General features: G+C 35.3%; 4 protein-coding genes and 1 long non-coding RNA gene across 6 annotated transcripts; 1 reads left to right on the top strand and 4 right to left on the bottom strand.

Moving 5' to 3' along the window:
• Positions 1–9,013: 9,013 nt before the first annotated feature.
• LOC128558244 (patched domain-containing protein 3-like) lies at positions 9,014–10,333 on the bottom strand. The gene has a single exon (XM_053547132.1). The coding sequence runs from the start codon at positions 10,331–10,333 to the stop codon at positions 9,014–9,016; it is 1,320 nt and encodes a 439-aa protein (XP_053403107.1).
• A 1,271-nt stretch (positions 10,334–11,604) lies between these two features.
• Positions 11,605–19,108, top strand: LOC123528008 (uncharacterized). The gene is made up of 4 exons (XM_045307752.2): positions 11,605–11,718; positions 14,495–15,091; positions 15,460–15,562; positions 17,012–19,108. The coding sequence occupies exons 1-4, from the start codon at positions 11,674–11,676 to the stop codon at positions 17,335–17,337; spliced, it is 1,071 nt and encodes a 356-aa protein (XP_045163687.2). The 5' UTR covers positions 11,605–11,673; the 3' UTR covers positions 17,338–19,108.
• Positions 19,109–32,674: 13,566 nt separating this feature from the next.
• LOC128546098 (patched domain-containing protein 3-like) lies at positions 32,675–40,232 on the bottom strand. The gene is made up of 7 exons (XM_053547131.1): positions 40,212–40,232; positions 39,734–39,893; positions 38,778–38,872; positions 37,724–37,902; positions 36,607–36,755; positions 36,014–36,214; positions 32,675–35,255 (listed from the first exon to the last, which is right to left on the bottom strand). Exons 1-7 carry the CDS (start codon positions 40,230–40,232, stop codon positions 33,850–33,852), a joined length of 2,211 nt encoding a protein of 736 aa, XP_053403106.1. The 3' UTR covers positions 32,675–33,849.
• Positions 40,233–40,792: 560 nt separating this feature from the next.
• Positions 40,793–52,540, bottom strand: LOC128558552 (uncharacterized). Of its 2 annotated transcripts, none has more exons than XR_008371717.1 (3): positions 52,453–52,540; positions 46,029–46,216; positions 40,793–41,013 (listed from the first exon to the last, which is right to left on the bottom strand). It is a non-coding gene; the product is annotated as an uncharacterized LOC128558552 (long non-coding RNA). The 2 variants fall into 2 exon arrangements; XR_008371716.1 differs by lacking the exon at positions 52,453–52,540 and adding an exon at positions 51,617–52,007.
• A 10,866-nt stretch (positions 52,541–63,406) lies between these two features.
• Positions 63,407–105,145, bottom strand: LOC123554362 (uncharacterized). The gene is made up of 7 exons (XM_053547130.1): positions 105,008–105,145; positions 104,455–104,534; positions 99,075–99,113; positions 94,635–94,822; positions 92,633–92,859; positions 80,942–81,110; positions 63,407–63,459 (listed from the first exon to the last, which is right to left on the bottom strand). Exons 2-7 carry the CDS (start codon positions 104,523–104,525, stop codon positions 63,407–63,409), a joined length of 747 nt encoding a protein of 248 aa, XP_053403105.1. The 5' UTR covers positions 104,526–104,534; positions 105,008–105,145.
• Positions 105,146–107,142: the final 1,997 nt, after the last annotated feature.

The raw sequence follows: 107,142 nt of genomic DNA, 5'->3' as shown, positions 1-107,142 counted from the left end.
AGGCTAACATGTGCAAATCAATATACTCCGCTTCTTCGAATAGGGGGGGAGGGGGCATAAATACAGTATGTACAACTAGAGCTGCTTTTGAGAAAAGCGCATGTCTCCCTGCCTAATACTCTTAATAGTTACGTATCTGCGTCAACCACGGACCAATGACTTAGAGTGCGCATACTGGCATCAACCATGCACCAATGACTTAGGGGGCGGATACTGGCAGAGCGATTTGCAGTAATTCAAGGGCCATAATTCGAAGTGTCTAGGCCGATTTGGCTGGTTATCGAACTTGGCCGAGGACTTATTGGCAAACACATTTTGTTCAAGTTTGGCGAAGATCGGATGGGAACTGTTCGACTTACAGCACAAGATCTGTGACAGACGGATGGACCGACAGACGCACTCACACACAGACATGAGTTAGTCAATGTCTCCCACCACAGTGGTATGGGAGACATAATGAACTTTACAAAATAGTCAATACTTACTATTTACATTGATAAGCCTTTTATTGCACTTAATAACAAATACAACACATTAAACAAGACTGCCTTGCAATAAATGTCTGCTATTGAAAGGTGTATAATATTATAATCAGTTGTAATAAAATGTCTTGCCATAGCAACCACAATTTCAGATTTAGCAACTACGTAATATGGCATCCACGTAACCCTCTATCTATCTGGTTATAGTTATCACAGAATCAACCCTTTTTGTGACTAACTGACAAACATATGCCAATAAAATATGAAATAAATAAAACAAGAGGGTCATGATGACCCTGTATCACTCACCTGAGTTATATGAGCTACATATTTCAAATGTCAAACTGATGCTAGAATATTAAGGAAGTAGGCCAATAGCTAGGTCATATTCATGGTCACTGAAAGCCAGTTTTAAGATCGGTGTGCAAAACTGTACATGTCATCCAAATTTCAAAGCTGTTTCTTAACAAGAGCTGTCGGATGACAGCGCGCTCGACTATTCGAAGAATTGATTGAAGAATGGGGTCAAAATATTTCCATAGATTTTCAGACAAAAGAAAACAATGGATTAAACAAAATTTTTTCCTGTATTTGTGGATTTCTATTAGTCTTGCACTAAGTGGCAATGTGTGACCATGATGGCAAATATGTTATTAAGTTATATGTTAGGCAAACACAGACTTGTATGAAAAGTTTAACTAATTTCCAAGTCCAAAAAGGGTCATAATTAAGTAAAAATAGTTGACAGAGTTATGTACACTTGCCTACAGATGGAAATCATGTTGATATACTAGTGTTAACAGTTTCAAAGCCACAGTTCAAATATTTCAAATATTTTGACAAAAATGTCAAAGTCCAAAAAGGGCCATAATTCAGCCAAAATAGTTGTCAAGAGTTATGTACTCTTGCCTGCAGATGGAAATCATAATGATAAACAAGTGTTTAAAGTTTAAAAGCCATATGTCAAATAATCTTGACAAAACATGGACATATACGAAAACAGAACCAATTTCCAAGTTCAAAAAGGGCCATAATTCAGCCAAAAAAGAGGACAGAGTTATGTACTCTTGCCTATTGATAGAGACTATAATACTGAACAAGATATAAAAGTTTCAAAGCCATATGTCAAACACTTTACACAAAATATAAACTGGTACGAAAAACTTAACCGAGACTTCTAAGTCAGAAGGGGCCATAATTCAGCCAAAATGATTGATGGAGTTATGTACTCTTGCCTACAACTGGATATGGTGATGGTTAACAAGTGTTGAAAGTTTCAAAGCTTTATCTCAAAAGACTGTGTCAAAATGTAGACTGGTACGAAAAACTTAACCAAGATTTCTAAGTAAAAAAGGGGCAATAATTCAACCAAAATGCTTGATGGAGTTATGTACTCTTGCCTACAACTGGACATGGTGATGGTAAACAAGTGTTGAAAGTTTCAAAGCTTTATCTCAAAAGACTTTGCCAAAATATGAACTGGTACAAAAAACTTAACCAAGATTTCTAAGTCAAAAGGGGCCATAATTCAGTCAAAATGCTTGACAGAGTTATATACTCTTGCCTATAACTGGACATGGTGATGGTAAACAAGTGTTGAAAGTTTCAAAGCTTTATCTCAAAAGACTTTGTCAAAATGTGGACTGGTACGAAAAACTTAACCAGGGTGTGACGCCGACGCCGACGCAGACGCCGACGCCGTGGTGAGTAGGATAGCTCTACTTATTCTTCGAATAGTTGAGCTAAAAAACAATAAAGTAGGTCAGCAGGTCAAGGTCAAAGTCAGGTGACCCCTAATCACTTGGGGTCATCAGGTAATTGTAATTAAACAGTCTAGGAAAGATGATCTCATAATTTTTTAAGTATTTTTCATATAACAAGTGACCTCCAGGGCGAGGCCTCTTTTCACCCTAGGGGCATAATTTGAACAATCTTGTAAGAGATCCACTAGGCAATGCTACATACCAAATATCAAAGGCCTAGGCCTTGAACTTTCAGACAAGAAGATTTTTTTTTCCCTATGTAGATCAAAGTCTATGTTAAATTTGCGACACCCAAGGCCTTTTTCCACTCCAGGGGCATAATTTGAATAGTCTTGGTAGAGTACAGCTAGGCAATGCAACATACCAAATATTAAAAGCCTAGGTCTTGCAGATTCACACAAAAAGATTTTTAAAGTTTTTTCCTATTTAAAGATTTTTCCTATATATGTAAAACTTGAGACCCCCTGGGGCAAGGCCTCTTTTCACCCCAGGGTAATAATTTGAACAACCTTGGTAGAGGACCATAAAGCAATGCTTTATACCAAATATCAAAAGCCTAGGTCTTGTGATTTCAGGCAAGAAGATTTTTGAAGTTTTTTCCTATATATGTCTATGTAAAACTTGGGACACCCAGGGTGGGACCTCTTATACACCCCATGGCAAAATTGAAACAATCTTCATAGAGGACCATTAGATGATGTCACATGCCAAATATCAAGGCTCTATGCCTTGTGGTTTTGGACAAGAAGATTTTTAAAGTTTTTCCTTTCAGTTGCCGTTGCAACCAGAGTTCTGCATGGTATTCAATTCTTTGAAGAATTTTGAAAGGGGGCCATCCAAGGATCATTCCTGTGAAGTGTAAATCTACCCAGTGGTTTTCAAGAAGATTTTTTTAGAAAATGTTGATGGACGCACGACATACGACGGACACTGAGCGGTCACAAAAGCTCAACACGAGCCTTTGGCTCAGGTGAGCTAAAATAACTGCACATTCTCAATAGTGCCCTCTATCTCACTTTCTTGACAAAAGAAAAACATACACAAATGAAAACAACTTCTTGTATTTTTAAAATGCCGGTGGCCTTTTTTTGCAGGATGCACTCACTGTCATACTTTTTAGCTATAACAATAATGTAGATTTTATACAGCGACAAAATAAAATGTGCATATTTTTCATGTATCCCTCCTGCTATGCACCAAATTTCATAGAACATTCCAACTTTTTAAGTTAACACAATATCCATATTTAATTACTGATAGACAAATTGAGAGCTCAGACAGTAACACACTGGTATTGTATTAAAAGCATGCAACTATATAGACATAAATTGATAAAGAACGAAGTCAACAATGTATGACATTGACACATGCACACACCCGCATCACATATGCCCCAAACATACTAGATAGAACAATATTGTACATGTATACAGATAAAATAATTAGACTTAAAACTACAATATGTGCATGTCCGCATAATGATGATGAGGTATACAAAGTTTTATTTCGAAATTGACAGAAACTGTAGAAGTGGAGTACAAAATAAACAAATGTAGTTATAACAGCATTAATTCCAAAATGAGGGATATAACTCATAATAACTGGACATGAAAGTCCAGAAAACACTCGCATATCAACTTGATGTATAGCAAGTTTCATTTGAATTGAATTGGAGTTAAGAGTTGAGTATACAAGGTACAGATCCCATGCATTCGTAATATTGTTGCCCAAAAAGGGGCATAACTTAAAACAAGAGGGTCATGATGACCCTATATCACTCACCTGTTAAACTTGACCTTGGAATCATCAAGATAAACATTCTGACCAGGTTTCATTAAGATTGGGTTATAAATGTGGCCTAAAGAGTGTTAACAAGCCTTTCTTTTGATTTGACAGGTAACCTAGTTTTTTACCAAATACGACCCAGTTTCGAACTTGCCCTAGAAATGATCAAATAAACATTCTGATTAAGTTTCGTGAAGATAGGGTCATAAATGTGGCCTCTAGGTTGTTAACAAGCTTTTCCTTTGATTTGACCTAATGACCTAGTTTTCGAAAGGAACCGATATATTATGCCAATATAAGTTGTGTGCAAGTTTGATTAAAGATGATTGCAAAATGTGGTCTCCATCATGTTCACAAACCAAAAGTAGCAAATAACTCTGAACCCATGATGGAATCTGGCTAGTTTTTGAAAGGAACCGCGATATTATGCCAATACAAGTTGTGTGCAAGATTGAATAAAGTTAATCACAAAATGTGGTCTCATAAGCCAAAAATAACAAATTTTGGCCCTTTGGGACCATAACTCTGGAACCCATCATGGGATCTGGCCAGTTTTCGAAAGGAATCGAGATATCATGTCATTTCAAGTTGTGTGCAAGTTTGACTAAAATTGACTGCAAAATGTGGTCTATACTGGTCCACAAGAAATTGTGAACGGATGACAGACGGACGGACGATGGACAAAATGCGATCACCAAAGCTCACGCTGTCACTACATGACAGGTGAGCTAAAAAAAATAATAAATGGCACTGAGATCAGCATGTGAAGTTTGGTGGTCCTTGGTGCAGTGGTTCGCGAGTGAAGTTTCTTCTTGCAAAAAGTTAACATTGGCCCGTGACCTTGACCTTTGGCCTGGTGACCCCAAAGTCAGTACTGTGACATTGACCTTTGACCTGGTGACCCCAAAGTCAGTAGGGGTCGTGTTCTCAATAAGTACTATCAGCATGTGAAGTTTGAAGGTCCTGGGTGCAGTGGTTCACGAGTAAAGTGCTTTCATGCAAAAAGTTAACATTAGCCCGTGACCTTGACCTTTGACCTGGTGATCCCAAAGTCAGTAGGGGTCGTGTACTCAATAAGTACTATCAGCATGTGCAGTCTGAAGGTCCTGGGTGCAGTGGTTCGCGAGTAAAGTGCCTTCATGCAAAAAGTTAACGTTGTGACGAACGGACGGACAGTTGAAAACTAATATGCCTCCCTTCGGAGGCATAAAAAACCATAAAATATAGCTGACATAGCTCCCAAAACCACAATAATACCCAACTGTTATGTCCTTAAACAACACATAAAAATCTCTAACACAAAATATCTTCACCTTCTTCAACGTCTATGGACTTACATTGCAAAACACTCAAAGGTATATCATTCCAAAGCCTTTGACTAACAGTACTAAACTTCCATCTAAAAGACTTTTATTGAATGGAACAATATATCATCCCACTGCAGTGTCTGAAGACCTAAAACCCAAACTACTGGGAAAACACTAAAAAGCTCAATCAAACAGTCAATTGCATTCCCAACAGAGCAGTTGTACATGGAAAAGAGCAATTTAAACCTTATCCTGGCTTTGACAGACAACCAATGCATGTCGTAAAAGGTCTGCTTAGAATCATTAAACTACCTAAGGTTTATAACATTTCTGTCCACATTTCAATATGCTGCATTTTTCTGAAATGGAAATTCTTTTATATGCTGTTGGTAATGTATAAAGAGTTGGATGGAAATGTAGGAAGACTGAATTCATAGAGTTACACAGCACCGACAAAGTACAGGTCATTTGATTGTGCCAAGCACCAAAACAGGACTAAACAGTTTGGTTTTATATCTCATTTACATCCTCAAAATGAATAAAAGAGTACACAAGATGGCATGGATGGAAGGAATGACGGATGAACAGTTCAAATACTTTATGCTTTCCTGGTCTTTGACACACCAGGTGCACAAAAATATAATACTAATAGCAGATCTGTCACAAAATCATGAGATAACAAAAGCAAATGCCACTACAATGCACACTGTATGCTAGACTTTGAATATTGCCACTGTTAAGCATATATGGCAACTTTGCAGCTTTGTCGAGGACAATCCCAGGTGCCGATCCGTGCATTATTCTAGACACGGACTGGGGCCTGGCAAGAATCACCAACCTTACAAAAACAATATGCATGGCTACCACACATGGCGACCCATGCAGAGATTCGAATATGCAAAGGCCTCACACTGAACAGAATTAGTCCACCCTGTTTTTTCTATTGCTGGTCTCTCACTAGAAAGCAACTGACTATTCACCAGCGGGTACAAATGAGGTTAGTAAAATCTAAAGGAATTCTAAATGCTCATATTTAAAAATACACTTAACAACATAAACACTCAAACAGTAAACACACTACAAAATCAACTTCTAATCAATGCAGCAACTCTCCTTCAGTCTTAATCAATGCAGCAACTCTCCTTTAGTTTTAATCAATGCAGCAACACAGGCGACAAATACTGTTAAATACTAAATTAAATTTAGAAATACTGTGACATAAATATAGCAGACAACAAATAATCTAAACTCACCGACTGAACAAGTAAGTAGATGCATTAGATGCATATATGATACAGAATCAAGAGGGCAGTGAAGGTCATTCCAGTTTGGCTTACCTGACCTAGTTTTTGGCACCCAGATGACCCAGTGCAAACACTTTACACAGATTTTAATAAGATAAACATTATGAAAAATTAAAGTTCTACAGATCAGATAGAAAATGTAGAATCTTGACTGGTAACATGCTTTTTGTATGAACTGACCCAGGTACCTAGTTTTTGACAAAAGTTGAATCAAATTTCAAACTTAACCAAAATTTCACAAAGGCAAACATTCTTACAAGGTTTTCAGTTGATTAGATAGAAAATAGACCTCTGACATAATGGGGTAGTATCAATGTTTTTCTATTAGATCAAGTGACATAGTTTCTTAGCCAAGATGACTAAGTTTCAAAACTGACATAGATTTCATAGACAAACATTTAAACTGGTGGTCATGCTTATCAGACAGAAATTAACATAAGGCTGAAAATATAGCCCATAAAATGTACCGGGTAAAGAAGAGTTTTGTGTGCTTAAATTCAAGTCCCGTTGTAACCAACTTTTGAACTTGACCTACATTCCATAAACAAGGACTGTTTACAAATATTTTCTACAAAGTGAGCTGGTTTCTACTCAAACTTTCATTTGAATTTCATAAACAAAAACAATCTGAACAATTTTCATGCATATAGATAAACTTAATATAATAGGGTTAAAATAACAGTAGCTTGATCTGGGATGCAGTATTCGGCTAGAGTGGATTTTGCCTGATCGGATCTCACGAGGCACGCAAGCGCCTAGTGTGATCCGACCTTGCAAAATCCATGAGAGCCGAATACAAAGTCCCAGATCTAGCTACTGTTATAATGACCCTTTTATTATATACCTTTACCATTTTGATTCTTGTTTTGTTCATGAACAAAATCTTCAATGTTCATCGATATTAAATGAAACATGGTGAAGTTTTTATGTGCGCTTTTTATTGAAATGTGTCGGGTCATGCATATTAATGAAAATAGTCCGGCAGCATACAATATGGAAGGTACAATACGGAATTTAAAAGGTACAATACAGAATTTTTGTCTGTCTGTTCATATTTAATTGTGAAAAACAAGCAGATTTTTTACAGAATTTATATAGGTATATAATAAATTAATATGTTGCTTCTGAAATGTTAATAAGGTTTTTTTGACAACTTAGTTTCAAGCCTGACCTAAATTACATAAATCCTGGCCATGATTCGCAATGATCAATAATAAAATATGGCAAATTTTCTCCGAATGACTTCAGACAACCTAGTTCGAAAACTGACCTATAAAAATACAGGTCTTGTAAATATCAGGCTGAAAATATAGCCCATAAAATGTAAAGAAGAGAGTACAAGTCCCGTTGTTACCAACTTTTGAACTTGACCAACATTTCATAAACACTAACAGTATAAAATGGTTCCATGAAAATCAGGTAGTAAAGATGATTTCTAGATTGTCAACAGCTGACATAGTTTCACACTAAAGATGACCAGCATTAAACCTGCCTAAGATTGTTTTGAGGCAAAACATTTTATCATGTTTCATCAAGATGGTGGTAAAGATTGCGACCACTAAAGTTGTAACAGTACAATTGTTAGTAACACACAACAAACAAGATACACACTTATCACAGTAGGTCACCTTGAGCACTTTGTACTCAGGCGACTTAAAACAAAGAGCTGTCTATAAATAGCCTCTTAATGATTTTAGTTTGAGTTTTGGGTTGAGCGCCTTTTAAACAATCTTTTAAATAAATATCGACGGTGTCTACATACAGCAGTGAGCACACTGTGCCCAATTTTATAGTGATGCCTCACTGGAATACCAAACCACAGACACATGACAATTTGATACCCCTCCCAGTCACATTATACTGACACCGGGATGACCAGTACCACTTTTATCAATTCTTTGATAGGACCCTTCTAGGAATAGAACCAAAGCCTGCAAGGCATACTCTCTACAACTGAGCAACCCATGCCATGTTAAATATTTATAAGGTGCTTCTATTGTTTGACATCAGGACCTTGCTTCGGCTCCAAATAACCTGGTTTCAAAGTTATATATAGCCTAGAATATATAAAGATAAACATTCTCACTAAATTTCATTTAAACCAGGTATATATATGACCTCTAGAGAGTTTACAAAGTTTTTCCATGCTTGGGTCAATTGACCCCAAATAATCAGTTTCAATGTTATATTGGTCAATTGACCTAGCGTTTGAACCTAGATGACCTAATTTCAAACTAAACCTAGATTTAAAAAAGATCAAAATTCTGAAAAGGTTTCAAATGTTTAAGGTTAAAAAGTATGTCTTCTGGAGTAATTTTTTTTCTTCTATGATTATTTCTGATTAAATACGGAATTTTTTTCCATTTATTTCATCATAGGTCTTCACCTTTTTCATCACTTTCAGCTGAATTTGTCATTGTTATCATTTCGGATTTCTTCACCTTATCCTCTGTATTCATCCACTCTGGCCCGATCAATGACAATATCACCGGAAGTAGAAACAACGCATGCAGAATGCCGAACACCAAAACCATAGACATAACGGCAGCAAATGATCTAAAAATATACGACTTTGCTCCAGTAAGGACCAGTATACCAATGATAGATGAAACTGCCCCATGGAAAATTGGAGCACCTGTTTTGTCTATAGCTTTTCTCACTCTTACAGCACGTGTTTCCCCATCAGACATCATGTAACCATGGCAAATATGGGCAGTGAAATCTACAGAGAAGCCGATGCTCATGATTAACATTACCATTGAGATTGCACTCAGTGAGACATCCAAATAATACATAAAACCTATAACTCCAGCCATAATTGATGCTACAGCTACTGTGACATACAATATCAGTACAGGGTGTGGCATGAAAATACATGTAATAACAAACACTGACGCTAATGCAATACCAACACACTGAGCTGTTAATCGCAATACACGCACATACAATTCGGCAACAATAAAAGCTGGTGAATACGGGAAACAGTCAATCGCTGCAGCACTGGCAATTGTACGTGATTCAAGCATCATTTCGCCTTCTTCTTTGCTATTATTCAAACTGTTTGAACGAACATACACCCGAGATGCTAGAATAATTCCATCAGTATTATTCAAATCTATAACCAAGTCATTAAAAAATACCATATTCTGTGGATCTCTTAAAAATTGTTGGAGACCAGAATAAAAGCCCAGGCTTGATGCACCATTGTAGTACGTTGAATCTTTGTAAGATTTAAGCCAGTTAACTTCAAAACTGTTGTCGAAGTAATTATTCGAGTGTGCACTTGCAATCAGGTCATCCACCATCAACTGTGTTTCCGCAGTAGAATAGTCATACTGTCTAGGAATAACAAACGTGATGATATTTTGACGACTGAAGTACTTTTCGTTCCAGTCAGAGTACTTGTAGAAATATGAATCGTCGCTCACTAACTGCGTAAACGGCATTCCTTGTTTTAGATGTATACACCCATACACTGCTGCAGCAATGTATGGTATAAACAGAATCATTATAATAATCTTGCAAGGCAATGACAAGACAATTTTTGGAACGAACCAACGCGGAAATTTGTCAACAAAACTTTCAGCTTCTTCTCTGTTTACAGGTGCACGTCCACCGCAGCAAATCACTTGACAATTTGATTTTCCTTCTTCACCTAAGTCGTCTTTGCCCTTTATTTTTCTGCAAGTCATAAAGTGTCTATTGCCAGCGACACGACGTTCATTGATTGCCACACAAGCTGCGAAGAAAGTTACGTTGTTCAAGTAACAAAATATCACTGCTACACCTGAAAACAGAAAAAACAAGAGTGCCAGAATGTCACAATATACGCCCGTCCCAGCAAGTTTCTTTACACTAGCACCTGTATTTGCAAATGGAATTTTAATTTTGTGGTAGTAATTATTGTAATTCTTTTGTTTTTCTAAATCCACATAAAAACTCCTTACCAGGTAAAGATACCTTAAAATACACCTAAAATTTGAAAGTAACATGTTGTACCACAGAAAAATGGTCTTGGTTTTTCCCTATGGCGCGTTCACCACACTGAGACAACTTGCAGAGCGCATGTTTCGGATGAGTCGCTTAAAGGTCAAGGTCACCCTTAGGCGTCAAAAGTCAAATATGACTTTGCTTTATGTATATTGCTCTGCATTGCAGTGCTCTTGTTTTTATTTGACAGATCACTTTTTTGTTCACTTACAATAATTTTTTTTTTAGTTATTTCCCTTTTATGTTACTATAAATAGCTTATTTTGAAACTTTTTTTATTATTTGCCATAGGGAAAAACCAAGACCACTTTTATGTAGTACAACATGGATGATACCTCCAATTTATAGGTGTATTTTGACATACCTGTACCTTGACTTAGAATTTTTTTAGAATTTCTTCCCTTCTTGTTTTAAATTCTGAACCTTTTACTGTGTCGGTCCTTTGGGCTTCAACAGTCAAGTACTCCAATCCTCCTCTGATATAACCATCCGGGCGTATATTGCTCTGCTTGGCAGTGCTCTTGTTATTAATCTCTTTGATTGAATTTCACCAAACTTGATTTGGAGCATATTTGTGTACACTTAAGTTTGATTTCATGCCTTTGCTTGGCATTTCAGGGGCTACAAATGCCATAAATAGAACGAAAAAAAAATTAATCACTTCTTTTTACCAACTTCTGTATTGATATTTCTCAATCTTGATTCAAAGCAAGATCAAAATGTATTGGTAAGGTGAACAACTAAGAGCAGCATGGTTCTCTTGTACTTTAGTGGCTGCATTAAAGATGTTCAACATAGCCAGAAACATGCCTGCCTGGGATTTATTTCAGATTTGATTGCCATATGCTACTAATAGAGCTGAAAACAGATTGTTACAAAACTTCATCTTTTGACTTCACTTGGTGGTTCTTCATAAAAAATTGGATATGCTTGCATAGAATCTCAATAAAATGATCTTTTTTTATTTAAGGGTAAGAAGCTGCCAAGAGTGTTGTATCTGCAAGCTGACAACTGTTGGCGTGAAAACAAGAACAGATATGTTATGGCGTTTTTTGAGTTGTTGGTTCGAGAACACATCTTTGATGAGGTGAGTTAATATCTGATGTAGAAGTATAAGCTCAGCTTGTCAGGAGAATTCAGGTTTTGTTTTCTGTAAGTTGAAACTGAGTATGTCAAACTCTTTATCTTGGTTCCAAGTATCTGAAGTGGTTCAGGTTCCTTTTTAAGCTTGACAATACAAAGTGTATGGAAAGCTTTCTTACTCACCCAGGTGTCTTCGTCATTTCGCGTCCACATTTTGGTTAAAGTTTGGATGATCTTTTAGTTTCTTTCTCTTTATCTCTAATAACTTGATGGATTTGCTTCAAACTTCAAATAGGTATTCCTCATCATCAGGCAAAAGGGCCATTATCATTTCACCAATATTTCATGAATTATGCCCCCTTTTACTTAGAATTTCAGGTTCAATGCTATGAGTTCTGCCTCCTTTACTCGAAGTTTAGGGTCTAGTTATGATGTACCTCTGGCTTTTTTCTCTTAATATTTGATTTAAACTTCAAATAGTTGTTCCATATTATGACACATGATACTTTTGCAGAAATTTTCAATGAATAATGTCCCTTTTATATTTGTTTGATGTTTTGGTACACTTCTCTATATCTATTATTCAGGGTTCCCACGCTTCCTGGAAAACTGGAAAAGTCCTTGAATTTTTCATTTCATTTTCAAGGCCTTGAAAGTACTTGAATTTTAAAGAAAGTGCAAAAAACCTGGAAAAAGTTGGGAATTTTTTTCTTTCTGTATGCTCACAATATTGCCAGTGTATATAAAAAGCAAACATATTTAAATAGAGAAACACCGGCATTGCTATCCCTGTTCTTGAAAAATTCGCGTCTTCAGCTCTTCACATCAGTTGAGATTTTAGTGGTGTTACACCTAGTTAGTCTATACGGAGTTGTCTTTCTTTGTAAAGCGTCTGGTGATTAAGATGAAAGAAAAACGTGGCACACTTTAAAAAATGATTTATTTCCTACAAAGAAGAGAAATTGGCAAAGCTAGTGTAAAATACGACCTCAAAAGTCTGAAAATTGACAATAAATCGGTATTGCCATATGACTGCATTGTCCATGCTTATAATCTGACTGAAATACATCTGACAAATTGCAGAACACCCTTAAAATTGAATCACAAGGTGAAGAGATGCTTATCAGCACAAGAAGTCAATCTAAAAAGCAACCTACTGACAACTTTGAAAAGTCTTAAACGCTTGGTGAAAATTGAGTCCTGTTTTTTAGTTTAATTAAATTTACATGTATTATACCCCCACCGATGAAGTTCAAAGGGGTATATTGGAGTCTGTCCATCTGTCCATTTATGTCTGTCCATGATTCTTGTGAACTTAACTCTAAACTATTTGAAGGGTTTTGTTGAAACTTTACAGACTGGTAGTATATGACATGAGGATGTTCATATTACAAGATAATCTAGCAAAGGGGAGATAACTCGGACCTAGATATTTTCCATTATGTTTCTTCAACAGTACGACTTTAACCAAGTGATAGTGAGCGATGCAGAAGTATTTATCCCCTTTAGGGATAGCTCTAGCTTATTTTCTTAAAGTTCTAGCACCTATTAAAGATCTTAGAGGCAGTGAAAGAATTTCACTTCTGACGGGACTTGAACCTACAATGTCTGGATCAGGTTTGGTCGCTCTACCTTTGAACCACGAGGCGCTCTATTAGTCCTTGTATTTTGTGAAAATGTCCTGGAAAAGTCCTTGAAAAGTCCTTGAATTTTTTCCACGGAAAAGAGTGGGAACCATGATTATTTCTAAACTGACACAGATGTTAGCAATTGTCCAATATATTCATCCACATTGGAGTAAATGAACATACCAGTGACAGCTCCAGCTTCCTCAGAATTGCCAAGTTTCACTTGTCTGCATAGAAATAGTAGAGCATGCTGTCTCCTGTGACAGCTGTTGTTTCAAAATCAGCCAGATGCATTTTGACTTTATCCTAGAGACTAAGATATACTCAGTATGGTTGTATTAAGTCTAATTACACATCACAACTGTTAAATTCTTATTCCATCTTAATTTTGTAGATCTAACATAAAGATCTCTGTTCAAAGTGGTTAAAACTTCTAAGCATGTCCATGTATGGCAGATTACTGCCATAATTGGTGTATTAATTAAAGGTCATTGTTTCAAAAGTTCAGGGCCTTATTACTAGCACACCTCGATTGTTGATGTATTGTGGTGAGCTTATATCTGTATTATTATTCATTATGACTGAATTAATTTTCTTACATTCCTTTCCAAAGAATAGTCTAAAGTCTGTAACTTTTGATAAAATTGATGGCACTCCGGGTCATTTGGTACATACTACATAGTCATTTATAAATAGTATTCTGTTCAAAATTGTCAGCACGATAGTGTTATTGTAACTATGCTATCTGAATGGAATCCATAAATTTGAACCCTGCTGATAAGGTCATATATTTTAAATGAGACCTTTGTTCCAGGGTGGTAATATTAATGGTGTTTTCTTTAAAGATATATATAGAGTAAAACATCATTTAAGTGTCAGCCTTGATAAAGAAATTAACAGAATATGTTCTAAATGCAAGAGAAAATTATTGCGAAAAAATAACTGTTATTTACAAAGGATAGTGAAAAGAATCCTGTCAAGAGATATGAAATAAACAGTCATCTGTATAGTTAAGAGAAGTGTGGCATTGCAACAAGTAAACTGTTATCAGTAAAACATTTAAAACAAAAACATTGCTAGAAATATGTATACAAAAGTCTTGTCTTTTTATGGGCATAGTGCCACTGTAATTCTTTATTTTCAACATTTCAGGTACATATTTCATTTTTGTTTGTTGGTCATACCCACGAAGATGTTGATGCTGGATTTAGCAGAATTTGGGAATTCCTAAGAAGGAAAGATGCTGAAACACTTGAAGATCTTACAAACTTGTTACCAAACTCGGAACTTTTAAATGATATGTTAGACATAAAAGCATGGTTAGAGCCGCATTTAAACATTATATCTAAACACACAGTTCAACATCATTTTAAATTTTCAAAAGTATCCGGAGAAACAGTTGTTGAATACAAACTACATCAAGCAGAGGAATGGGTGAAGCAAGATGTAACATATCTTAACTCTGTGCCCAAGGGAAAACCAAACATTCTTAAACAAGACTACTCCAAAGTAGATTTTTTGAGACTGCAGAATCTTATTAACTCAATTCATTTCATGTTTAGTGATGAATCAAAGAAAAGGTGGTGGGATAAATTCTTAAAAGAAAAGTATTCAATTAAGGACACTGGAAAGAGAATTTGGATTGATGCTCTTCCAAAACAGCAGATTTATGTTGAAGAAATTGACTTTTCAAATGTTATACCAGAACCAGTCAAGAAAATGATAGAGAAGGAAACACAGCCTGTAAAGGTATAATTATTGTTTTTAACTTTAGAAAATTTTTACATGTTCATCAGTTTTGCAACTTCTGCATAACAAATGCGACAAAATGGATCAAAGGTCTGGGTTTTGCACCCTCCCCTAAATTATAAATAAACCATGGACCTACGCGAAAAGATTAATATTTCTTAATTAAACAGTTAAATGTGTTTCAACTTTGTTAAAATTTTGAATCATTGTTTGTAGATGAGTCCTAGTTTAACAAAAAGGAACAAAAAATGACATGTCTGTTAAGCAGAATAATAAGAATACACTTGTCTTTTCTCTCATATGCTGAAATAAAACTTACAGATATTTAATGGTATACAATATTTCCTGATCTCTGTTTTTGAATCCAGATTGTTTCAAAAGCGAGGAGACAAACTGTACATAAAAAAAATATGAAGAAAACAACACAGAAGCAACAGAAGAAAACTTTGCATCAGCAAAAGAAAAAAACTGGTAAGTAAACACGTTAAAGAACCCTCATCAAGCTAAGTGCAATTGGAGGAGATAGGGAATAAATGGCACAAACTTCAAATATATGTAACAAATTTCTACATTTTTTATTTTTAAAGATAACAATGTACTATACTCATTTTATATGCCCGTCTTTGAGAGAGTGGGGCATATTCTGTTAACACCCGTGACGGGGTTGAGGGTCCAAAAGCGTGTCAGCTCACTAAGTCAGATAGTTTTCATCCAATCTTCACCAAACTTTGTGACAATGTTTGTTGGCATAATATCTTGGGTGAGTTCGATAACCAGCAAAATCGCCCTGAGGCACTTGAATTATGCCCCTTGAATTACTCAAAATCTGCAAATTTAGCCTTGTCCACTCTCTTAGTGAAACAGTTTTCATCTTATCTTCACCAAACATAGTGACAATGTATATGGGCATAATATCTCGGCCAAGTTTGATAACCAGCAAAATCACCTCAGGCACTCTTGAGTTATGGCCCGTGAAATACTTAAAAAAACTGCGAATTTAGCCTTGTCCCATCTCTGAGTCAAACCGTTTTCATCTAATCTTCCACAAACTTGCAGATAATGTTTGTGGGCATAATATCTTGGCCAAGTTTGATAACCAGCCAAATTGTCTCAGGTTATCTTGGATTATGGCCCTTTAATTACTTGAAATCTGCGAATTTAGCCTTGTCCGCTCTCTAAGTCAAACAGTTTTCATCTGATCTTCACCAAACTTGCTAACAATGTTTGTGGGCATAATATCTTGGTAAGGTTGGATAACCAGCCAAATCACCCCAGGCACTCTTAGATTATGGCCCTTGAATTAGGCCAAGTTTGATGATTAACGTATTTTGTGACAGTCTGCAGGTTTTATATGAGTTAAAGTTTATAATTTTTTTCACATGAAAAAGTTAAATGCTTTTCATGAAAATACTGATAATTCCACAAACTTGCAGATATGTATCACTTTGAAAGAACTTTTGTCTGCTGTCGGGGCATACATAAACTCTTCTGTAAACCAGATAAAAGCAAGATTCTGTTTTATAGAATCTATTCAAATGTGGGTATAAAATACGCAAAACTCTATCATAAAGGATTAAAAGAAATTGAAACACTGGGTTCAAGCAAAGGAACACTTTCTACACAACGATTTAATCCTACTATTTTGATAGTTTATGAAATATAAAGTATATTCATGGGCAGGATAGAATGAGACTGAGTAGGCTGAGTCTTATATACTATGAATATACCATGTCTGATTAAGGAGTTATAACTCTGAAATTTTATAAAATGCATATTGCTGTTTCCGTATTGACTTGGAGTTTTATCAACAGTTTCAGTATGCTAATCTATATTTTATATTGTATATATATTTTTGAAAAACAAAATGTCTGCATGATTCATGTTTTGTCCACATGTATTAATATTAAATTTTATTTGTAGGTAAAAAGAAGACTACTGTTGTGATACATAATACAAAATCTATTCTGATACCTATGGACAGGGAAGTAAAAAGGCAGATTTGGCTTCGTATTTTCATGGACCTCTTGGAGTTTTTGTTAGCAACTGCAGTGATGTTGATTTTGACATTAGAAATACTTGTAAAGTTCTTGCACATTTTTGCAGTATGTGATATTCTGCTTTTGTTGAATGATATCTGGATGGCAGTGCTGGTATCACACTTGGGAGTGTTATCAAAAACTGTAATAGACAATACAAGTTTTTTTGGCACATCATTACATAATGTTTTTCAATGTGTTGAAAGTTAGATATAGGAGATTTTTGGTTAGGTGTTTTATTATATACTTGTGAATGCAACTAGAGGGTACTTTGTATCACTTGAGACAGCTTATATGGAAATAAAATACAAAATGCATGTTGTTAAAGAATAAAAAGAGTATTTATTTATTTTTTATAAAACTTGCATTTCATGATTCAAATGTTTAATGAAAAGAATGTAGAAAAACACAACAAATTAGTGTACATTGTGTTGATATTTCTAATTTGGATTAATGTGTCAGTTGAACAGTATTTTGCTAAGTTAAACTCTGAAAGTAAATTTGATGTTGGGTTTATTCATCATTCACAAAACAATACTATGCTCACTGAAGATAATTCAAATAATTCATTAATGTATACCTTAGGTAATATGATGGTATTCTGAACTTGAAATTGAGTCATATTTGAATATCCATTTTCTTATCTTTCTATTTCATTTCGTGAAAGATTAGCATAGTTTTATGGATATGATTATATATCAACATAAAGTGGATATGTGTATATTGCTGGCACTTTAGTTGCAAATGTTTTAGCTCACCTGTCACGTAGTGACAAGATGAGCTTTTGTGATCACCCTTCGTCCATCGTCAGTCTGTCTGTCCGTGCGTCAGCAATTTCTTGTCTGCACAATAGAGGTTTCGTTTATTATTTTATTTTAACCAAACTTGCACACAACTTGTATCACCATAAGATCTCGGTTCCTTTCTTGAACTGGCAAGATCCTATTATGGGTTCCAGAGTGATGGCCCCTGAAAGGGCCAGAATTAGCTATTTTGACCTTGTCTGCACAATAGCAGCTTCATTTATGATTTGATTTTTACCAAACTTGCACACAACTTGTATCACTATAAGATCTTGGTTCCTTTTTTAAACTGGCCAGATTCCTTTATGGGTTCCAGAGTTATGGCCCCTGAAAGGGCCAGAATCGGCTATTTTGACCTTGTCTGCACAGTAGCAGCTTCATCTATGATTTTATTTTAACAAACATGCACACAGCTTGTATCACCACAAGATCTTGGTTCCTTTTTTTAACTTGCCAGATTCCGTCATGGGTTTCAGAGTTATGGCCCCTTAAAGGTCCAAAATTTGCTATTTTGGTTTTTGCAGCCATATAGAGACTTCATTTATGGTTTTATTTGATGCAAACTTCCAAATTTTCTTCAACAACAATAAATCTTCAGTGACGAATCTGTCAGATCCAATCGTAGGTTCCAGTGTTATTTTATATCTGATTCCCTCCCCTGATTGCAATCGAAATGGATTTATACCAGTAAGTACTTATAGGACTTTTTTGAAATTTCATTATTGTTTTTAGTTGGACTGAGACAATTAGGCTAGATAACAATGGACTGATTTTATGTCAAATTACCTCCCTTTATTTCAAATTGAAATGGGTATATTCGTAACTAATGAAGATACTGATCTGAAATTTCATTTATGTCAACAGATGGACTTTGACAATCAGTGAAGATACATATTGACTGAATTTATGACAAATTACCTTCCTTTATTTTTTATCTAAATGAATACACCTTAGCAGCTTCTAATGAGATTGGTTTGAAACATTATTATTATACGCCCGAAGGGACGTATTATGTTATAACGCTGGTGTCCATCTGTCAGTCCGTCCATCTGTATGTCCGTTAGCAATTTTGTGTCCGCTCTGTAACTTTTGAACCCCTTGAAGGATTTCAAGGAAACTTGACACAAATGTTCACCACACCGAGACGACGTGCAGAGCGCATGTTTTGGATGTCTTGCTTCAAGGTCAAGGTCACACTTTGGAGTCAAAGGTCATATCAGTTTGTTTTGTGTCCGCTCTGTAATTCTTGAACGCTTTTAAGTGTTTCAAAGAAACTTGACACAAATGTTCACCACAGCAAGACGACTTGCAGAGTGCATGTTCCAGACGACTGGCTTCAAGGTCAAGGTCACACTTAGGGGTCAAAAGTGATATCTGTTTGTTTCGTGTCCGCTCTGTAACTCTTGAACTGCTGGAAGGATTTCAAAGAAACTTGGTCACACTTAAGGGTCAAAGGTTATATATGACTGCTTTGTGTATGTTGCTCTGCATTGCAGTGCTCTTGTTTTTATTTGGCAGAACTCTCTTTTTTGTACTTACAATATTTTTTTTTGAATTACTTCCTTTTTGTTACTATAAATAGCTTATTTTGAAACTTTTTTTATTATTGGTCGTAGGGAAAAACCGAGACCACTTTTCTGTTGTACTTTTACATACCTGTACCTGATAAAGATTTTTTTTTTTGTGGACTTTGAATATTTTTTTGGTGGACTTAGATTTGTTTTTAGAAGTTTTCCTTTTGTTGTTCCAGTCCTTTGCACTACAACAGTCACGTTCTTTAAATTTTGCTCCCATCCTTTGATGTAACCCTTCGGGCGTATATTGCCCCGCTTGGCGGAGCTCTTGTTTATGTCTTCTTTTGTAAGAAATAGTTATATTAGATAACTCTTGATTTAACATTAATCAGTATGAATACTTTACTAATATATTGTTGTATAGGCTTGTAGGCAATCAGCGTAGATAGCTATGGATTGATTTTATGTCAAATTACCTACTTCTGTTTCGAATTAAAATGGGTTTATCTGAGTAACTAATAAAGATACTGGTTTGAATTGTCATTTGTGCCATCAGATGGACTCGACAATCAGGGTAGTTAAGTTTTGACTGAATTTATGACAAATTACCTCCCTTTATTTTATGTAAACAAATATACATCAGCAGCATCTAACGAGATTGGTTTTAAATGTTTTTTTTTTCCAGTGTAAGGAATATTCATGTTAGTTAAAAAAAAAGTAAAAAAAAAATGCAGCATTTTATCATATAATTTTGAGCAATGGTACTTAGGTGAGCGATACAGGGTCCTCATGGCCCTCTTATCTATAGTTTTGTCTTTTCTTTGACCATACTGTTACAACATTTGTGCCAGATGTAATTAACAGCAACCTGAAATGGGCATGTGCATTTTGCCAGAAGTTTTACTATTGTAAGCCCCAAATGTAATTCTGTCAATAATTATTTAGGGACTTATATGTGGTATTATGCTGATAACATTCTTGTTGACTCTTCTGATCTTTAGATAAGATATCTAAGTAAGTAGATCAGTTTGTATTTACATCATTTGAAAAAAGCTGAAATAGCGAATGGATTAATCCTTGTCTTTGAACTGTCAGTGTTTTTACTAGAAATCGGGAAGTATTAATCCATGTTTTTAACTATGCATTTGGGGTGTCAACCAACAATTTTTATGCATGCATCAGGGATGGATTGATCCATCTTTTCCTTTCGGTTTTTTATATTTTACCTTAGTTTTGAAATGTCTTTGATTTTGAATTTGAGCTGTTTACCAACAATTTTATAATATGAATCAGTGATGGAGTAATTCATCTTTGCCTTTCCGTTTTTATATTTTACTTCATATTTTTGAAAACATACAGTGTAACTAGATGGATTAATGCATTGAGGTGTTAACCAACAATTTTTCTGTATGAATCAGGAATGGATTAATCCATCTTTTCCTATCAGCTTTTATATTTTACCTTACAGTTTTGAAAAAATACAATGTAACTACATGGATTAATCCATGTTTTCGATTTTGCATTTTAGGCGTTAACAACAATTTTTCTGCATGAATCGGGGATGGATTAATCCATCTTTTCCTTTGAGCTTTTATATTTTACCTTACAGTTTTGAAAACATACAGTGTAACTAGATGGATTAATCCATGTCTTCGTTTTGCATTTTGGGTGTTCACCAACAATTTTTCTGTATAAATCAGGAATGGATTAATCCATCTTTTCCTGTCAGCTTTTATATTTTACCTTACAGTTTTGAAAAAAATACAAATTTACTACACGGATTAATCCATGTTTTCGATTTTGCATTTTAGGCGTTAACAACAATTTTTCTGCATGAATCAGCGATGGATTAATCCATCTTTTCCTATGAGCTTTTATATTTTACCTTACAGTTTTGAAAACATACAATGTAACTAGATGGATTAATCCATGTCATTGAATTAAAACTCAGCAGTGTTTGTTTTTTCATAGTCTGTATATAAATTGTTCTATAAAGGATGGATTAATCCATCTTTTCCACTAAGTTTTTATACTTTACTTCATTGTTCTGAGAACAAAAGATGAGACTAGATGGATTAATCCATGTCCTTTATTTTGCAGTTCAGGCATTAACCAACTGGTTTTCTGTATGAATCGGGAATGGATTAATCCATCTTTTCTTGTCTGAATCTTTATTGTATGCTTTAGATTTTAAAACAGATCCATGTACATTTGGTATGTTTGAGTTGTTCTAACACTGTTTCTGTTACACGAGGAAGAGATGGATTAATCCATCATATTAGCAATAGTAAAAATGCATGTACCTGTTTGAAAAACATGGAAGAGAGTGGATTAATCCATGCGTTAGAATTTATAGTATAGCTATTTTTTTGCAGATAAATCTAGAATTTTCGTCAGTAGACAGAATGAAATGATGGATTAATCCATGTGAAGTTTTTCTCAGTGAAATGAAAAAAAAAAAAACATTCGATTCATATTTTGTGCTTAAATTGCTTTATTCTTGGTAGCATGGATTAATCCATGCATTATAACTGTATTATTTTTTATTCATGTGTAATTGTACAAAATTCATTTGAACTGAATGATGGATTAATCCATGTTGTGTTTTCTGCTTGTTTATAAATTATAGATACTTAATTTTAATTAAGAAAGAAAGTATTGTCATTTATGAATTAATGCTCTACATATAGATGGATTAATCCATGTTTTGTATAATATTTCTACAGATTAAATAAAAATAGAAATGAAAAACAGCATGTTTTAGTGTCTTCTTTTGCTTGTGCATGGATTAATCTATGTCACATTTTCTAAATATATTGACAGATTTCATCACTTCCAAAAGAGTCCTCCGTTTTTTGGTAAAAATAAGTACCCTCTAAATAGCGTATACTACCCCCAAACAGGGATTTTTTTGTCAAATCCCTTTTTATAAAATCATCAGTTTGGTAAAACTTGATAAAATATGGCAAAAAAAAGCTCAAGCAAGGAAAAGTGGTCAAAAATGATGTTGCGACAGCTTTTTTCCAGGAAATTTGGCGCGCTAGCATACGTTACTGAAAAAGCCATAAAACCTTGAAAATTGGTTGTATCAAACTGAAACTGGTATTTTTTTCATGCATATATGTTACTGGTACAATTTAAGTGAAAATACACATTTTGAGTATGAAAAAATTTTCCTTTAAGGACGGATTACACCAAACCGGAAGTGACTACTCAGTGTTACGTGTGAAGTAGTCCAAAATATAGTTCCATGCTATGGATGAAATCTGGTATAATGAGTAACATGAGGAGATGACAGTTAAATTTTTGGCTTATGTTTATTGCTTATAGTATTGAGAATAGATCTAGACCATTTTCGTTGTAAATTTCTTGGAATAAGTTTTATTCTTTGCGAAAAATGTCTACCTACGCGTAATTGTTAAACGGCTGTTTTCATGGGGGCATTTTTAGAGGGTGATGTTTGTCAGAATAGATTATTTTTCTATAGACAACATAACATGTCAATATTTTTCTATTTTTGATAAGAAGACATGTTATACTAAATGCCCATATATGGTTTTCATATCACTGAAATGCTGTAAAGTGCTGAAAATGAGGTCTGAATGTTTTGTTATTAATATGAAATAAATAAGGAATTGAATTGGTAGAATGTAACCATAACAGTAAAAAAGAATATCATGGCTGCTCAGCTACGCTTGGTGATACGGAATGAGTTTTCTGATATCAAATATTAATTGTGTTGTAAATGACAAATGACATTGTTTACACGATGCTGTTCTGTTCTGTTCTAAATTGTGTACGGATGGAACCGGATACTGGCATTTACACAAAAGCATTATTAACTCCGGCGCAGAAATATACATGAATGTGTGACGTCACGCAATGGTTTGGACGATGAACGAAATGTTGTTGAAATCGTTGATTTCGTGTTAGTTAATACGGTGAAGCGACCAGTGAGCACAGTCCCGCATATATTTTAGTTGCCTTTAAATAATTACGCCGTCCGAGAACACTCGCTCTGCTTACTTTGAAATAGTCTTGTTTTCTCGTGGTGTGTGGGGTGTGAATGTGTTTCATTCCTGGTGTTTTTTATTATATAGAAGGTGGATCTTTTTTCATATACAGACTTTTCGTGGCTTTTGGATAGAATTTCAGGCTCCTGTGATCTACATTTGGTTCTTTGTACTGAAACGGTTTTGATTAATTTTATGCCCACATGATAACTAAAATTTATGTTTTCAACTCATGCAGTTTGAAGAATGAGCTCTTTTTCATGTTTTTTTGTAATCTGTCACATTTCTTTGTGCCATTTTGAACCGAGTATTCCGAATATATATTTACTTCCGTTCTACTACATGTTTAATTGAAAGGCAAGTAACTCCTGTAAATTTAGGTATTTATCCATAGCAGATTTGTCCCCCTTTTTATAAGACGTTAACATTCCGTTACTCTTTTTAATAAATTGCTGTTTTCGAGATTTACTCTATTTGTCAGGAGTTTTCTACAATTAAAGAATTGTTGCTTTATGATATTATTAAAACTGTATTTGGTTTTGTCTACTATCATATGACTACCTCGGGAACCAGTCTGTTTGTTATAGAAACTTTACATAAATACTAAGGAAATTATTATAGCGGGGTCAGCAAATTCTGACCCTACGTCCAGTACGTTGTTAGTCGCAAATCGGATTCCCGACAGCCATTTTCTGTCATAAACCCAAGGGAGGTTCCAGAGTGGATCCCTGATATTATATACGTTTTATTTATCTCCGAAGGGTGCAGACAGACATACACTCAGTTCCAAAAGAAAGTGTGCACTTAGATTTCTGTTATTTTTTCTCGGTTATTTTCATGAAAACTTATAATGTTTGATACCAAAATTTAACTCAGTTCGTAAACAAATTGTTGTGCATTTTAGATTTTGAGTTATAACTGAGAGTTAGTGTATGAAAAAATGAAACAAAAACGTCGGGGAATTTTTTGAAATATTTAAACTTAAAAAATGCACACTTTCTTTTGGAACTGCGTATATTCTGTCACGACCCTGTAGTGAGATTTATATAAGCCGGGTTACGGGCGGCCCTTTCCCTCACAACCCGTGGGTTTCCTACTAGTTCTCTGCAATAGGACTACCAACGTACAATACTAGCTTGTATTCTTGTTGTCACATATTGCCTAGATTATAATCCTGACCATAGGATAATATACAAACTTGAACATAACGTGATAAAACCAACCAATTTTTAGAAACGAGGCTGTGAGCTGTGAACTTTTATGCCAATTTGGCAATGCTGAATTTTATAAACACAATTTTAAAGATATTACAACACTGCAAGATAATCAATTTTCTTTATAAAGTATATTTAATCATTTTTCTCCAGTCATCATTCTAAACTATGATGCCTAAAACGCTGCTAGAGTTGAGATTTTAAAGGCTGAGATAAACACAAAAAATAGCGATGTTTTGCGAAGGTAAACACATTACTGTACTATATTTGGCAGCAATCAACTGGAATTGGACAACAATGTGAACTTTTGAATGTTGTAAGTTATATTTGGACGTAGACAATTTGCATTATTTAAGAAATATAAATGTGCACCTATACTAGTATTTAATTAAAAAAGTCTGGAGTCTGGAGTTCAGATGCGTAATAATTAAATAACGAGTGAGTAGCACGAAAGGAACTCGAAAGGAGGTGAATAAAACTGATGTCTCCAACTTACATTTAGAACTGATTCGGTGTCTAGTTTACATTAAGGACCTATCTGGTATCCAGCTTACATTTGCGACCGATTCGGCCATCAACTTACATTAAGACCGATTCGGTTTTCAACTTACAGAAAAGACTGATTCGATCGCCAACTTATATTTAATACAACTTGCAGTTTATGATACTGACTACGAAGACAAAAGTACTAAAATAATTTAGGAAGATATAAAGCTCATTAAGCGCCATATTTAACATTGGACAAGTTCTCCGTGAATGCTCAGATTTTAAAAGTAAACTTTCATCAATGAACAAACTAAGCCTATACTCATAGTTTGCATTTTTCAACAAATGTTTTCAATTCAGCAACACCAGAAAATTTCACAGTTTTCACATTCACATATAAATGAAGCCTTGCACCGTATAGGATATATATATTGGAGATATATAAAGTGATTTTGCTAGATTTATTCATAAATGCTGCGTAACAAGTACTGTTTTCACTTTTTGTAAAGTTTCACTTTTTACTTTAAAATAACATCTTTTCAAAGTTTTAAAAGGGGTCAGAAACTTCTTTCATTATACGGCCGGTGTGCTGATTGCTTGTAAAGATACAGTTGAGGAGAAAATTTCATCTATCCTGTGCCGAATATATCCGGTATTCTAGTGTGATGCACCAGTCAAAATATTCCAATGCCGCCAAGTTCTACAATTCCACTCCTCATAACCTCATTTATAGATCACTTTAGGAACCGCCTGTAAACATAGTCTCGAGAGTATTACATAAAACAAGTAACATTAAACTAACAGGGGGTTTTAAAAAGTTCTCCGAAGCTGAATGTCCACCGAGGAAGCTAATACTACCGTTTTTGTAAAGTCGTATGTATGATCTGACTGTGGATCGAACTCGATATCCACATATTGATCGCCTTTGGCGGCAATTCAAGTTCATTCTGAGTTCATTATATTTTTGTGTATTATTTATACGAGTATTCAACCAAATGTTTTATGGCAATAATTATTAGTTCCTCTAACTTAGGAAGTCCTTATTAAAGATGCACATTTGTGATTGATACGTTTGTGTTGTACAAGCCAGTAGTCGTTCGGCCTCGAAGTAAGTCTTATTAAGTATATTAATTGTCTGTATTTGAGACAGATAAGGTATGATTTTAGTCGAAGGGTTTGTCACACAGTGGGACGGAGAAAAATGGCCGAAACTAACTCTTCATATGAATAAAACAAAAAAGTAAAATAAAACCTACGGAAGAACATCTGTGCCAGGTGCGTTTTATCTATAAACTCGAAATTTCACAGCACTAAGTCGAAATTCCGAACTATTAAAACAAACTTTTGAATCACGCAAGTCGAAAGTTCGACTCAGTATGTTGCCTTTTTTAAATGTTTGCAAATTTTGAACGTATTTCAGTCGATGTTTATTGGCTACTTTTATGGACTCTTAAATAGTACTAGTGTTAAGCGACTACATCAACCTAAACATCCATACATAATACCCAGCAAGTAATTTTTTAGCATACACCATTTATCAATGTATGACCTATCCAACCCTCTAGAGCTATTCCAGATTTAAGTGTATCTAGGGTTTATACCTATATTAACATATACATGTTCCGGTGGCAGGGGCTTGAACTAGGTCGAAAAACTTCCAGATATGGCTGAAATATTTGAACACTACCCGTATCCCCTCTGTAAAGGGAAAAGAGTCGAAGTGCAAAGGCTTTGACATTATAATGATTTTTAAGATTTACAATTGAGCGATTTTCGGAAAATCATGTAAAGAAACAAAATGGCGGCTTTATCATACCATATACGCATTTTGGCATAGAAAATTTCAATACGATTCTGTATCTTATAAATTATAGTAACTGTTGCATGTTTAATAAACGAGGACATCTTTCGCAAATTAATAAAATGATACCAGTGCATTATTCGATTTTGTTGAAATTTTAATATGTTATCAAAACGCACTTTTGAAACATGTAAAGCATTTCATTAAATATTAATGCACTAGTTATATATCATATATAAGCGTCTTGCCAAATTACCGATGGGTGCTTTGAAAGTTACAATAAATGTATATGCATGTAAGAAGGTTACATCACTTTTCCTTTAAAAATTGCTTTTAATATAATCACAATCCTTACTTTTACAATCTTATAGGGAGCACAGAACTAAAGCTAGATTTAAAAATACCGAGGACTCCTCTAATTGGATGAAATTAACAATAGGCATGAATATCACTAAAACTGATATGTGTGAAAACAATGTCAATGTTTGGAAATTCCACATACTAGATTGACCTAGAGAAAAACTCGGGACACTTACACGAGTGTTTCAACATGCAAAGGATGGTAAGATAGGTTTCAAAGTCAAAATGGTTACAAATGTGTGTTGTAACTGTCCATCAGGTCTTTGTGATAAATTGCTTCAACGGATAGATGTGTAACACGTTAATCAAAGATCACGAAATTCTGTAATAACTATGGAATCCAAAGGCAGAAGCGCAGCCAAAAAAGTCAAGTCTGTTTCAACTAGCACTTCCCCAAACTCGGCAAAGTACTACTCGAAAGTATAATATATGTAGAAACAAAATAAAGGACACTGAGTCTGCTGATAAGAGCTGTGCTTTATCTTTCAATATTGCATACTATTCAATCTTGATTCAAAAACTGATGAAGAATATTAGTGATGCATTTGGTATAAAACATTTATCTTTCTGATATTCCATGCCATCTTAATCTTTAGAGTCATTCTTATAAAAACTTAAGTTCACATTTTCAAGATTATTGTTACAATACGCTTATTCATATATGCATTTTTTTCATTTGGTACTACTGAGGACTAACGCAGATAGAAGTTTGCAGTTATATCCTAAAAGCTATAACAGTAAAATCAACACAGTCACGTACATTTCATTTTGAAAAATTATGAAAAACAAAACGAATTTCTGAATAGCTGAACAGTATTATAATTAGAATGCTTGTTGAAGTATCTCCAGAGGTTTGACCCTTGCACCAGATATTTTGTTATTTTAACATTGTCAACACAAAAGAATCTATATTTCTTTAGCAATCGTCATGAATAGAAAATAACGGCAAGTTTGATAATAAGTTTGCCAATTCATGAAAGTACTTTCTGCTTTAGTCTTCACAGTGTTAACATAACAGAGTCTGTATTAATGTACAAAGAATATTTATCGACATAAGTTCCCAGAAATGTTTGATAACTTGCTCGATAGGTGAAAGAACACATATATTTAACACAAAAAAGGCTGTCTGTATAAAACTTGCTTTAAATGTTTATATATTAGATCTCTGACATGCTCGTTAACAGGCGGGGTTGCAGTAAAATACCAGATCATGAACCTAAGTCAAATATACATCCTTCACATTGTTAACAGATAAGAATTCACGTTTCTTTTGCCATTTTTATGAAACGCATGTGATATTATGTAGCACAGATTGTTCACAATAACAAAATGAAGTCCAGAACATGACTCGGCTAAAACAAATTGTTTTGTAACATTTAAATATTTTCTTTCAGTTGGAAATTGTCAGTAAGTGATATTTACTTTATCAAACAGGCAATCTCAGACCAACAGAAAGCCTTGGAATAAGATGTCAAAATTTGACAAAAATACTGCAAAAATTCCGTATGGTTTGGAGGATATCATGAAACTCAACAGAGAAAAGTGTAAACAATGTGGCAATCAGGTCTCTTATAAAATCGATTTGACAAAGCCCGATTGTCAGCACTGTTTTCTTTTTATGAAAAAGCATCAAATCTTAAAAAATAGGGGTTAATTGTGTGGGTATGTATAATCTGTAAACAAAAGCAAAACAACAACAGTGTGGAACAATTGTTAGAAATATTTTGTTTACTTTTTTTTTTGCTTTACTATATGAAGTATATGGAGAGCTATCCTACTCGACCTGGGTTAAAAAAGTCAATATTGATTTGGATATTATCAGAATATTCACCATAGTATACATATTGAGACTACTTGACAATGATTACTATGTAGACTTAGGGAAGAAAAGTTTTCTTTGGAGTTTATCTGAAAGTAAAGACAGAAGATACTTTTTAATTGGACTACTGTAGTTAAGAATTAATTGTTATGTGCCTTGTTAAGCATTAGAGAATTTTTGTATACACACTAAGTTTCTCAGAAAAGAAAGGCTGACATAGAAGCGGGTTTAACAAACGTCGTGGTTTCTATTTTCCGACATATCACTTATCTGAATGTTTTACAACTTCGCTAATTTCAGTATTTTTATAATAAACTGATTGTGCGGAATAGTTGAATGGTTAGCATTCTTTGTTCGAAGAAGCAGCGTGTTTCTCAATCAAACCGAGTCTGCTAGCTATTATTTCTCCTGGTTGTATTTTATGCTTCCAAAGAATCTTCATATAGATTTCATTACTGTAACTATCACAACAGCAATCTTTAGATGCCGTGTGGCGGCGGTAAAAATCTCACCCTACTTGCATTCACTGTTGTTATACTTTCTGGTCCTTCAGGATCATTCAGTTCAGTATCTATGTAATAGAATTCCGCCTTAACAGAGTTCCGCTTTAGTCGGTGCTAGGGGGCGTGAGGGGTGTGTTGCACTTTTCATTACCTCTCATTAACAGACTCCGTAAAATCTAGTCTGCTATTACTTTGCTTGGTTGCAGTCTATGCTTCCAAATGATCTTAATATAGCTTTTAACAAATAAGGAAACGTTAATCAAGTTACATCATTTCAATCTCTCTTCACTACTTGGAAAATTAAATGCAAATATAGAAGAAAGTCAGGTTTCCCTACAAAGAGGCTTAGTCAGTTAGTTGGAAAAATACTGAAAGACAGCCTCATTGTTATCTATTATTACATACAATTAGATTTGTGATACTGTAAAAGTTGGTTCAAACAAGTAAATATCTTTCATTTGAAACACTGAATAGTTCATAGAGTAAGTATATCATAATGCATTTGCCAACATCCAAGATCTTATTTGGTAGATTTCAACTCAAGAGATGACAAATGATAATTATTCTTAAGACCAGTTAGAGGTACATGTAAGAGGTGAAGCACAATAACCTTCTATAGTTCTCGTTTCTCATTGCCGTGCTGAGCATTAGAGGCGGCCTTAACATCCTTTGTATACATATAGATAGATCTCAAAAAAATATAGGCTGAAATATAAAAACTCTATTTGCCAATTTTCTGACAGATTTCACACTACATGTAACACTCGTTAGTTTCAGTTTCTATCTAGCTTAAAAAATAATTGTGCTACAGGATAGAGCAAAAGCTTTTCATTTCCGTCCATGTCAAGTTCTATCAGAAATGTAATGACTTAGTTATATAAAGACAATCTCGTGGCAAGATGGATAGCTTCTCAACATAAAAGAACCTTACACAGTAAACTATGATTAATAGTTTACTGTAACATATGAGACACGTGGTCCGATGATATTTACCGGAACTTCTCAGAAAGAGGCAGTTGTCTTTTCCTATACTAGAGTAATAACTAAAGACAGTATACATAAAAAGCTTACTGTAACAAAGTTTCCTCAAATGTAATACGAAAGGTTTTCCGTCCCTTTTTCATACATTAACACAAACACAACCACCCTTTTGCAATGTCACATTTATTTGTAACATTTCAGTGATGTCTCATATTGCCAAAATGAATATAATTTTTATATAATTATATTGATACATGTATGTTTTGACTACGTCATATATCAATAATGTTTGCTTTTATGACATAGAACAATTATAGTAAATGAAAATAATTCAAACTTAATACGTGCATAATTACATTTTGAGAATCAAAGGCCTGAAGGGCCTGAGTCGGCTAATGATTGATGTACTGGTAGTATAGTCTACCAGTTTCAGTTTGTTTTTAGTTTTTTTCCCCCAACTAAAGAGAGATTTTGTTACAATAAACGAAATGAACATTCGGTCGATGCCTAGTAAAACTTTGATTGACATTATACAAGTATTTAAACCCAATATATTTCTCTAAAATTGAAGAGTGGTTCGCAGAAATAAAAATGTTGAAAGTACAAACTACAATTTGACAGCTGACACTAAGATACTGCCCATGACTATATCTAGATTCTTTCTAGTATTACAATATCCAAAGTATGAATGACTGTCACTTCATCTTTTTACTTTCAGATCATGCCTCAGGACTAGAATACGAGTCTGATATAGATTATATGTAGGTGTTATAAAAATAAATTCTAGAATCATTTCTGTTACAATAATATCTATCATGCCTGTTACTTGAATGTTAAAATTTCATAACACGGCTCGATATTTACCCAAAATATTATACAAATGTATCCGGATACGATTACACTTTTCTAAATTTCCAGTTTCAACAATATGTTTTACAAATTGTGATGATACGAAGACATTTAGCAGCAATTGCCAGTATCTGACATTGAAGTTTACGGTTAAATTACCTCTTATTTAAATCTTTTCATAAAAAAGTTGTTTCGTTTCGTCAAAGCAGCCAAACATAGACGATCTACTTTCGATTTCAAAAACTACAAGAAAATACAATTTAATGTTTCGCCGATTTGTTTATTTCTCGAAAAATAAGAAATAACATCATTTTTAATATCAGTAGTAATTAAACAAACCAGTAAGAGCTTCTTCTTCCGATAATTTATCCGTTTACTGACTGCAAAATTCAACCCACGCAAAGTCGTAGAAGCGTTGTTATTAACAGGTCACGCGTTTTCGCCCACAAGTGTCCCAGAATGTAGTTAGGATTCATCCGCGAAGTCTCGCGGAAGAATTAGCGTATTTCACATATCTTATTCGGGTCATTTAAAATGAAGCTGTCATAATTTAATTTCATCGATGTGGTAAACTCTTTGATAAGAGACATTCCAATGCTTTCAGAGGTACCCACTCAATAAAATACTAGCAGTATGTTGTGGAACTATATTTTGTCTTTCGCTGGATGTTACGCAAGCTTGGTAAGCCTGCGCAATTCATAAAATGCACAGCGCAATAAATGTGTTATTTGCGCAAACGATTTTAAAGATTAATTTTTGAAACGGACAGGGTAACAAATGGATAATTTGGCTAATAATTTAATATGCAGTTTTTATTTGAATTTGTGAACATCATATTTGCTATTTTGTGACAAAAGGGCATAAAATTCGTCACCATAATCATATGCGCAAATGTATTACCAAATCCCGCAGAATCGTTATGCGTGTTTATGCTTAATGAGTTACCGCGGAAGAAAATACGTGGCTTTATTCGAGTATTGCACAATTACAAGTCATAAATTTGACAGATTACATCGTATATTGGTCATAGCAAATAGGACTGACATAACTGAACTTCATTCGATCAATGAACTCTTTGAAATTAGAGACAACCTAATGGAACTACATCACTTCGCTGTGTTGTGAGGCCATTAAATAAAAATGAGAAATCGGGCGATAGCAAGGACTCGTCAAACGCTTGAAAGCGTTTAGCCGACTCAAAAACTGTATAAAATTAACCTTTTGTATCAGCATGTCCAGTATGGAAACAAAAACATAACAAAATAAATTAAAGTTGCCTTGGAGATACGTGCGCTATTGCTTGATGCTTTCTTGATAACAATACCAGTAGTTTTAGATATGTTTTACATACAGCTTAGTACCGACATTTTTATTTTAGGTAAGAATAAATAGTGTAAAATTTGATAACTATAATTTCTGAATGATTAATAGCGAGAAAATCTATTGCTAAAGTACTAGTATATTGCTCCTGTCTGAAAAATATTCTTTCTGGACGTACATGTATCATAAACTAGCAAACAGTGTGTAAGTCATTTTCACCACATCTAATAGAAAAACAAATGTTGCCAATGCTCCTTCATTGTTGTGTCCCTTACCAAAACTGCGAAGTATCTGTATCACACTCTTTATCCCAGTTACACCTATCGGCTTACATACGTGGCGGTACACATAAGGCACATTGTACTTTTTTCATAAATCTCATCAAATCAAATCTACACACTGCGTAGTGACAGAACTGAATTGCTGAAGTTTACACATCTTCGGTTTTTCCTCAGTCACACATTTGTCATGGTAAGAAATCGTTAAGCACATAAATGCCACAGTTGACTAGTAATATGTTAACATGACACAAATATTCGAGTTCTAGTCTTTCCCCTGCAGGTGCAATTTCTGGTCCCTTGGTATCACAGAGTTCATTTAATACATCTGTTTGATAAAGTTCTACTTAAACCGATGCGACATGATGCGAGTGATGATATACAGGTCATTACCCTTCATGATCAGATTCAGATGCCAGCTTAAGTGTTAAGCTTTCAGCATATGGAAAAGTAAATCTGCCTTTGAAATGTTTCCCAATGATAATATTCGCCGTTTCAGTGATTATTATTTTGCGTCTTACTTCTTCTGTCAACGAAAGGAGTTTACCCAAGCTGTCTGGATATTATTTTTTTATTTTTTTATTTTGGTTTAATTGAAAATCTAGAACTTTGTGATTACGGTGGTCAAAAGTGATGCAAAGTGCATATATGCTTATATCATATAGTCTTCAATATTTGTTAAGTGACTGCTTTACAGAATGTTTATTTTCTCGTAATCACAAAGTCTAACAAAAGGGTCAAAACTATTAGTCCATGTTCATTCTTTTGTAATGTACGAGTACTAAGTCTTTTCTTCATTATTATCAACAGTGTAAGCAATATTGGTCATACTTCTCAATTTCGAGTTCCGGTCCACTTTATTCATTTTTCCTGGACCAAACCATGACAATATCACCGGAAGTAGAAACAACGCATGCGTAATGCCAAAAAGCAAAACGAAAGACATAACTGCAGCAAATGATCTAAAAATGTACGACTTTGCTCCGATAAGAACCAATATACCGAAAAGAGACGAAACTGCCCCGTGAAAAACTGGTGCACCTGTTTTGTCTATAGCTTGTCCCACCCGAAGAGCACGTGTTTCCCCATCAGAAATCATGTAACCATGGCATATATGGGCAGTAAAGTCTACAGAAAACCCGATGCTCATTATCAACATAAGCATAGATATTGCACTTAATGACACATTCAAATACAACAAAAAACCTACAACTCCTGTCATAATTGATGCTACAGCCAGAGTGACAAATACTATCAATACTGGGTGTGGCATGAAAATACAGGTGATAACAAAAACTGCCGCTAGAGCAATGCCAACAGACTGCAGTGTTAATCCCAAAATGCGTACATACAGTTCGGAAACAATAAACGCAGGTGAATAAGCAAAACAGTCAATTGAAGCTGCATTTGCAATATCACGTGACTCTAACATCATTTTGCCTTCTTCTTGGCTATTTTCTAAATTGCTTGAACGAACGTACACACGAGATGCTGAAATGCTCGCATTGTTATAATCAATGACCACGTCATTTGAAAATACGGCATATTGCGGGTCGCTGATAAAGTCTTGCAGACCAGAATTAAAGGCAGAACTTGATGTATTATCATAGTATTGAGAATGCTTGTAAGATTTCAGCCAGCTGACTTCAAAACTTTTGTCGAAATACTTGTTTGAATGGACACTTGCTATCAGTTTGTCGATCATTAACTGAGTATCGGCATCGGAATAATCGTAAGTGCTTGGAATGACGAATGTGACAATCGTTTGTCGAGCAAAGTGTGTCTCATCCCAGTCAGAGTATTTGTAGAAATACGAATCGTCGCTCACTAACTGGGTAAAAGGCATCCCTTGTTTTAAGTGGACACACCCATATATAGCCGCGGCCATGTATTGCATAAAGATAATGATAATTATCATTTTGCAAGGCCACGATAAGACAATTTTTGGAATCAACCAACGCGGAAGTTTGTCAACAAAACTTTCAGCTTCTTCTCTGTTTACAGGTGCACGTCCACCGCAGCAAAACACGACACGATTCGGTTTTCTTTCTTCACGTAACTCGTCTTTGTCCTTTATTTTTCTGCAAGTCATAAAGTGTCGATTGCCAGCAACACGACGTTCATTGATTGCAACACATGCCGCAAAGAAGGTTATGTTGTTCAGATAACAGAACAGCACCGCAACACCTGAAATATGACAATAATAGCAACATCGTAACTGTTCATATTAATGGATTACATAGTGGAGCCAGGTCCCTATCAGAAGTATAAGTTTAATTGACTTTTTAAAAAGTTGTTCACCTCTCTTTATGCTGATCGTACTTGAAAAGCAGTGTATCACTTTTGATAACAAAATAATAATTTTCTTCAACCTTCATCTTAACAAATGTTTAGATATTTTAATAATCTGAACCAATAGGCCATTAATTTGTGGCTTGTAATATTAAAATAAATTCATTTTAATCAATCTAGGTTGCGCTTCGCGAAAGGGGGTTGTCACTATCTACTGAAGTTAAATTTCTGTTGAAAATTAGAAATAAATTTAAAATCATCAATGCAAAATATATGACAAAGTGTAATAAAATTATCACTGATTTTGAAATGGATGTTCACAAAAATTTTGTTCTTAGAAGCTCAATCTTGGTTTGAAATCCAGGTCAAAACATCAGATTTAGAAATTACCGACAATGAATATCTAAAAGTGATCTGTGAAAAGGAATAAATCTGTAATTGATCAGTCAGAAACAAGTTTTACATAAAGCCGAAACACGACGGAAGTCCGATTTACCACCTGTTTTGCAACAAAACATAAATTTTTGATGTTCTCTCAATCGTGTTTTACATACCAGATATCAACCATAGCTCTTTATAGAATTAAATGATGACTTTGCTGAATAAGAATGTCTAACTATAGACCCTGTGAAAGAACTTTAAAATGAAGTTACCTGTATAAATGCAGAAATTTTTAACAGCGACAAAGCTTGATCCGGCTCCAGACATGAATGCAATGAGATCAGTAAGGGATGTAATCGTGACTCCAACTCCGGAGATACGTAAAGTCTCCGCCATTTTGTCTTCTACGGTAGTTTTTGTTTGTGCTTCTGACAGACCGGACAATAGTATAAACATATCATCAATGCCGATTCCTGAAGAAAATAAGCAGAAAAAATGATACTCTTAGCGTATGACAAACATACGTCGAGAAAAATATATTAATACGTGACATTAATTACATTCACAATGGAGTCATATTTAATTTATATGCCTATTGATCAAGGTTGTAAAATATTATGAAAGGATAGATTTAACCCCTCTTTCAATTAACATAAATGAGTTCAGAAATGTGAAAAGGGAAAATGTACCAAATGGTTTCAGGAAAACATATCGTGAAACGGGCGGAAGAATTAGAACTGATAGGCGAAGATTAAATGAAAACCGACAGCCGACGAATGCTTCTTAAATGCAAAAATCATTTAACGTAGGGCTGATAGCAGAGAAAGAAAACGAACCAAGAAGGAAATAAAACTTCTAATATTACCAATAATAAGAAATGGAACCACTCCGACAATTGTAACAAAGCTTATTCCAGCTGCGGAACACAGGCCGATACTTCCAACAATGGCCAAGCCAGCTGCCAGGATTCCAGCAAACCCGAGCCAAATCCTCTGTCCAACCTGATCGGTAAGCCTGTAAGTAATTTGGACACAGCGGACACAGTTGTCATTGGTTGAAATATGACAGTCGTATTATGGTACATTCTATTAAATCTAATTGCATAACATGTTCATTGCAACAACTGACTGATTTTAGATATATTACAATTACTGTGCAAAGACGGATTCGCAAGAAACTAAAGCCTTCTTCGGCAAATACTAGTATACAGGCACAGCTAACACCACTAGCACCAGACCAGAAAGAAAGTGCCACTATACATGCTATACCTTATCCCTACGTGTATTATAGGAACCAAGAATCATGGTATATACTAGTCCATTTAAATCGCGCATTTCTCATCTAAAATGCGCATTTCGGTAAATGAGTACTATGCATATTGAATAAGTGGAAATCTTTCATCATGCACCAATCACATTGTCTCAACACGTCTTATCGCAGAGAAGTTCCCGTATTTTATTTTTCATGCTGTAGTCAACGTTACAGAAAAACTTGGATGAACTTCCCTACTGTTCAATATGCATAGTACCCACTTACCGAAATGCGCGTTTTAGGTGAGAAATGTGCGATTGAAATAAGTACGTATAGTTACCCGTTCTGACAGTACGGATACCTAGATGTATGATTAATATGTGCAGTGACATTTTCTCACTAGACTCTGGTATTGTGCCAGTGGCGTAGACACTGATGAATAAAACCAATAAATATTTTAAACGAAAATGCTCTCCTTATCTCTATATTACCTCCATGCCTAAATAAAGACTCTGCATAGAAATATGACTCTCTTATTGCACTTTTTCCATTTTGTTTTTTTTTTTTTTTGTCATTTTAAGATAAAAGGAAAATAAAAATGTCTTGTAATTTGATAAAATAGCAACTCGCATAAATTCGAGAAAGCAATTAGTAAAGTATACGCTACTGCATTTAATCAAGTCATTGCTCGCAGCTAGCTGTGGAACATTACAAGATAAATGAATAATAACCTGGAGGAAAGCGTTGCTATGACAGCATACACTATCATCAAACCCATTGTTCCAGCAAATAATGAAATATCACCGGTCAAATTGTTTTCCAATTCTTCGCTCACAGAGTCGTAGTACCCGTATGCTATATCTATATACTGATTTGTATACATGTCCATTTCAATTTTGAATTTCTCAATCTGTCAATAAAATAGGAAAAATCAACAATACAATGTTACTGCAACAAGTTTCGCTTCTTTTCTACTTGTATACCATGGCTTTGCCGAATAAAAGTATTTCAGTTTTTGATATTTTTGTTAGACTCAAATACTTCTGCAGCTATGATAAGATCCAAAATACGGTGGTGAATACTTTCATGTTTTTGTTATTTGTTTCAACACAAACAAGGATCCACACGATTAATCACAAGCCATTGTGAAGTATATGGGTTCGGGGTTCCTTAAAAATCTAAGATCAACAGGCACAGAAAAAGACAAATAGCCAAAGACTCGTTCTTTTGCGTATGGCAATACTTTGCTTCAACACCTTGAAACTCCCTCTCTATATATAGATTAGAGATATGATGCAGTCCTTTGTAAAATCTGTTTAAACCAATGCCATTTTACAGTACTTTGGGAACTGACCGAGTCATCTTGTACACTTCTATCTAAATATATCTAAAGCCGTCGTTTTTTCTTTGGGGAGCGGGTGTGTATCCTGTTAGAGAAAACTATATGTTTCAGCTACACATTTTTGCCGGCGCCACGATCCTATTAAAATTGGGAAAACTTACCGTAAGATTAATAAAGCGATACTATGCTTTCCATTTATCCTTACTTATTGGCTTAATTAGGACCAAAAGTTATACATGTAACAAAACGATACGAAGACGAGCAAAGGTATCAAGGACAATCAAAACATTGACAATATGAACGTCATGGCTAATGAATTCAAACTTCCTTTTCTTTGTACATCAGAAAAGTGTAAAAACTTTGCTATTATGATTAATTACCTTGATTTGAAATAACAATTGCATATTCAGATGGCAGTTAGAGAACTGGTTGAGTGTACATACCCATTCGTCTCTGCCCCAAAACGGTATCATTATCTCTAGCCGTATGAACTCCATACGTTTTAAGTATTTCCCACTGGCATCGAGTTCTATCTTTCCTGTAATATGTATTTATTTTTGTGTATTGTTGATATTATTTGTTGTTTTTTTTTTGTAAGAAAAAGCATCTTTTTAAGTTCACGAGATTTCAAAGCTTTACAAAATTTGTCTTTGCATAGAAGTTTAAAATGGCGTGTTCTGTAGCTCCTTTGCAGGTAAAACATGTTAGGCATGCGAACAGTTTCATGTTCAAACCGGTAGTTTTGTTTTCATACAGGAGACAAAGCCTTTATATCACTACTGACAAAATTCATCATTTAGAGCATAAAACCCATAAAAAGATATAGGCCACTAGTGGGGATAATACAAATTTAACCTATCATCAATTATTATTATATATGAACAGTTACAGCTAATAGTAACTTTCTGCCAAGAGTAACCCTCTATAACAAGAACTTCAACGGCATTTTATACAATGTTCCCTGCTTTAGGAAAATAGGGAAATGGTATCACAGGGTTTTGAAAAACAAACAATCTGCATATTACAAAGATGTGTGACACGGATCCCTGAAGCAGTGACTGCTGTATACAATGCAGTAAATCAGACTGACATTGTGATGATCGCTATTCTGTAACACACAAACATTGAAAAGAAGAGACTGAAAATAAGACAGAGATCCTGTTTTATAGCAGTCTTTAACCTTTAGCCTGCTGATTTTGCTTTTGCGACCAGTGCAGACAAAGAGTTCCTTTTTTGAACCCTGTGAGGGCCACGGACTCTGAAACACACACATAACGAACAATACTGGCTTCCTGCCCGGGAAGCGTACTTTGATTCCTATATTCTTCCATAATCGGGTACAATTTTAAAATTGATAACAATAAAAATAAAGAATAGTGTCTATCGATAGTGAGTTTACCTCCTAATCTAGGTGCATAATACACCATTCCTCTGGTGGATGTGTTGAATTCTGGGTAGGTAACATTGTCTATATCTACTGCTGAGAGGAACTCCTCTTCTACAAACAACTGACCACCAACTGCACAATGCCCATTTATCTTAGCACATACGTCTGTAAGCTGAAACAAAAAAAAATGGTTCAATACCAAATGAATTATAATCTAACACAGACGTATTTTAATAACTTGTAGGCAGAGTACTGGTAGCTGGGATTCTAAAGAAACAATAGGCTTGAAAAAGCATTGCAAAATTGTTTAAATGAATTACACTAATTGATTATATTAACAATTTTAACTTGATATTTTCTTTATTTTTGCACGAGTCAAACATAAATGAGGAACAATAGCGACTGGTCCATTGGAATTAAAGCACATTGTAACTGAAACTTAACAAGACTTAGGAAGAATATATATGAAATTAAAATGGTAGAGACAAACCTCAACTGAGTCTCTCGACATTACGTCCGACAAGAGTTAATACATCGGTTCCCCATTTCAACTTATTACGTTACTTTATATCCTTACTATACCTGGTATGTTGGAACGCAATTCTATTCATTCCGTAGGGTACTGTTATATTTACCTGGGATCTTGGAACATTCTTTTGTAGGGATCTTGGAACGATCAGGGATCATATATAAAAGAATGTTCCAACAAACCAGGCGCTTCAGGGTTTATATATATACCTCCGGTCTATAGTTTGAGCTATTTATCGGGTTATAGTTCAACACAGATTTGTTGGGCTAAATCAAGAGTACAAATCTTTGAAATTAATTTCTCTTGTAATGTTATAAAGCAGTTATTGAACAGTCAAAACTACTAGCTCTCGACCCGAACTACATCCCTCGCGTCAAAGGATTTTTGACGTCATCTCTAAAAGGACTAATCCGAAGCCCTCGAACTAATTTATTGTTTGTCACAAAGCTTCCACAAATGTTGAGGTTAAACTGTGAAAATATAAATGACTTTAAAACACTCTTGCTCTAAGAATGACCAACAATAACCAAAATTACCGTAACGGTCTGTCCATATCCGTCATCTGCGGTGATATTTTGTATGACATTTGTCAGCGATTGGACCTGTTCTAACATCTGTCTGATCAACAAATTACCACTTTTACTTCTGACTATCAGCCGCACCCACGGACCACCATATATGAGTCGAAGCGAATCAAAATTTGAATAATCAAGATCCGGAAATAATCCTTCGATTCTTTTTTCATCTTCTTCCGCTTGTGTTCCTAAATGAAAAAAAAGACATGAGCCGCGCCATGAGAAAACCAACATAGTGGCTTTGCGACCAGCATGGATCCATGCTGTTCGCTTTCAAAGCCTATAGCAACTAGAGAAACCGTTAGCGAACAGCATGGATCCTGACCAGACTGCGTGGATGCGGTCTGGATCCATGCTGGTCGCAAAGCCACTATGTTGGTTTTCCCATGGCACGGCTCAATCACACTACATGACTCCTGTTATAAATCGTCGGTCCATAGTTTGTGCTATACGACCTGTCTACATTCAGCATCGCTTACTGGGTTAATGAGCGAAGCAATTGAGATAAAACTTCAAACTTTATTGTCTGATATATAATGAAACATTTTCATATTGAATGCTTGCCAGTCAATAAAAAAAAACAACATTGTTTTATGTGAAAAGTTGCAAAACTGTAGGCATATCATTACTATTAGATAAACTTACATTTGTTGTTGTTTTTTTTTTAAACTATACTATATTTAGAATGTGCCTTTTCATAAGTTTTCCTCTTACTCAAATTATTAGGGGAAGTGGGATACTGTCGTTAATGACGAAATTCCAATTATTTCATATTTGGATGAGGTCAATGCTGGAAGGAGGTAGACACGCTCCAATAGACAGTACCTACAATGTTATATATAACTGAACCTTCAACCTTCCAATTCATTTTCATCTTAACACACCTGAATGAAATAAAAAAGGAAAGAAGGTCAAGAAAGCTGCGCAGGGGTGGACGTGTTTGTGATTTGCTGTTTTTATGCGAGAAAAAAAATGTTGGTTGCAGTTCCAAATGGCGATATTTACTTTTTGACATACAAGTGGACACATTTTCAGTGGTAAGTGACTTTATAATCTTCGAACTTTCAAACGATAACGCCCAGCCGGTGGCCATATAAATTATTTTACTCGGTTTTTAGTAGGATATCTTTATTTTTGTTTGTAAAAAAAATAATTAAAGCTACAGTGTTAGTTCAAACTGACGTAAAAAATCGTAACCGTGAATAAAAATGCAATTTCGGTACATATTAAACACTTTACAGAATGTTTATATTTTTGGACGAATACATAACAATATTAAAGATATTCCTGTGATGCTTCTAAAACCTCCCCTTGCAAAATATCCTGATACGAGCAATATTTTGTTGTCTGATGTTATATACACGACGGTTTTATTGTTCTGATTAATTGTCTTTTAGAAGTCTACAAACTAATACACCTTGGCGTTTGAACTTTTGAAAGTGTTGTTTATAAAATATTAAGTCTATTATGGTATTTAACGATGCTAGTGAAGGCAGCAATATTGATATTAGTTTTTTCTTTATCCTATCCTTTTCTTATAATTCAATTCCTATATTGAAGATCAAGATAATTACTTATTGTCTCCAGGGGTAGCGCATGACATACAGAAAGGGTTCATGACGTCACGCTACCTTATTAGTCGTATTTTCTTGGCCACACCTATCTATGTTCTATTTAGAAAAGCAATAACATATTCTTCCTTTCCGTTCAAAGAATTGTTTATGATGGGGACCAATATTTGTTTTAATCTTTTGATCCTTAGTACTTTATTTTCAGCTGAGACAAATTAAAACTAATGGAAGATTTCAGTTAGTGTCAATTTTACATACCAATGTTTGAGCAACAGATCGTTAGGCTAAATCTGCTATTTCCTTTAACAAGTTAATTCCATTAGCAAGTCAGCCTTCGCATGTATAGTACCATCTTACAGTCTGCACAAAACTTTAACGCTTGATCAACAGTGTTGCTACTATCAGTAGAAATTTGTTCTTTTCATGTATTCGTAGGTTTGATTAAAGTTTTACAAAATTTATATTTCTTTTCTCTTTAAATGAGAAAAAAAAACATACAGTACTGGATTATGATCATACAGCAGTGATTATCAAAGGAACTGTCTCTCTCTCTCTATATAATTTGCAGAATATCTTAAGAGGGGCTAAGAGAAATCTTTCGGTTTAGTACCAGACACCACCTCAATGATTAAGGTCACTGCGATCAGATACTGTCATACTGTTTCAAGTTTTTACAGTATTCAACGCTATTTTAGGTTAAAATTTTACATTGGTCCTCGTTTTCACAAAATGCTTTGGAAACATAAAATGAAACCAAGCAAATTATAAAAATACCAGACTTCAGATGGATACTGTCCTTGGTAATTAAGAGAAAGTTTCCCCAGGATCATTAAAGTCATTGTCACAGGCGTGAAAAAAGTACTGATAACTGTTTCAGTGCAAGCAGCCTTATTTATTTGATCGTAATTCCTTGATAATTGCTTTTCTAATATCGCCAGAGTTTACACAGAAACTTATCCCCTAGAAGGAAACACATTTTCTGTAAGGTACAGCACCTAAGTGGTAAAGTTATTGGGGAGATACATTAACGGAATTGAGATGGGTTTGTTTAAAGGTAAATTTTAGATGAATGGAACTATTGTCGTGCAATTTTAATGTGACATTGGACGAAGCCAGTTACTAAACAAAAATTAAAACAATCCAAAACAATATGATGGACGAGATGAAGTGGAAATATGTTTTACTTGCCTAGCCATGCCCTTTAAAGTTAGACTCTTGGTTTTAAGACTTTAGACAAGTTGTTGAGTACATTGGTAAACCGATACCTCGGACATACCCTATTTATATGTTTTACTTGATACCGTCTGGTATTCTGTCACTAATGTTAGAGCACTTCTCAGCAGGGACTTATTCCAATTTGCTATGCCTTGTATAAGTTGCTAAAGAAAGTGCGAGTATGGCATCACTCAGACGTGTTTATAACTCCAGATTCCTTTACATTATTTGTTTCAGACCGTTCCAGGCGGAATCCCTAATTTCAACTTCTTTTTTGTGCATTTCGTTTCTATATGTTATGTTTATTGTCTTGAATTATGATGGTGCCCTCCGCTCTCATTTTCACCCATGTATTCATCCAAAACCATAAATATCCTATAAAGATTTTGTTTTGTACAAAAATCGCATTTTCATTCATGGTTACATTTTTTTGCGTCTGAAAATGTGTCCAATGGTGTGTCAAAAAGTAAACAAATATCGCCATTTTGAACTGAAACTAACATTTTTCTGAAAACAGAAAATCACAAAATACGCCAACCACCCTGATACGGGCTTTGTCATTATCTATCTATGGTAACTTAACTCGGGTACAATTTCTGAATACTTTCTACCTGTTACCATGTTTACATGATCAAATTGAAGTTACTGTCTAATGGGCGTATTCATTAAATAATTGGAGGGAAACGGTCCTGGAACCCCGACAACCTCACCCCACCCCTACCCCCTTTAAATCCGGCGAACCTATACTTTTTGATAGTCTAATATAGACATTGATATGTCCCAGTTACTCCATTTTACCCTATATGTGTACACGAGCGAGGCATCCTCTTAAAAAATGCATATAACTTTCCCTGAAAATCTCAGATATATTGTTTCAGTTAGGGGTTCATGCATAAAGTTCAAACTGTCATTATTTTACTAGTTCATTAAAATAGTTTATACTCTTACAACATTGCTCAATTACATTACATTTTCCATATATTTTATCAAAGATTTATCTATACAACATAAAGGTCCTTCCGATCAATTGTGTATTTTGTGTATACTTAAAAAATAATGCTATGTCAAAATATGATGACACTCGTCAATTTTGTTTAAATTTAAGCAAGTATTGATAATAAAAATGCTTTCAGCTGTTGTCAACTGTTTTATATAAGAATACTTGTTACGTTTATAATAATTCAGAAAATATGTATTTTTGTAACCTGTAAAATGTGTTTTATCAGGTACGAAAAATAAACGTATACATGTGGTAACGTAGTTAAGATTTTGTTCTGAAAATGGGCTGAATTTCAAAGATATGCTTAGTAATAGCAACATATAAAGTGTGCGTAGGAAATTTTAATTATATCTAAATGACTAGAACATGATTTTCTACGAAGAGATATAAAATGCGTCATACAGTCATTTTCAGAAATGCACCGGCTTGTTATCGCAGTATAAATAACTTTCCGCCAATACACTTGACAATGAATTATATAAAAGTGGATCGAACAAAAGCTTTATTACTTTCATAAATATTTGATTATTTGTTTGAATTATTTTATTGCCTTTTCGTGTGTGTCGGAAGGCAGTGAAGTACAAATATTTATGCAAATTGTGATAAGACTGTAGATTTGCTAGTTTTCGCGTTACTGTTTAAGAAATAATGTATAGAAAATTCGCGTTTTAACAATATTAGTACACGGAGAGGTTAAATGTCCGCGGAATAATTTCATGAGGACGTAGCCCAAGTGAATTATTCTATTTTAAGTGTATTAATTTAAGTAAAACACGTTTTTTTCTATATATTATTTCGATTTAAATATGCCCTTTATCTAAGAGAGTAGAAAAATATAGTAGTGCTCTTTCTTGGTCGCAACAAAAACATTGACACCATCGCACCTTAACGTGGCGTCATTTAAGCGTAAGCATGTTATAACAGAAACAAGCATATTAGAATAACCCGTTATTTGACAGACATTAGCAATACACAAGCTTTTCAGAATGCACAGTTTGCGCCTAGCTGTACTGTTTGAAAAAAAAATACTGCTTGTTTTGACTGCACAAGTCATTCTGTTCGCGACTATTAGTGAAAATAAAGCAATCGCAAATACAGGTAAAAAAGAAAACGAGTGAAAATAGAACATTCGCGAATATGAGTGAAAATAGAACATTCGCGCAAACAATCGCGAAGGTAACTCAGTTCACAATAATTAAATTAACTGTTAACTTAGGCGCAAACATGATAATATTGATATTAAAAGCACGCTTATTTGAGTCATTTTTTCTGATAACAAAATGCTAAATATGTTACTTGGTGTAAACGACTTATTAACAGGATACCAGACTGGGCTCTTTGTGGGATAGATTTATTGGGTAAAAAAAGAGTCGATATGTTGTACCTCTATCGAGGTTTCTATTAATAATAACTTTACCTGAAGGGAGGTAATTAGACGCGTCATTGTCTAATTCCATCTTCATCATTCCGATTCCAAGCCCTCCATTGACAAGAATGGAAACAATAAGAATTTTCCACGCATGCGCAGCGACAAATCGGCCATACTTAGCAAAGATTCCTCCAATCTTTCTTTCCACACACTGATATACACTGCTACACTTCATTCTATAAAAGAAAACTAGCAACGATGGAACACATGTAGTAACATAAATGAAAAATGGTACTGCAGCTATTGAATCTTATACCATAAATACTTTAATCAAAGTACTGAGAGGACTGATGGGGGCAGTGCTTTGCAGTTTCAAGACTTGATGTAACCCATTCATGTCAGGGAAGTACATGCAGGCATTATGTAATGCACTTGTGTGTGGCAAGAAATGGAGTGGTCACAACTTTTACAGTGCACAACAATAAAATTTATTAACTTTGTGTTCAATACACTTCTATATTTTGTTCAAAAGGTAAAGATTAAAAATTCTAGTCCTGTTCAATTTCAGTTGTTCATTGACAAACAAAAACCTTTCATTGCCAGGTTTGATAAAATGAAAAAGATAAAGCTATACAATGTATTTCAATTTCTTCAATACTTCTGTTTGCTCTCTATGTCCTGACATCATGTGGTCTTGACAATCTAACAAAAACAGGCAAATTTTGTAACACTTTATGAAAATTTGGAAAGAAAGTCAAAATATTCCACTATGTGAAAGAGTAAAGGAACAGGATTTCCTTGAACTGACATTGAAAAAAAATAGGCTATGTCTTCTAAAGTGTAAAATACTTATCAATTAAAAAAGTCAGGAATGTTTGTTGTTACAAATAAGCATCAATTTAATAAGAAGTCGTCATAAGTTAACACACAAACACCTGTAAATTTTTTTTTTACAGATCTACCTTTTTCCATTCCAACTATTGCTAAAATTCAGTAACTGTTTTCTTAAAAACATACATGACACATGATGATATTATTATTCATATTGTTTGTTATGTTTGTTGATCTAAATAACATTGTCTGTTTCAATTTTAGGTTATTTAATATAGATCTGTATTTCAAACTATCAATATCATAATATAAGAAATACATTAAACACTATGAAAACCGTGATTCGTCATATCAATGAACCTACCGAACTGGTGTATACAGTTAGGTTCGAGTAAATTAGGATACGAAACGCCCGTGGAAAAAGAACAAGATTTCTGGTGGTTCTGCCTTCGAATATCACCATCAGAAACCATGTGCACCCTCAGATAGATGAAATACATTAAACTGGTAACATAAATGTACATCTGCAGGGATAATTACCAAGAAAATGAGGCCAAAATATAACGGGCACCTGCGGCAAGTTATCATCGCGGAATGGCGGATTACCTCCCGTAGCAAAAATATCTCGGTCTGAAAAATGATAAAATACGTATATGTACGCGCAATTATAACAGTATTTAGCGCAGTCTTTACGTTAAACGATAATTTTCCTGCAGATAAATACCAGTTTGATCAACGTATATGGCGTTTTTGATAGAAAAATCTGGGAATGAATTTTTTCTTCGGTCTTTTTTCAAGGATTTCCCGAACATTATATGTTAAGCACGTAATATACATAATGTTCTGATCTTTAGACTAAAGAATCGGGCACATGTTCAGTTTGGGAAACTTTTCCAGAATAAGCGCGTTTCTATTGGCCCTATATAGTGAGGTCGGATTTCTGGAAAAAGTAAAAAAATATCTTCCCTGATTTGCGGTGGCGTGGTGGTTGCTATTGAAATTACAGCATGCCCGCAAGATTCTGATGCCATAACTTTTGACAACATCTCCATGGATACAAACCTTCCCTAGATGACATGTATATTCAGGATGCTCTCTCCAATTCACAGTGCATATCCATATCGACGGACTTTGCGAAATCTGCTATATCGGCGGTTTCTTTGCGTCGGCACCGGCTATTCTTTGCTATAAACACTGCCCAGGTTGGTATGGGAGGCGAAAAATGAGCTGCCATCCATGATCATAGGTATGCTGCTCAAAAATAAGATGAGCACGGAACATTAGAATGTCTTTTCTATGTTTTGTAGTGTTTACTTTTTAATTATCAGCGGTCTTGCTCGCTAACTTGATGAAATTTGTTGATGGTGTACTGACATGAAACACTAGCCCGACTTTTCCCAAAGTCTTTAACCAGTTTTTACTTTGATATCATACATATCAAGCGCACTATTTGTATTCATTTATCAATATTCTTCCAAATAATAAATACAAATAGGCCGAAATGTAAATGGGATTTTTCAAAACCCCTTACTTTCGGTATGCGGTCTCTTTGCATACCAGTTTTTTTTTTCTTTTGTTGTTTTTTTTTTTTTTGATACACAGGCAGGCTCTCTGCATTACGCTCAGAGAGGCTCTATGCTAATGACTATCTGGAAACATTATAGCTTAATTAATTTGGTGTGTATATTTGACTTTTTATAACTGCTAACCTGTTTATAGCAAAGAATCGCCGGTGCCGACGCAAGAAACCGCCGATAAAGCATATTTCGCAAGGAGTCCGCCGATATCGATATGCATCGTGCAATTGTGTATTAAATTTTAGTAACTATTTGAAATTCAATTAATTTTTATGCAACTTGTGTGGACAAGACATTTTGATTAACGATTTACAACTGATTTCGAGATCAAAATATATAATCATACATAATATACAATCACGAATAAGGACGGTCCGACCAAGTACATAAATATGCCTTTAAGCTTTAAAATGTTCTTAATAGTTGGTGTAAAACAGAAGTAATCTGATCATAGTTGATTTTACGAATTCAAACAATGAAAGAAAAAATCTATTGCCGATTATTTGATTAGATAATATGATAATTATAAAAGATCAAACTGTCAAATCAATTTCCCCCCGAACCAAATAAGTCATAAATTCAAACTGACTACAAAATTAAGCGTCTTTATTATTCTTAAAATTAAGTAGGTCTATTATAATTTACATTTACAATGCAGTTTAGTTTTCTTCAGATACTGTTGTTAATATAAAATGTGCAGATCTATTTAATCATATCTGGATCAAAAATATAACTGCAAAATGCAATAGTAAAGTTACGTTTGGTAAATACGATGGAACTTGTTTTCTTTGTGTTGTCAGGTTGGTCATAAACTCGACAAGAAAATTGAAAGACGGTTTGTTAAATCTGGGGGCACTGCCCCCAAAAACAGGAACTATGTCCTGACAGACATGGTGTATTGAAGCAAGTTCACATAGTTTTTAACGAAAACGTCTCTTGTAAAACTGAGATAAATATATACACAGATAACTGAGATAAGTAAAACGATGTAGTGCACAAAGCTGGAATATGTAGAAGGTATGTAGAAGGTACTTTGAAGATTTCGTTTACGTACTATTTACATTAATTTGGTTTTGATTCTAACATGAAACTAAACATTCTCAACTGAATAGTTATTTATCTATTTGTACATATTTGTATCTATAACTTATTATTGAATACACGTCTTAAACTATACATTTATTGCATTTTACTTCTAATTTAAATTTGGCAAGCTTCTATATGCAGCTTTGTAGGTACGCTATCTCGTTCATTTACCAACTGATATATTTCAAAACTACTAGATGAATCAGATGGCAAAATTTACACGTGGTTTGAATCACGGCCTTACAGACACTTCCTTTGCTATTATTATTATTATTATACCAGATTTATATAGCGCCCTTTTTATAAAACAACACGTTCAAAGGCGCATTAAACGCAGCCACACAGGGCGCGAAATTCACCCTCTACTAGTACAGACACAGTGCGATCTTGCCAGAGGGACAGAGTGAGATAAAACTCCCACCACAGATAGAGAGAAATCCTTTTTAGATACAGGCCTGCCCGGCTAACTTAGCCTATAGCTCTTTGAGAATAGGCAATCTTGGTTCTTTAACGTGCCTGGTGTATAGCACCGATAAACGTGAAGCCGTCTTTCCTAGGAAGAACCAGTACAGGTTCTATCTTAGTTATAACATAACCTGTCACTCAGATCTCGCGTGCCGGCCAGCAGTCCTAGAAACTTCCTTAATCTCCTGTCGCCCTGGTCTTTCGTGATGGTACCATTATAACGTGGTTTTCTGCCTGAGTGACACACATGATGATCTCATTGCAACTCAGCAATAAGATTAATTAATGTACACGATTTATATTGGCTTCGCGTTATAAGCAGGAAAATGCGAAAATGGTGAACATAAAAACGAACATTTAAATAATGAATAACATATCTACAAGATGATCCCTGCGAAGTGAAAGCAGTCAAGCAAAATTAACAGATTCGGTCATAAGCGGTAATCCATTATCATCGTTTGATTCGTGTAGTGCTTTGTCTTCATTCTTATTGACATTTTACATAAGATATACTTTTAAGGTATTGGACCCCTAATAGTGATGTTGAAAAAATGGCATTTGCTTGGTATATTCATAAAGTCGACCATGTTTCGCACTGTGTTGCAAATTTTAAACAACTTTTACCGTGCCGTTTTTTATTTGTTTGTTTTTTTTTGTAATTTTTGTATAATTTATCGAATTTCCTCAAGCTCTAGTAGAGACAAATTTCAATGTGATGGCCACTATCTAAAACGTTTGCAGAGAATTCATTACAGCATTTTTTTGATAAAAGAAACATCAAACTATTGTTACACAATTATAAAACACAAAATAAAACTGTAAAAATCATTTTGTTTCTAGGGTGCATCAAGTAAACATATTTAATGAGGCAGACTTCTAACTCCAACACTGAAAAATTATGGTCGAATCCTGTGGGTCTGTTTTGAATTTTGCTCACTTCATTCAAAATAAACTTTGGGTAGAAGTAAAACCTACCTGCATTTCTTCCACAATATGTAATCTAAAGAATGAAGGCAAAGTACAATACATCGATAATAAGTCTTGAAAGAAGGAAAAACTTACTAGAAAAAGGAAAATATGGAGAAAAAAAAATTTGGTCCCATTGGGGCTTGAACCCCCCCCCCCCCCCCCCCCCCCCCCCCGGAAAATTGCAGTCAAAGAAGGTTTATGGTAGGAATTGAATACTCTTCAAAAAGGAGGTACTCTATTACGGGTCCAATACCTTAACAAGTTGTACGGCTCCATAGCAATTTAATTGATCCCCGGGACTTACAGCACGACAGTGCTACACCTTAATTAACACCATGTGATTGGTATTCATTTTGTAAAGAAGTGCTCTATATCACAGAAGTTAAATCAAAATTTGTGTTAAATGGCAGCTTTAACGTTATATCTGCCGATTCCGACAGAGAAGTACATCTTTAAAATATGAGCTTTTCCCCTCAGTTTGAACGATGAAGAGAACGTTCTGTTTATTATTGTGATTCAATAGCTTCTGACAACGTAATTTAAGAGTGTCAACTTTTCTTTTCATTTTTCTGCAAGTTTCCTTATTTTGACTTTGGAGATTTGGAAAAATGAAAGAACAAACAGAGCTCCATTATGCAGATATATTGAATAGACTCTATGATCCTAAAGGACCAAAAAGGAAAGAAAATGAACCGTGTATGTACTTACCTACAACATACGAATTCCTGGTGAAATACGGCCTCGAATGTATAAAACTATTTCATTTCCGGCTGAAAGTGTTTTTAAACCGTGTACACATTGTAATGGATTTTATCAATATGTACAATAAAGAGGAATGTCCTCGTGTTTAGCTGTTTCACACAATATTTATGATAAACATTAAACTGAAAAGTTAAATCAGAAAATAATTACAATTGACTAATATTTTCATATGATTCGCATTCAGACCGCAGGGCTCAAAGTCTGTCTGTGTGTGACGTTCTTGCTCATAACGCGGTGCGAACTAAAATGACACCGGATGTTATTAAGTCACAACCAAGGATAAATAGACCGACCGGCATGTCTTAAGTAGAATTGGTATTGTTCTAAGCTACATTTTGTCTGGATTCGCTGATCCTATCAACTGATCTAGACAGTCTGACAACATGTACATACTTAAATTAAATCAATACTGAACCAGTATACATTGCTTAATGAATGTGGTCTACGATAGTTGTATACAAAGAGTAATGCATGTGTATTTTAACTTTATTTCTATTACTTCCGGGTGTTTGTCTTTTAAATGTTTTTAAAAAAAGAAAGAAAATACCATTTTTTACATGAGAATCACGTTAAATTATTATAACCCGCGGGATGATTAATTCTTTATTAAGGAATTTATTGATTACAACCAACTCATTTACACGTCTGGCTATCGTACCAGATTAAATATCGAGTTCGTGTATCCAAAGAAGTATGAATACATTTATTTCTATAGCTCTTTGGTATATCTTAGAAAAATGAAAATTATAGTTAGTAAAGAACAAAGATAAATGTAAATATACCTGCGGAAATGAATTCACAAATAATTGTCATGGTGAAATTATTCCCATGGAGCAATACAAAAACCATGAACTGAAAGTGCATAGCTATGTATCATATATCCAAGTTAAATCAGCAAGGTATTTTAAACCAGTTTCGCACTTTTTTCGTACTTGAAAAAGACCGGCTTGTTAATGGCTAAATATTTTCAATACTTTAGTATTTGTATTCAATCTCTAAGCTTGAATAGCTAAATATAGAGCGACTGGAATATACACGAATAACATCAAAGACGTGAATATAGATCTGTTAATTTACGTCCGTAATTACATGGATTATCATTATTAAAATGCAAACAAGAAAGTACATATATGAATAAAATAATGTATAATTAGGAATTAAGTTTTACCAACTACATGTATCAATTTTTAAATATTATACACTTATTAATACGTAGCTTCGGGTTGTTGGCAAGTATGCTTTCAAAAGGTAAAAAAAAGACAATTTATATTATAGTTAGAATAAGATGTATTGAATGTGCCTTTAAAATTTTATGTTTTTTTTTGTTGTTGTTTTTTGTTTGTTTGTTTCTTTTAGGTTTAACGCCGTTTTTCAACAGTACTTACGAAAGGGCGGGTTCTGTACTAGTATAGATCTGTTCTCCGCATGTAACTGCCAACTTCCCCACATGAATTAGAGGTGGAGACGACTGATTTCAGACACAGTTGTGTACTTTATCGAATCGTCATGGAGAACATACGGCCCACTTGAGGATCGAACTCCCTAGATCTGCACTCTCCCTATTGAGCTAAGCTTATGGGTTTTTAATTTTTATGCCTTTTATTCAAAAGTAATATAGGGAACTGATTTATTCAACTATTACTGCGTAAGCGGACTTTGACAACAAAGACTTATTGATAAACTGCACACTAAATAAAACATAAAGACTGGGTTGAAAATATTAAACCAAAAATGCCAATGTATTAGAAAAGAAAGAAAATGTGTAAATATATCTGCATGGTTACCATGGTGACGAAAATATTCCCATAGAAACACAGGAAACATGGAACGATACCATTATTTTTTTCTATTTTCGGTGTTGTATCATCGCACTCCGAATAATATGTTCTTTTCCTTCGCTCATAAAAATTACATTTCTAAATCAATAATCATTCACAATCATTATTTATTTATTAGTTTAACGTCATTCCGACAAAATTATAGTCATACGGCGAATGTGGTCTGTTGAGGTTCAAACCTAACATTCATTTTCTTTTCGTAAATTTGACTTGAATCTTTAATTGGATGGATAACCTTTCAATTTTTGACTGACTTTCGATGCTTCGGGTAAGATTTTAGACCTGGTCGTCGCTATGGTGCCAGGAAAACTGATTCAACATCTTATTTCGTACACAACGATTACTTATTCTTATGAATCTTTAGTTCTTTTAATATCATAATAAGCAGTTGAATATAAATTATTTTAGAAAAACGCACCGAACCAAAATACGAAACTGATCCTAATGCCACTTAATGCTAGCTGCATAATGGTGGATTCAACTAAATATTTGTCAGGCTTTTTTATCCATCCATCGAATGTCATTTCGAAAGACATTTAAAAAGGGTGTTACTGTGTGCTTCAGCCAGCTGGAGCGTGTCCATATTTTTTTTTTTTTTTTTTTTTTTTTTTTTTTTTTTTTTGGTATTAACCTAATATCGACTAAATTATATGTCATATGGTGACTGACCGTCTTTTATATGGTGGAGAAAGACCCTAGGTGCCCCTCCGTGCACTACTTCATCACGGGCGGGCATCTAGGTTGAAAGACGGATATCCCTAAACAATTTGTACTGCTTCCATGCATACAGAATTTAACGCCCCTAGCAAGGCTCGAATCCATATCGGTAACGGGCAAGTGATTCGAAGTCAATTGGCCATAAAAGCCCCCAAAACTTTATATGGAATAAAGAATGATATTTATTTAGTGTTTTTATGCCTATAAGGAAATTATAGAACAAGGAAAATATCGTCTAAGTCCTAATAACCTACTTTTATAGAGTTAACATAGATCTAGTTCAACTTGGTACTGTTAAACGCTTCAAATTCGCGCGAACTTTTATTTCTTGTTAAAGTTATAGTTATCAAAAGTAATCCGATGTATCATCTTTAAATTAGTGAATCTTCTTGGGCATTTGTTTTAAAATCACTTTACGTATACCCTCTTTAACCATATATTCCAAAAATAGTAATTACTAAGTTTCTGTGCTTTTCATGTTTAACCTGTACATGTATACAAGTCTATAACGTTACTTAGCAAATCCCATTAACTGTCAGAGAAGCTCTTTTAACGATGTTTAATCTAGCAGCATTGATTTTCATTGTACATTGTATTTGCAAATAATACGAACCACTCCTCATTAATATTGCAACTATAACAGGCTAACGGCACATCTGATTCAATTGGGCTGATCACCAGTTTCGACAAATTGTTGATAAAACTCTTCTATATCATACAGATCATTTTAACAACAAGAGCTGACCGTAAGACAGCGCGCTCGACTTTTCTCAGTGCTTGACTCTGAATTAGAGCTTTGCCAGTAAAAAAAATCCAAGTTAAAACGGGACATAATTCTGTCAAAATTCAAATCAGAGTTGTGGGAATTCTGTCTCCTGGTGTAGACTTTGATAGAAAATAACTATTTCGAGTTTCAAGTCAAAAGCTTTAATAGTAACAGAGATATTTGACTTTATCAAGAAAAATGAAAAATTCTAAGTTAAAAAGGGGCATAACTCTGTCAAAATTCAAATCAGAGTTATGGGGATTGATTCAACTGGTGTAGATTTGATGGTAAATAAATATTTTAAGTTTCAAGTCAATAGCTTTGATAGTAACAGAGATATTTGACTTTTTCGAAAACTTTAACCAATGGCGACGCCGACGCCGACGCCGACACCGACGCCGACGCTGGGGCGAGTGCAATAGCTCTATTTTTTCTTCGAAAAGTCGAGCTAAAAACCTGGGCGTTAAGATTATATTCTAAATTAATTTTCATTACCTTATGTGACCTTTCTGATCGGGTAAATGTACAAATTAAGATTTATGGACATGAAAATTACAGAAATATTTCAGTTTCGTAAACTTGCAATAGCGTGATTTTTTGAAATGCATTCTACATTCTATTTGCCGAGCATTTTTGTAAATAGACCGAAAAGAAGCAGTGTCATCTTTATGATAAACGTAAACTATTTGAACATATCAGGCGTTTTGCCGAAATCATCTTAAAACCAATTCAAACGTGCAAAAAAAAATTAAATAAATGAATAAATAAAAATAAATGAAACAACAGTACATTTTGCATAGTTACTTGGTCATTGGTTAAGCCTGTGCATGTAAATTTTGACTTTTATTTCCAAAATCCTTAAATTTGATAGAAAGGCAAAAGGTACAGACGGGTAATCTTAACAAAGCCATTCTTAAATAAAAATATATTATATAAAAATTCTACTACTTACGCTGCAGTTCCCTCCATAGTTCCGTTGCAACTATGTATGATGATTGAAATATAACTAATCTATTATCTTTATTGATTTGAGATGGCTGCAGCAGACGACTATCACCTGAATGTCGCGATACCTTGATATGACGAGCTATCAGTTTAAGGCGTGGTTATTCTCTGCAACATTGATCGATAGTGTTTAAAGATAAGCTCGTGCTACACGGCTTTACAGTTCCATATCGTGGTTCTATTTGTCCCCGTCTGTTATATAAAAAAATAACATTTGCATATAGTTTCTCATGTTTCAAAAAGATCTATCCCAGTCTATAAAGAAAGCCTCCGAACTTACGTTCATTAAGAACTTCCAGGTACTAGCATGCTCTTGGTGTTATACCCATCAAAATAATTATTATATCTATTTCATAATGAAGACCTATGTTTCCCAGAGCTGGACACTAGACAAAAAGGGGGATAATTCTGATCCTTCCAGATTGAATAAATGGTGTGGAAACAAAATGTTTTCCTGCTGTACCATTTTCTTTTGAAATAACAGAATTACTTCCGATTGTGTTTTTTTTATTCTGCATGTTATACAAAAATATTTCTAGAAACAGCTTAGGCTTTGAGCTTAAATTTATATGCCTTGTGGTTTACATTATTTGAAATAGGCAAAAGTAGTAACTGATTAAAATGTTACAGCCATATTATAAACATATCGAGGGCTGAACGCAATACTGTAGTAACTCCTATTAAATAAAGAAGGACTTACGACAGTACTGCGTTCAACCCTCGATATATAAGCATGCATTTGTTAAAAGTTTCGTTTTTTTCCCCCAATGTTTCAGACTTTTCGAGGTATCCCTTGGTTTAAAACAAGGGGGAACACTCCCACCAATACTTAATACTTCTCAAGGGAGGCTCGAAAACATCGATGAGGGGCAAGTGATTCCGAGTCAGCGACCTAAACCATTCGGCCATGGAGGTCCCCGAGCCTTGTCTTATCCAAGCCCAGCGTAATTCGCTGTTTTACGGTCCAGTGTTCGGCCACATTTCATAAAACAGATGTATCTGTTTAGCTAAATGACCTAGCGGCTAACCGATAGGCTTCTTCTAAAGTATGTTATACATTTTTTCTAACAAGGCTCGATTGATTGCCAGTTAAATAAAGAAGTTCAAGCTCTGTATATTCTGCGATAAACAACGGCTCACGCACGGAGCGGTAGGAGCATTATGACGTCAATTATGACGTCAAATTGCCGCATGACGTTCGTTTCATTACTACTCGAATAAATGAAGCCCAGCATAATTTATATCAAAAAGAGCTCGTAGAACACGAAATGCTCCCTTGGTGCATTCAGTTATCGCACAAAGAACAGAAATTTTTTGGTCACTGTAAACAAAAGTTCTACTGTTCTGGATCAGTAAGACCTTGACCTTTGATCTATTGATCTAAAAATCAATATCGGTCGTCTGTTGGTCATGATTAACCTCCCTATTAAATTTTGTGGTCCTAAGCCAAAGCGTTTTCAAGTTATCGTCCGGAAACCGTTTAACTGTTCCGAGTCGCTGTGACCTTGACCTTTGGCCTACTGGTCTCAAAATCAATAGGGGTCATCTGCTGGTCATGACCAACCTCCATTTTAACTTTCATTATCCTAGGCCTACGCGTTCTTGGGCTATCAACTGGAAACCGTTTAACTGTTCCGGGTCACTATGACCTTGACCTTTGCCATACTGACCTCAAAACCAATAGGGGTCATCTGCCGGTCCTGATTTACCTCCCCATCAACTTTCATGATCCTACTAGGCTGCTGTCTTCTTCAGTAATCATCCGGAAACCGTTTAACTGATCACTGTGAACTTGACCTTTGACCTATTGGTCTCAAAATCAGTAAGGGTTATCTGCTGGTCATGACCAACCACCCTATCAACTTTCATGATCCTAGGCTGAAGTGTTCTTGACTTATCATCTGGACACCATTTAACTGTCCCGGGTCACTGTGACCTTAACCTATTGATCTCAAAATCAATAGGGGTCATCTGCTGGTCATGATCAACTTTCATGACCCCAGGTCCAAGCGTTCTTGAGTTATCATCCAGAAACGGACTGGTCTACATACTGACCGACAGACCGACTGACATCTGCAAAACAATATACCCTTCCTTCTTCGAAGGGGGGCATAAATATTTCAATGAACATGTAAGAATGAAAATAATCAAGGCCTTCTTTGGTTTGTTTTCTTATTTAATACGGTTCATCATTCAGATGCTATGATATTAAACAACTCTGGCGTATTGCTGCTCAAGTGATGGACTTGATTCACAAATAAAAATCTCTCACAGCAGCCACACTAATGTATGGGACGAGCTTGAGTATACTGTTCATAATGGTATAGTCCTTAAAATTTGTTGAATCATTATACAATGAATATTCAAACAAGAGGGTCATGATGACCCTGGATCGCTCACCTGAGTAATATGAGTTACATGTTTCAAATGTAAAATTGATGCAAAAATATTAAGAAAGTAGGTCAGTAGGTAACATTCATGGTCACTGAAAGTCAGTTTTAAGATCTGTGTGCAAAACTGTATATGTCATTCAAATTTCAAGGCTGTATCTTAAGAAACAAGAAAGTAGGTCAAGGTCACAGTCAAATGACCTCTAATTACTTGGGTTCATCAGGTAATTATAATTAAACAGTCTAGGAAATATGATCAGATAATTTTTGAAGTATATTTTCCTATATAACTCATACAAGAGGGCCACGAAGGCCCTGTATCGCTCACCTGACCTATTGACCTAAAGATCATCAAGATTAACATTCTGACCACGTTTCATTAAGATATGGCATAAATGTGGCCTCTAAAGTGTTTACTAGCTTTTTCTCAGATTTGACCTGGTGACCTAGTTTTTGACCCGACATGACCCAGATTCGAACTTGACCTAAAGATCATCAAGTTTAACATTCTGACTAAGTTCAATGAAGATACAGTCATAAATGTGGCCTCTACAGTGTAAACAAGCTTTTCCTTTGATCGGACAGTTTTTGACTCAACATGACCCAGATTCAAACTTGACCTACAGATCATCAAGTTTAACATTCTAAGTTTCATGAAGATACAGTCATAAATGTAGCCTCTAGAGTGTTAATAAGCTTTTCCTTTGATTTGACCTAGTGACCTATTTTTGACCCCACCTGACATAGATTTGAGCTTGACATATAGATCATCAAGATTAACATTCTGACCAAGTTTCATTCAGATATGGTCATAACTGTGGCCTCTAGAGTGTTAACAAGCTTTTCCTTTGATCTGACAGTTTTTGACTCAACATGACCCAGATTCAAACTTGACCAACAGATCATCAAGTTTAACATTCTAAGTTTCATGAAGATACAGTCATTAATGTAGCCTCTAGAGTGTTAATAAGCTTTTCCTTTGATTTGACCTAGTGACCTATTTTTGACCCCATCTGATCCAGATTTTAACTTGACCTATAGATAATCAAGATTAACATTTTGACCAAGTTTCATTAAGATATGGTCATAAATATGGCCTTTACAGTGTAAACTAGCTTTTCCTTTGATTTGACCAAGTGACCTAGTTTTTGATCCTACATGACCCAATATCAAACTCGTCCAAGACTTTATTGAGGATAACATTCTGACCAAGTTTCATTAAGATCGGGCCAAAATTGTGACCTCTAGAGTGTTAACAAACTGGACCTTGAGATCATCAAGATTAACATTCTGACCAAGTTTCATGAAGATACAGTCATAAATGTGGCCTATACAGTGTTAACAAGCTTTTCCTTTGATTTGACCTGGTGACCTTGTTTTTGACCCCAGATGACCCAATACCAAATTCGTCCAAGATTTTATTGAGGGTAACATTCTGACCAAGTTTCATTAAGATTGGGCCAAAATTGTGACCTCTAGAGTGTTAACAAGCTTTTCCTTTGATTTGACCTAGTGACCTAGTTTTTGACCTTAGATGACCCAATATCGAACTCATCCAAGATTTTATTGAGGGCAACATTCTGACCAAGTTTCATTAAGATTGAGCCAAAAATGTGACCTCTAGAGTGTTAACAGTCAAATTGTTGACGACGGATGGTCGAACAGACGACGGACACAGGGCGATCATAAAAGCTCACCTTTGAGCACTCAGGTGAGCTAATAAAAACTAAGTGACCCTCGGGCAGGGCCTCTTTTCACCCCAAGGGCATAGTTTGAATAATCTTGTTAGAGAGCCACTAGGCAATGCTACATACCAAATATCAAAACCCTAGGCCTTGAACTTTCTGTCAAGAAGATTATTAAAAGTTTTTTCCTATGGAAGTCTATGTAAAACTTGGGATCCCCAGGGCAGGGCCTCTTTTTACCCCAGGGGCATAATTTGAACAATCTTGGTAGAGGACCACTAGCCAATGCAACATAACAACAAGAAACGCGGCAATGCCACGAAACCAGGTTTTCAACACTTTTCATAAGAATAAAAAAGTATACTGAATCACAGTGCACCACTTTAAAGCACAACCCTAACCCTAACCCTAACCTAACCCTAACCCTATTTTTAGTAACAATGACCTTGATCTTGATCCCAGAAACCCCAAAATCAATCCAAAGCTACAACTTTATATAAGTTTTCTATACACCAAGTTTCATCATGACAGCTCATTCCTAAGTTAAGTTATTGACCGGAAACCCTTTTTCTATTTTAAGTAACAGTGACCTTGACCTTGACCCCAGAAACCCCAAAATCAATCCCAGCCTTTGTCTTGATATAAGCTACATACATACCAAGTTTTATTCAAATATCTTTACCGAAACAAAAGTTATTGACCGGAAACACCAGTTTGACGCCGCCGCCCGCCCATCCGCCCGCCCGACCAACGACATACCCCAATCTAATAACTCAGGTTAAAAAGTATACTGAATCACAGTACACCACTTTAAAGCACAACCCTAACCCTAACCTAACCCTATTTTTAGTAACAATGACCTTGACCTTGATCCCAGAAACCCCAAAATCAATCCAAAGCTACAACTTTATATAAGTTTTCTATACACCACGTTTCATCATGATAGCTCATTCCTAAGTTAAGTTATTGACCGGAAACCCTTTTTCTATTTTAAGTAACAGTGACCTTGACCTTGACCCCAGAAACCCCAAAATCAATCCCAGCCTTTGTCTTGATATAAGCTACATACATACCAAGTTTTATTCAAATATCTTTACCGAAACAAAAGTTATTGACCGGAAACACCAGTTTGACGCCGCCGCCCGCCCATCCGCCCGCCCGACCAACGACATACCCCAATCTAATAACTCAGGTTTTAACGAAAACCTGGTTAAATATCAAAAGCCTAGGCCTTGCCGTTTCAGACAAGAAGATTTTAAAAATATTTTCCTATATAAGTCTATGTAAAACTTGGGACCCCTGGGGCGGGCCTCTTTTTACCCAAGGGGCATAATTTGAACAATCTTGATAGAAGACCACAAGGCAATGATACATACACAACATCAAAGGTCTAGGTCTTGTGGTTTCAGACAAGAAGATTTTTAAAGTTTTTTCCTATTAAGTCTATGTTTTTACATAGACTTGGGACCCCCTGGGTGTGGCCTCTTTTCACCCCAGGGGCATAATTTGAACAATTTTGGTATAGAACCTCTAGGCAATACTACATACCAAATATCAAAGGTCAAGGTCTTATGGTTTCGGACAAGAAGATTTTTTAAGATTTTTCCTATATAAATCTATGTGAAACTTGGGACCCATGGGGTGGGGCCTCTTTTCACCCCAGGGGCATAATTTGAACAATATTTATAGAGGATCATTAGATGATATTACATGCCAAACATTGAGGCTCTAAGCCTTGTGGTTTCGGACAAGAAGATTTTCAAAGTTTTTCCTATGTAAGTAAATGTAAACCACGTGGCCCCAAGGGCAGGGCCATATTTGACCCTAGGGGGATAATTTAAACAATCTTGGTAGAAGACCACTAGATGATGCTATATACCAAAATAAAAGCTCTATGACCTGTGGTTTTGAACAAGAAGATTTTTAAAGTTTTTCCTTTCGGTTGTCATGGCAACCAGATTTCTGCATGGAATTCAATTCTTTGAACAATTTTGAAAGCGGGCACCCAAGGATCATTCCTGTGAAGTTTGTTGTAATTCTGCCTAGTGGTTTTCAAGAAGATTTTTTCAAGTAGCTTAATTAAGATTCAGCGGTGACGTCATAAATGTATGACATAAAGTATGACGTCATAATGATGTGACGTCATATAAAGTTAAGCTCGTAACTTGTAACACGGGATCAACTCGCCTAATTTGATGGTTCTCTTCATAATTAGTTTGCGTGCTGTTTGATTACTAAATTATAAATACTTCTCAAAATTCTGATAAAAAGAAACAAATATCTATACGTTCCATTGGCTATGCAACGCTTTCTAACCATACGGGGTAAATTGTAACAGCATATGACCCGAATGACGTATTACGCTGAAAATGTAGTACTGTAAAATGCGAATTATTTGCGTTGTTAGAATCGAAATAATAAATATGTTCCAATAATTTTATCAATTAATAAAACATGGGCAGTCGTTTGGATGCGAATAATTAAATCACTCGTGCTACACACTCATGATTTAATTATTATGCATCCAAACTCCTGCCCATATTTTATTAGCTGATAAAATATAGGAACAGATTTATTATTTCTTAATTAATAAATATGGCGAGACTGGCATGTACAATCTTAATACATGTAAAGAAGTGATTAACCAATGATAGACAAAACAACCGTTTTATTGGTACGCTTGAATCTGAATTGTACAAATATGATATATATTAAGTTTGAAGGTTCTGGGTCAAGTGTTCAGGCCGTGACCTTGAAATATATTGACCCCTATAACAACAGGGGTCGTCTTCTTTTTTGGCCTAATAATGTTACCAAGTCTGAATGTTCTGTGTTAAGTGGGTCTCAAGTTATTAAGTGGAAACCGTTTGCTCTACCGACAAACAAACAGGCCAACATGTGCAAATCAATATACTCCGCTTTTCGAAAGAAGGCATAAATATGGACAGTGGACTTTACAAAATAGTCATTACTCACTATTTACATTGATAAGCATTTTATTGCACTTAATAACAAATACAGCACATTAAACAAGACTGCCTAGCAATAAATGTCTCCTACTGGAAGGTGTTATATTATAACCATGATCAGTTGTAATAAAATGTATTGCCATAGCAACCACAATTTCAGATTTAGCAACTACGCAATATGGCATCCACGTAACCCTCTATCTATCTGGTTATAGTTATCACAGAAGCAACCCTTTTTGTGACTTACTGGCAGATGTGAATAAAATATGAAATAAATAAAAAACTGCACATTCTCAATCGTGCCCTCTATCTCACTTTAGTGACAAATGATAAACATACGCAAATGAAAAACAATTCTCGTATTTTTTAAACTCCCAGTGGCCTTTCTTGCAGGATGCACTCATTGTCATACTTTTTACCTATAACAATAATGTAGATTTTATACAGGGACAAAATAAAATGTGTACATTTTCATGTACCGGTATACCTCCTGCTAACTGTGCCAAGTTTCATAAAACATTCAGGCTTTATAAATTAACACAATATCCATATTTAATCACTGATAGACACATTGAGAGCTCAGACAGTAACACTCTGGTAGGGGACTAAAAGCCTGCAACTATAGACATAAATTGATAATGAATGAAGTCAATACTGTATGACATTGACACATGCACACATCCGCATCACATATGCCCTGAACATACCAGATAGAATAATACTTCATGTATACATATAAAATAATCGGACTTAAAACTGCAATATGACATTGTGCATGTCCGCTTAATGATGATGATGTATACAAAGCTTTATTTCGAAATTGATAGAAACTGTAGAAGTGGAGTACAAAATAAACAAATGTAGTTATAACAGCATTAATTCCAAAATGAGGGATATAACTCATAATAACTGGACATGAAAGTCCAGAAAACACTCGCATATCAACTTGATGTATAGCAAGTTTCATTTGAATTGAATTGGAGTTAGGAGCTGAGTATACAAGGTACATATCCCATGCATTCGTAATATTGTTGCCCAAAAAGGGGCATAACTTAAAACAAGAGGGTCATGATGACCCTATAAAATCCAATTTTTTAATTTTTGCCCTTGGAATAAACAAGAAAAAAACATGCGACCAAGTTTAAATTGAAGAAGGGCATAAATGGGGCCTCAAACAGTTTTAACTAATTTTTCCCTTTAATTTAACGGGTTTACCAAATTTTTTACTCCCACTTTACCCGGTTTCGAATTTAGCCCTAGGAATCATAAAGATAAAAATTTTTAAAACCAATTTTCATGAAGAAAAAGGTCATAAATGTGCCCAAAAACCACGTTCATCAAGATAAACATTCGACCATTTTTCTTTAAAAGGGGGGTTTTATAAAAGGGGCCTAAAGAGTGTTAACCAAGCCTTTCTTTTGATTTGCCCGGTAACCTATTTTTTACCCAAAAACGACCCATTTTTCCAAAACTTGCCCTAGAAATGATCAAAATAAATTCTGTTTAAATTTTTCGTGAAGATAGGGTCATAAATGTGGCCTCTAGTTTTTAAACCCAAGCTTTTTCCTTTATTTGACCTAATGACCTATTTTTCGAAAGGAACCGTAAAAATTATGCCAATAAAATTTTTGTGTGCAATTTTTGATTAAAGAAAAATTGCAAAATGTGGTCTCCATAAATGTTCAAAAACCAAAAGTGGGAAAATAACTCTGAACCCATGAGGGAAAAATCGGGCCCATTTTTGAAAGGAACCGCGAAAATTATCCCAAATACAAGTTGTGGGGAAAGACTGAAAAAAGTTAATCACAAAAGGGGTCTCAATCGTTTTCAAAAGCCAAAAAAAAAAATTTTTGGGCCCCTTTGGGACAATAACTCGGGAAAACCCATGTTTGGGATAGGGCCCAAAGTTTTCGAAAGGAACCGAATTTTCAGGGGTCTTTTCCCAAGTTGTTGCAATTTTTTGTTTAAAAATTTGGGACTGCAAAATGTGGTCTCTTTTGGGGTTTTCACAAAAAAATTGTAAAACGGATGACAGACGGACGGCCGATGGCCCAAAATGTGATCCCCCAAAGCTCCCCTGTCACTACATACAGGTGAGCAAAAAAAAAAAATGGAAAGGGGAAAATAACCCCGGGGAAATTTTTGAAAAATACAATAAATTTTTCCATTTAGGGAACAAGTCCACAGATACAATTAAAAAAAAAAAAAAAAAAAACCCCATAAAATATAGCTGACAAAGCTCCGAAAACCACAATAAACCCAACTTTTATGCCCTTTAAAAACAAAACAAAAAAATCTCTAACAAAAAATAACTTAAACCTTTTTCAATGTCAAAGGAAACTTACATCCCCAAAACAAAGGTATATCTTTCCCAAAAGCCCTGACAACCCAGTACAAAAAATTTCCTTTTAAAAAAAGATTTTTAATTGAAGGGAACAATATATCATCCCCCCCTGCTTTTTCCCTAAAACCAAAACCCCCAAACTACGGGGAAAACACTAAAAACCCTTAAAACAAACAGCCCAATTGCTTTTCCCAACAGAGCATTTGTACATAAAAAGAGCTTTTTAAAAAAACCTTATCCTGGCTTTGCCCAGGGGACTAACGCAGGTTGAAAAAAGGCCCTGTTTTAGAACCATCAAATTTTCTAAGGTTTTTTAACATTTCTGCCCTACTTTTTCCAATTTTCTGCTTTTTTTCCGAAATTTGAAATTCTTTTGCTTTTGGTAATTTTAAAAGAGTTGGAGGGGAAAAGGCAGGAAAAACCCTCTGTTTTCAAAATTTTTTACCCCGCCCCGGGACACACGGTACAGGTCATTTGACTGGGGCCAAAGGGCACCAAAACAGGACAAAACCCAGTTTGGTTTTATATCTAAATTAACATCCTAAAAATTTGAATAAAAGATACCCAAGTTGGCATGGACGGAAAAAAATGGGGGGGATAACGGGGGGGTTCCCTAATCCCTTTTTTCCGGGGTTTCCTTTTATAAAACCCCAACCAAGGGGGGTTGCACAAAAAAATAGGGATACTAAATTAGCGTTCTTTTAAAAAATTTATGAGATAAAAAAAAGAAAATCCCACAACGATGCACACTGATGCTGGACTTTGAATATTGCCACTGTTACGAAAACGCAATTTTGGCAGTTTTGTCGAGGAAAAACCCCAGGTGCCGATCCGTGCATTTTTCAGAAAACGGACTGGGGCCGGTAAGAATCACCAACCTTCACAAACAATATGAAATGGCTACCACACATGGCGACCCATGCAGAGATTCAAAATAGCAAAGGCCCACACTGAACAAATTAGTCCCCCCCGTTTTTCTATTTGCGGGTCTCCCCCAAAAGCAACTGACAAATTCACCACGGGTAAAAAATGGGGTTGGGTAAAATCAAAAGGAAATTTCCCTTCAAATGTTTCCATTTTTAAAAAATACACTTAAAAACCCAAAACACTAAAACTAAAAAAACACTAAAAAATCAATTTCCCCCGCCCTTAATCAATGCAGCAACTCCCCTTCATTTTAAATTTCAATGCAGCAACCTCCTTTTTTTAATCCAATGCGCAACACAGGCGAAAAATACTTTTAAAATACTAAATTAAATTTAGAAATCTGTGACATAAATATAGCAGACAAAAAAATAATCTACACTCCCGACTGAACAAGCAAGTAAAATTCTTTAATATGCATTTATGATCCAGAATCAAGAGGGCAGGAAGGTCTTCCATATGGCTTACCTAAACCTATTTTTTTACCCCCCGATGACCCAGTGAAAACCCCTTTTTAAAAACAGATTTTAATAAGAAAAACATTATGAAAAATTAAAGTTCTACAGATCAGATAGAAAATTAAAAATCTTGACTGGTAACAGGTTTTTTTGAAATGAACAAACCCATTTCCCCTTTTTTTTTTGACAAAATTTTAAATTTAAAATTTTAAACGAACCCAAAATTTTTCAAAAAGGGCAAACATTCTTAAAAGGGTTTTTAGTTAATTATTTAGAAAATAGACATACTGGGGAAAATATCAATTTTTTTTTCTTTTAAGATCAAGTGCCCATGGGTTTTTTACCCAAAAATGACTAAGTTTCAAAACTGCCCTTAGATTTGTAACGACAAAAAAATTTTGGGACGGGTTTGGTCATGTTTTTTTTTTAAACAGAATTTAAAAACCTGGACTTTTTTACAAATATTTTCTCAAATTGACGGGTTTTTTTACTAAAGACCCCATTTAAAAAATTTTTACTTAAATTTCATGAACAAAAAAATTCTGAAAAACCTTTTCATGAATATTGATAAGCTATGGGCTTTTGAAATTTTTAAAAAGGTTTTTTTTTGACAATTTTATTTTTCAAGCCTGACCAAAATTTTAAAATAAATTCTGGCCATGATTCCAATGATCAAAAATAAAATAGGGCCCAAATTTTTTTGGGGAATGACTTCAACAACCAATTTTCAAAAACGACCTATAAAAATACGGGGCTTGTAAATTAAAGGCTAAAATTAGCCCAAAAAAAGGGAAAGAAGAGTTTTCTATCCCTTTAATTTAAGCCCCGGGTTTTTTCCCAAAACTTTTAAAACTTGACCAACATTTCATAAACACAAAAAGTAAAAATGGTTCCTGAAAAATCAGGTAGTAAAGATAAATTTCTAAAATTGTCAACAGTTTGACATTTTTTTCACACTAAAGATAAACCAGCATTAAACCGCCAAAAGATTTTTTTTGAACAAAACATTTTATCATTTTTTCATCAAGAGGGTGGAAAAAGTTTGCGACCACAAAAGTTTAACAGAAACAATTTTTAGAAAACACACAACAAAAAAGATACACACTTATCACAGTGGGGTTCCCTTAGCACTTTGTACCCAGGCAATTTAAAAACAAAGAGCTGCCCTATAAATAGCCTCTTAATGTTTTTTAGTTTGATTTTTGGGTTTTTAGTTTTTTAAACAACCCTTTTAAAAAATATCGACAGTGTCTAAAAAAAACAGGGGAACAACGGGCCAATTTTTTAAGTGATGCCTCACGGGAAAATCCCAAAAACCACAGACACATGACAATTTAAAAACCCCCTCCCGGGCCCAAATTATACGACACCGGGATACCATTACCATTTTTTAAAAATTTCCCTTTGAAAAGGACCCTTTAGGAATAAAACCCAAAGCCTAAAGGGCATACTCTCAAAAATTGGAAACCCCAAACCCATGTTAAATTTTTATAAGGTGCTTCTATTTTTTGCCATCAGACCTTGTTTCGGGCCCCAAAAAACCCCGGGTTTTTCAAAGTTATATTAGCCAAAGAATAATAAAGATAAACATTCTCACAAAATTTTCCCTTTTAAACCAGGTATATATATGACCTCTAGAATTTAAAAAATTTTTTTCCCATGTTTGGGGGGTCAATTGCCCCCCAAATAATCAGTTTAAATGTTTATTTTGGGTCAACAAACCCCTAGCATTTAAACCTAAAATAAACCAAATTTTTCAAACTTAAAAAACCAGTTTTAAAAAAAAGATCAAAATTCTAAAAAGGGTTTTCGGATTTTTAAAGGGTTTTAAAAAGGATTTCTTCTGGAGAAATTTTTTTTTCTTAAAAATTTTATTTCTGTTTAAATAGGGGAATTTTTTTTTCCCCTTTTAAATTTAAAACATAGGTTTTCCCCTTTTTTCCCATCATTTTTCACTGAATTTGTCATTTTTATCATTTCGGATTTCTTCCCCTTTTCCCCTCGTATTCATCCTCTCTCCCCGATCAATGCCAATATCCCGGGAAAGTAGAAACAACGCTTTCAAAAAGCCAAACACCAAAACCATGGGACATAACGGCAGCAAATATCAAAAAATATACGACTTTGCTCCAGAAAGGGACCAAAACCCAATGATAGATAAAAACTGCCCCAGGGAAAAATTTGGGAGCCCTTTTTTTGTCTATAGTTTTTTCTCACTCTTACGGGCACGTTTTTTCCCCATCAGACATCAGTAACCATGGCAAATATGGGCAGTAAAATCTACAAGAACCGGGATGCCATTTTAAAACAAACCATTGAGTTTTGCACTCATGAGACACCAAATAATACATAAACCTATAACTCCAGCCTTAATTGTTTCTACAGCTACTGTGACAAACAATTTCAGTACAGGGTGTGGCAGGGAAAAAACATGAAATTTAACCCAAACACGACGTTTAATGCAATACCAACACACTGAGCTTTTTTAACCCGCAATACCCCCACATAAAATTTTCGGCAACAATAAAAGCTGGTGAATAGGGGAAACATTAAATTTCGCTGCAGAAATGGCAATTGTACGTGATTCAAGCATCTTTTCGCCTTTTTCTTTGCTATTATTCAAACGGTTTTAAACAAACTTTACACCCGAGAATGCAGAAAAATTTTCCATCAGTTTTAAATTAAAAATCAAACCAAGTCTTTAAAAAAATACCTTTCTGTGGATCTTTTAAAAAAATTTTGTTGGAGACCAGAATAAAAGCCCAGGTTTGATCCCCCCATTGTAGTACTTTTAATTCTTTGTAAGATTTAACCCAGTTAATTTCAAAACTTTTGTCGAAGTATTTTTTTCGAGTGTCCCACTTGCAATCAGGTCACCCCACCATCAACTGTTTTTTCCGCAGTAGAATAGTCAAATTTTTTCTGGGAATAAAAAAACGTGATGATTTTTTTGACAAAACGGGGAAGTTTTTTTTCTTTCCCCATTTAAAGAGTACTTGTAAATATGAATCGTCGCTCACTAATTTCGAAAAAGGGGCTTTCCTTGTTTTAGTTTTAAACACCCATACACTCCCTGCGCATGTATGGTATAAACAAATCATTATAATAATCTTGCAGGAAATTTGAAAAGAAAATTTTTTTGGAAACGAACCAACCCGAAATTTGCCCAACAAAAATTTTTCAGCTTCTTCTCTGTTTACAGGTAAACGTCCACCGCACCAAATCACTTGAAAAATTTTGTTTTTCCTTTTCACCAAAGGGCCCGTCTTTCCCTTTTTTATTTTTCGGGCAAGTCTAAAGTGTCTTTTGCCAGCGAAAACGACTTTCTTTAAATTGCCCACAAGCTGCGAAGAAATTTTTACGTTGTTCAAGTAACAAAAAAACCCCTGCTACACCTGAAAACAGAAAAAAACCAAGAGTGCCAGAATGTCACAATATACACCCGCCCCAGAAAATTTTTTAAAACACTAGCACCTGATTTGCAAAGGGGAATTTTTTAAATTTTGGGGAAATTAATTATTGAAATTTCCCTTTTGTTTTTCTAAATCCACAAAAAAAACCCCTTCCCAGGTAAAGATCCCCTTAAAATACACCTAAAATTTGAAAGTAACTTTTTTGAAACCACAAAAAAAATGGTCTTGGTTTTTCCCAAAGGTAAATTTATAAAAAAGTTACAATAAAGTTTTTTTAAGTTTTTTAAATGGGAACAACAAAAGGGAAAATTTAATTTTAAAAAAAAAAAAAAAAAAAAAAAACCCCCCCCCCCCCCAAAAAATTGTAAGTCCACAAAAAAAATCCTTCCCAGCTTGAAAGGGTCAAAATAAAACCTCAGAATTGGATGTAAATGCATGTTGAAACTAACAGAAAAGGGGTTCTTAAATTTTTCCCTACGACTAGTAATAAAAAATTTACGTTTACAAGCTTTTTTTTAAAACCCCAGAACAACAAAGGAAGAAAAATTCTAAAGAAGGGACCTGCGAAAGACCCCTTCCCGCCCAAAAGATGGGTACAATTGTGCCAAGTTACACCCAAAATCCCTCCATGCATGAAGAAAAGTGCCCCAGAAAAATTTTTTCATTCTTGAAAATTTTTTTAAACCTTTTTAAGTGTCCCCCTTGCCTTAGACCAGGGACCGGTTTTTGGGCGCATGACACTCCCGTCTCATGATGGAAAAAACAATTGTGCCAATTTTACATAAAAATTTCCCTCAAAGCATGAAAAAGATATCCCTCCGGAAAAAAGTCATTTTTGGGAATTTTGGGACCTTTGATCTCTAAGTGTGACCTTGCCCTTAGACCTGGGCCCCCGGTTCTTGCACATGACACTCCCGTCCATGATGGTGAACAGCTGGGGGGCCAATTTTTCATAAAAAAATCCTCCAAGCATAAAGAAATGGGTTTCCGACAAACCCATTTTTGAATTGCCCTTTTGACCTAAAAGTGTGACCTTGACCTTAGCCCTTTGGGGACCGGGTTCTTGCGCTGATGTTTCCCTCTCATAATGGTAAACAACTGTGCCAAGTTTCATCAAAACCCCCCCCCCTTTCATGAAGAAAAATATCCCCGGGCCCAAAGCCCCCCCTTGTGGCCCTCCGCCCGCCCATCCACCCGCCGGGGGCGTTCCCATAATACTCCCTTTTTAAAAAGGGGCGTAAAAAAAGCAATGACTTTCATTTTTTTAATGAAGATTTACCATTTCCCTTTTAAAATGTAAAAATTTTTAAAAACAAGAGGCCAGACTGTCAAAAATACGCCCCGCTAAATATTCATTATTAAAATTTTAAGGGGGCCCTAATCCACGAGTGCCTGGGGGATTTGGGGGGCTAAATTTAACATGGGCCCAAAATATTTGCCCAAAAACATTGTCCCCCAAATTTTTGGGGGAAAATCCGGGTGAAAACGTTTGACTTTTAAAAAGGGATAAAGCACCCCCAAAAACAATTGGGGAAAAAAATTAAAACAAGAGTGCCAAACTGTCAAAAAATAACCATCAAGTAAATTACTTTTGAATTTTAAAATAATCAACTTGATGAACTACAAGGTCTATCTTGTAAGTTTAATAATCACACTCAGCCAAAATAATATACCTATAAACAATATTTGAACATTTGGGTAAGAGTTACACAATTTTTGCACTAAAGAAATAAATTTAATTTTTTTGAAATTTTTTTTTTTTCAAAGGGGCCATAATTCTGCCGCAAAATGGGGAAAAAAATGAAGGTTATCAAACACGCACATGAAAATGACCCGGTTTTTTGAAAAAAGGGTAAGAACTGTTTTATGTTTTGAGAACAACTGGTAAATTTTAAAACCATGTCTCGAGAACTTTTAGTAATCAATTTGGGTTAAACAATCTGACCAGATAATTTAAAATGCCCATTATAATTGTTTGTCTTTGTTTGGGTTTAACGCTGTTTTTCAACAGTATTTCCCTTATTTTAAAAAGGACAGTTAAACCCAACCTTTTCCTGGTTTCTGTACCATTTCAAACCTGTTTTTTCCGCAACTTCCCCACATGAATCAAGGTGGGGGACGAAAGATTTTTAGAAACAATGTCTTTTATCAAAATTTTTCCCCGGGGAACATGGGCCCAACCCGAGGAACGGACTCACGACCCACGAACCAATCCGTACATCACAGGGGCCTTTTCCCAAAAGTTTCTGGGTAAAATTTTGATAAATGAAGGGCAATAACACCTCTGAAAATCATCACACCTGAAATTTTCAGAATATCTTCAAAACATGGCCCTTTACCCAAAATCACTCTTATGACTTTTGGGGGTAAATCAGTCCAGTGGTTCAGAAAGTTAAAGGGGGAAAACTTTGGGGACAGACAACGGACAGCCCCCATTTAAATATTCCTCCCCCCCCTTTTCCCCCAAAAACATGTGGGAGACAAATTCATAAAGATATGGGAAAAGTAAGTACCTGTGGAAAAAGCAGAAGTTTTTCACTGCAACAAAACCCCCTGATGAAATCCCAGACATGAATGCAATAAGATCAGTAAGGGAGGTGATTGTGACGCCAACACCAGAAACACGTAATGTCTCTGCCATTTTTTCTCTTACTGTCTTTTTCGTTTGTGCCTCGGATACACCAGACAACAGTAGAAACAGGGCACAATGCCAATTTCCCCGAAAATATCTTTAAATTAAAAAAAGAGAAAACTGAAAATTATTTTTGTTTGTAAACCCTAATCCCCCTTTAGACCACTGCAAAAGATTTTCACGAAGGCCAAAATGGCCTAAACCCCCCCCTCAGAAACAACCATAACAGGGGTAAACATGTTTTTCTTAGTGATTCATAGAAACAAATTCAACCCCAAATTTTTATTAAAATTTGGGCCAAAAAATGTGGTGGGTTTAATGTAAAAAAAGTAATTTTTCCCTTTCCCTTTTAACCTAGTGACCTAATTTTTTTAGCCAAGATGGCCTACATTCGAACTTGACCCAGAAATTTTAACAAGGGCAATCATTTTGACCAAATTTTTTTAAAACCCCAATTTAAAAATATAGCCTCTAAACACAACAAAACATTTTTTTTTTTAGTTTGGGCCTACGAAACCAGTTTTGACCCCAGATGAAAGCAAAAAATTTAAACGTGACTTTAATTTCTAAAGGCTATCATTCTGACCCAAATTTTATGAAAATCAAATTTAAAATACAGTCTCTATCGCATTTCACAAGTTTTTCTTTTATTTTTTTCCTAGTACCCCATTTTTTTTTCACAGATGACCCATATTTTAACTTGAAACCCAGAATTTATTAAGGGAAAACATTCTAAAAAATTTTATGAATATCCATTAAAAGCAGCCCCTATTTCGACCAAGGGGTTTTCCCTTTTAATTTTTAACCGAGTGACCTATTTTTTGACCCCAATGACCCATAATTTAAACTCAACCCCAGACCCTTCCCTGGGAAAAAAAACATTTTGATCAAATTTTTATGAAATCCGGGATAAAATGCATCTCCTATTAAAAATACACAAGGTTTTTCTTTTATTTGACCTAGAGACCCATTTTTTTTAAACCCCAGAAAACCCAAAATTCGAATTTTACCTAAATATTACAAGGCAATCATTCTGATTGAAATTCATAAAGATCAATTTTTAAAAATACAGCCTCTAAACGGATACACCCAAGGGTTTTTTTATTGATTTGACCTATGACCTAGTTTTTTTTAACCCCCGATAAACTATTTTTGAACATGGTCTAGGGTTTCTCAAGGTTGTCAATTTTGACCCAAATTTTTATGAAGATCAGTTGAAAAATACAGCCCCTATCGCATACAAAAAGGTTTTTTTTTTTATTTGACCCCATGACCTAGTTTTTTTAAACCCCCCCTGCCCCCCTTTTTTCAAAATTGGCCTAGATTTTATCAAGGTTATCATTCTGACCAAAAATTTTATGAAGAACAGCTTAAAAAAACAGCCTCTATCGCATGCACAAGGTTTTTCTTTGATTTTACCTAGTGACCTAGTTTTTTTACCCCCAAAAAACCCATTTTCGATTCGGGCCCAATTTTTAAAGGGTTTTAAGGTTTCATTCTGACTAAAATTTATGCCAAACAAAAGAAAAAAAAAAGCCTTTTTTCGCAAACCCAAAGGGTTTTTTTTTTATTTGACCTAGTGACCTAGGTTTTTTACCCCCGAAGATCCATTTTCCCAAAATTGGCCTAGATTTCCCGCAAAGGGAAACATTTTGACCAAATTTCATCAAGATCATTTGAAAAATACAGCCCCTATTGCATACACAAGCTAAATGTTGAAAAAACGACGACAGACAACAGATAAACCGGGGCCAGGACATCGAAGGGAAACAAAAAAACTAAACCCGAGCATTTTGAGCTAAAAAAAAAAAGAAGCACATCTTTTACAGCTAAAAAAGGGGCCCCCAATGGCCCTAGATCCCTCATCAATACTACTATTGGGAAAAAAGGGGACAACTTCCCCTTTTCTGTCATATTTTTTTTAAAAAATCTAAAAAATTCGACAATCTTGGGAAAGGGTAACTAAGGAAAATTTTTTGTAAAATTAGTTTAAAATCGTGTCAGCATTTCCCCACTAAAAGATATTTAAAGATTCCCCTATATACAAATTTTTGAAAAAAATCACCATTTGAACAACTTTTTTAGAGGACCCAAAATGGAACACCAGGCCAAAATTTCATCAAAATCCCTTCAAAAGGTTTGGCAATGTCATTTAAAGAAAATTTTTTGACAAATGAAAGCACTTTCACACACAAGTCGGATGCACCCTTTATCACAACAGCTCGCCAGGGGCACTTTGTGCTTAGGTGACTAAAATAATTCCAAAAACAAGACATCCCGAAAGACAACTTTATCCCCGCCACTGTTAAAGGATAGTGAAAGGCTTAATGGTTAAATTTTGGGGGGAAACACTGACATTGTTAAGTGTAATTTTTTTAAATCCATGTATGAAGACATCAAGAAAATTTTAAAATGCTTTTATGGGGTTTAAGGAGAAAACAGAGCGGGCTCAAACCCTTTTACCTTTAAATTCCGAAACCCTTAGCCGACAAAGACTCAAGAGTTTTGCAAATTTCTTGATGAGGTGATCATTTGAAACCCAAAATTTCATGAAATATCCCTTTAAGGGGTTTTGGACATACAGAGCAAACACAAAATGGAAGGCTCAAACCTTTGACCTTGATTTTTGACCTTGAGCCGAAAATTGGGTGAAAAAAGAGTTCTTTCACATCGTTTTGATGAGGTGATTTATTTTACCCAAAATTTCAAAAAAATTCCCCTTTAAGGGATTTTTGAGATACAGAGCAGAACTAAATGGAAAGGGTAAAACCCCTTTACCTTGGGTTTTGTGACCCCTTTACCTTTAGCCAACTGGGTTTCTCATGATTTTTGCCATCGACTTTAGAGGTAACATTTAACCAAAGTTTTATGAAAAACCTTCAAGGGGGTTTAAAAAGATACAGTGCGGACCCAAAAGGAAGGCCCTTAAAAAACCTTACCTTGAGTTTCCCGAACCCCTTTTCCCTTTATTTGTCAAGGTTTTACTCATAGTTTTGCACATCCCCCTTGATGAGGAATCATTTGGGCCCAAGATCAATTAAAATCCTTCAAAAAGGGGGTTGGAATACAGGGGTCAAACCCCTTTTACCTCGATAAGTGACCCGACCTTGAGCTGACAAGGCTTTACCCACAAGTTTCCCGCACATCACCTATAACAATTGAAACCCAAAATTTCATAAAAATCCTTTAAAAGGGTTTAAAAGCGGACCCCAGAATGGAATGCCAAACATTTGGGCCCCTTTAGTTGTGAACCCGAAACCCTTTAACCAACAAGGGTGGCTCATGAGTGTCATGAAAAACCTTCAAAAGGTTTAATTTAAAACAGAGCGGGGCACAATTGTTACGGACGGGCGGATGGGAAACCCTTCGGATAACCCCCAACCAAATCGTGGCCGGGGGAGTAAATTTAAAAGGTTATCAATCATAATATTTATAAGATGTTTTTTTACATAAAAACAAAAAAACCCCCAATTAATCTTTGGGAAACCCCTTTCAGGAAAAACACTGACTCTGAAAACCCCTCTTCCCAAAACACTACCAAGGCCCAAGGTAAGTCTGATACAATTTTTGCTATTCACTGAAACCTTTTAAGAATCATCCAGCCATTTTTTTTTTTCTAGACCCAAATCTTTCTATCCTCAATGTTTACATTTCCCCTCTCCCTTTTTACCCTTTTTTCAAAAAACCCAATTTCAGAAATTTTTAATAAAGTTTTCCAGTACACCAAAGAAAAAACAGTTCCATATAGATAAAAACGTATGTTGGGCAGACAGCCAACAATAATAATTGGTTGGGGAAGGGAAAAAAAAGGAATGACTAATTAGATCAAACATATAAAAGTCCTGTAGTATTACCAATAATAAGAAAGGGAACCACTCCCACAAATTTTAAAAAAAGCTGACTCCAGCAAAAAGAACAGAGACCAAAGCTTGCAAAAATTGCCAACCACTGCCAAATTCCCGCCCAAATTCCAAAAGCCAAATCCCCCTTTTCCAACCTAACTTTTACCGCAAATAAAAAAAACACTCCCCAAAAAGTGTACTGTTACTTAGAACCTTCTCACATCAAAAATTTAAAGTTTAAAAGGAATTTTTTTTGCCAAAGAAGATATCAAAAAATTTTAAATAAAAAATAAAGCGACTTGTTCACACTAAATCATGTCCAAACTCTGTAAAGAGTGAATTTTTCCCAAAGTTTGGGAAAAAAATCCCTGACTTAAATTTCCCCATCACTGTGAAAGAGTAAACCCCTTTTATATACAATTTCGTCTGAAAACCCAAAATTTTCTAAAAAGACAACAGATGACATTTTTAATTTTCTTTTTTTTCCCAAATTTTCAGGGCAGACCTAGAATTTTTGTTAGGGTTTTTCAAGGAGGATAGAAACACGCCCCTTCAGAAATGTTTTGGCAAGTATACTTTAAATAAGGCAATCAGATTTATATTTTTACAAAGTTTGAAAAAATTTTAAAAAGAACAAACTGGAATATTTTAGCTTTTCATTGCACGGTTCCCAGTACCCCAAATTTTAAACAATAAAAATTAATGATAATATTTTGTGAGCAAAGCAACCCGAAATGTTTACTAAAATGACTAATGTTCCAAATTTTTTTCCATCAAAAAATTTCATCACACTGGCTTTAAGGGAATTTCATGACAGCTGGGCCCCTACCACCCCAAAAGGGGCCCTAAAAACGACAAAAAAGCGGTTTGATTTGTTTGGATACCCTAGTCCCCCCAAAAAATGATAAAAAAAATTTTAAATCTGTAAACTCTTAAGTTTCTGAGAAAAGGTGGACCTAAACAAAAATTTTTAACCAAAGCCGACGATCAAGTAACAATACCTCATAGATTTTTTTCAAGAAAACAGACCGACTAAAAAAAATATAACAGTAAAAACTGTAAATAACATAAAAGAGCCCGCCTTGAAAAACCAATTATAGTTGGGTTTGGGCCAGCATGGATCCCCGACCACCGCGTATCCCCTGCGTCTGGGCCCGGGTCCCTGCTGTTCGCTAACAGTTTTTTTCCCAATTGCAATAGGGTTTGGGAAAACGAACCCGCATGGATCCCCGACCGAAATGCGCGGAAAGCGCAGGCCGGTCTGGAAACCATGCTGGCGCAAAGCCCCCTATGGGTTTGGGTTTTTTCATGGCCCCGGGTCAAAAAAAATTTCCAATTTTTAATCATCTTGAGAAAAAAAACCCCAAATTTTAAAATTGAACCCCATGCTCACAAATTTATACAACCTGTGACAAAAAGGGAAATTCCCCCTTCAAAAACAAGGGATAAAAAAATACCACCTGGAAGAGAGTGTTTTCAAAGAAAGCAATGCAATCACAAGCCCTTGTTCCCCGCAAAAAAACACTATATCACCCCCGTCAAGTTGTTTTTTCCCAAATCCCTTTGTTCACCGAATAGTAAAATTCCAATGCTATATCTATGTACTTTGGGTTTTTGTATCCCCCATTACATCTTTAAAATTTTCCCAACTTCAAAAGGGAAAAAAAAAAGGAAAAAATTTTTTACCATTTTTTTAAAAAAAAATTTTTAAAGACTTAAACCCAAAGACTTAAACCAAAAAATGTCTTTCTTCATAGTAAATCCCCCCTCTGAAGAGCACAACCATTATTTTTTTCTCCCAAATGTTTTCTCCCGGCTGGGAAAATCTAGGGCCCCGGGGGATTACAATAAAAAAGAAACCCCAATTTTTTAAAAATTTTTTTATATCTGAAACTCAAACCCCAGGCATGGGGTCTGGGATGGGAACACAAAGACTTCCTGTTTTTTTATGGAGAACGTTTTTAAAAATTTTGGGTAAAATCAAGGGATAATTTTTTGGACAGCAATTACGGGGCTCAGGGGCAGCAAAAACCCTTTACCTTAAAGGGCTGGGCCATGTTTGTGACAAAAAGTCTTTGGGGTTTTTTGGGAATATAAAATCCTTTGCAAGGGGGGGCAGAGAATTGGGGTTGGATACTGACTCCCCCTAAAAAATTTTGATGGGGAACCCGTGTGGGCCCCTTTACCCGGAAAAAATACATGCCTTAAATCCCTTTCCACATGGGGCAAAATCACCCGACAACAAACAAAAAAACAATTTTCTCCCTACATATGGGGGAGACTTTTAAAAAACCTCCCCCAATGAATTGTGGGCCTTTACCTTCGGGACCCCAATACAACCTAAAATTTTTTCCTTTTTTAAACCCAAGCTAAAACAAGTTTTAAAAGGTTTTGGGGGGGGGTTTTGGGGGGGTTTTTTTTGGAAAAAAAAAGGGTTTAAAAAGATTACATATTCTCCAAAATTTTTTTTTATTATTTTTTGAAAAAAAAATCCTTGTAATTTTCAGGGTTTCTTAAGATCTTTTTATTTTTTCAAGATTTTTTTGAAAAATGGTTAAAATTTTTGACTGGGAAAATTTTGCAAATTTTACAATTGACATTTTAAAAATTTTTTCCCGGTTAAAATATTTGCCCCAACCCCTTAAAAAATGGGCCATAACACAGTAGTTAAAAGGAGAAAATTTCTTGCCTTGGGGTAAAGAACAGCAATATTACATGTTGTACTATCACTACAAACCCGGGCCCAAGGGAAAACCCCTTTCTAAACCCACCCACTGTTTTTGCTTTAAAAAAAATTTTATTTTTGTCTTTGATTTCCCCAAACGCCACACCCTTAAAAAACAAACAAGTGTTAAAAAAACACAAGCATCCCACAACTGCCACCCAGGCCTTTATTTTTAAGGTTAAAAGGGTTTGGGTATACTGGCAAAACATCTGCTCTTCTCAGAAAGGCATTGTAACAATTTTTTGAATATAATTATTGGGCGTTAAAAAAAACCCTGGCAATAATTCACCTGTGGGAAAAATTAAAATTTTAATACCTTGAAAAAAATTTGCAAATTTTTAAAACATTCATTATTTACTCTTTGCTTTTTTTTATGCTGGGGGATGACTGATTTTGCATTCCCCCAGGTAAATAAAAAATTTTCCTGACCCCGTCCCGCACATCCATGCAGCTGATCAAAAAACTGCATGTTCGGGCCCTTCATTCAGTATGTTTCTGGTAAGGCCCCTTTTGCCGTTTAAAGGTACTGGGCCCCAAAATTTAAAGATTGGGCAATTAAATTTTTCAGAAAATTTTGCAAGGTAAGAGCTAATCCTAAAATTTAGGATGAATAATGTAAAAGGGCTATACATACCCCTTGCCTTAACCCCCCAAATGGGGGGCCCGATTTTCTGCTTCGGTTTTCCACCCCTTTTTTGGTATTCCCCCTGTCATCCCAGGGTCTATCTCTCCTGGAAATTTTTACAATGTTTTCGTATATAAAGGGTGAAATAAACATGTTTCAACATTTTATTCATTCAATTAAAATGTCGGAAGTTTTTCCCCAAATTTCACACAGGTTTAAAAAAAACAAAAATTGTTTGTTTTTTTTTGGATTTTTAAAAACCCAGACCAATTAAAAGGGCATAATGGCAACTTCTAGCCTTTTTTACAGTGGAGGAAACCAAAGGGCCCCCCCCCTTTTGTTTTATTTTAAATTCAAAAGGGGGGCCCACTTGGGAGAACCATCGACTTCTTTCAGGTGTAGGGTGCAAAGTTATTTTTTCTTCAGGGGTTTCATTTCTATGCTTCCCCAAGGAACCCGCAGGGGGGCCAGGCAAATGTAAACTGTCATGGAGCACATATACTCAAAATCAGGTCAAACCCGGGTCTTTGATTAAAATTTTTTGCACTAAACCTAAATTTCGGAGAAAAAGCTTATTGACAGTTCTGGGCACAATTTTTTTGGGTTTTAAAAAATGGCACAGGAAAAAAACCCAAAAGCAGATAAAGGGAGGTCAAGGTCCTATTTATCAAGGCTGAAAATGGGACAGTCCCTCATGGGGGGGGATCATTTTTTTCAGTCCTTGCACTTTTGGAACCCTTTACCTTGACCTACTGATCTCTAAAAAAATAGGGGTCATCTACTTCATGTGCCCAATCATGCTACCAAATTTGAAGATCTTTACTGGATCAAGCAGTTCTCAAGTTATTGAACAGAAACCGTTCAGGCCCCTGTTACCTTGACCTTTGACTTTCTGATCCTAAAGTCAATGATTTACTGCATTAGAAAAGAGTAATTACCTCCTAACAATGACGCATAAGACACTGTTCCCAAAGTAGATGAGCTGAACTCAGGATAGGTAACCTTATCACTATCTACTGCAGTAAGAAATTCTTCATCTGTAAACAACTCCCCTTCCACAACACAGCGATTGTTCATCTTAGCACAGATGTCGTACAGTTGATATGACTGGTAAATAAAACACGGAAACAGTTTAGTTGACCAGTACATGAATCTTGGAAACAGTTTAATTCAATGGTATAAATAAAACAGGGAAACACTTCAATATAACTGGTATATGAAACAGTTGGAAACTGAGTTTACATAACAAGGAAACAATTTAGAGAACTAGTTTATCAAACAAGGAAACAATTTAATTGAACACTACACTACTGAAAACCCATTTTGAATTTCCAAGTACTTTATTTCATGAAAAAAAAGCTGATTTTTACGTTTTCAATTATTTTGCAGAGACTTAAATTTGCACTGCAAATAGCATTATTTAAAGAAATGTTTTCCCACAAACCATGTAAACTTTAAAAAATAAGACATGCAAAATTTAGAAATAACCTATCAGTCTACATTCTGATATGGCTGGTATTTTGACATTTGTGACCTTGAACTTAATATTCATGAGTATTTAATCTGTGCTAAATCAAATCCACAAAATTTAGCACTAATTAGATGCTCTTAAAATAATAAAGACTTACAGTATATCTATTAAACATGGACACAATTTAACTAGAATGACCAGTATACAAAACATGGTAAAAGATTTAGCTAACTGCTACAGGAAATATGATAACAACTAGAGATGTTTTTGAGAAAAGCGCATGTCTCCCACGACTGCCTAATCAACTAAATAGTAAATCAGTCTTTATATACTGTTTACTTAATCCACATGTGCATGCGCTTTCTTGACACCAAAAGGACACCTATACTACTAATAGTATAGGCGCCAGTTTGGGGGCAAAACTGCTCAAGAAATCAGAGTGTTTTTGGTAATTCAAGGGCCATAATTCCGAAGTGCCTAGGCCAATTTGGCTAGTTATTGAACTTGGCCGAGCACTTATTGGCAGACACATTTTGTTGAAGTTTGGTGAAGATTGGATGAGAAATTTTCGACTTCGAGTGCGGACAAGCTTTGTGACAGACACACACACACACACACACAGACAGACAGACTGGAGTAAATCAATAATTATGTCTCCCACACCACTGTGTGGTGGGAGACATAATTTAACTAAACAGTTAAACATGGAAACAATTTCAATTTCAGTAAATTGTATACAAAACTGTTGTAGAAGATAAGGAAACCGCGTTTTGAAGAATGTAGATTTGGGTTTTTTTAAATGATACCTTTATGAAATACAAAAGAAATTGTATATAAATCATATATACATGTAACTATTACCAGTTATTTTACATGTAACTATTACCGGTTATTTTAATAAAAATTTTCTGTCTAGGTCTTCTCTGCTATCATGCCAGAATACCTTCTGATTTAAGATGTATAGCAGGAAAGATTTGAAAGTGAAGAAAGACAGGACTGGTTAAGTAAGTGTGCAGCCTAATGGGGCATAATACGTCTGTTTGTAAGTGGAATCATGTGTGGTTGTAAAATGGGTGCATAAAAAATTTGGAAAACAAATCATGATCATGACGGCCATAAGTCACTCGCTTGACATTAACTATTTGACTTGGATATATATGTCATTACTTTATTATGAAAGATAATAACTATGTTTAGTGTGATATTAGAAAGGACAAAAAATCATGGAGATCCAAGCAAAAAAATTTGATTTGAAGTGTGTAAATATTGATGTTTTCTGTAATTTGACCAAGTTCACAAATGCTACTGATTCTAAGAAGACAAACATTGCAGCCAGATTTCATTTTAATATTATGTAAATAATGACCTCTAGAGAGATATCATGGTTTTTCTACAATTCTGCCTTTATCCAGGTATGGTAGAAAATGGAGCAAATTGAGTATTTTAAGCTTTTTTATGACTGACACGGTTACCATATAAACAAGAGCTGTCGGATGACAGCGCACTCGACTATTCGAAGAACTGATTGAAGAATGGGGTCAAAATATTTCCATAAATTTTCAGACAAAAGAAAAAAATGGATTCAGCAAAAAATGTTCCTGTATTTGTGGATTTCGATTAGTCTTGCACTAAATGGCAATGTGTGACCATGATGGCAAATATGTTATTAAGTTATATGTTAGGCAAAATATGGACTTGTATGAAAAATTTAACTAATTTCCAAGTCCAAAAAGGGTCATAATTCAGTCAAAATAGTTGACAGAGTTATGTACACTTGCCTACAGATGGAAATCATGTTGATACACTAGGGTTAAAAGTTTCAAAGCCACAGTTCAAATAGTTTTGACAAAAATTTCGAAGTCGAAAAAAGGGCCATAATTCAGCCAAAATAGTCAGAGTTATGTACTCTTGCCTACAGATGGAAATCATAATGATAAACAAATGTTTAAAGTTTAAAAGCCATATGTCAAAATAATTTTATAGTCTTGACAAAACATGGACATATACCAAAACAGAACCAATTTCCAAGTTCAAAAAGGGCCATAATTCAGCCAAAAAAGATGAGAGTTATGTACTCTTGCCTATTGATAGAGACTATAATACTGAACAAGATATAAAAGTTTCAAAGCCATTTGTCAAACACTACACAAAATATAAACTGGTACGAAAAACTTAACCAAGATTTCTAAGTCAGAAGGGGCCATAATTCAGCCAAAATTCTTGATGGAGTAATGTACTCTTGCCTACAACTGGATCTGGTGATGGTAAACAAGAGTTGAAAGTTTCAAAGCTTTATCTCAAAAGACTTTGTCAAAATGTAGACTGGTACGAAAAAGAATTCTAAGTCAAAAAGGGGCAATAATTCAACCAAAATGCTTGATGGAGTTATGTACTCTTGCCTACAACTGGACATGGTGATGGTAAACATGTGTTGAAAGTTTCAAAGCTTTATCTCAAAAGACTTTCTCAAAATGTGGACTGGTACGAAAAACTTAACCAGGGTGTGACGCCGACGCCGTGGTGAGTAGGATAGCTCTACTTATTCTTCGAATAGTCGAGCTAACAAGAGCTGTCGGATGACAGCGCGCTCGACTATTCGAAGAATTGATTGAAGAATGGGGTCAAAATATTTCCATAGATTTTCAGACTAAACAAAAAAATGGATTAAACAAAAAATGTTCCTGTATTTGTGGATTTCGATTAGTCTTGCACTAAATGGCAATGTGTGACCATGATGGCAAATATGTTAAGTTATATGTTAGGCAAAACATGGACTTATATGAAAAATTTAACTAATTTCTAAGTCCAAAAAGGGCCATAATTCAGTCAAAATAGTTGACAGAGTTATGTACTCTTGCCTACAGATGGAAATCATGTTGATAAACTAGTGTTAAAAGTTTCAAAGCCACAGTTCAAACAGTTTTGACAAAACGCTGACTTGTAAGAAAAACTGAACAAATTTCAAAGTCCAAAAAGGGCCATAATTCAGTCAAAATAATTGTCAGAGTTATGTACTCTTGCCTACAGATGGAAATCATAATGATAAACAAGTGTTTAAAGTTTAAAAGCCATATGTCAAATAGTCTTGACAAAACATGGACATTTACAAAACAGAACCAATTTCCAAATTCAAAAAGGGCCATAATTCAGCCAAAAAAGAAGAAAGAGTTACGTACTCTTGCCTATTGATAGAGACTATTATACTGAACAAGATATAAAAGTTTCAAAGCCATATGTCAAACACTTTACACAAAATATAAACTGGTACGAAAAACTTAACCATGATTTCTAAGTCAAAAGGGGCCATAATTCAGTCAAAATGTTTGATGGAGTTATGTACTCTTGCCTACAACTGGACATTGTGATGGTAAACAAGTGTTGAAAGTTTCAAAGCTTTATCTCAAAAGACTTTGTCAAAATGTGGACTGGTACGAAAAACTTAACCAAGATTTCTAAGTCAAAAAGGGGCCATAATTCAACCAAAATGCTTGATGGAGTTATGTACTCTTGCCTACAACTGAACATGGTGATGGTAAACAAGTGTTGAAAGTTTCAAAGCTTTATCTCAAAAGACTTTGTCAAAATAAGAACTGGTACGAAAAACTTAACCAAGATTTCTAAGTCAAAAGGGGCCATAATTCAGTCAAAATGCTTGACAGAGTTATGTACTCTTGCCTATAACTAGACATGGTGATGGTAAACAAGTGTTGAAAGTTTCAAAGCTTTATCTCAAAAGACTTTGTCAAAATGTGGACTGGTACGAAAAACTTAACCAGGGTGTGACGCCGACGCCGACGCCGTGGTGAGTAGGATAGCTCTACTTATTCTTCGAATAGTCGAGCTAAAAATTATCCAAATCAAGATGACCCAATTTGAAATTTGACGTAGATGTTATAAAGACATATATTCTGACCAGGTTTTAACAAGAGCAAGTAAAGAATATCTTTGGAGTGTTTATGAAGTTTTATTTCAGTTTGACCTAGTGACCTAGTTTTTGACCTTAGATGACTTACTTCCCAATTTGGTCAAGATTACATAAAGGTAAACATTCTGACCAACAAGGTTTTCTAGGTCCTATCTTTTGACCTAATTTTTTACCCTAGATAATCTGATCAAGTTTCAAACCTGACCCAGAATAAAGTCAAACATAATGACCAAGTTTCAAGAAGATCAAGTAGAACATGTGACCTCCAGAGTGTCAACAAGGTTTATCTATGATCTACCATTTGACATTGTAACCTAGTTTTTCTACACCACATGACCAAGTATCAATCTCATCCAAGGATTCATTTAAGCAAATATTCTGAAAAAGTTTCATTAAGACTGAGCCAAAATGGTGACCTATTAGAGCATAACAATAAAACTGCAAAGAATGAAAAACTGATACTGAATCATCCACCCATATTTATAGCTCAACCTGAAACTTTGGTTATGGTGGGATAAGTGCGAGGGTTAAAAAAAATCAAAGATGCAAATTTGTTTCAATAATAAGCATATTCCAAACTTAAGGGAAAGGGAAGTAATTCTCTTTTATCTTATTACCACTGTCTTGCATGCACAGTATCTATCCAAATCTAAAATATTACTATACCAAACAAGATGGTCATGTTAGCCCTAAGTTGCTCACCTGAATCAGACCTACAACATGCAGTTTGATGAAGATCCTTTAAGTGGTTCATGAAAAGAAGTTTGTGTAAATTTTGGATGACTTCCAATGAATGCAGGTCCATCCACCTATACTAATAGCTCAACCAGAAACTTTAGTTCAGGTGAGCTAAAACAGTTATATTATTTATTCACAATGAAGGGAAATGATTCTGATAAAAACTTACTTAACCAATATTACTGCATGTTTATAATCCAGTCTTCTGTCTGGTATAAAACAGAACGAAGGAATAAAAATTGTCTAGTAATATAAACTTAAATGATTTCTGATATTATCAGATATATACCAAACTGGTTTCAATAAATACATTTCAATTTTAACAAAATATTGGGAAATAATGAAATTAAGTATTCTTTTATCATGTTAAAGGGAGGTATTTCTGATCAAAATAGGGCAAGAACCTTTTGCTCTTTTACCTCTCATGAACAGACTCTGAGTCTGCTATTATTCTGCTTGGTTGCATTCTATGCTCCCAAAGGATCTTTTTACAGATTTTATATGACATTTGAGCCACCAACCCCACAAAAAAGATAAAAATCTTCCTATCCACAGGTATTATACTTTCTGAGTTGGAGTCTACAAAAAAAGGATTTTCAGAATCTAAGTCAGTTCTCTATGACCTTGACCTTTCAGTCAGCAAGTTTTCTATGACCTTGACCTTTCAGCCATCAAGTTCTCTATGACCTTGACCTTTCAGCCAGCGAGTTTTCTATGACCTTGACCTTTCAGCCATCAAGTTTCTATGACCTTGACCTTTCAGCCAGCAAGATACTACCCCAAAACAAAATAGGGGTACATAAAAGCATGTAAAGTTTGAAAGCTGCAGCTGTAATACATAGATTCTGGGAATGAAAATTCTAACAGATAGACTGGAAAAACCATAAACACAGTAAGCCTGTTGTTTTCAAAATCAGAACAACAAGAGCTGTCTGTACGACAACCAATGCTCGACTATTTAAATTGTTGTCCCAGGAATATTACCCTAAATATTAAAATAGAGTTTCAATCAAGACTTAAATACAGTTTCAATCCAGGATCTGCACTAGCTTTGGAGATAGTGACTTCCATGCAAAACTTTAACCAAAAGTTTTTAAGTTCAAAACTTTAAAGGGGACATAATTTTGCAAAATACATGTCAGAGTTATCGGGCTTGATGCTATGAACTAGTTTTATAAACACAAAGAAACCTGTGAAGTTTCAATTTAATATTTGCATTAGTTTTTGAAATAGTATCTTGCATGCAAAACTTTAACCAGGATTTCCTAATTCCAAAAGGGGGCATAATTTGGCCAAAATGCATGTCAGAGTTATTAGACTTGATGCTATCACATAGTTTTATAACCCCAAAGACACATGAAGTTTCAATTCAATATCTGCGTTAATTTTGGAGATAGTAGCTTGCATGCAAAACTTTAATCAGGATTTTCCAAATACAAAAGGGGGCATAATTTGGTCAAAATACATGTCAGAATTAAAGGAGCTGTATTAATATAAGCCTCTACAGGCTTGTTTACATATCCTTAGACTAGAAAGCTATGTTCATGTTATTATTTATTGCTACTGTACCACAGAAAAGTGGTCTCGGTTTTTCCCTACGGCCAAAAATAAAAAAAGTTTCAAAATAAGCTATTTATAGTAACAACAAGAGCTGTCACTAATGGTGACAAATGCCCCCGCAGCACCTTGACCTTTGACCTGGTGACCCCAAAGTCAGTATGTGAAGTTTGAAGGTCCTGAATGAAGTGGTTTGCATGTAAAGTGCCTTCATGCAAAAAGTTAACGTTGGCCCCTGTGACCTTGACCTTTGACCTGGTGACCCCAAAGTCAGTAGTGTTGGTGTACTCATAAAGAACTATCAGCATGTAAAGTTTGAAGGTCCTGGGTGCAGTGGTTCGTGAGTAAAGTGCCTTCATGCAAAAAGTTAACGTTGGCCCCTGTGACCTTGACCTTTGACCTGGTGACCCCAAATTTAGTAGGAGTGGTGTACTTAATAAGAACTATCAGCATGTGAAGTCTGAAGGTCCTGGGTGCAGTGGTTCGCGAGTAAAGTGCCTTCATGCAAAAAGTTAACGTTGGCTCCTGTGACCTTGACCTTTGACCTGGTGACCCCAAAGTCAGTAGGGGTGGTGTACTCAATAAGTACTATCAGCATGTGAAGTTTGAAGGTCCTGGGTGCAGTGGTTCGCAAGTAGAGTGCCTTCATGCAAAAAGTTAACGTTGGCCCCTGTGACCTTGACCTTTGACCTGGTGACCCCAAAGTCAGTAGGGGTGGTGTACTCAATAAGTACTATCAGCATGTGAAGTTTGAAGGTCCTGGGTGCAGTGGTTCGCGAATAAAGTGCCTTCATGCAAAAAGTTAACGTTGGCCCCTGTGACCTTGACCTTTGACCTGGTGACCCCAAAGTCAGTAGGGGTGGTGTACTCAATAAGTACTATCAGCATGTGAAGTTTGAAAGTCCTGGGTGCAGTGGTTCGGGAGTAAAGTGCCTTCATGCAAAAAGTTAACGTTGTGACTAACGAACGAACTAACGGACGGACAGTTGAAAACTAATATGCCTCCCTTCGGGGGCATAAAAATGGGAAGTAATACAAAAAAAAAAAATTATTGTAAGAGAACAACAAGAGGGCCAAGATGGCCCTAGGTCGCTCACCTAAGAAACACTCCATAACAGTGTAAAACATGTTTGACCTAGTGATTTCATGGAAACAAATATTCTGACCAATTTTCATTAAGATTGGACCAAAAAATTGGTCTCTTGCGATAAAACAAGCATTTTCTTAGATATGACCTAGTTTTTGACCCTAGATGACCCATGTTCAAACTTGACCTAGATTTTATCAAGGCAATCATTCTGACCAAAATTCATGAAGATCAACTGAAAAATACAGCCTCTATCACATACAGAAGTTTTTTCTTTGATTTGACCAAGTGACCTAGTTTTTGACCTCAGATGACCCATATTCAAATTCGACCTAGATTTCATTAAGGCAATCAACCTGACCAAATTTCATAAATATCAACTGAAAAAAACAGTCTCTATCGCATACACAAGATTTTTCTTTAATTTGACCTAGTGACCTAGTTTTTGACCTCAGATAACCCATATTCAAAACCGACCTAGTTTTCATCAAGGCAATTACTCTGACCAAATTTCATGAAGATCAATTGAAAAATACATCCTCTATTGCATACACAATGTTTTTCTTCGATTTGACCTAGTGACCTAGTTTTTGACCCGAGATGACCCATTTTCGAAATCAGCCTAGATTTTATCAAGGCAATCATTCTGGCTAAATTTCATGAAGATCAGTTGAAAAATACAGCCTCTATTGCATACACAAGGTTTTTCTTTGATTTGACCTAGTGACCTAGTTTTTGACCCAAGATGACCCATTTTCGAACCTGGTCTAAATTTTATCAAGGCAATCATTCTGACCAAAATTCATGAAGATCAATTGAAAAATACAGCCTCTATCGCATACACAAGGTTTTTACGTGATATGACCTAGTGACCTAGTTTTTGACCCCAGATGACCCATTTTCGAACTCGGCCTAGATTTCATCAAGATAATCATTCTGACCAAAATTCATGAAGATCAATTGAAAAATACCGCCTCTATCGCATACACAAGGTTTTTCTTTGATTTGACCTAGTGACCTAGTTTTTGACCCCAGATGACCCATTTTCAAACTCGGCCTAAATTTCATCAAGGCAATCATTCTGACCAAAATTCATGAAGATCAATTGAAAAATACAGCCTCTATCGCATACACAAGGTTTTTCTTTGATTTGACCTAGTGACCTAGTTTTTGACCCCAGATGACCCATTTTCAAACTCGGCCTAGATTTCATCAAGGTTATCATTCTGACCAATATTCATGAAGAAGAATTGAAAAATACAGCCTCTATCGCATATACAAGGTTTTTCTTTGATTTGACCTAGTGACCTAGTTTTTGACCCGAGATGACCCATTTTCGAACTCGGCTTAGATTTCATCAAGGTTATCATTCTGACCAATATTTATGAAGATTAATTGAAAAATACAGCCTCTATCGCATACACAAGGTTTTTCTTTGATTTGACCTAGTGGCCTAGTTTTTGACCCGAGATGACCCATTTTCGAACTCGGCTTAGATTTCATCAAAGTTATCATTCTGACCAATATTCATGAAGATTAAATGAAAAGTACAGCCTCTATCGCATACACAAGGTTTTTCTTTGATTTGACCTAGTGACCTAGTTTTTGACCCGAGATGACCCATTTTCGAACTCGGCCTAGATTTCATCAAGGTTATCATTCTGACCAATATTCATGAAGATTAATTGAAAAATACAGCCTCTATCGCATACACAAGCTAAATGTTGACAGACGACAGACGACAGACGACGGACGACGGACGCCGGACATCGAGCGATCAGAAAAACTCACCTGAGCATTGCTCAGGTGAGCTAAAAAAGAGATCTGCCAAATAAAAACAAGAGCAGTGCAATGCAGAGCAATATACACAAAGCAAATTCATATATGACCTTTGACCCCTAAGTGTGACCTTGACCTTGAAGCGAGTTATCCAAAACATGCGCTCTGCATGTCGCCTCAGTGTTGTGAACATTTGTGCCAAGTTTCTTTGAAATCCTTCAAGCAGTTCAAGAGTTACAGAGCGGACACAGCAAAGTCATATATGACCTTTCACTCCTAAGTGTGATCTTGACCTTAAAGCTAGTTATCCGAAACAAGCACTCTGCACGTCGTCTCAGTGTGGTGAACATTTGTGCAAAGTTTCTTTGAAATCCTTCGAGCAGTTCAAGAGTTACAGAGCGGATACGAAACACACTCATATGACCTTTGACCCCTAAGTGTGACCTTGACCTTGAAGCTAGTCATCCGAATCAAGCGCTCTGCACATCGTCTCTGTGTAGTGAACATTTGTGTCAAGTTTCTTTGAAATCCTTCAAGGGGTTCAAGAGTTACAGAGCGGACACGAAATTGCTAACGGACGGACAGACAGACAGACACCGGCGTAATAACATAATACGTTCCTTTAGGCGTATAATAAGTTTCAAAGCTATATGCCTTAAAATGAAAGCTATATGTACTTAGTTGCAAATCTTTAACAGAAGTGTGACGCTGTTGCCAACGCCTATGCCAGGGTAAGTAGAATAGCTCTGACTATTTCTCAAATAGTCAAGCAGAATAGCTTTGACAATTCTTAGCCGAGCTAAAAATGACTGGATCTAATACAAACAAGAGCTCGTCGAACACGAAATGCCCCCCTTGATGCATTTAGTAATTGCACAAGGAACAGAAATTATATGCACACTGTAAATAAGTATATGTAAACCATGTGACCCACAGGGCGGAGCCATATTTGACCCTTGGGGAATAATTTGAATAATCTTAGTAGAGGATCACTAGATGATGTCATATACAAAATATCAAAGCCCTAGGCCCTGTGGTTTTGGACAAGAGGTTTTTCAAAGCTTTTTCCTATATAAGGCTATATAAACCATGTGACCCTAGGGGTGGGGCCATATTTGACCCCAGGGAAATAATCTGAACAATCTTGGTAGAGGACCACTAGATTTTGCTACATACCAAATATCAAAGCCCTAGGCCCTATGGTTTTGGACAAGAAGATCAGAAACCATTTAACTGTTCCTGGCCAATGTGACCTTGACCTTTGACCTAATGACCTCAAAATCAATAGGGGTCACCTGCTGGTCATGACCAACCTCCCTATCAACTTTCGTGATCCTAGGCCTAAGCGTTCTTGAGTTATCATCCAGAAACTGTTTTACTGTTCAGGGTCACTGTGACCTTGACCTTTAACATACTGACCTCAAAATCAATAGGGGTCACCTGCTGGTCATGGCCAACCTAACTATCAATTTTCCTGACACTAGGCCCAAACGTTCTTGAGTTATTGCCTGGAAACCATTTTACTGTTCCTGGTCACTGTGATCTTGACCTTTGACATAATGACCTCAAAATCAATAGGGGTCACCTGCTGGTCATGACCAACCTCCCTATCAACTTTCGTGATCCTAGGCCTAAGCGTTCTTGAGTTATCATCCGGAAACAGTTTTACTGTTCAGGGTCACTGTGACCTTGACCTTTAACATACTGACCTCAAAATCAATAGGGGTCATCTGCTGGTCATGACCAACCTCCCTATCAACTTTCATGATCCTAGGCCCAAGTGTTCTTGAGTTATCATCCGGAAACCATTTTACTATTCAGGGTCACTGTGACCTTGACCTTTGACATACAGACTTCAAAATCAATAGGGGTCATCTACTGGTGATGACCAACCTCCCTATCAACTTTCATGATCCTAGGCCCAAGCGTTCTTGAGTTATCATCCGGAAACGGATAGGTCTACATTCCGACCGACCGACCGACAGACCGACCGACATCTGCAAAACAATATACCCCTCCTTTTTCAAAGGGGGGGCATAATTAATAAGCGTTAAAACAACAACAACAAATACCGTGATATTTCCTTTATAGTTTACGTCAACAGTGATATTACTTATTGTAGACATTAGTGATTGCACTTCTTCTAACATCGGTCTTGTTAACAAACTGCCACTTCTACTTCTCACTATGATCCGTAACCATGGACCGTTATTGGTTAGTCGAAGAGCATTGAAGTTTTCAAAATCAGTATACGGAAATAACTTCTCCATTCTGTTTAGGTCTTGTTCTTCTCGAGTTCCTGAAAATAAAACAAGTAAGAGTAATGCCGGTTGCATGCATTACAGAGTTCGCAAGAGCAACTGGTAAGCAGCACATATATGTAGATATGAAATTAACTTTGCAAATTACGCAACTCTAATTAACATGATAACAAGAATCATCAAGAGTGCCAGACTGTAACAAAATATGACCGTCTAAATATTCAGTTACATATCAAAAAAAGATTTAGAATAATTCAAGGGTCATAATCCAAGACTGCCTGGTATTATCAGCAAGTTCGGTGAAGATCAGATGAAAACTGTTCGGCTTAGAGAGCAGACAAGGCTCAAGTTGCAGATTTCGAATAATTCAAGGTCCATAATCCAAGAGTGCCTGGGGCGATTTGGCTGGTTACTGAACCTGGCCGAGATGTTATACCCACAAACACTGTCAGCAAAACATTGTGTTTGACTTAAGGAGCGGACATGCTTTTGGACGCCAACTGTCCGCCCGCCATCACAGGTGTTCCAATTTTACACCCCGCTCTTTCAGAGATGGGCGTATAAAAAGCATATATAAATCTAAAATAAGCAAGTTTTTATTTGATTCTTGCTTCTTTGACTTACAATCAAACGGACTGCAGTGAACAAGACTGAGAGGTTTATTAAGTCACACTGTCTTTTCTTCTCCCGTAATTTTTAGATGGACTAAGATGGTGGGGGACTTTTAATACCATGCAACCTTTGATCTTCACAAGTGACATATGAGCATGGTATTGTTCAGAACATAATATGTGTAATGTAATATTAAAATTCTAAGCGAATGGCTTCCTTATGAAGTGGACAAGCTATATCAGCCTTTGTCCTTTAAATGTTTCTGCATGTTTATTTTACTGCCAGCACTTAGAATGACACTGTACTTGGAGCTAGGGGTCTGGATATGAACATGACATGCTGTCTCATTCTGTGGAACATTTGTTTTAATAATATCAAAATCTCTTGATGGATAGTGTAATTATGGTAATTATGGATGATGGACATCTCTACAAAGTGGGTACTTATATGGTTATTCTTCTGTTTTCTCCCATTGTTCTTTTTATCCACATAAGAATATATTAGCCAATTGTCTGAGCAAGGAAAGCCAAGATTTACTGTTATCTATTGTCTTCCAAGGCACACAGTACATTTTTTGTATTACATACTGTAAAAGCAGAAATTTTCACAAGGGTTTAATTTTCGCTATATTCGCGAGGCCCTGCATCTTGCAAAAATTAATCCTCGTATAAATATTCATCATTAGTATAATTCAAATTCAAGTAGGAATTACTAATTTCACAATTTCACGAATATTAAACCTCCCGAACATACTCAGAATATTCGCGAAATTTAGACCCAGCTAAAATATGTGCTTGGACAGTATATCCGCTGGTAAGCACAGACTGATGCAATGATGGACAGAGGGCAATACCCAATCTTTCAGTTCCAAAGACATGTCTTGGAAGCCTTTGGGTACTAATAAGATCAATAAATATTTATTAAATTAATACATTTTAGGTATGTTTAAAAAACTGCCAATGTCTATAGTGATAAATAGCAGGAGCATATTAAATAAACAAAACCTATGATACTCACCCAGAACTGTATTACTTTATCAATATAAGTTGCTCATATATAACAATAAACTTGAAGGCTAAAGATGGCATAAGTTTGTGCCATGTAGTTATATGAAAATCCTTTAATGTAAGTTTCCTTGAGAACATTCCCATTTCATTCAACATTTTAATATGAAGAACCTGAATTCAATTTATAAACCAACCTGAAGGAAGATATTTCCTGGCGTCGTTATCTATGTCCAACTTTATCATCCCAATTCCGAAACCCACGTTGACAATAATGGAGACAATAAGAACTTTCCAAGCATGCCCAGCAACGAATTTGCCATATTTTGCAAAGAAACCTCCAAAATGCTCTTCTACCTTCTGGTATACTCTGTTACAATTCATTCTGTGAACAAAGGAAAACTAACAGTGATAAAAACATGTATGACAGTAATCTTGTAATCTGTATTAAACAATAATTTTCCACGATTAACATACATTTTATCTGTAAATTTAAATCTGGAATCATATTCTGTTGTTTATGTGTTGCTATTATCTCAAATCAAGCCCTTTCCTGTGAAGTTTAGCAAAGCAAATATTGCTATAAAGAAACAATTGAGCTGTGCCATGAGAAAACCAACGTAGTGGCTTTGCGACCAGCATGGATCCAGACCAGCCTGCGCATCCGCACAGTCTGGTCAGGATCCATGCTGTTCGCTAACAGTTTCTCTAATTGCAGTAGGCTTTGAAAGCGAACAGCATGGATCCTGACCAGGCTGGTCTGGATCCATGCTGGTCACAAAGCCACTATGTTTGTTTTCTCATGGCGTGGCTCAATTAGAGGCTACAGCTGAAACTGACAATGTTTCGAATTCCAAAGTATCAGGGGTTTTACTCCAAGATAACAGAGATTCAACTGAAGATGATGTTTTTTGCAAAAAGTTATAAATGTAAACTTTTTTACCTCAAAGGGATGACCTTGACCTTTAAGGTAATAGGAAGGATCTTGAAAATGACATATCATCTTGTTATGTAAAATGTCATATGGATGTCTGTGCTTGAGAAAAAATTTTTTACACAAGGCTGATCAAGTTTTACGCAAAAGGTTTAAACCTATAAAACTCGTAGCATCCCATTATGCTAAATATCAGGTCATGATCAGACTAAAAGAGAATTTGATTAACCACAGATTGCTACTTATTTCACTGTATAAGGTCACTTTGTGAGAACAGCAAAAAGACTTTTTTTGAATAACTTACCTCAGTTAACTTATATTTTATAACTCATACAGGTTATAAAATGCTTGAAAAAGTAACTGAAATAGGTTACATAACTTAAAGCAGTTACAGCCCTGACTGTTTATGGATGGCAGGTTTCAACCCGGACAAGAATTTACACGGACGGATGGACGCACAGTGCCATTTTAATATGCCCACCTTTGGGAGGGGGGGGGTATAAAAAGACCTGAAATTTTTGAAAATCATAATTCAAGCTAAATTTTGCATTATGCTGACTTTGCTTTCTGCCATTGGGACAATCTTGAATTTTTTTTATATTTATCAGTTTAAAAGTTGATACATAAACCAGCGAGAGCAAGAAAAAAATAAAGAAATACTTTCCTTCTTTAAAGGTGGTGAAATTTGTAATATACATCACAGATTCCTCAATAAGTTTCTTATTGCTGATGTTATAGTTTAAGGGGTCTGTAGGTCGATGCTCTACCTTACATTTACCTGCTTCACAATTAAGTTATGCTTGTGCTTTATATAATGATTTTTAACATCAAATAATTACTGCCTGTGGTCAACAAATGACCTTGAATAATTTAGAATTTGGGTCAGACCGGTCAGTACCTCAAGCGTCGAGGTCACAGTAACCTTGAGATTTCTGATGGATTATTGGAGAAAACTTTGGTCATTGACTTTCAGTCTTCATCAGATGGATACAAATTGAAAACGTAGATAAACCCTGTTGTTTTTTAGGGGGTCATTTTGCCCAACGGTCAAGGTCACAGCATTCAAAATTACATACTTTATTCTAAATTTTTATAATGACTTGTCCATCTTTCAATTAACTGTTAAAAAGGGGTGCTTACCAAAACGATACTGAATGAAAGGCGAACAGTGCAGATCTTGATCAGACTGCAGTGCATGGATGTGAAGGCTGATCATGATCTACACTGGTCACAAAGGCAGAATCAGACTTGTCCAGCAGCTTTATCAAACAATCCGTAATTTGGGATGCACCAGCACCACTTAATTTATGGGCATTCAACTGGTAATATTTTTTTTTATTAGATGAAATTCTTACCTTTCTATATGAAAAAAAAATACATGTGAACCTACATTGGCTACAGGATTAATTTGTGAATTTCATGATAATCATTTAAGTTCAGAATTGAATTTTTATGAAAAATCTGACATTCTGACATCATTTAATTCTTTTATTTTACTGCTTTCTGAATAAATTGAGGAATATTAATTTTGTCTATTAAGAAGAAACAACTTCTGTTTAAGACTGAAAATTCATACACATTTGAGCAAACACTGCACTCCCCCACAATGTGTTCTATCAGAATTAAAAGTTTGTATAGATAAGGAGAGATCATCTGGACAAAGTTTTTAACACAAAGGCAGGTAATTAAAACAAGGAGCTGCTTTCAATAAACGCTTGATGCCCCCCCCCCCCCTTGTCGATAGATTTTCCAAAACGAGGTCAAGGTCAAACTGAGGTCAGGTGATCTTTGAAGATGTGGAATGGTCACAGGTTACATATGTATTAGTATCAATTCATTTTTATAAGCAGTACTGATGCTAGACGAAACGGTCCCATTTGGTTAACCTTGTACGGACGGACGGACAGGACAATCACTATATGCCTCCCACATCAGTAGATGCCGGGGGCATAAAAATGATGCCAGCTATGGTTATTAGTTACTGCACTTCCTCTCAGTGACCTCTATAAATGTGTGAAATATTGAGTCAATCATTTATATACTCTTCAAAATACACTGGAAAGGTTTTCATACATAAAGGGAGATTATTCAAAAACAGGGTAAGCTAGAGTCATTATTCTTTGACAATGCACTCCCTTTCACTGATTTCTATCAATATGTAAAGTATAAAGCCAATCCCTCATATAGTTTTCAAGCTATGCTCTGGACAAACTTTTTTCACGTAAGGGGAGATTATTCAAAAATGGGTTCAGCTTGAGTTATGACTCTGACCGTCCATATGTTTGGAGAGCTTTTTACAAAGAGCTTTTTACAAAAAGGGAGATAATTCAAAAATGGTGTCAGCTAGAGTTATAGGTCCTAGTTAATGCACCTCTATGTGAAGTATCAAGTCATTCCTTCTTATTGTTAAATTTCAAATTATGCTCCTGACAAACTTTTCTCACATACATGAAAGGGGAGACCATTCAAAAATTGGGTCAGCTAAAGTTATGGTTCTTTGACACTGCACTTCCTGTCACTGACCTCCTGCATCAATATGTAAAGTATCAAGTCAATCCCTTTCATAGTTTTGTTTTATATCATTACAGCTGCTTGGCGTGCAATTAGAGATGTCTTTCCAAATGCTCAGATAAAAGGGCGTGCGTTCCACAGGTCTCAGTCCGTTTTCAGGCAGATTAAGTGGGGATAATGATGATAACTTACATTTATGATAGTTATTATCTAATAACAATTTGTTAACTTCTATTTGATACTTGGATCTAATGAAGACTATTATCGAGAGGTCTGATGATGATGAATATGATGATGACTAACACGATAGTTATTGCCGATTAACAATTAAAAACATAACTAGAAATGTGTCACCGACACGGATGCCCCCACAACATGAGAAAGGTCACAGGCATGGTACTGCTCACAAACTAAAAGAAGGACCATTGGCCCTATTTATTTACAAAAAAAATATATTGTAGGAAAACCAGGAAATTTAGAATTCTGTATATGTAGTGAAAATTGGCTATGTTCAACCAAGGACTGTGACCCTGACCTTTGAGCTAGTGAAATGGTCTTTGCACAAGACACATCGTCTATCCATGTTTATCATTTTATGTCAAAATATTTTGAAATCGGACCAGGCATGTCAAAGTTATGGACCGGACACGAAGACCACATTATCAGTATATATGTAGTGAAAATTGGCTAAGTTCAACCAAGGACTGTGACCTTGACCTTTGAGCTAGTGAAATGGTTTTGCGCACGACATATTGTCTATCCATGCTTATCATTTTTGTGAAATTATTCTGAAATCGGACCATGCATGTCAAAGTTATGGCCTGGACACGAACACCATCCTTTCCCGAACACACAAACACACACACGGACAGGGGTTACACTATATGCCCCCCCTCCCGGCATTTTATGGCGGGGGCATAAAAAGCCCTGGAATGCGTAGTCTGACAATGATGATGATGAATAACATGTCATTGCCTTTCAGTGAGTAGTCTGATATCAGATTATAATGATGATGATTTGCATCTGAAAAATTTAGACAACTTATATAGTTTTTTCTTAAATGATTCATTTTATATTTTTCAGGTAGGCACAATCGTCTCAATGGTGGCTGTGGACAACAGGCCTTGTCATTTTACAAGCTTGTTCCAGCCCTGAGGAAACAAACAACGAGTGCATGCAGAGTTGGACGTACAAGAGTTGGCTGACCATGGTGTGGGACGGCAACAACGGCCTGAAACGAGAAGATCAGATGCGAAAATATTCCAGTACTGGGAGGATTACACAGCAAAGATCTCTGTTACATCTGTGTTAAGGTATTAGACCTGTAACAGAACCTCCTTTAGAATCAATTCCTACCATAACCCACCTCTGACTGAAATTTTTCAGGGGGGCATGGGTTCAAGCCCCACTGGGACCAAATTTTTTCCCCCAGGGATCGAATTTAACTTTTTTTCCAACCAGCAATATTTTGCTAGTGCCATTTTTTTCCACTAGCAAAATGGCGGGTTCCACTAGCAATTATTTGAAGGCTGTTTTACGTGCTAAATTTATTGTTTTGTTGTTGTTTGGTTTCATATAAAAGTATAAGTTCAGCTCCATTTCCCACTTTTTCATGGTTGGAACAGGCCGGGACTTCCTGGTTTCGGAAGTACGAACCAAAGTACTTGATGATTCTTTGGAGTTTTGGCTGGACTTGGAAGTTTGAAGTTCTTTCAGGTCACTGCCCATGGTGTCCCTAGCACCTAAGGTCTCCGCGGGCCTTTTTCGCCCTCAGAAACTTGTTATTTTCCTCTCAGTTTTCGCAGTTGTGAATCAATGACCAAAACGAAAACAAATATCGTCTAGATTACTTAGATATCTAGACTAGCCACTAGACTGATAATAATTATATTTTTACATTTTTCCCTTTTTTTGACAAAGTCAATTTCATAGAGACAAAAGCCAGTCTATTTCAGAGATTTTCACAGCGGAATGGTGTTGAAATTATGATACTGGACACAGGATATAGACTGGCTCAGTTCACTACATTTAATCATAAAAATGTAAAAAAGATATATCATAGTCTCGGAGCTAGTCTATTAGATATCCAATTTTAGAACTTGATCACGAAAATATTCGAGTGTCATGTTTTCTTACCCGCATTTTCTTATTCTTACTCAAAGTTCGCGAGTAAACGATCGCTAAATTCGATCCCTGTTAATGACTATGTGCTAAAAGTTCTGTTGTTATACTTGCTACCATTATCTGAGATCAATCAAGTATAACAATAGAACATTCAAGTGATTTAACACCTACTTAATCAATATTATTAGTAAACAGGAGCTTAAACAATAAGCGGGTGAAAAGTCTAGGAGAGAAACTAGCCCAACTAATTTGGTGTGATCCTAGGAAATATTGAGATAATTTTTTCATATGGGCAATATCCCCACTCGCGCCAAACACTCGAAAAACCAAAACAGTTGAAGCAACTTCTGATGAAATTTTCATCGCTGCCGACCCTTTACATGTTATAGATTTAAATGCTGATTATTTCACGAATTGGCCATAAATTCAAATAAAACTTTCATGTATCGAAAAGGCCTGGATTCAATTCCTCATTGATTTATGTAAAAATTATCAAACAACATCCAAAATTACGAATTTTCTGGTGATTTAAACCCACGTATGTAGTGTACACGATTAACGTTTACCGAGTACAGTGCGCCAATATGCGCAAGTGATAAAACCAATAACTTTACTTGACCATGTACTGTGATCTATCCTCCATTATTCTGGTCCTTAAATTAAGTTTTGACATTTAGATTGCACCACAGGCCCCATCTAACGGTATCTTTATTGTATAGCATATATATAGTAAGAAAAAAGAATTCTTTTTTCTTACTATATATATGCTATACAATAAAGATACAGTTAGATGGGGCCTGTGGATTGCACCGTCACAAATATAATAAAACAATCTAAACGTCAAATTATTTTGACTACTGGAGGGCAGATAGAAACGTCTTACTTAGATGGCAGTGGCTAGAGAACCGGAATAGGTTCCCTAGATTGCGAAATTATTCGTACGGAACCGGTTCTCTAAGCAAAATACTGTGCATAGGCTAGGGAACCGAAATTTTATTTCTATGCATAATACTGCCGTAATCCACTTTGTTTCTTTTGGTAAGTATCATGTAAATGTTCTTATCTTAATTCGTTAATTAATTTTACCATTTCAGCAAGCTATGCCCTTTTATTTATTTGTGTTTACTGTGTCTCCAGAAGTGTACTCGCCCCATACTGTCCGCCATATTGGAATGATAAAATAAACTAGTACGAATGAATGCGAAATCGTCGACACTGGAGCCGAAATAAACTTGAAATTTAAACTTAAAAGGTAAATGACAATAAAAGAAATGATTAAAACAAAATAAGTAATTTCAGTATTGATTACATATCTTTGAACATGAAATGCCGGCGTGTTACAAACCAGTATTTAAAGTGATCAAAGAATATACATGTATGAAGTTTTAAGGGCAATTAAATTAGTTTATTCATCTATAAACATGTAATGACGAAAATACAAACCAATATTATTTTATATTTAAATAATTTAAACATAATTCAAGTTTAAAGCAAATAACATTTAAAAACTGCAAAGTAGTTTTCACGCATTCATTCGTACTAGTTTATATCATTTGAATACGGCAGACACTGTATATATGCGGCGAGTACACTCTGGGAGACAGTAAACGCAGATAAATGCAAGGGCATGGTAAAATTAATTAAGATAATAATATGCATGATATTTACCAAGAAACAAAGTGGATTTCGGCAGTATTATGCATAGAAATAAAATTCCAGTTCCCTAGCCTATGCACGGTATTTTGCTTAGAGAACCGGTTCCGGACGAATAAGTTCGCAGTCTAGGGAACCGATTCTGGTTCTATAGCCACTGCCTACTTAGACAGAAGTTTAGAGATGAAAAAACAGGTATCAAACCTGTTAAACATATTACCACCGAGAGCTACTTACTTAAAACATCGATATATCTGCAGTTACCAAATTGTCATTTCATTTCATGAATCATTTCACTTTCAGTTTCACATCGCGAAATTATGACGTCAACAGTGTACTCTAGTCGAACTAATCCGATGTTGGTAAAACTGTAACGCGGATATATACTCTATGAATGTTTCTCATTGCAGAGTTGGTGCAGCCGTTCTGCGCTTGCGCGGAATTATTATCAAATGGAACGCACGGCAAAAATACTCATATTTTTGCATGTCCGCACGCATTTAGGGTATAATGTGCACAATATACTGACTAAAGGTTAGGGTTAGAATCACCATGGTTACAAAATATATACATTTAAGGTATTTTTGTTCAAATTTAGTTAATCCGGTATATACCGGAGTCTGTAATATATCTCGGGCGCACCAACTCTGTATTTAGTCACAGCCATACTCTATACTGGTCTACTGCACATAACATCTTACATGACAGTTTATATAAAAATTCAGTGTACTACACAGCAATGCAGCATAGCAGACATGAATTCTATATAATTATAATCGTACGACAATTTTCCTAGAATTGCAAATTCCCAAGCAAATTCCGAAAAGTTATTTTTGTACACCGGTCTGGTTGAAATATTTACAATTACGTAACAATAACTCGATACAGGTTTAAGGTAACGGGTCTGCCTTAACAAAATGATGCGAAATGGGGCGTAATGTATATATGAATTTAATACCAGAACTAAAATACTTGAATAGTGGCATGTTTTATTGCATATAAAACATTTTATATCATAAACTGAGAAAAAAAATGTATAAATTGTAAAACACATTATCTAGTTAGCATTCAAAGCTCGGGTCGGCGTAATGATGCCCCGTAAGTCTGGTAGAAGCGTAATGTATATATAAATTTAATACCAGTGGTAAAATTCTTGCACAATGACATCTTTTTATAGAATATAAATCATTATCTTTCATAAATTAATGAAAAATATTATTTTGTAAAAGGTAAAACATATTATTTGTATAGCATTCAAACCTCAGGTCAGCGTAATGATGCCCTGTTAGACTGGTAGAATCGTAATGTATGTATAAATTTAATACCAGTGGTAAAATGCTTGTACAATGACATCTTTTATGGAATATAAATCATAATCTTTCATAAATTGATGAAAAATATTATTTTGTAAGTGGCAAAACATATTATTTGTATAGCATTCAAAGCTCAGGTCAGCGTAATGATGCCCTGTAAGACTGGTAGAATCGTAATGTATGTATAAATTTAATACCAGTGGTAAAATGCTTGAACAGTGACATCTTTTATGGAATAAAAATCATTATCTATCATAAAATGATAAAAAATATTATTTTATAAATGGTAAAACATATTATTGATATAGCATTCAAAGCTCGGATCGGCGTAATGATGCCCCGTAAGACTAGTAGAAGCGTAATGTATGTATAAAATTAATAACAGTGGTAAAATACTGGCATAGTGACATATTATTAAATTCTATGACCGCGGACAAGTGGAGTCGTGACCAGTGGCATAGCTTGTATGCAAATGATCTGTAGGGGTTTTGGGGCATGTTCCACTGGGAATATTTCTCATTTAGAACGTCATTGGTGCAACCGCGAGGCTTTTCCACAATATAATTGAGCTATTCTGAATCTCAATAACACTTTACAGTTTAGATTATTTTCAAAAAGAAGGTGCCAGAAAAAGTATACAGTTTTATTTTCCAAATTGTGACAATAAAGATAAAGTACCTCGGGGGTTATATTTGAATAACGGTATTTTTTCAGGGGCAGATCTAATATTTGGGCTTTAGTGAGGCGCAGAGAGGATTACAGGGTTAAACTAGCTAGCCGGGGGGGGGGGGGGGGGGGGGGCGTATGTGTGTGTGTCTCATTTTAGGAATATTTTTGGCAAAAATTCCTCACATGGCACCAATCAATTCATAATCATAAATACTACTGACATAAAGTCTTACGAGCGAAGCAAGCCGTAAACTTTGACTAAATGACCGACATCTCAATTTTAGGCTATCTAAAATGTAGGCTACCCTTGCCGGATTTACGGGGTGCACAGGCCCATGGAGATCCCCCTTATTAATTTGTTGAATATTTTTTACGTCTATATTCCTGAATAATATAGTGACTATACTTAACTACTTATATTCAAGTATTGAATTAAGATTAAAATAAACCTTCAAGCAACTATAGGCCAATATAAGGCCTAAAAAAAAATTCTTTGTTTCCGGTAACATGTTCAAAAAAATTAGGGTAGGTATGTCGGAAATTTTTTTTTGGAACATTTTTTTATTAAGGGAGAAAAAATGATTACAAATAAGGGGGATATGCCTTTAGAACATCATTAAGTTGATTTCTAACATCACTGGCCATGTTTAACGCATAAAAAGTGCAGTTTTGCATCATTTTGTTAAAAAGTTGAAAAAAATATTCTCCAAGGCCATAAAAACATTTAGGGTCGGGCCAAAAATTTAGGGTAGGTCGGGATACCGGAAACAAACAATTTTTTTACGCCTAAAGTTAACAATTTGTATCTCTTACTGTTTTTGCTGGCTGTCATCGTTAGACGTAGCGACGTTGCCTTCCTGGTGCTTGCCATTCATTGTATCCATAATGTACACCTACCCAAAAATAAAAATTAAAAATAATTAGCGTAATTGTCTAAACGAGAAAAAAAGATGTTTACCCCAAAAGACTATCATAATTATGGCTATAGAAATAGCAGACCCGTCTATGTGCACAAATAGATCTTATTGTTGTAAATCCGAAATATAAAAGACTGTGGGAAACATGAGCATGTGTGTAATAACGTCAAATCGTAAAGCCATGTCAAATTGATTAATAGTTCGTCTCAACTGAACCACCACATCAAAGAATTCGTTTTTGAGAGAAGAAATCACCCGCCTGCTCGTACAGAAAAAAAAATCGATTTTTTTATTTGGGCGGCCAATCAATAATTCAGTAAACAAGTTTAAAACACTTCTTCTGCTTGAAAACTGCACCCAGTCTTGAAATATGGACCCTTTCTGTGGCCAGGGCTATTTCTATTCTCTGTAAAGTGAACAGATTATTAGAATTAAAGCAATTCACTTACAGACTAGGAAATCAGGACAGCCTTATTTAAACTTCTTTTTCTACACAGGAACATTGTTTTGTGGAACAAGCAGTTTGATGGTATCATAATTTTACGGAAATGAACTGTCACTTGAAAAGCTTGTCACTAGAAAAAAAGGTACGAAATGCATAAAAACGGGAAAAATGAACACACTGGGCAATGTCAAGACTTTTAATGGCCAATGGATTAGAGAAGCTGACTAAGAATCACCCTGCACTCAGAAAAAAATCTGATGTATTCAGTCTGTTGACATTAAACTGCAACTATGTTTAGACGTATTGCTATATGCATGTCGAAGGAAATGTTGACTATTTATATCAGCTGCAGTATATGCAGTACAAGTAATGGTCTTTTCTATGTCAACGACGTATAGGCCTACCAAAGAAGTTTATTTTATAGCTCTTTGCGTATACATTAGTAATTGTTTAGTTTAGTTTACGCTGCGCAGTAGCCAAACTAAGCAATCGTATGCCCAGCGAAATTTGAATTTTGAGACAGGCCGATGCCTGGATGTGTTCCAAATCATAAATTGTTGTACTTATAGAAAATGGGCTTTAAATCAAGCCCGAATGTTAATTTTAGAACATGTCTAGGTATTGGTGGAGGTATAATTTTGTTTTATGATTGTTTTTCGGCGACGCCGTCTAAATTCGTTTTCGTTACCTATGCCACGTGACTTCAATTTGCAAATCAAACTACTTGATAACGCATTATAGATAATTTATCAAAATGGAAGATTTATGCAACGCTCTGCCTGATTGGACGAGAGTGTCAATTTCTTTCACTCTGTTGATTGTGCTACGCTGAGTGAAATGTAGAAAAAGCGTTTATCCTAAACGACGCTGTTCACAGTTTTAAAGCTAACTTTGGCTCAGTATATTTAGCAAGAATATTGATATATCTCAAAATGATAAGTAAGTTTAATAAATATGATAAAAACCTGTTCAAATACCAACATATATCAAATTAAAGAAAGAGCTGAATACGGTCTGCGTATCACATGAATAAGGGTGTGATAAGAGTCTTTTATGTAGAGAAGTGCTTTTTAAAAGATTTTCTTTGTTACAATTGTCGTCTGTATATGAAAAGGTTTCTTGCTTTTTTGACTTGTTCAGATTGCATATTAAAATGAGTACTTGTTTGTTTTGATATATTTGTTATAAATTATTTAACTAATTTTTTATATATGAATATTTTTCTTTAGTATGGTATGCAAATATTGAACTCAGTTGAAATCTGTTTTATCATATATATATGCTATATAACGACTGAATTTTACACTGAAATGAAGGTACGCTGCATACATTTTATCTATGTGATATGACTACGGTCAAACTTTGCTTATGAAACAGAAATATTGAAATAATTACAATTGTATCTTTTGCTTGACCTTCATATTTTTATTGGTGTGACGTCATTGTCCAAAGATTCATGAATAGCGGATATGCTTTTGTTAAAGCGGGATCAGTTGGCCTATTTTAGAAATAAATAAAAATACTAAATAAAAACATCCTTTAATTGATTTTTTCTCATGTATTCTAATCAAACTTGATTTGTAGCATCTTTATTAGGCCCGCAGCCAACTTTGTTCAGCTGGGACATTTAACCCCTTTTAGGGGCTGCTAAAGCTAAAACTTGAAATAGCTTTATACAGCGTCTCATGAACAGCTTGGTGGATCTTTGTCATACTTGGTCTGGAGCATCATTATAAGGTTCTCTTCCAAATTTATTTATATAGGAACTTGGGCCCTATTAGGGACCACTATAGCTAAAAGTAGATATGCCTTTCTTCGCAATAACCACTAAAATAAATGGATTTTTATCAAACTCGATGTGTAACAATATCGTAAGGTCTCCTGCTATTTTGTTACAAATGGGGAAAGGGACCAATTTAGCTAAAACTATAAACACGTTTAATGACCTCTTCTCATGAACCGCTTCATGAATCTTCATCAATCTACTGCTGTAATTATTCGTCTAAGGATAAACGAAACAAAATTGAAACCCTACGAAACCTTTGCGAAAAATTAAAAGAGAACCATTTAAATTGTTAAAATGCGGTGTTTAGTTTTGCAATTTGAAAAATGTTAGATGAAAGATGAATGTTAGATGAA

Source organism: Mercenaria mercenaria, chromosome 7 (genome assembly GCF_021730395.1).
Source record: "Mercenaria mercenaria strain notata chromosome 7, MADL_Memer_1, whole genome shotgun sequence".
Classification (NCBI taxonomy): Eukaryota; Metazoa; Mollusca; class Bivalvia; order Venerida; family Veneridae; genus Mercenaria; species Mercenaria mercenaria.
Note: the sequence above shows the minus strand (reverse complement) of the source record. Positions and strands in the feature narration are given on the sequence as shown.

Coding starts and splice junctions, on each gene's coding strand:
- LOC128558244 (XM_053547132.1), bottom strand. CDS start 10,333: ATGACTTGCAGAAAAATAAAGGGCAAAGACGACTTAGGTGAAGAAGGA.
- LOC123528008 (XM_045307752.2), top strand. CDS start 11,674: ATGGCGTTTTTTGAGTTGTTGGTTCGAGAACACATCTTTGATGAG. Junction 11,719..14,494: donor GAGAACACATCTTTGATGAG/GTGAGTTAATAT, acceptor TCAACATTTCAG/GTACATATTTCATTTTTGTT. Junction 15,092..15,459: donor AGGAAACACAGCCTGTAAAG/GTATAATTATTG, acceptor TTTTGAATCCAG/ATTGTTTCAAAAGCGAGGAG.
- LOC128546098 (XM_053547131.1), bottom strand. CDS start 40,232: ATGTCGAGAGACTCAGTTGAG. Junction 37,903..38,777: donor TTTGGGGCAGAGACGAATGG/GTATGTACACTC, acceptor TTTTATTGACAG/ATTGAGAAATTCAAAATTGA. Junction 36,756..37,723: donor ATAGCAACGCTTTCCTCCAG/GTTATTATTCAT, acceptor AATTACTTACAG/GCTTACCGATCAGGTTGGAC.
- LOC123554362 (XM_053547130.1), bottom strand. CDS start 104,525: ATGGATACAATGAATGGCAAGCACCAGGAAGGCAACGTCGCTACGTCT. Junction 99,114..104,454: donor GATGACAGCCAGCAAAAACA/GTAAGAGATACA, acceptor TTCTCGTTTCAG/GCCGTTGTTGCCGTCCCACA. Junction 63,460..80,941: donor TTATGCGTCATTGTTAGGAG/GTAATTACTCTT, acceptor TTATTGTTATAG/GTAAAAAGTATGACAATGAG.